The 144,179-nt window shown below is 39.8% G+C and overlaps 1 protein-coding gene across 2 annotated transcripts; it reads right to left on the bottom strand.

The window, feature by feature from the left end:
• Positions 1-38,854: 38,854 nt before the first annotated feature.
• Positions 38,855-114,525, bottom strand: LOC124777048 (AN1-type zinc finger protein 4-like). 2 transcript variants are annotated; one of them, XM_047252315.1, is made up of 5 exons: positions 113,921-114,525; positions 65,003-65,204; positions 58,052-58,201; positions 50,332-50,452; positions 38,855-40,660 (listed from the first exon to the last, which is right to left on the bottom strand). In XM_047252315.1, exons 1-5 carry the CDS (start codon positions 114,081-114,083, stop codon positions 39,110-39,112), a joined length of 2,187 nt encoding a protein of 728 aa, XP_047108271.1. In that variant the 5' UTR covers positions 114,084-114,525; the 3' UTR covers positions 38,855-39,109. The 2 variants fall into 2 exon arrangements, with proteins under 2 accessions (XP_047108271.1, XP_047108272.1); XM_047252316.1 differs by having other exon boundaries at positions 38,855-40,657.
• Between the last annotated feature and the right edge of the window lie 29,654 nt (positions 114,526-144,179).

Raw genomic sequence — 144,179 nt, 5'->3', positions numbered from 1 at the left:
GTGCATGAAAGTTGTGAACCTATGGAATTTTGAAGTGTTTTCAAAAGACCGAACAAAATTTAAATATTTATAACTTTACCAGAATGGCCAGAAGTATTTGAACCACCTGTGCTAAATGTCAACGTATAAAAATAAGTAACCAAACTAATAGAGGATACATGCAGAAAATTATTCGAAAGAAACAGATGACTCTGGAAAGAATAGATTTATTTGGCCTATTACCAAAAGCAAAATGGGGCTACAATCACATGTTCATTATGGTAGATCTGTTTTCAAAATTCATAAAGTTATATCCAACAAAGAAAAAAGGATTATTTTGGAAGGGTAAGAATTCCAAACGCTACTCTATCTGGTAGTGGAAGTAAGTTAACTTCCAAATCATGGAAAAGTTTTATTGAGGAGGAAAATATAAAACATGCATTAATATTAGCACACAATCCATCAAGTAACCCCATTGAAAGATACATGAGAGATATTGGCAGACTGTGTAGGGCCTATAGCAGTAAATGGCACTTAAGTTGGATTGGATATAAGTACTTTTGAGCATATACTAATTACTTTACAGCATTCAACCACTGGATTTTTCACCATTTGAGATAATGTATGAGAAGAAACCTACTAATTTAATTGATGAAATGATAGAATTTCCTGCATACAAAAGCCTAACTTCACAGGAAGGAGAGGAGATAGTCAAGAAGAATATAGAGGAACAGTGCAATATTACGAAACAGAGACAGGATAGGAGGGTAACAGTAACCCATTTTATGGCAGGAAAAACGGCTGTTGTGAAAACCAATGAAAAGTCAAGGGCAGTTAGCGGAAAAATTGAGAAATTTTTTTGACATTGATATTGGATCATTTGATATATTAGTCATTCCTCATCCAAATGGTTGCAGGCTAACTTACTGTGACAAGTAAGTTAAGAAAATTATTTGGATTAAGAAATATTGTGCAGCTGAAGCCATACCAATGTGCAACTAAAACTGGTAAATAAAGTCTGCCATTACAAAGGAATGATGGCAGTGCAAATGAGTTGATGGAGATTTGTACATTATTGTAGAAGTTTAAACCAATCTTCAGGGGGATGCATCTTCTTTATGCACCAAGTGTGTGGCATGCACTAGGTTCCTAGCCATGTGATTCTCAGTTCAAAATTTTGGGTTTTCAGAATCACATTATTCTTTATTCTGTGCTATAAAATGCATATCCCCTTCTCTCTTCACACCTCAAAGTAATGTACAATGAATTTAGAACACTTAGAAACATGCCTATGTGCTGAGTAATTACAACCTATAATGTTACTTACGCTTTGATCTACATTGATATGCTACACACCACTCGCAATGATTGTCAGTACACAGATCTTTATGAAATGTTATTTCAGTGTAATGTTATGATGGATGAGATTAGCAGCATTACAATTTGTACATCATGTACTTGAAAAAAATAAATGAAAAACTCAAGCAGCAGGTGTATTCCTGGACATCTCAAGGGCTTTTGATAGAGTAAATCATGACAAGCTCTTATCGAAAATTGTAAAGAGTGGTGTAGCTTAAAAACACATGCAATTGCTAGAAACATATTTAAAGGGTAAACAACAGTGCACGAAGATTATGTACTCTAATGGAAAAATACTGGAGAGTAGAAGGTCAAGTATAAGAAATATACAGTCTGGTGTTCCTCAGGGCTGCATTTTAGGTCCAGACCTAACCATAAACTATGTAATTGATTTCCCAATTTCTCTTAACAACAAGCAATTGATCAGTATGTATGCACAAGAAAGTCTAATTGTAGAGATACATAACTTTATTGAAAAGGTAAGAGCTCACTTTGAAAGAGTAAAAATAGAAAAAAACTAATATTATTCATTTTAAACCAAGTGGTCCAATCGGATAAAATACTGTGATTGATGAAATTCTACAAAAAACCTGTAAAGACTGTAAATTCTTGTGTTTATGCATAGATGATCGATTTTCATGGAAGCAGCAAGCTGATTATGTCTGCAAAAAAATAACACCCAGTCTCTATGTATTAAGAAGATTATCACTATACCTTTATTCAGAAACCCTAAGGACTGTATGTTTTGAAATAGTGTATCCTTTCTTGTCTTATGAAATAGTACTGTGGTGTGGGACATGCCAAACTAATATGAAAAGGGTTGTCATACTGCAGAGGCGAGCCTTGAGGATCATAGCAAAAGTAAAACCAACAACTTTTTGCAAACCTGTATTCATTAGACACAATATTCTCACATTTTATGCCATGTATGTACTAGAAACTATAATGCTAGTGAAAGAAGATACTAAGATCACAAAAAGAAACATGGATGTTCACAACGATGAAACAAGGTGTAGAAAAGATTTTCATATGGTTAACAACAGATTAACTTTAACACTGAAAAGGATCTATGTTAAAGGAGCTGTTTTTAATAACTTGTCACCAAATAAAGTTACGATATTGACAGAGGATACTTTTAAAAAGTGAGTAAAGCAGTGGTTTATCCAAAAACGCCCTTACAACTTGAGTTTATCATGAATTACAATGTAAAAAGATGTAACTGTAAAAACTTTGTACTTAACTGAAAATGCACATGCATGTAAAATTACATTTTACAAGCAATAAATGGAATTGAACTGAATTTTTATGTCCTCATCTAGGCTTCACATCAGTAGCTCACTGGTTCATGATTTACCATATGTATTATTACAATATATGTTTTATATATATGAAACAAATGCCTATGTCTATGTCTACATGATTACTCTGCTATTCACAATAAAGTGCCTGGCAGAGGGTTCAATGAACCACCTTCATGCTGTCTCTCTACCGTTCCACTCTTGAACAGCATGCAGGAAAAACGTGGTTAAATTTTTCCGTGCGAGCCCTGATTTCTCTTATTTTATCATGATGATCATTTCTCCCTATGTAGGTGGGTGCCAACAGAATGTTTTCGCAATCGGAGGAGAAAACTGGTGATTGAAATTTCATGAGAAGATCCCGTCGCAACGAAAAATGCCTTTGTTTTAATGATTGCCACTCCAATTCACATATCATGTCTGTGACACTATCGCCCCTATTTCACGATAATACAAAATGAGCTGCCCTTCTTTGTACTTTTTTGATGTCATGCATCAGTCCCACCTGATGCGGATCCCACACCGCACAGCAGGTCAGACGAGCATAGTGTAAGCAGTCTCTTTGGTAGACCTATAGCACCTTCTAAGTGTTCTGCCAATGAATCGAAGTCTTTGGTTTGCTCTACCCACAATATTATCTATGTGATCATTCCAATTTAGGTTATTTGTAATTGTAATCCCTAAGTATTTAATTGAATTTACAGCCCTCAGATCTGCGTGACTTATTGTGTAATCGAAATTTAGCTGATTTCTTTTAGTACTCATGTGAATAACTTCACACATTTCTTTATTCAGGGTCAATTGCCACTTTTCGCACCATACAGATATCTTATCTAAATCATTTTGCAAGTTGTTTTGATCATCTGATGACTTTACAAGATGGTAAATGACAGCATCATCTGCAAACAATCTAAGGTGGCTACTCAGATTGTCTCCTATGTCATTAATATTGATTAGGAACAATAGAGGGCCTACAACACTTCCTTGGGGAATGCCGGTTATTTCTCATGTTTTACTCGATGACTTTCTGTCTATTTCTACGAACTGTGACCTTTCTGACAGGAAATCACGAATCCAGTCACACAACTGGGGCGATATTCCGTAGGCACACAGTATGATTAGAAGACGCTTGTGAGTAACAGTGTCGAAAGCCTTCTGGAAATCTAAAAATAAGGAATCAATTTGACATCCCCTGTTGATAACACTTATTACTTCATGAGTATAAAGAGCTAGCTGTGTCTCACAAGAACGATATTTTCTGAATCCATGCTGACTATATGTCAATAAATCATTTTCTTCAAGGTACTTCATAATGTTTGAATACAGTATATGTTCTAAAACCCTACTGCAAATTGACGTTAGTGATATAGGCCTGTAATTCAGCGGATTACTCCTACTTCCCTTTTTGGGTATTGGTGTGACTTGAGCAATTTTCCAGTGAGTGGTTGTATATAATTACTAAATATGGAGCTATTTTATCAGCATACTCTGAGAGAAACCTGACTGGTGCACAATCTGGACTGGAGGCCTCACCTTTATTAAGTGATATAAGTTGCTTTGTTACACCAACGATATCTACTTCTATGTTTCTCATCTTGGCAGTTGTTCTTGATTGGAATTCAGGAACATTTACTTCATCTTCTTTGGTGAAGGAGTTTTGGAAAACCATGTTTAATTACTTTGCTTTAGTGGCATTGTCATTAGTGCCTTCACCATTGTTATTGCGCAGTGAAGGTACTCATTGTGTCTTGCCACTGGTGTGCTTTATGTATGACAAGAATCTCTTTGGGTTTTCTGTTTCTGCCAGATTTCAAGACAGAATTTAATTTTGGGTGCTAATGACCGTGACCGTAGCAGTTTTGCGCCCTAAAAAAAAAAAATAAAAAAAAAGGACAGAATTTCATTGTGGTAATTATTAAAAGCATCTCACATTGAAGTATGCATCATATTTCAAACTTCTGTAAAACTTTTCCAATCTTGGGGATTTTGCATTCTTTTAAATTTGGCATGCTTTTTTCGTTGCTTCTGCAACGATCTGACCTGTTTTGTGTACCATGGGGGAGCAGTACCATCACTTATTAATTTATGTGGTATATATCTCTCAATTGCTGTTGATACTATTTTTTTGAAAACATCCCACAACTTTTCTACATTTACATGATCAGATCGGAAGGAGTGAAGACTGTCTCTTAAAAAGGTGTTAATAGCATTTTTATCAGCTTTTTTAAATAGATATACTTTGCGTTTCTTTTCGATGGTTGTAGGTGATATGGTATTCAGCCTAGCAGCAACTGCCTTGTGGTTGCTAATCCCTGTATTCATCACAACACTCACTATTTGTCCACGATTATTTGTTGCTAAAAGGTCAAGTATGCTTTCGCAACCATTTACGCTTTGAGTGGGCTCATCAACTACATGTTCAACAGGATGATGTTTTATGCCTGCAACCAGCTTTAAATGTATAATTTTTCCAGCATATCGAGGGTAGATTGAAGTCACCACTGACTATAATTGTATGAGTGGGGGTACTTATTTGAAATGGGACTCAAGTTTTCTTCAAATTGTTCAGCAACTATGTCTTCTGAGTCGAGGGCTCAGTAAAACAATCCAATTAATAGTTTATGAATATAATAGAGGGAAACATTCCACGTGGGAAAAATATATCTAAAAACAAAGATGATGTAACTTACCAAATGAAAGCATTGGCATGTTGATAGACACACAAACAAACACAAACACACACACAAAATTCAAGCTTTCACAACCAACGGTTGCTTCATCAGGAAAGAGGGAAAGAGAGGGAAAGACAAAAGGATGTGGGTTTTAAGGGAGAGGGTAAGGAGTCATTCCAATCCCGGGAGTGGAAAGACTTACCTTAGGGGGAAAAAAGGACAGGTATACACTCGCGCACACACACACACACACACACACACACACACACACACACACACACACACACACATATATATATATATAATAGAGGGAAACATTCCACGTGGGAAAAATATATCTAAAAAGAAAGATGATGAAACTTACCAAACAAAAGCGCTGGCAGGTCGATAGACACACAAACAAACACAAACATACACACAAAATTCTAGCTTTCGCAACCAATGGTTGCCTCGTCAGGAAAGAGGGAAGGAGAAGGAAAGACAAAAGGATATGGGTTTTAAGGGAGAGGGTAAGGAGTCATTCCAATCCCGGGAGCGGAAAGACTTACCTTAGGGGGAAAAAAGGACAGGTATACACTCGCACACACACACATATCCATCCACACATACACAGACACAAGCAGAAAATAAGGTATACACTCGCACACACACACATATCCATCCACACATACACAGACACAAGCAGACATTTTCTGCTTGTGTCTGTGTATGTGTGGATGGATATGTGTGTGTGTGCGAGTGTATACCTGTCCTTTTTTCCCCCTAAGGTAAGTCTTTCCGCTCCCGGGATTGGAATGACTCCTTACCCTCTCCCTTAAAACCCATATCCTTTTGTCTTTCCTTCTCCTTCCCTCTTTCCTGACGAGGCAACCATTGGTTGCGAAAGCTAGAATTTTGTGTGTATGTTTGTGTTTGTTTGTGTGTCTATCGACCTGCCAGCGCTTTTGTTTGGTAAGTTTCATCATCTTTCTTTTTAGATATATATATAAAACCCACCACCCGATGGCCAAGTCAAGGAATCTGCAGCCTACAAGGTCACAGAACCACCTGAGCCTCTGATTCAGACCCTCCACTCGGCTCTGCACCAAAGGACCACAGTCGGTTCTATCGACGATGCTGCAGATGGTGAGCTCCACCTTAATCTCGGAAGCAAGACTGGCAGTCTTTACCATTTCCGCTAGCCGCCCGAAAGCGGATGGAATCTGCTCCAATCCAAAGCAACACACGTCATTGGTACTGACATGAGCCACCACCTGCAGTTGGCTGCACCCTGTACTCTTCATGGCATCCGGAAGCACCGTTTCCACATCCAGAATGACTACCCCCAGAATGCACACAGAGTGCACACTGGCTTCCTTCCCCTCCTTGGCAACCATGTTCCTAAGGGGCCCCATTATGCACCTAACATTGGAGCTCCCAACTACCAGCAAACTGACCCTCTGTGAATGCCCAGACCTTGCCTGCTGAGAAGCTTCCTCTGGAATGGGGTGGACGAATGCATCCGGCTCAGAGACATTGTCACCCACAGATAACGCCCGAAACCTGTTCGTCAAACGAACCGGGGAGGCCCTACAATCGGCCCCATGGAAAGTTTTTCGGTGTCTGCCAGACTCTGGAATAATCTCCCACTCGACCATGAGTGAGGGGTCAACCTCAGTGCAGGCAGTACCCAGGGAGGACACAGCAGTGGACCGATCAGAGGACACATGGGACGTGCTCGACTTTAGCTTAATACTTTGTCCTATAAATGAGATGATATGTATAAAGTACTATAATGTCAATCTATGAGCATTATGAAGAGTTTGTAACTGGTTATGATTTTTTTGTGGCCTAACACCATTCAAGCAAAGGAAATATGTGAAAATACCACACCACTAGCTTGAAGCCCTGTAAACAAAAACAACAAAAACAATATCCAGCCAACAGCAGTATGATGTTCTATCATCAGTTGTACACAAGATAGTTATACTTACTTGCAAATATAAAATCACTCAGACACTCATATACAGAGAGAGAGAGAACTGGTTTGGTGGTTCATTCCTGAGTTGAATGATTTGAGATGTGGAAGAGGAATATATTTACATAAACACTACATTTACTTATCACTATGGAATAGTAAGCTACGGAAATACGCTGTAAATGATACTCATTTACATCTGTTAATACCACTCCCATTCTTTGTTTGGGTTAAAGGGTCTTTCATGCAAAACATTGTCAGAAATGATATTATGACTATATATGTCTATGCACCTAAAAGAGATGTGCAAGAGAAATATATTTACATACACACTACATTTACTTAATGTTATGGAATAGTAAACCAAGGAAATACACTGCAAATGATACACATTTACAACTGATAATACTACTCTCATTCTTTGTTTGTGATGAAATTGTCTTCCAAGTGAAACCTTGTCAGAAATGATAATATCATAATATATGTCTATGCACCTAAAAAAAGAATGTCTTACATCACTGAAAGAAATCAGATGCCCCAAACTACATGAATAGTCATCCTAATGAATCGTAGACAATTTATAGTTCCTCATGATGCTGAATAGGTACACTTTGAAAAGTTGTTGAACACACATATGGAATATTGTCATTTATGTTTAAATATATTACACACACACACTGTCCTTATACAATGTACACACAAAAAGACTTTAAGAATTAATTGGACACTTATTCAACTAATATTTTATTACTTGCAAACACAATTTATAAGAAATGCTCAGAAGTCTTAACACTTTGATGGTTATGGTTGTACACCCACACAACTTATGCATGGGTTGAACACAGAAATTTATGTGTTTATGTGAAATCATGACTCATACTATGTGAATATTTAGATTGTCACTATAGTTATTACTCATGTTACAAGCATTATGTGCTTTGAAACTGCTATATCAGTGATACACTGTGAAAATACAATACTACACTATTGGTTTGCAATTTTTATGAGAATGTATTTATGCTGAATCAAGATGGATTGTAAAGTCATACATGTTACAGAGAGAGAGAGAGAGAGAGAGAGAGAGAGAGAGAGAGAGAGAGAGAGAGAGTCTATATTAATCTGCAGATAAATAACTAACACGTCCATACATATTAACAATTTTGTGAAGGTTTTTCCATGATTAGTTTTTGCCCACCTTCATTAATTTCAATGGCAAACAAATGAAGGAGATGTAAGGTTCCTTGGATGTAGATACAAGAGTTTTGTTACACTTGTGGAGATATGTGGAGGAAAGGAGAGGAATTTTGATATGACAAATGAACTATCCTTTGTAAAAGAAGAACTAACATAAGATTACATGTGATGCTACATGTTTGAATTTTACTCTGACTTATGTGTATATGCATTTAACCATTTGTACAAAAATGCCGTGTATCTTAACTGTGTATGGCGAATTTGAAATACTACATTTGATGACTCTACTACAAGACTGTTCAGAATGAACTATGAAACTAGTACACTAACACTTATTTCTATGAAGTGCCATACTGGAAAATATTGGCTAGCACTGAAACTGAGTACATGTTATTAAGAGTAAATGCAATTTACACCTTTCCAAGAAGATGAAGTGATTACTAAAAGAGTAAATACTTGATTTTCATGATGATGATTTTCATGTGGAAGATAATATCACATCATGGATATGAAAGATAGAGGATGCAGAAAATACTAGTATAAGTTTATTCATAATACTACATTGTGCTTGCCTATAGATAAGTTGAAAAAGCACCAAAATTGAATTTAGTTAGTTTTACATTTCATTATTACCTCATTTTGTAAACTTTGGCTTCACATGACCTACGTGCACCCCCACTGCTGGAACAAAATATTCTATCATAAGATCCATTTTGATTGGAGAACAGAGCAGCTGTTTTCATAAATTACACTATAGGAAATGCTCTACTTATTAAGAATGTATGTATGATATCATTTTGCATTATACCTGAATTAGTAGATAGCACAATTTGTTGAGCTATTTTAATTTTAATTTAAACCATTCAAACTTGTAAGATTTCAATTGTGCTTCAATCATTTTATAAATTATCTGTTGTGTTCTGACTGAGCTATTGGTTATAGAAATGGCATGTTGTTTCAGAGAAAAAGAAAGATTCTGCAAAGACTCAAGAAGAAATGATATTCCACCTGATGACATGTTGATTACAAATTCCCATTGTATTACTCATTCTACTCAGAAGAGAAAGGACATGGAGGAACCACATTTGTGAAACAAAGTGATCTTTAATAATTTATGCAGAGACATTGTGTATATACTTGTTTAAATTGTTCTTTGCTTAATAAATTTATGTTATATGCTTAGCGATAATACATGCAATTTGCAACACAAATAGATGCAAACACCACAATTAATTTACAACAAAGTAATGTTTAATAATTTAAGTAAAGACATTGTGTAAATACTTGCTTAAATTGTTCTTTGGTTAGCAGATTTATGTTATATGCTTAGCAATAATACTCATAACCAATTTGCAATGCAAATAGATGCAAGCAACAAAATTATTGTATAACATACTCTTGCTTTGTTACATGCGTACTGTGATAAAGTCTTACCCATCATTCTTATGTGCAATACCTTGGGTGTGCATGCCGAAGTAAACAGAATGCGATCACGCATAACAAGGCATGTGATGCAGACTGTATAGTAGTAGCTGATACTTATTCCCAGTGTATATGCAAACCTATATAACTTAATAAGCACACATTGCGTCTATATTAGTTGACTGAATTAATGAAACTGACATACCTGGAGCTAAATAATAATGAAATATTGTAGAATATTGGTTAAATGTTGCTTCAGAGCAAAAATATGTGTAACAAATGGAAACCAATGATAAAACTTGTATTTACAAAATTCGTACACAGAAACATCATTCTAATTATTGTCCAGATATGTGTAAAGGATTCATTTTAGTATCAAAAACAATCCTGTACTTAAAAAGTTATAAACATTTCAAAATCAAACATTATTGTGAAAAAGTATTTCATGTAATTTGGCAATGATAACTGTAATGTTTCAGCATGCTTATTATTCTGAAAACACCATAACAAATTATAAATCCAAATTCCATAAATTCTTTTGGAAAATCAATCAACTTTTAACTGTAAACTTCAAAATTACTGTTCTATATAATGAATGTACTTACATTTCAATTATTGTAAGATATGTAAGGATCAGTGACAGCAACCCTGACATGGCTGGAGTTGTCTCAGATTTTGTTGAATCAATGTTATGTGATCTTTGTGGTGCAAAGAAATAAGATACTACCCACACTTTTTAGTTTTGGCCACATCATTTAGGAGACTTAATTAACCAAAATGAATTGACCCTGACATTACAGAGAGCCTAATTGCCATGAAGAGATAAGCAACCGAATTATGATCATCAGTAAACAGCAAGTTGTCTATTCTTTGTAGCCAGAGAAGACAGATACATTTTAATAAGAACTTCACAGTCTGCACTTACTACGGTCATATAGTAATTTATCGCAGGAAAACTGCACTGTGGGAGTTCAATTATGTCAGTCCATAATGAGCATCAACATGTCCAACAGTCATTTATTTCATTGGCAAATAACTTTCTACACCACTTGTTCATCATAACACAGATCAGTTAAAATATTCATTAATTTGAGTTACAGTAATTGCTCTAAATATTAAAGTTCTTGAGATTCACAGATGCCAATGTGTGTATTTTCATGAACAGAATGTACATGGCTGTGGAGTGAGCCAACACTGGGAGGGCACCTGAAATAATGTGTAGTTGTGGGCTTCCTAATGTTGAATTGGAAGTTTTGTGATCGAGACAGTATTACAAAGATAGGCAAAAGAAAAAATTGATACTTTGAAACTACACAATGCTTTAAAAATGTTAGGTTGAATATAACTGTTTTTGATGCAATATATGAACCAGTAGAATTTTAGACTATAAAAAAATATTACTCATCAGAAATTTAGAAATACACAAGGACACTCTGTGCTTCACAAAATGAAAAAAACGTAATATCCTATTTCTATAATATCACTGAGTCACAGTTGGAATTGACCAACTCAAACAAATATCTGCGGGTAACATTTTGTAGCGATGTGAAATGGAATGATCACATAGGCTCAGCTGTGGGTGAAGCAAGTGGTAGAGTTTGGTTTACTGGTAGAATAATGGTGAAATGCAATCAGTATACAAAGGAGATTGCTTACAAATCACTCATATGACCCATTCCAAAATATTGCTCAAGGGTGTGGGATCCATACCAAACAGGATTATTGGGGGATATTGAACATATTCAGAGAAGGGCAGCATGATTTTTTACAGGTTTGTTTGACCCAGTGGAAAAGTTACTGTGATGCTGAAGAAACTGAATTGAAAGACTCTTGAAGATAGACATAAACTATCTCAAGACAGTTCATTAATGAAGCTTCAAGAACAGGCTTTAAATGATGATTTTAGGAATATACGACAACCTCCTATGTATCACTCACATAGGGATAATGAGGACAAGGTTAGAATATTTACAGCATGTGCAGAGTTATTCAGCCAATCATTCTTCCTGTGCTCCATATGTAAATGTAACAGGAGGAAACCCTAATAACTGGCACAATGCAACATATCCTCTGCCATGCACTTTGCGCTGGTTTGCAGAGTACGAATGTAGATATAAAACATGCATGAAAATCTCAAGACTTTATTTAGATTTAATTTCACTTAAATTTATTGTTCAGATTATCAATTTTGTCATTATTTTTGCATTGAAATAATTAGTTTTTATTACAGCACTTGTAATTTGAGAATACAAGTAATTGATGTCAGTATTACAGCTTGCAACATGCAAAACCTTATGAGCTACTGGTAATTGGTATATTTGTGAAATATGACCTACACCAGTTGAAAGCTAAGCATTCCACCTCTCCAGTAATGTTTCTTAAATTACCTGAAACTAATTATCTTCCAAAATAATTAAACTTGAAGTTCTATGCCACTAACAGTGTTCACTGCAGATTTTGGCCTAACCACTGGTAGATTCTGACTTCTGACTACTTTTCTGTACAAAATGGTGTGCGTGTGTGTTTTTGACCTCATGAGTGCTCAACATCAAGGTGATAAGTGCCTTTACATATATTAAAAGAAATGAATGTGGATAAAATAATTAAAATTGTTATCACACTGTGAAAAGGAAACCTTTAAAATGACACTCATTCACTCTCTCCCACCTCATTTGCATTGACCCACACAATTGCTCTATCTCACCTGCCTTAATACAATAGAGAAGGGTGAAAGAAGCTGGACATGGGAGTAAAACAGAAATAAAACAATATAATAGCTAAAAAAGGCACAGGGAAGTGTGACTAACTGACTACTTACAAAAACATGGATGAGCCAGTCAACCTTTTAACACATTAAGAACATCTCCTTAGAATTTGCAGTAACAAGTTGGACAATTCAAAAAACTTTAAAATTCTAACCACACCCATTAAGTGTCACTTAAAATAGAGAGCAGATGTGCCACCAAATCTGACACTGCCTTCTGATCTGAAAATAAAATACAGTCTAGTAAAATTTGGTGCACAATGATCTGTACACCCACGTACCACATTTTTTAGGGTCATTGCACCAGGACAAGAACAAAGACTGTGCCCTATGTGAAGATGAGTGAGAAGGACCTCATCCAATCTTTGTGGCTGTGAGGAGATATGAAATGGCTGTTAATGGGCTTTACTAGATGCAGATTATTATCTGTCGCATCCATCCATTTGTCTTCCAATTGACGCCTGACTCTGCACCTCAACAGCAAGGAGAGAGAATGCAGGGAGATGCACAGTGAATTAACTGAGGATCATGACACATGTTCTAGGTTGCAACATCAGCCCTTTCACTCCCCACAATAACCTCTTGCCCTGGTAACCCATAGAATGACACCTCCTTCCCCAACCACTGCAATTGGTGGAGGGTGTCCTGGATATTGTGGACTACCTTATCTGCTGGGTACAAGCATTGTAGAGAGTGAATTGCACCCAAAGAATGAGAACAGACAAGAAATTTAGCACTTGAAGCACATCTCATCTGCTCCAGTGCCTGCAAGATCATATATAATCATGTATCAAAGGCAGTAAAATCCTGAGGCAGTCAGGCTTTGAGGACATGATGAGGGAAACAACAGAGCAACCAATGAAGACATGGAGTCCACTGTTTCAACCCATCTGTAAAGACAGCTACAGAGCTGTGGTGCTCAGTTAAAACGCCATAAAATAAAGTATCAAAACACACAGAGGAGTGCAATCTCTCCTGTACTGTGTCGTGTCCTGACATAGGTGGGAGAGGGAGAAAAGGGGTTACTGGTCAGTCTGTGCTCCCAAGTGGTCCACAGCAAAAGTCAGAAGGACAATTCAGAGTGAAGGCATTTGACTGTTTTGTTATATCTGAGCCAACACTGGTATGGGCATTTACTAGAAATGCAGATGGTGAGACTTGGTAGGGAACTTGTTGTGGAGACTCTTGGACAAACAGGATTTTGAAATAGTTGTTTATTCCAGACAGGACTAACAAATACACTGGAGGCTAGTTCTAGGTTAGAAAAAGCATGAATTACCCTATTACAACAGAATCCAGTGCAGAAGTCCCAGGAGTGGATGCTAATCGCAGTAGCAAATACTAGCAGCATCTTAAGGCAACAACTTAGTTGCAAAACAAAACATACTGAATGTGACACTGTACACTGAGGCACTCCAAGTGAGGGAGCAGACTTATGCGGAGTTGGACCGAGGCTGGAGTCAACGGACATGGATTCGGCGTCCAGATCATCTCACTGAGAACTCCGCCAAAATGTGGAATCTAGGGGTTTTAAAGAGTTGCTTGGGGGCACTGTTTTTCCCACTTAAAGTCATCCAGCCAATCCTGCAGGTCTCTTGCAGGCGCCTGCCAATCACGGTTTAGTTAGGTCCCCACTACTGCTCCTAAGGCGGGGATGTTAATGCAGTTGCACTAAGTAAGTCCATATTTGGTATCAACATTGTTCAGCTGAAAGCAAAACGTAACTGCTCTGCCAAATAAGGCTTGCAAGATTATTGTTATACGTCATTTAGCCCCGCCCCTCAGGCTCCCCAGAGTAGGGACTACCAGGTCAACAGTTTTTTGACATTTTCACTCTCTTTCTAACCCTTGTGAGCCTACTGATTTGCTGTTCTCAGAGCTGGTATCAAGCAGGCTTTATATGCTAGTACATGCCTGTTGGTTACAAAGTTCTATGGTGGCAACCTACCACAGCATCTAGACGACATATGAAGTTACATGTTAATTCCTTGAAGAGTAACTAGTGCCATGGGACCACATCTGGGGGCGTCTGCATTCTTGCAAGGCTCTCCCCTTATGGTTTACTTCATGTAACAATATCTCTCCTAGTTTCGCCTGCCCCTGGCATTGTCTCTGCTTCCACACCTTGGAGCGCCTGTCCTCCTTTCTCACAGCTTCAAGATAACACTACAGTAGCAAGGAATATACAATGTACTGTGTGATCAAAAAGTCAGTATAAATTTGAAAACTGAATAAATCATTGAATAATGTAGATAGAGAGGTACAAATTGACACACATGCTTGGAATGACATCGGGTTTTATTAGAACCAAAAAAATAGAAAAGTTCAAAAAATGTCTGACAAATGGCGCTTCATCTGATCAGAAGAGCAATAAATAGCATAACAAAGTAAGACAAAGGAAAGATGACGTTCTTTACAGGAAATGCTCAATATGTCCACCATGATTCCTCAACAATAGCTGTAGTCAAGGAATAATGTTGTGAACAGCACTGTAAAGCATGTCCGGAGTTATGGTGAGGCATTGACGTCAGATGTTGTCTTTCAGAATCCCTAGAGATGTCAGTCGATCATGATACACGTGCAACTTCAGGTAACCCCAAAGCCAATAATCGCATGGACTGAGGTCTGGGGACCTGTGAGGCCAAGCATGAGGAAAGTGGTGGCTGAGCACACGATCATCACTAAACGACATGCACAAGAAATCTTTCACGTGTCTAGCAATATGGGGTGGTTCTAATAAAACCCCATGTTATTCCAAGCATGTGTGTCAATTTTTACCTCTCTATCTACATTATTCCATGGTTTATTAAGTTTTCAAATTTATACTAACTTTTTGATCACCCGGTATTACAACTGCACTAAATCTACAATTGTCCAGGTGCAGTAAATCTAAAATTATCATGGGCCTCTGTGGTAACCAGGGTGGCAGGCAGTTAGAGCCCTGGTTTGGGGTTGGTCGAGATCCTCGCCAAGGGACTCCAGCACATGCTGCACTCAGATCCCAAAAGGTCTTGTTGTTCATGGACAATGGGGGAAAGGCATTCCAGAGGCAAATGCAGATGAATTAGAGCTGCAAGGAATCTACATGCTTGATGCACTGTGAGGAGCTGCCACCAGATAATGAGTGGTGGCTCCCCAGCCTCCGCACAGAGACTGGGTACAGGGCTGGACCTATAAGCTTTCAGGTCTCTCAGGTGTGGTAACCACAATAACTTGGAGTAAAAAATGAGGTTCAGAAACCATGCTGAGTCTTTGAATTGTAGAATGGTGACCCTCGAATGCAGGCTATGAAAATTAAAAATATGATGAGAATGATTAAAATGAACCCAAACAAAAATGAACACACACACGCTTATCTGCAGAAAACTGCAAACTTGTCTTTGCAGCCAATTCTAACCTCCACACCTTAAGTTGCAACTCAAGAGTCACTGTTGTGACACTTGAGGAGGAAAAGAAAATGCAAAATCGTTCACAAATAAGGAACATTGTATGGGACTCCATATGGTAGATGTGAAACTATTGATACTTATGGCAAAGAAGATAACATTTAATAAAACACTGCCCTGAGGGACAACATTCACCTACTCAAAATAATCTGACAGCATGTCACCGGCTTGGTACCTATAAACAGCTGAGACAGAAAAGACCATATGAAGAGGGGGAGGCCATAAAAGCCCCATTGATACAGCTGTGTGAGAATACTGTGTCTTCAAGTAGTATAATATGCTTACTGATATCAAAGAATATGTCGGTTCAGAGATACTTATGTAGGAAAGGCGGCTGAATGAACTCCTCTAGAGGGTTAGGTTATTGTGGACTGAAATCTCCAGAATCCACATTGAGAGTGGCTAAGGAGTTGCCTAGTCTCTAACAACCAGACAGGATGACCCTTAACAACTCACTCCAGGGTCTTTCCTACACAGCTCGTTAAGGCAATACTCTGGTAGCTATGGGGCACGTGCTGTCCTTTCCTGGTTTGAGGAGAGGTATCAAATTTGCCTCTCTCCACAAGTTGGGGAAGTGATCTGTATGCCATGTCACACTAAAGCAGTTGAGAGGGAATTCCTTTGACACTGCTGGCAAATGTCAGTACCAGATTTGGTCGTGACCAGGTGCAGTAACATGAGTCTCAGATAGTGTTGATTCCAGCTCCCTCATGGAGAAAGGGTAGTTGGAAGATTCAGAATTGTTGGATCTGAAGTCCAGCTTGCCCCCTCTACAGTGGTGTGGTAGATCCTGGCTGGTATTGACAGTAGTTTTTGCAAAACGCTCTGCCAGCATCTGTGCAATTTCTCCAGGCATCATTTGGATACACCCATTTCAGCACTGCTGCTATTAGTAAAAGACTGTGTCTACCAGAAATCCTCCTGATGCCTTACCATACTTTCATAGAAAAGTGGAATGATTGATTGAGTCCAGGAACACTTACCATGATCTTTTCTTGCTCTCCTTAATAACGCATTGAGTCTTGACCCTTGCGACTCAAAATGCTGTTGGGTGGGTACTTAAACTTACCAAGAGTTGCACACCTGATGTAGGCTGCTGAGCACCACTCATTGCTCCACCAAGGTACAGTGAGCCTCCTAAAATGACCTGAGAACTTTGGGATGGATAAGTCAGTGGCATGGTGGATCACACGTGTAATGTGGTCCTCCCATTCCTGGATGCTGTCACAGAGTTCAAACACAGCCAGCTGGCTGAACAGCATCCACTTAGCCCTGCTGACCATCCATGTTGATGGCTTCTCTTCAGGCAGTGCTCCATCCAGCAGGTGAATGCGGAGTGGGTATTGGTCACTGGAATGAAGGTTGTCAATGAACTCCCATTGAGCAGAGTCGGCTCTATCCAGCAGGTGAATGTGGAATGGGAAATGGTCACTGGAATCAAGGTCATCAATGACCTCCCATTGAACAGTCTGCAAGGGCTGGAGAGCAGAAAGAGTGGTTGATGGCTGAGAATGACCCATTAACAGTACAGAAATGAGTGTGAGTATCTGTGTTGAGAATGCACAGCTCATGAGCTCATGAGACATCAGAGGCTCTTCAAAACCCAACCCCAAAGGCAAGTAGAGGTCAAGCCCCACAAGACATGATGGGCATTGAAGTCTCCCAGTAGGAAAAATGGTCACGAGAGTTGTCCCATAAGATCTGTGAGAATCTCAGAGTCTATTGCGTCTTGCGGAGGTAGATACAGTGAACAAACAGTTGAACCTCCCCAACACATGAATTTTAATAACTGCTTACATGTCAGTAACCAGGAGGAGAGCAGAGGAGTGATATGCATTGTTGACAAACACAGCAACCCCTTTGTTGGCTCTGTTCCCAGTCAGATCATCCTTTCAGTGAAGGGTATAGCCCTGTGGCACAGGAGCATCAGTGGCTTTAGAATATGTGTCTTGTAAACACAGTGACAGGGGATGATCCTGTGCTAGCACTTTCAGTTCCACCACATGCGTCCTAAGCCCATTAATGTTCTACTCTAATATGGGAGCCATCTATCATATGGATTGCACTTTCACCCCATCTTTCCAATGGAGAAGGGAGCCTGTAAAGGGGGGTGGGTGCTCAGTTTTCAGATAGGATGATTACCCCAGTCTGAGATCAAGGTCCATTAGCCCTACAAAGGGTCAAGAGAGACATCAGATAGGATGATGTCAACATCATCAGACTATTCACTTCCCAACTCTGTCAGTGATGGATGCTTGGCCTTTGATTTTTTGCCCTGGGTAGGATTCAGAATGACAACCATGGAAGTGGTAGTGGTAGTGCTGGACAGTGGACCAGACTGAACCTTTGGAGGAGCAGGGAGCTCCACAATGTTAGCAACCATGGCCTTGTCCGATATTCTGGAAAGAAGTGTAGGCTTTGAAGGAACTGTAGCAAGACAAGTGCACTGGCAATTGCAGGTACTAGCACTGGCACTAGCAACCTCCATTTGTGTAGCAATATTGGTCTTTTGAACTGGGTGTTTAAGAACAGACACAAAGGAGATGACAAGCTTTGGGGGCTGCATAGCCTTATATATCTTTTTGGCCTCAGCATACAAGGTAAACTTAGTTGTTTTGATCTCCTATATCTTCCTTTCTTCAAGGAAGACATGCAGTTCCTACTCAAGACATGATGATTTGGAGGATATGAACAACTGACACCTTCATGGGTGGCCTTACCATGTTTCCCACAGATGACTTCTCCCTTCAAACTTGGTGTACCCAAAGTACTGCCATGTAAAACAGTGCATAGGTGGTTTTATATATAGTTTTTATACATAAAAAGACAAAACTTTCTCAAAGCTGCCCTCTTTCCTTTTTATTATAAGAAACACATTCTGGCCATCAGCATGTGTGCTGTTACTCAACACTGGAAGAGTCTGTGTAATCTCCAATTATGGAGGACTGACACATGAGGCCCCTTGTTTAATTGCGTGTTGGTACCTATCAATGGCCCACTGTTTCCATTGGGAGGAAGAACAGAAGGTTTTGAAGAATCCATCCCAGTCCCATAAGCAGCTAGGGCAATAAAAGTCCACCGAGACAGAGCCTTGCATGCATAGGTAAGCCTTATACAAATGAGGTGAGTAAGGTTCCCAAGAGGTTGCCCGCTAATACCTATTCCAAGTCAACAGCAATGTCTCACCAGTGTGCAGCACATTTTGAGATTGAGGGGATTTTAATAGATGTTTTTACCATCCTCATGATCTGGATAGTAAAGCCTAGATCCACGTTCCTCATGACATGCAAACTTCCACTGGTGTGCCACAAGGTGGTCACCGAGGCATGAGTAGAGCTTACAGTAACAGAGGACTAGTGACACTTACCAGCCCCAGCTCTGGGACCCCAGTATCACCAAGCCCATACCAAGCAAACAAATGCTTAGCCCCTGTGGGTTCAGCCTTAATTAACTCACTAATTAATAATTTCAAATAATGAACTGTAATTTGCAGTACCCTGCTTATTCATGTAAACAAGAGGATTCATTTTGTGAAGTACACAGTTTCACATTTTTGAACATTTAAAGTAAGTTGCCAATCTTTCCACCACTTTTAAATATTATCAAGATCTGACTGAATATTTATGCAGCTTCTTTCAAACTTTACATAATTATAAATAACTGCATCATTTGCAAAAAGTCTGAGGTTATTTTTAATATAGTCCACAAGGTCATCAAAATATGACATGAACAGCCAGAGTCCCAACACACTTCCCTGGGGCACACCCAGAATCACTTCTACATCTGACAATCACTCTCCATTTATAACAACATGCTGTGTCCTCCCTACCAAAAAGTCCTCAAACCAATCACAAATTTCGCTTGATACCAGACAGGATCAAACTTTTGACAACAAGCATAGGCATGATACATAGTCAAATGCTTTTTGGAACCCAAAAAATGCTGTGTCTAGCTGACTGCTTTGATTGAAAGCTTTCAGTATGTCATGTGAGAAAAGTGCGAGTTAGGTTTCACATGACTAATGTTTTTGGAATCTGTGCTGGTTAGCATGGAAGAGGTCATTACATTCAAGACACCTCGTTATGTTTGAGCTCAGCATATGTCCTACTATTCTACAACAAATCAATGTCAAAGATACTGGATGGTAGTTTTGTGGATCATTTCTACTACCCTACCTACAAGTGTCATCTGTGCTTTTTGCCAAGAACTGGGCATGGCCTTTTTGTTTGACAGATCCTATTATAGATTATAGTTAGAAGAGGGGCTAACTCAGCTGCAAATTCAGTATCAAATCTGATAGGGTCTCCCTCAGGTCCTAGAGCTTTGTTCAGTTTTAATATTTCAGCTGTGTCCTAACATCTCTGACACTAATACTTATTTGATTCATCTTTTCAGTGGTATGAGGATCAAATTGTGGCAATTCTCCCATGTTTTCCATTGTAAAGTAACATTTGAAAATGTAGTTAAGCATTTCAGCTTTTGCTTCACTATCCTCAATTTCAGTTCCTGTCTTATTTGCCAGGGACTGGACACTAACTTTGGTGCCAGCAACAGCCTTTACATATGACCAGAATTTCTTCGGGTTTTGTGAAAGATCATTTGACAATATTCTGCTATGATAGTTAGTGAAGGCTTCATGCATTGCCCTCTTGACAGTCAAATGTGTTTCATTCAGCATCTCTCTACCTAGAGTCCTATGCTTGGTTTTATGTCTGTTATGTCATAGTCTTTGTTTCTTTAGAAGTATCTTCGCAGTGACTGTATGCCATGGAGGGCCCCTCTCATGATGAACTGTTCTACTGGGTACATGTCTATCCAGTGCATAATCAACTATTCTTTTAAACTTGAGCCACAGTTCCTCTACATGCTCCTTCCCTATGCTGAGAGTTTCAAGTTACTTACTGGAGTATGAGACTACCGATTTTTTATTTAGCTGCTTAATGATCACTAATACCACTTTCAATGTGGACATCCTCAAATAAGTGAAGTCTATTTGTTGTCATTAGATCCAATATTTTTCCATCATGAGTCGCGGTCCAAACTAGCTGTCCTAGGTAGTTTTCAGAGAAGGCATGTTTCACAGGATATCGTATCACACATACTACTAACAAAATTGTAATATTTCCAATTAATTGTTGGATGATTCAAGTCTCAACCAACGATTACAATATGGCTGGCAAGTTTACATATAAGCAAGCTGAGGTTTTCTGCAAAGTTTTCAGTTACATCAGGAGATGAGTCTGGTGGGCAACAGAAGGATCCAACTGCAGTTTTATGACCACTCTTGATACTGAGTCCCGCCAAAAATATCTCACATGCAGCTTCAATTTCTATCTCAGTGAATCTGAGTTTCTTATCTACTGTGACAAATACACCACCTCCATCTCCCATTAACCTATACACTTAAATTTTTCCAAAAACCTTATTGTTATCAACTTCAGGTTTCAACCAGCTTTCTGTACCTAGTATTATATGAGCTTTACTGCCTTTCAGGATCATTTTGAACTCTGTCACTTTGTTGTAAATGCTTTGGCACTTAACCACTAGGATTTTAATATTCTAACCTTGCACTGATACTTCTGGGATTCTTACAGCTATTGTTATCTGGACTGGATGGTGTGTTGCCTAATCTAAAAATCCATTGTGTGTACCCCACACACAGTCAGCTACCTGGTTAGCAGCTGCTGATGTGTAGTGCACACCTGATCCATTTAAGGCACTATACAGTTCTCAACCCTATGGCAGAAGTCCAGAAAGTGGCAGCCTAGCTTGTTACAACACTTCCACTCACCTCAGAACCAAGAGGCCACAATCAGTTCTGGAAACAATGCTGCAAATTGTGAGCTTCGTTGAAACTCCTTGCACAAGGCTGGTCTTCTCAAAATTCTCTGTAGTCACTGGAATGACCTAAATACGAACTCAGAGCCCAGTTGACAAGCATCATTTGTTCCACTGTGTACCGCAATCTGCAGTTGGCTGCATGCTGTCCCCTCAATGGCTGCAGGAATAGCCTCTTAAACATGTTGAATGAGGCCCCCAGGCATACACCTGGTGTTGTTTCCTGCCCCTTGCTGCCATTTCCGTAAGGGATACCATCCTTTGCTGTATGTTTGAACTGTCAATGATTAATAGACACCTGCCCTATATGCGTTTGCCCCCTCTTGTCACCAGACAAAACAGGAGAACTGAGTCCCACTGGCTCAATTTCAGTTTCAATAAAAGACAGCACCTCAACATTGTTGGTTAGGGCGATCTGTATAGTACCTCGAGTCCTCCCTGGTCCCCACCTAGCTCTACCATTGAAATGCTACTTACAGTCAAGTGGACAAGTCATGACAGATCCTGTATTTTCTGCAAAGGAGACAGGATCCACAGAAGAGGACAGTACCTGAGGTACCTTTAGTACCTGTACAAGTAAAGATTTCTCACAAAAGACGCCTAGGAGGGGTCCACGGGTCATGCGGCATGGTCAACAGCTGCTGCCACTGCATCCATTGGCTGCCACCACTGTGCCCACCAGCCACCGCTGCGCCCTTCCCCCGAGTTATGCACAAACAATGTTGCCATCTGATAAACTTAAGCTTACCTTTATTTACAGTAGGTGTTCAAAATGATGTCCCTCGATCGTAAGACCAGCCTGATATCTCCTGAGCACATTAGCAAATTCTCAAAGAATTTCAGTTGCTGAAATCTGGAAAATAACTAGTGGAACCCTGTCTTCCATCTCTCTGAGTGTGTGAGGATTGGCTGCATACACTTTCTCTTTTAACAGTCCCCAAAGATAAAAATCACACAGATTTAGATCTGGAGAATGAGGAGGGTGGTCAGCTATCCTGTCATCAAAAACATTTCATATTGCTGTCACAGGAACATTGGTGCTGTGTGGTATTGCATTGTCCTGCATGAAATAACCATACATCTTTTTGTTGGATGTTGGTTCTTGAAAATAAAAGGATGTAATATGTTGTTCACATTCCTGTAAGAACATAATGTTTCGTGGAAAAATATTGGTCCATTAATTCGTCTTGCACTAGTTGCATACCACATACCTTTTCACATCATTTAGAGGTGGTTGATGTAATTCCTGAGGATTTTCAGGGCTCCAGCATTGACTGTTCTGGGAATTTACATACCCTGGCAAATGCAGCTGTGAATCATTAGAAAAAAGTCATCTCAGGATTAACTTCCCCATCGTACAGAGACTGTAACAGCCAGTTGCAATAACAATGTTGAACAACAGTATCTGAGTTCCTCAGTTGATGCGCTACTGTTATTTTGTATGGTTTCACTTTCAGTTTATACATAGCTTTGTGAGCAGATGCTCTTGAAACACTGGTGTGAAGTGCCGAATGGTGCAGAGATTTTCTCAGCCTCCTTTCCAAGGCCTCCCCTATCTCATCTAATTTATGTTTGGTTGAAACACTAGGTTCTCTAGGCCTTTGTTTCTGTAATACAGATCCAGGCTCTTGAAATTTCTTCACTAATCTGTGTATCATCGAATCATGCACTCTGGGAAATTTTTCCATGAATTCAAGCCAACATTCCACAGGTGATTCCGTTTTTGCATAGTTCACCACAAGAAACACTTGTTGATCCTTTGTGTATAGCATACCAAATGTAAACTTGAGAGAAAACTCAAAACAAAACACCCAAATGCGCATGGTGTTTCTGTCTGAGAACTGTGCCCAGTGTCATATGGGAGGGAAAGCCTCAGACTCGGAGTAGTTATAATAATGATATCTGGCAATAATATTTGAAGTGATTAAACTTGCCAGAAAATCTCAAAATAAAACACCAGTACACTAATTTGCACAGTATAGGGGGCATGTGCAAAGTATTGATATCTGAGAACTATGAATAGCAACAACCAGCAAATGCAGCGGCGACAGCCGGCAAGTGCACCACACGACCCATGGATCCCCCCTGGACGTCTTTCATGAGACACCCTGTACATGACTCTTGGGAGCTCTTCAAACATACCAATTCACAGCAGCTAATTGTTTTACAGTAGTCAGGGCAGTTTCCATCTGCTTATGAAAGTCAACCAACTCATCCCGTGTCCAAGAACAGCATTCACATTGGGGCTGCACTTGGCTGGTTCAATGTATTACAGGACAGTGAAGAAAAAACAATAAACTAAACCTGATGACCATTTTTTATATCTGTTGAACCAAAAAATTACTAATTCCCTATACAACTTGAAGAAAATACACAAAATAAGATTCCTATTAAGGCAACAGAAAAACCTGTGGTAAAATCACTAATTTCCTAAAACTTTTTGGGGTTAATTATAGTAATTAACAAACTCCAAAATAAGAGTTCATTTATGATAAATGTGGTTATTACATACTCCTCTTTAAGGGAAAACTAGATGTAACACAATATGTTATTTATAATATTTGCTACAGTAGAAAATTACAAACACTGATCTATTACAAATTATTCATAGGACAATGGTAACTTTCACAAATTCTCAAAAAAACTCGTTTATTTGCATTGATATATAATGAAATTTGGGATGACCTACTCTTTGGCAGTAACTGTGAATCACAAATGCTGATTTGCTATGAAATAAATAATCCAAAACCGTTCATACTGGTAACTTACAAAAATATAGTTTTGTAAGCATCCACAAATTCTTGAGAATTACCTATTTCTCATGCAAGTATACAATGAAATTAGAGAATGATTCTTTTGAATGAGGATAGGCCTACTGTTCTCAAAGATTTTAAAAGATCACAAATAAATTTAAGCTTTCGATTGAGGATAACAGGAGGAGATTATTGCAGCACTCGTGAATGTTCAAAATTCCACAATGTATCACAATGCAAATGGGTATCAACACAATCAATGAAAGATTATGCAGAAGCAATGTCAGCACTAAAATACATGGATCTAGAATTACAACTGGACACGAATCTTGAACACACTGCCTCACACAAGGGAAAATTCCGAATTCGGATTTTATGTATAAACGAACATGTGACCTGCATGGATTTTTTTACTTAGCTGTTTCAGTGCAAACTTCTACACTGGTGTGCTGGAGAAGAACACTGTAGCATGAGTTTATCTCACTCAATATCCAGAAAATGTGCAGCACCATCAAAGCACATCTTCTGCATGTTGCAGCTAGCAATGCATACCAGTTGATAAATGTATTGACAGCAAGATAAAAATTAGAAAAAGAAATTAGTTAATTTTGGGAATAGAAGAAACATAACAGATTGGAAGAATCTGTTTTTCCGTCACAAATGGGACTAAGGGATGAAACTTTAACCCATAAAAAACTTTAAAAAGCAATGTCCCTGTTAAATAAAAACAAAACAGCGATAAAAATATGGGTAACCTGTTCAAAAGTGCACATCTGAGAAAAGAAAGTCCTCTGCTGGGTAACATTCGATACTTTGTTGTTCTAAACAGTGAACTGTAACATGGGTAGGTGCTCTTTGGCATGCTCTCTGCAGAGTGGTTCAGATTTTTTCATTTCAGCCTGTCCCACTCTTCAACAGTAGTCCTCTGGTGGCCATCCAGTACGGAGGGTTCCTGCAATGACAGACACCAAGTTTCAGCTGGTCCCAAACACGCTCAGTCAACTTCATGTCAGCAGTCATTGGAGGCCATTCCATTCAATTGATTTCTGCCTCCTGGAGAAGGTTGATCACAAGTTGGATGCAGTGTGCTTGAGTATTGTTGTCCTTAAAAACAAACCCAGTGCCAAAATGTTGACAGTAAGGCTGGACAATAGGTTGGAGGGCTCAGTTCAGATAATGCATGAACCCTCATTAGTGACAAGAGGCATCTGATTTCTGTACATTTTACTATCCCTGAACACGACTGAAACACCTCACTGCTGAAGCCATAGAATGTATATCTGATAATTTACATTGATACTTGGCAGCTTCCACTCTCTCCTACAACAATTACTATGTGTCAGACAAATCTTGCACTCGTGGACGAAGAGAATCTGATACCACTGCTTCAGGATTCATGCCATCTGATCCCTTGTCCATCAGGCTGCTGAGATGCTTGTACTGTTGTTTGTAATGGAAACCTAGAGGTCAAATTTATTGATACAGATATTGTTTTGTACTGTACAGGTTGATACTGGCCTCCCAGTTGCCTCAAAAATGCAGCATGCCTTACTGATTCATTTCAATTGGGAAATCTGAGAATCATAATATGTAAGTAGCTATTAATATGTAGGCAACTACTATGATGCAGATCTGGTGCCTTATGATAGCAATCGAATGTTCGATAACATTACTGTGGCATACATCAATTCAACAAGCAACTTTCTATGTCGATGACATTTTTCTTGTAAAGCGACTTTGTACATACTATCTATGCTCACACTGACCCTTTGAGGCATTTTGACACGATGGCCATCATTACAAACCACACTCCCCAACTCACAATTGGAGACACAAAGCACTAAGAGGTTTAGAATTACTTCCATTCTATAAATGGCTGAAAACAGAATTTCCTGTAATCACAAGAATATTGTGAAAGAGGTTTATGATACAAAAAAGTGAATTATTCCTGTCACACAGATAGTGCAAACCAATAGTTGAAAAATTTCAACCAGTAATTTTGACTGCTTGAGTATTACCTTTTTCTGTTTTAACAACTATTTCAATGATCTATATATTGAAATTCATGTGGTTATGTTTGACTTACTTTTACTGCTTTCCTGTTATTACATAACATACATGTATTTACAAACATGAATATGAGAACTAATGACCGTTTTTGTCCTCTAAGGGTAAATCCTTGTCACAAAAACACACAATAATTTTTTAAAAAAGAAAGAGGATAGACAACCACTCACCCATAATTAGTAGTTGTGAATCTTCAAAAAAATGAGATGATATCTGGATGGTACACAGTAATATGGCATGTTACACAACATAAAATAATAGGGCTAGTTATTTCCTGATATATGTCAGCAATTTGTCTCCAGCAGTAACAAATAATTCTAAAGATCTTTTGCTTGTAGATGTTAACTTTTGATACACAACTAATAAGCTGTTTCTTAATAACAATAAAACACAACACATTTTTTCCACAGTGGGCACAAGTGATACACAGAAGCTTTTATTTTTGCACTCTTTCATTCCATTGCATCATACAGGACAATATTTTGGGCAACTCCATTCGGGTGTAATTTTGGCCCAAAAGCCAGCCAGCAGTCTAGACCTTATTTGGTATTCATTCACTTTTACATCTATACTTCACAAGCCCCAGTTTGTGATGGAGGGTACTTACTGTACCATTGTCTTTTCCCCCGTTCCTGTTCCTGATGCAAACAGTTCCCGGGAAGGACAATTGCCAGTAAGCCTCAATGTGTTTTTCAATATCTCTAATTTTATCTTCATGGTCTTGTTGTGAGATAAATGTAGGAGGAAGCAATATATTTTTTGACTCATCTAGGAATGTATACTCTCGGAACTTGAACAGAAATCCACATCATGATGCAGAATGCCCCTCTTGCTGCATCTGCAGTTGCAGTTGGTTGATCATCTCTGTGACACTTTCATACTTACTAAATGAATCTGTAACAAAACACACAGCTTTTCTCTGGACATTCTCTGTTTCCTCTAAAAGTCCGACCTGGTATGGATACCACACTGATGGACAATGCTCAAGTATTGATTGAACAAGTGTTTTGTAACCTGCCTCCTTCGCTGGTGGACTACATTTCCTGAGGATTGTTCCAGCGAAACTCAGTCTAGCATATGCCTTACTTGCAATTCATTTTACGTGACCATTCGATTTCATATCACCCCGTAAACATACTCCTAGATATTTTATGAAACTGCTTCCAATCATTTTTCTGAAATTGTGTAATCATACAACACAGGGCCTTTCTGTCTATGTATTCGCAGTATGTTATATTCGTACATGTTAATGGACAATTGCCACTCTCTGCACTGAGCATCGATCCTCTGCAGCACTTTCTGCATTTCGCTACAATTTTCTAGCATTGTGACTTCTCTGTATACAACACCATCATCCGCAAAAAGCCTCGTGGAACTTTTGACATTATCTGTGGTGCCTGTATCTACTGATCTCTGGATCTCACAGATGAACAGAGCTAGCTGGGTATGATTGTTGTTTTTGAAAACCATGTTAGTTCTTACAGAGGAGATTTTTGGCTGCCAGGAATGTCATAATAAGTGACCGTAAAACATTTTCCAGTAGTCTACAACTGACCAACATCAGAGATAGAGGTCTATAGTTTTGTGTGTCTGTTTGATGATCCTCCTTGAAAATGGGTTATGACCTGTATTTCTCCCCAACCACCAGGAGCACTTCGTTCCTCCAAAGGTCTACGGCACACTGCTGGAAGAAAAGTGGCAAGTTATTTCACATATTCTGAGTAGAATAGTATTCGTATCATGTCTGGTCCAGGGACTTTCCTCTCTTGAGCAATTTCAGTTGCTTTCCTATCCCTTGCTAATTTATTTTGATATCAGCCACTTTGTCATTCATGCAATGATTTGAAAGAGGTAACTTCCTGTGTGAAACAGTTTTGGAAAATAACAGTATAATGAAAAGGATACTTGCTACTCGCCATATAGCAGAGATTCTGAGTCGCAGAAAGGCACAACAGAAAGATTATTGGAATGTTAGCTTCCAGCCAACAAGGCCTTTGTCTGTTGTCACACACACACACACACACACACACACACACACACACTCTCTCTCTCTCTCTCTCTCTCTCTCACTGCAAATGCAAGTCACTCAGTCTGGCTCCAGCTGTCAGAGACTGTGGTCACGTGTGTGTGAGCTGCATTTGCATGAGTTTGTGCGTATGTTGGTTTTTGACAAAGGCCTTGTTAGCTGAAAGCTAACTTTCCAACAGTCTTTTTGTTGTGCATTTCTGCGACTCAGTGTCTCTGTTATACAGTGTGTAGCAACTGTCCTTTTCATTATACTGTCACATTCCATCCTGGATTTTCTACTGTTTGACAGTTTTGGAAAAAGGTGTTTAGTATTTTGGCTTTTGTGTCGTCCTCCATTTCAGTGCCAATATGGCCATATTGTGTCTGGACAAATGGCATCATTCCATTTACTGATTTAACATAAGACTAAAACTTCTTAGGATTTTCTGTCAAGTTGTTAGACAGAATTTTACTTTCCGATTTGTCAAATGCTTCACGCTTGGCTTTCCTTACACTAATTTTGATTTAGTTTAATTTTTGTTTATCTGTGAGGCTTTTCCTACGTTTAAATTTACAGCAAAGCTCTCTATGCTTTCGCAACAGTTTTCTAACGCAGCTGTTGAACGACAATGAGTCTTTCCATCCCTTACAACTTTGTTTAGCACATATCTGTTTAATGTGTATTGTAAAATGCTCTTGACCTTTCACCTTTGATACTCCTGATGAAATGATAATTAAATCAAGACCCTAAGCTGTCGACAGGCATTGATATACATCAATGGGGACTGTTGAAAATGTGTGCCCCGACTGGGACTCGAACCCGGGATCTCCTGCTTACATGGCAGACGCTCTATACATCTGAGCTACTGAGGGCACAGAGGGTAGTGCGACTGCAGGGACTTATCCCTTGCACGCTCCCCATGAGACCCACATTCCCAACTTAATGTCCACACACTGCATTCATAGTGCCCCTGCCCATTACACTCATTACTCGCAGCAGACAATCTTAGAGTCCCCTGTCGGCAGCTTAGGGTCTTGATTTAATTATCATTTCATTCTAGAGCGCTGCATGGTCACTGATGGTATCTGCTCTTTCAGACATGTCCGAAAGAACAGATACCATCTTCACATTGATACTCCTGTTAGTGCCAGAGATGAAATTCTTATGTTGACTACTCAGGTAATCTAAAATCTGTTTCTTGTCACTTCTGTCAAGGAGAAAGATCTTCCTGCCTTTCTTGGTATTCCTGTCTATAGCCATGTTCAGTGATGCTGCAATAGCCATATGATCACCGATTGCTTGTACTGTGCTGAGTCAAAAAGTTTGGGTCTGTCACCAGCAGATCTAAGATGTTATCTTCATGAGTCAATTCTCTGATTACTATGTCAATGTAGGCTGAGAATTCTTACACTGATGTTGTAGTACATCAACTTGCCGATGAGATTTGTGATTCATTAGAACAACTGTTTATGAGGGACAATAGCAACTGGTCAGTGACCATAAAACAAAGGAACCTTATTTATTTTTGGAAAACAGTCTTAACTACAAATCATACAATCCTGCATAACTCTGTAACAAATATTTTCAATGTACTTCCATCACAGTTGAGGGCTGTTAATGACAAATAACATGTTTTCAAAACCACGTTGAAGGCTTTTGTTCTGGAAAATGACTTCCACTTCTCATGTGAAAAATTAGGTTCCCTTCCACTGATATGGAAAAACGTTATGATTACCTGCTTAGTAACATGAAGGTCCACCTGTGAAATGCAGTACAGCAGCGATTCTGCATGACGTGGATTCAACAAGTGCCTGGCAGGTTTCTGGAGGGACTGCTATGCACAGGACGCACACTGTAAATTATGGGCCTGTGGTCTTTGGGTATAGAGTTTGTGTCTGATAGCACCCCAGATATCCATCCCATGGGCAATTTGTTTGACGAAAAAATCAACACAAGTTCGCTATCATGCTCCCAAAACCACTGTAGCACAAGTTTGGCTTTGTGACATGGACAGTTATCCTACTAGAAGATGCCAGTGTTATCTCTTGAAACATCAAGCATGAAGTGATGCAAGTAGTCTGCAATTATTTTCACATAGTCCACAGCCGTCATGGTGTCTTCGATTATAAAGGAAGGTCCCATTGAAGCCCAGGAGAATGTTGCCCATAGCATAAGACCACCCCGACCAGCTTGGAACCACTGTGCAGTGCATGTTTCAAGCAGTTGTTCATCTGGATGACTGTGTATCCAAACATAACCATTGCCTGACATAACAAGAAGTGTGATTCATCTGACCAGGTGACACATTTCCACTGATCCATGGGCCAATCTTGATGATCCTGTGCTCACTACAATCATAATTAATGATGTCAGTGGGTCAATATGGGTTGCTTGGTTAATTTGGTGGAGGGAACCAAACAATGAGGTCATTACACCCAATGGATTGGGGAAGGAAGTCACCCATGCTAGCATTTGCCTGAAGCTATTTAGGGTAATCACAGAGAATCTAAATCAGGATGACCAGACATGGGTCTGAACCAGCGTCCTCCTGAATGCAAGTCCAGTGTGCTAACCCTTGCACCACCTTACTCAGTGGTCAGTACGGGAACATGTAGGTCTTGTCTACTGTGGGCCTCATGGTTAACTGTATGTGCTGAACAGTATGTTCTGGAACACTTGTGCCTATACTCGTACTGCACTCTGTCATCAGATCTACAACAGATCACTTTCTATTCTGCTTCGCAGAGTGAGCAAGCATCCGGCCACCATGTCTTGTGATGAGACATGGATGTCAAACACCTTTTCTACTCATAGTTTAATAATTGCTCATCACAGTGTTATGTGAGCAGCCGACCAGCTTCGCCATTTCTGAGATGCCCATCCCCATGCCATTCTGCTTTGCAGAGCAAGCAAGCATTCTGCTACCATGTACTGTGATGAAGTATTTATGTCAAACATCTTGTCTACTCATAGTTAATCACTGTTCACTCACTTTCCACAGATGTTCATCACAGTACCATGTCAATAGCCAACCAGCTTCGCCATTTCTGAGATGTCCATCCACAGAACCAAGGCCATAGCAATCTAGCCTTTGTCAAAGTCAATGGATTTCCCCATTTGCACCCCGTATTGCCACTAGAATGATTCCCCATTCATTTCTGCTTTCATCACTGTGTCACCCCTGCGATTCCATCACACAGAATTCAGTTTCCCAGAGGGCAGTGGTTATAATGTTTTAGCTCGTTAAGTGTAATTCTCTGAAACTGATGTATTAGCAGAGAGTTTAAGAGAACACACTTATGACAATGAGGCAAGGACTTTTAATGTGAAAGTCAGACATTCACACAGAATTGCACTGCTAGAAATGGAACGATCAATGTGTGCAATCACTAGGATAGAGAGGAAAAAGAATAAGTGGATCAGGGGACAGATAGGAATGGAAAACTTAATTACAGCCATAATACACACATCAAAAAAAGTTTTGCATCACCTTGGTTCTGAGAGTTCCAGAACCTGTATAGAAAATTGGAATAGAGATCAATATAAACATCATTTCCACCCTTTTTATAGTTCATGAAAACCACACACTGCATGTTGTACCACCAGACAGTGAGAGCTTCAGAGGTGGTGGTCCAGATTGCTGTACCCACTGGTACCTCTAATACCCAGTGGTATGTCCTCTTGCACTGATGAATGCCTGTACTTGTTGTGGAATATTATCCACAAGTTCATCAAGGCACTGTTGGTCCAGATTGTCCCATTCTTCAACAGTGATTCAGCGTAGATCCCTCCGAGCGGTTGGTGAGTCACATCGTCCATAAACAGCCCTATTCAGTCTACCCCAGGCATGTTCGACTGAGTTCATGTCTGGAGAACATGATGGCCACACTAGTTGAGCAATATCATTGTCCTGAAGACGAATGCCTCACCAATGCCTCACCAATAGGCTGCCAATATGATTGCACTATCAGTCGGAGGATGGCATTCACATACTGTACAACCGTTATGGCGTCTTCCATGACCACCAGCGGCGTACATCAGCCCCACATAATGCCACCCCAAAACAGCAGGGAACCTCCACATTGCTGCACTCGCTGGACAGTGGATCTTAGGCATTCAGCCTGAGTGGGTTGCCTCCAAACACATCTCTGACGATTGTCTGGTTGAAGGCATGTGCGAACCTCATCGGTGAAGAGAATGTGATGCCAATCCTGAGCGGTCCATTCGGCATGTTGTTGGGCCCATCTGTACAGTCCTGCATGGTGTCGTGGTTGCAAAGAATGGACCTCCCCATGGACGTCAGGAGTGAAGTTGCACATCATGCAGCATATGGCGCACAGTTTGAGTCGTAACAAGATTCCTGTGGCTGCACGAAAAGCATTATTCAACATGGTGGCATAGCTGTCAGGGTTCCTCTGAGCCATAATAAGTAGGTAGCGGTCATCCACTGCAGTAGTAGCCCTTGGGCAGCCTGAGCGTGGCATGTCATAGACAGTTCCTGTCTCTCTGTATCTCCTCCATGTCCGAACAACATCGCTTTGGTTCACTCCAAGATGCCTGGACACTTTCCTTGTTGAGAGCCCTTCCTGGCACAACGATGCAGACATGATCGAACAGCGGTATTGGCCCTTCCTGGCAGATTAAAACTGTGTGCCCGACCGAGACTCGAACTCGGGACCTTTGCCTTTCGTGGGCAAGTGCTCTACCAGAGCACTTGCCCGCGAAAGGCAAAGGTCCCGAGTTCGAGTATCGGTCAGGCACACAGTTTTAATCTGCCAGGAAGCTTCCTATCAGCGCACACTCCGCTGCAGAGTGAAAATCTCATAGCGGTATTGGCCGTCTAGGCATGGTTGAACTACAGACATGAGCCGTGTACCTCCTTCCTGGTGGAATGACTGGAACTGATCGGCTGTTGGACCCCCTCTGTCTAATAGGCGCTGATCATGCATGGTTGTTTACATCTTTGAGCGGGTTTAGTGACATCTCTGAACAGTCAAACGGACTGTGTCTGTGATACAATATCCACAGTCCACATCTATCTTCAGTTCTGGGAACTGGGGTGATGACACTTTTTTTTATGTATGTAGAAAATCAATGAAGAAAGGCAAAGGGATGGACTAAGCAAGTTCTTTCCAGATTTCAAGAAATAAGGAAGGGCTGAGATGGTTACCTAATGGGAGTAACAGGACACATGTAGCGGTATCTTACATGTGCATAGCTGAAAAATGTAATGGATAGTAGTATCTAGAGGAGGCTTTTATCTGACAGTAGATAACAAATGGCTGATGATTTGAGAACTTTAGCCTTGCTTTTGTGTCTCAATACAATTAACTGTAATCACTAAAATGCACTGTGAAGAATAAACACTGTGAATTTAGAGGATAGAGACTGGTTTACATGATAGTAACTCTGATTTGAGGTTTTCCAAATAATTCCAGATGACTGCCAGAACACATCATACCAATATGTCATGGCAAAGACCTCACCCCTTCCTTTATTATTAACTCTCTGAGTGCCAGTCACTTATGTAAATCTACTTACCCCAGTGCCAGCCTGTTATCTCTGTCTCCTCTATTCACTGCCAGGCATTTTCAGAATAATTGTCCACTCTTGTATCTCAAGAAACAAAGTAAAACAGTTTTTTCTTACTTTAGAATGAAGTTTATTAATTAATTTTTAAATAAATGTCCTCTTTTATGCCTCTCATCATTGCAGGGCGTGAAAAAAATTGCCTTATTCACGGGGGTGAGCAGAAAGAAAGAATTCTAGCATGTTCTTTACAGTTTATGAGTAAATGGAGGGAGGGGGGGGGGGGGGGGGGGGGGAGGGCAAGAGTTTAAGTCTCTAATACACGGAAAAGGAAGGATACATTATGAGAATGATTTAATATTTCTAATAGTTCCTTCTTGTGTGGAAACTTGGTTACACACAACACCATGTCTAACATAATAGCAGAGAAATATTGAAACGAAAAATAACATTGTACAGTGGAAACTCGATTAACCGTCATCTTCAGGACCGTGGTCATGACGGCTGAGCGAATAGACGGATAACAGAAACACTGTATTCCTCCAAAACATAACCTCAATCAATTATTTTATGTATAGACACATATCACTCTCACAGTAATATAATAATATTTCGGAGCGAAAACAAATTAAACACAATTCTAATAGCAAATAAAACTATTTATTACATGATAAAAACATCCGTACAGTAGCTACAAAAGTTGCAAAATACGTAATGTACAGTACTGCACTGTACTATAAACTTACAGGTCAAATAGTTTATCTAGCTTGGAAATAGTCAGTCAATTTCTTCTGCCTTTTTGATGTTCGAGCTTTCACCGCGGCAATATTTCGTATTTTTTGGAGCAGTAGTGCCTGCGTTGCATTAGCCTCTTCTTGACTTTCAAACCATTCTATACACTTGGACAGCATTGCTTCGGCCTCTGAATGGGTAATAGTTTGTTTTTCTTCATGGTTTAAACACTCGTCTTCATCAGCCCCTTCTTCTTCTTTGGTGGCATTTATGCTGGCAACAATTTTGTCATCACTCAAAATTTGAAAACCCCCGTCCACTTAGTCACACTCTAACCACTCTGATACTTCTTCTGATGTCAAATTTGTGCTGATTTGTAAATTATTGCACAAATTAACCATCTCGTCAGCTGTCACACACTCAGGTTCCTCCGATTCTTCACCTCTAGGTTGAGGCCAAAGTTTATTCTAGCCGTTCTTGAGATTTGACACTGACGAATCACTCCATGCACTGGCAACATTGAAAATGGCATCTTTAATACTGTAAGACCTCCAAAACTGTTTTACAGATGTTGATTCATCAGATGAGAGCAAACTATTGATAAATATTTTTCTATAACGACGTTTCATGTTTTCGATGATTCCCTGATCCATGGGCTGTATAAGTGAAGTTGTGTTTGCTGGAGGGAAGAGACATGTTATGTTGCCGTCATCACTTTCCATTTCACAAGTAGGGTGTGTTGGGGCATTGTCTAATAGCAATAGCGCTTTCTGTGGCAACTTTTTTTCAGCCAAATGTGCTCTAACTTGAGGTACAAATTGTTTGTGAAACCAGTCAGAAAAAAATTGATTGATCCATCCAAGCACTCTTCTGGGTGTAGTATTGTGCAGGGAGAGCATTCAAATTCAAATTCTTGAATGTACGAGGTTTTCTTGATTTCCCAATCACAAGTAGGTGTAGCCCATGATTGCCGGTCGTATTTGCGCAAACCATAGCAGTGATGCGATCTTTTTGTACTTTGAAACCTGGAGCAGCTTTTTCAGAGAGTGATGCTAATGTCTTTTGTGGTAAAGCCTTCCAATGAAGCCCAGTTTCATCACAATTGTAACCTTGCTCCCTAACAAGATTCAATTCAGCCATTTTTTCTTTAAATTGTTCCCGGAACTCAGCAATTACAGAGCTATCCGCGCTGAGTTTTTCTCCACTGATATAAGTTGGTGAATGCCATGACGAAATTTAAACTTGTCGAGCCATCCGATACTTGCTTTAAAAGAAGAGTCACCATCAAGTTTGTTGTTCATTTCAACAGCCTTGGCCATTATTATAGGCCCTGAAAGTGGAATCCCCTGACTTCTTGCTTGTATAAACCATCGGTACATTGCAGTGTCCAATTCATCATATTTTGCAGGTTGCATTGTCTTTCTTGTTCATACATCTCCATCCATGCTCTGCATTGTTGACACATGTTGTTCTATTTTATCAGCATCACATTTTATATCGTTAACGGTTGTTCTTCCAATACCATAAATCAGCACTACACTTGTCGCAGTGTCGCCCTTTCTTAAGTGTTTTATAATTTCAAGTTTTTGATTAAGTCCTAAAACAAGAAGTTACATTTTTCAGACATTTTATCAAGTCACTGTATCACACACACCTGCACTAAATACCGTAGTGTAAAATATTAGTCAATAAAGCTTATTCAAGTGGAAAACACGTAACACGGCACAGCCCATTAGATACACTGCGACAATTACAGTCTTCTTGCCACAACTGGAAACCGATCCAGTGGTGATTGTTGACTCACACGTGAGACAAAGACAAGAAAAGGGGGAGATGTGTTAGCATGTCAACTGAAGGTCATATTTTATGTACCATTCTATGGCAGGCGGGTACATTCACTTCCCACTAAAATAGAGTAAATAAACAAAGCGAATGCGTCACTGCACCTTAGAGCATTCTGTTATTACAGTATTATTATGATGTTACAGCAGTGACGGTTAACAGAAACTGACGGTTTAAAGAGTGACGGTTAATCGAGTTTTTACCGTATTATGTTATTTCATCAGATACATTATGCTAACATAATATGTATACAACATAAGAAGTTAGAGAAACCTTCTTACTTGAATCAGAAAAATCATACGCAGGATCTTCAGCATAAAAACGATCATTAAGATCATCTTCAGATTTTCGAGATTGAGTGTACAATACTGGCGTCCCGCACTTGACTGACTAGTTTGATTGTTTCGATTCACAGGCAGCACTACCCTGAACCAAACTCGTAAAAATGTGTACTAGGAGTATTTATCTTATCTGCCGGATGTCTAATACTACTCACATGAGCCAACACTGTCTTAACATTTCGTTGTTTTTACATCTTACTAAAGAATCTGGCAGTGCTTCATAACTGCTAAATATGTATGGGCATTGGGTATATGTTACACTCTCATCCTCGCATCTGTTTCCCTTTCTTTGTTCATCTGCTCCTCCCTCTCTCTCTATCTCCCTTCACCTCCCCTCCCTCTGTTCATCTCTCCCTCCCCCATCTGTAATGCAGTGTACCCTAGTTTTATTAAAACTTGTAAAGTGGTATCATAGAATAATGTTTCGAGTTCTTTTTCATGTTATCCAGAACTCCTAAAATGCCCTCCATGGAATCACTCTCTTGCAAAATAGTGTGCTGATGTACGACTTAGTTTTCCGTGCAGTGATCTAGTATAGATTCATTCCAATATTATGAGTGGGCATTCTTATCATTGTACAAATGATAAAGTGTTTTGGCTGAACCACATATGTCATATAGTGTGCACGTATATTAGGTCAGTGACTAATTTCAGCTTTGCATCTTTTTCCAGGCAGATAGAGATGGTACATTTAGGTAATAATATTTCTGCAGAGCCAACAAAAGGAACACCGTTACACTGAGTTTATTGACCATCTCCTTTTTTTCATGGACTATCTGTCATCAAATCCCTTTTTCAGTGTTGATGTCTTTATTTACATATCTTAAGCCTCAATGTCAATATCTTTATTTCAGAAAAATATGAAATAATAATAATCTCAGCCAGTTTTTGAGTATAACGACATTCCCAATTGGCATCTGCTGATAGAAACTGTACCCAAGCATGCTACACACATATACTACCAAAATGAAATATCATAAGAAATTATATAAGGAAATTCTCTCTAATTACCAGTTCCTACAACTTACATGAGAGGAAGGCAATGGTGGGTGAAATTCCATTCAATCACATTATCGGTGACCATATACAGAGACATTTAAAATTTTGTTCTTCACTGAAACTTGCAACGAAATATCTCTGTGGAAGGGTAAGGATGGGAGGGAGAAACAAAGGAGAAAAAAGAAAAAAATACTGGAAATTATGAAAAACAACAATGCAAATAGTTTATTATGCTTACATAGATCACAGAATTTATTAGCTAACATTTGTATCTTATAACACTTTAAGTACTGTTGTAATGGACAGTTCTTTATAAATACGTTTTGGCAGCTCAGTAATAATTAATACTGTGTTTATATTTCAAAGCCAATTACAGGAGAACACCTTGAGAAGCACAGAAGTTGGAGAAAATTTGATCTGAATCTCGAACACTACATCAATGTCAACATTGAAAATCATACAGCTTGGACAGCAGAAGTTTTATATTATCCCAAAGTTCTAAACTTTTTCAGACTCAATATACCTATAAAAATTCTTTGTATTTCCAATATTCTAAGAATATTTTGCTGAGAAAATTTGTTAAAAATGTGTGTGTGTGTGTGTGTGTGTGTGTGTGTGTGTGTGTGTGTGTGTGTGTGTGTGTGTGTGTGTGTGTATTTAGATGCACCACCAGAAAAGTAAATATATCTGAATGATAAAAAATTTAATCAAATTAACAGAAGTTGAACAACAGTACTTCATTAATAGCAAAGCCATCAGGACAATACAAAAGGCAGCAACTGATTTGTCAAAAAAAAGTTAATATTACAGTTTACATTACCTTTGAGTACACTAGACAACAAGCTTTACATTATATACATACAATTTCTGGAAGATTTTTTTAAATGAACGCCCATTTTTCCATGTGAACTAAATCTTGGGAAGTTTTGGTGCAGTTACCAGTGGATTAGACTGTTCCAACAGCTTTCGGCCCTCAGACTTGTAATCGTAAGTGCAGCTGTGCAATTCCGAGTAGCGATGTGCAGAGCAGAAGGTTTTCTCACAACGGCACGTGTATGTGTTAGTAATGTTAAGCCTTTTCTTGCATTCAGCACAGCGAATGCGCATAGGTTTCTTGGGAAGTGGTGCCTCAGGAACAGACAAATGAGGTAACTTTGTTTCAAGGACTGGTAGAATCTGTAGAGTTTTTCCCTCTGAATTCATTTTTGGGCTAAGATGAAGCAGTGGCTTACGCACAGATCTTTCTGCTGCCATTGGTTGGTACCATTCTGATCTTTTCTGTTCTTTGGTGGCATCCACACTGCTATTCAAACTTCTTCGGCCAAACTTTGGTGAACGTGCTGGTAGATCAGACAGTGATGACCTGAATGACAGTGGCTTCTCATCACTTACTCTGTTATGAGCTACAGGGTTCTCATTGTCCTTGTTTTTATTGGCAGGGAATCCAAGTAAATCAACACCTGAATTACAATGAGATGACCGTCTACGATGCCTATGCCACTTTGTGTCTGTCAAAATTCCCCACATTTCAAGAGTTGATTTTTCATGCTGTGATAGTTTGTCAGGGGACGTTTTTGGACGGCATTCTTCATCCAAAACAAGACGAGACACACGATACCTACCACTACCAACAGATGTTATTCTCTCTCGTGGAACCTGAGACAAAGTAAATGTGGTTGCTTCTTTTGAAGGAACTGGTATGGCATTTGATGGTGGTGAAAAATCTGGGTCTACATTTACAGCACTGGAATCACCTTCCTCTTCAACAATCGCTATATTTGAAGTGCCCAAGACATTTGTATTCTTACCTCTGTTAACCATAACATGATTAACAGACTGTTTACCTGACCTTTTCATTTCAGACTTGTGCTTCTCCAATGATGGCAGACTTCTTCTATTCCATTCACTATTTTTCTGGACATTATCACGACTAGAACTACTACCACTGTGAACTCCTGAGTAACTTGATCTTTTATTTATTATGTGTTTAACTGTGCTAGATGCCAAAGGTGAAAGACTGTGTAATTTTTCTAATTCTTTTGGTTCTTTCTTTAAAGTATGGTGAATCTGATTACTGTTATTTACGAGTTGAAAGTTCTGTTTATTATCAAGAGATTTTTCTTCACAACAATCTGGCTGATTTGCATCCACAGCAGTCATAGAACTAAGGCTGGTATTTAAAGGAGCTAGTCGAAATCGCATGGATGGATTTGCTGCTGACGTTGCTGGTGTTGCTGCTGCTGCTGATGATGATAATGATGAAGCTGGTGGTGGTGGTGGTGGTGGTGGTGGTGGTGATACCAGTGGTGGAAGTTGAAGAAAATTCTGTGATGCTCTTCCTTTCACGTCCTCTCTATGTTCTTGTGAGGATGGTTTGTTACACGGTCTTGGTGTCCCTTTACGAACATGAAGTAATGACTTCTTTGCCGAGAGTACTCTTGGTGCAGACTTCTTGGGCTGCTAAAACAGAATTTAACAGATTTCCATTACATACATGTGTTTTGTTAAATGTCAACTCAAACACCTAAATGGAAAATGAATGTAAAAAAAAAAAGAATACGTTATCACAAAAACTAAACAAACAATGAAAACTCCAGGTTCGAATATCAACAAGGTAAGGAAACGATAGATTCCTACTTACCATTAAGATGACATATTAAGTTGAAGACAGACAACTAAAAGACACCTTTTTAAAAAAAGAGAAAAACACACACACACACACACACACACACACACACACACACACCTTACGCAGCACAGGACTGCCATCTCCAACAGCTCGGACAGGAGTACTGGCATTCTGGCCCTAGCTGCTGGAGATGGTGGTCATGTGTGCATAAGGTGTGCTTGCTTGTGTGAATGAATGTATGTGTGTGCACCTTTTTCTGATGAAGGCTGTGGCTGAAAGCTAATGTGCAAGTGTCTCTTTGTTGTGCCCGTCTGCAGCTTAATGTGTCATCTCTGTGGAATATAGCAATCTCTTTTTCCCCCCACATTATTATCATAGAAACTATTTCTTTAAAGGTCTAATCCTTCATGAAAGGTGAGGGAGACTGTCTACAGTACGAAGTAGGTAACTGCCTGTGCAGGCATGTGCATGTTGCTAGGAATATGAGAACCTTCAAGGAACCTTAAAAACGGCAATTGGTGGAACTCAAGTAATTATATTTAGTATTGGAGGTCAGAGATGGATTAACTCATAATTTATGCTATAGTGCATCTTGTAATAAGAATCTCCTTACATCAACTGCAAATGATAGTAGCTGACTACCTGGAGATAGACCTCTGCAGAATTTGGGCTTTGAATAACCGAAGAGGAAAGAATTAAATTTTCTTAGTTTGGGAATTAATGAGACCAAGTAGAATAAAACTGCAATGAGTAATATCCCTCTTGGATAAAGAGATCATTGGCCTATGAATAAAATAATAATGACGATAATGATGATGATAGAGGAATGTTCAAATAACTTAAAACACCCCACACATTTACAGTGACATTTAGTTTCCTATTCAATAAACAATTAAACTGTCAGTTATATGAATTAAAACCAACAATCACTACAGTTAAGGTGCTAAAAGTAGAAGTATCACAGATAAATTTTAACATATCCCAAAGTCTGGAAGATTATCAGTGGTATTAAAGTACACTGCCTGACAAAAAAAGTGAAGCATCCATAAAATGAGGTGGAAATGAATTGAAACTTTACTGGTTGAGACAAAATCAAGTCCAACTTACACAGAGCTTAGCAGTGTGAGTCCACTTATCAGTATGATGTTGCACCCCCTCTGGCTTTGATGCACATCGGGAAGGATGTCATAAAGCTGTTGTATCCTCTCCAGAGGTAAGATTATCCACAACTGTTGTAACTGGCCCTTGATATCCTGGCTACTAACACTGGCAAGGAGTTGACATAAAAGGTTCCTCACACTTTCTATCGGGGATAGATCTGGGGATCCCACTGGCCACAAGAGTACGTCAACAACATGCAGACAATTCATAGACACACATGCCATGTGTAGATGAGCATTGTCCTGTTGAAAAATGGCACCTTAAAACTGATACAAAACTGCAAGACGTCCATTATGTATTGTTGTACTGCCAGAGCTGCTCCTGTCACTACCAGCTATGACCTGACATCATACCCAGGCTACCCAAATCACGTTGCCAAAAGGAACACCACAGTGCCTCTCTGAAACATTGCACTGGAACAATGGGACTCTCTCCAGGTTGCTGTCACATTCACTGACGAAGATCTGTGGTAGTGCAGGAGCGTGATTCACCATTAATCAGCAGTCCATCTTCCTGGTCAAGGCAACACTTCAATGGAGACATTTGTATTGTGGTGTTAATGGCAGCCTATGTATGGGATGGTAATTCTGCAGTTTAGTTGATGCTGGTCTCCAACCAAGGATGTGGCGTGACATAGAATGTTATGGGGAGTCCATTACTTGTTCTCGAAAGGCAGGCAAAAATGTGAAGAGGTTATGATGTTCTTGGTACCCAGTACTGTAACACTCCATTGTGGGGTCAGACATGTTTAACCAGAACCTTGATGACTAGTATGCCTGCTCTCATGTTCCCATGCAATACAACAATGGGCCACTGTCAAGCCTGAATGGCTCACAAATCTGGATATTGCAAGATTTGATCAGCCGGCCAAATGGAGATCCACAATGATGCTCTTTTCAAACACTGTCAGGTGCTGATAACATTGTCTCACATGAGTAAACACCACCACATCTTTCCAACATTGTTTGCCGTTCGTATCCTTTATATAATCTATGAGGCGTGGTGACAATACTAAAGATAACACTAATGTACTCTGGTGGATGTTCTACTATCACTATACAGAGAACTGCAACTCTATAATCATTTACAGACCTGCTGATAGTGTATACGTGTATATGATTTTACATACACATCAGCCCGTGTCTTCTGAGTGCTTTTTTTTTGTCAGGTAGTGCAATATCAAGTGAACATACAAATGGAGATCACGGAGTGAGATTTGTATATATAATATTGAAAAAGCTCTGTCAACTTTGTAACCAGAGATCACCAAAAATAAAAACTTGGTGGGGAAGAAGAAACAAAAGGGAATAGGGGTAGGTTGTTACTGAAAGAAAGGAAGGAAAGGAAAGAAGAATAGGGTTTAATGTCTAGTTGACAACAAGACAATCAGAGGTGAAGCACAATCTCAGATTGGGGAAGGATGGGTAAAGAAATTGTCCTTGCATTATTATTTAGGGAAATTATGGAAAGCCTAAATGTGGATGGCTGGATGAGTATTTGAACTAGTGGCCTCCTTAATATGAGTCCAGTGTCTTACCACTGCACCATCTCACTTTGTGTCCCTGAAAGGGAAACAGATTACCAAATGAAGAGTGGGGATACTCTACAAGAGGTGATGGCAGCAATTGTAAAGAAATTATGTGAGTGATGGAGTTAAATAAGTATTCTAAAAGAAACAGCATGGTGGGATGACTACTCAAAAACTGCTATTCAAAACTGAAGTTAGACACGCCAGGCTTATATCAAACGTGAATGCAGGAAATCCAAGTGACACAGAAAAACCTTCATTTTATATAATCAAAAACTGAAGGTAATTGTTTACTATGCAAAATATTAACATAAAAATGATCTAACAAATATAGGAGCTACATGTGGAAATAAATTTTTAAATGGCCAAGAGCAAGTCGAATTACAGTAAATTATTGAAATCAGTAAACCTCCCGAAAGGATTTGGCTGGTTTTACTACAGGTAAAAACCAGATTGTGTCTATATAATTAAAATGAATGGGCTACTGCCATATGTTCTGATGATAAATGATGGTGCCAACCTACATGATACTGTATGGTCGAAGTGCTACATTATAATGACTGTCAATAGCTAGAATAAGTTTACAGCTGTAAACACTTGAAAATACTCAAATTCATTTGTCTTTAAATTTACTACATGATAAAACTATCTAATTTGGTAGTTAAGAGAATCATCCTCTGAATCAATCACCTCTTTTCTCTGTTGTGCAACAAACTGATTATTGGCAGCTACAGTTAAGTACATTCATCATAGTATCAAGAACAACAAACAGCTTGTGAATTATTAATTTTTCAACAGTATTAAACTGATTATAATCTAGCCTGATCACAACTGAAAAAATATCTCCATTTTTATAACATAGATGTGCTCATCCAGGTGGAGAAAACCTTAGTGATTTTTTTAATGTGAAGCCTAATTAAGCAGATGACTCCTGCAAGGATTACTCTGGTTTGGCTGTTGTTAGTATGGAAGTTGACTGAAAATGTAATAAGATAATTGCGACTTACCACACTTGATTGTTCAAATTCCAGAACAATGGCCAAAAAAACCAAAGAAAAAATAACTTAAGATTAATGGTGTACTTCTAGGTGTCCTGCCAAGCTGTTATTTCATTTTTATACACAATATTTTGATGACTGACCCAAAAATCTTCTTCAGGTGCTGCGAGTATTGCTGTTATGTGTACTTGCTGCTTGGATTTTAACCACACTGTGAACTATTGTTTGTCTTGTGGTGCTATTTATAGCTGAGTATGATCCTGATGCCCACAATGCTCTTGTTTTTCAGAGCTCGCACTGATATTCCAAGATATGCAAATTTTTTCAACATTTTCCAACTCTGTTGGATGTGGCGGCTTGTGAGATTTTAATAAATTGGGTGCTGGACTCCACACATCATTTAAATTGGAACCTCTGTCCCTTCTTATTAGGTTTCCTGACCTCTTTATTTCAACAGATTCCTTAATTATGATGGCCCAGGAACTTAGTGTTTGTACTATGCTACCAGTCTCATCATATTTCATTTCATCATCATATTCAAGAGAGTTCACAACAAAGCTGTAGAGCACCGATCTCCAAGGGAGATGAATACCATTGCAATATCTGCAAGATGTCAAGGAAACTGTAGTTTTTCCAGCCAATAAGGACAACTCTACAGTCCTAATGTCATGTGTGCACTACAATAAGACGATTTTTGATCTTTTGAATGATGTACTATATAGACGGATGGATGTTTATCCTATAAATAAAATCGAGAGGATGATAATGACTCTTCCCACTGAGACAGTTTGCCAAGTATCATCACTAATGATCTTGAAACATGAGCAGCAGTGCTACCATGCCTATATGGCCTTCCTGAGGAACAAAAGGAAGGAATTACTCTGAGACCCATAGTTAGCAATATTGGCTAACCCACATACCAGCCAGTAAAATACCAGAAACGCATTCTCGGAGAATATGTGGGGAAGTGTGAAGACAACATTCACAACTCCGCTGACTTTGTACATTGTCTCAGTCAATTGGGGCTACAGGCTAAGGATATTATCGCCAGTTTATGATTTACTGAAACTAACTGCAGTAAAGAACTTTTTGACATGTTCTGATATCAACTTACAGTATTAACCGTTCGACGGAAAATAATACTGTATGATCAAAATGAAGATGTGGTGATGGGTAGTCCATCATGGTGAAGCTACACAAGGAAGAGTTTGAAGCAAAAGTACTACAATCTGCCAAGTTGAAAGCAGCCTGTTTCAATCAGTAAATGGATGACAAATTCTTTGTATGGCCACAAGGAGCGAAGAAGGTTCAAGGGTTTCTAGAACAATGAAACTTTATACATCTTAATGATATCAATATAATGGAGAACAAACAAACTTTATACATCGTAATACAAAAATAATGATAGTACATTTTTAAAAGAGGACCAAGTTCTTTGATGTGTTAGTTACAAGAAGAATACAGTATGTATACAGAACCTACACACACTAACCTCTGTACTGAGCCAGTTTTGTGCTAAAGACTCTGGCTCCCAGAGCTCAAACACTCTCAGACAAGGAAAGCCTCCCTGAAGAATTACAACACCTATGAATAGTGTTTCAAAAGAATGGATATTCAGATCACCAAACTGAATGGGTGATGCAGTCAAAATCAAGAATGCCTGAGAAAGAAGAAGAGAGAGACTCAGAAAGTGAAGCTACAAACCGCTTATCTACTTTATGCTGGCCCTATATCCGGAAGGATTGGTAGACTCCTACAGAAACATGCCATCCAGTGTACTTCTCTCCATTCAACTAAGGTAAAATTTATGCTTCATAATATTATAGACAATCTAGATCTCCGAAAGCTGGGTGTGCATCACATTCCATGTGAATGTGGCATGTCTTACATGGGGCAGACAATCAGTACAGTCAAGAAGAGATACACGGAACTTCAGTGACACACCCAACCAGTAACCAAGCAAATCAGCTGACGCTGAGTGCTATGTTGAATATAATCGTGAAATGAAACATGATGAGACCAGTATTTTAGTTCAAGTGCTAAGTTTCTGGAGCAGCATAATTAACCCTTTTGCTGGTGCGGGCATGTACAAGCCTGCTACGCCATTCCCCAGATGTTATGGATGTGAATATGCATGCCGCTTGGCTTTTTCTACTCTCTATGAACGCGTCCCGAGCCGCCGACCTCTCACTGGTGCACATGATTTACTTTTGTATCTTGATGAATAAAAAAGTTTTGAGTATTTATCATACAACTTACGTGCCTCATTGCACGCTATTTTGCAGAAAACCTCATTTTGATATCTTGAGTTGTTTATGAGATATGACGATTGTTATGACAATATGATATGCAATGTGCAAGGACATGAATGGGCACGTTGAGCACTATTGTCCTTTGGACATAAACCCCAATAACTCGACAATGAAATGAAATCTCATTCTGCTCTCAATTTTAAATAAAATTATTATTTCTTACCTACATTTCATTCACTGCCATCTATAAGCTAAGATAAAGTACACACAACTTTCATGCAATGCATTTTTACTTCTGCATACACACTAAAATTTCGTGCAGTGTGTTATTTAATTTGATGCAGTGCAGCAAGGATGATGGATAATGAAAAGAAATTTCATTCTTTATCTAGAGCAGATATCAGTCAGTAAGATGGGCAAAACTCAAATTTTTTTCACCTAATAGGTTTTGAAAAATTGGACGATTAGTATTTCATGTCAGCGGGAACACTGTCTCTCAGCACAGGTACCAGCATTTGGCAAGCAGTGCAGTCATAACAAAAGCAGCCTCAGCACAGAATGCAAAGAGCTCATCTGTAGCAATGAAAGGACTGAAGAGTCTATTGAAATAATAATGTCAGAAAACCAGAATTAGAAGGGGCAGAGGTTTCAATTTAAATGACGCTTGGGGTCCTGCACTCAGTCTATTAAAACTCATCGGTCATCACATCCACCAGAGTTGGAAAATGCCGAGAGGATTTGTGTTTCACAAATATCAGTGCGAGCTCTGAAAAACTAATGAGCATTAAAGGGTATAGTAGGTGTAAGGAATCAAACTCTGCTATAAACAGCTGTGCGAGACAAAGAAAATTAACAGTCTGGTTGAAGTCCAGGCACAGGGTACATAAACAGCATAATTTGCAACTCCTGAGGAACATGGCTGGGTCATTTGTCAAAATATTATGCATAAAATGGAAATAACAGCTCAGCAGAACATCCAGAAGCACAGCATTAATCAATCAAGTCGAGAAAACCTGACAGATTAATAACTCAATGTAGTAGTTCTAGAATTAAACATTCACTTCACAGTGAAGTACATGCCATTTTGTAACTTCTGGGCAGATTAAAACTGTGCACTGCACTAGGACTCAAGCCCAGAACACTGCTTTCTACATGGGAATCCTCTTTTGAGTGAGCTATTCTGGCAAGTCACACTATCCTTCATGCTTCATTTCTGTCACTAGCTCTCTCTTATTTTTCAGACTAAGTTTGCTGGGCAAGGATTGGAACCCCTTCTGCTGAACACAGGTTTGGCATTCTAACCACTTAATTACTTTTCTGCTCTCATGTAAGTGAAACATAAGAAAATTAATGGTAGGAAACACTAGGAACAACAAAGCTGCAAATATCTGAAAGTCTGTGGTATACAAGAACATTAAAAATAATACTAAAAAATGTAGCATTTTATTTTCTTCAAGTTTGAAGGAACAGTCACAAGAATAATATTGTTCTGATAACTTTTTCATTTAATACAAATATATGACATTTGTATAATTTTTTTATAGATTTTGTTTATCACTTATAACATCTTTTACACCAGAAATACCAATGAAAGTGAATTGTTACCATTTCTGCAATAAAGTTTTTGATTCTCATGCTGTGTGTGTGTGTGTGTGTGTGTGTGTGTGTGTGTGTGTGTGCGCGCGCGCACTTGGGGGGAGGAGGAAAGAGAGGTAGGTGTTCACAGGTGCAAGTAGAGTTAAATGTGTTGTCAATGTTAGTAAGCATATTACAATCATCAGTTTAAATTTCATCTTATTAAACTATATTTGTCGTTGGAAAAATCAGGACATTTTTCCTCATCTTACTTGCACATGACTATCTTCAAACAAGAATATAGTAATTTGTACTTTTACAAGATTTTTTGGAAGACATACTTTCATACATAAATAATTTTATACAACTAAAAGTTGTAGAATGCGGGTGGGCAACCTATGGCCCACAGGCAGGATCCGGTCAGCAATTGGCTTCAATCCAGTCCACAGATGAATTTCATGGTACTGAAAGTGAGATTCTCACACTGTACTCTGCTCAGGACGTATTAGAACACAGCAGTTGTTGAAACTGAAGATAATTTATAATGAATTATCTGCAACCGTAGATGTTTATTTTTCCATGGTGCTATTTCAAGAGGATTGGATTCACATCTTCAGATGTTTACATTTATTTACATGCCGTGAAAATTGTTTCTTTACTAATGGCATTCAGAGTTTTGCAATGGAGGTTTCTAAGGCGAATATTATGTATTGCAAAAACCTCATGAAATGTAAATAATGTTAACATCTGAAGATCGTGTGACATAAAATGAATGTACTTTCAAAAACACATGGATTGCCATGAATGCGGTGTCATTCATTTGGTGCACTAGTCAATAAAAATTAACGTCACAGACACTACAGTTCTGATTTCGTGCACTAGGAGCTCTGCTGTTGCATCAAGTGATGAGGCGGCCTACCCCATATGCATAAGTAAGTATGTGAATCAAGCCTATGGGTCACAGATGGTTGCCCATGCCTGCTGTACAATGCATATATGTGAATACATACTCAATGAAATGATTAGTGGTGATTATATAAATTACAGCTTTTACTATACCTGTATAGCTGTGTTGTTCAATGGAACTTACACACTTACTGTAATTTATTTCCTTGTTCATGTATGAATTACATCTGTTCCATTTCAGCTGTTGCATTATGCACGGCTTAGTGGCAATTTCAAAAATGCAATTTACAGAAAACATATAGAAAAATGAATAACATAGCACTTACTCTTTTCGAAAGTTCTCAAATAAATACTTTTATCTCTCATTCTCTTTATCACATTTTAATTTCAAGGAACAGATTTCTTACATGTCTGTGTTCCTGTACTGTTTTATAAACAATCAAGGAACTTCAGCTCAAGCTATCAGAATTTCTATGCACAAGTAAACAATAAGCAATTTGATACAGAGTGCAAACCAATTTTCTATCAATTTACACCATTGTACAGCATAACACACCAGTCCTCCTGGCAACAAACAAATTATGACGATGTTGAGTGCTTTTTTAATTGAAAATAAACCTTCATGCAGCAGCATACTGTTAAGATCTGTAGTGTAAACAGTTACTCTAAATGACTGACATTATAAGAATAGAGTCATCAAAGAAACTTAGCTAAATTATACGCCTTTCAAAAAATTGTCTGCTACATTTGCGAGAGAAGTGAAGTGTATACTCACCAGCAACGGAAACAGGAACAGAACCAACAGACATGTAAACTGGAAGTCACATGAATATGTTTAGCTTTTGGAATTTTTAAATGTGTGAAACTCAACTGATACAGTATTGTTATTCACTAATCCTTCGGTTCACCAAGCTTCTCCTTTGTCCCTAAGTTTGGAGAGATCTTTCCTGACCCTGAAAAATTTTTAAACCTCACCTTCATCTGACACAGTTTAAGCTATGTCCCTTTACCCTTGCAAGCTAATCTTTAAAAATTCCAGAAGCTATAGTTTCCAGAGTATTCAAATTAACTTCACAATGTACCTTTCTCTGAAGTGACAATGCTTCCATCTTACTGCGCAGGTCACGCATTTTTCCCATTGTAACAGAATTCTCATGGAACTTTTTTGCATTTTCTTCTGGATCATCCTCAGCAAACAAATTTCTGCATAGAATGATATATCAAAATGACAGCAGGAGACAACATCTTGTAGTGCATGCTACTTTTGTTAAATAATGATACATAGAGAAATACATAATTACAAGCACATGAAAATATTTCTTAGATTAGCTATATGTCAGAATTTCACCTATACTAGCTTTTCATCCAATGAAAAAATTATTAAGTAACATATTTTTAATGATCTTCTATTGAGAAATCTATGTCTCCCAATTTGTTTATAAACTTAATGTGGCTTCGTAATGAGCAGGGGAAATTGTAATATGTTAATTTCCTGAATTCAAAGAAGTTTCTTTATTTCATTAGTCTCCTGCTTCTAATGAGTACATAATATTTTGTTCAGTATGCTGGTTGTCATTAGCAGGATAAGCAATTTCAGTGGCAATAATCTATTCCCCATTGTTGGTAAATAATATCTCTTTTTTGAAATCCCAATCTTCCCATTTTATTTCCTCAATATAACACTCACAGAGTTATATATAAAAGTCTGCTGGGAATACCACTTTGCTTCCACATTAAAGAATGTCACTACACCTAGAAGAGTAAATAAGGAATCCTATCTGGCAGTGTTTAAACAATTTCTAGTTTGCATCCAAGTCTGCTCAAATCTCTCCACCTTTTGTGACTCTCTCTTGCTGTACAATTCCAAGCAATAATGACTTGCGAATTCCTCACTGAAAAGAAAGTCACAATGTTGTCCCACACCTGTTACTAATCACATTTGTCAGTTACAGACTATTTCCTCTTCCCAAAACTGAAAATTCAATTGTAAGGTCAACATCCAACTTAACTGAGAAGATCAAAAGGTCAACTGTGAGTGTCAAATTCAAGGCAGTTTGAAAGAAGACTTCTCTGAAGCCATTTAAGTATTGAAAAAGCATGCTGAGAAATTTTATAAGTGAAATGAAACTGGTAAAAACTTGTATAGATGCTTATGAACATGTTATTGCTGTTGTCTAGGAAGTTACAGACTAGAATGTTGGAAAACAAGAAATTAAAAATGTTTGGAAGTTTTCACAATTTAAAATTGGAATACTCATTTTTCTTTACACCAAATGTTAGATTACACAAATAATTTACAGAAAAAAAAGTTATGATTCTGAAGGAAAAACAGAAAATGGACTACTTTCCTTAAATGGTGTGTGCCAAATTAAGCTATTTCTTACAAAATATGCCATGTTAAATGCAAGCAAAACAGCTGCTTGTTTGATGGCATTGCCTCTATCAAATGATGACTATGGATTTCTTTCCCCTCTCCCCTGCGTACTACTCAACAACAAAGGTTCACCAACATTCCTAAGCATTGCTAAAGTACCAAACTGTGATGTTGACATATACTGAAACACTGTGCACATTTTCTTTGCCTTTTGTGCTCTTAGCTGCAAATTTGCCCATATCAGAAGACACTGATTTATATTAAAATCTATGTAATCATACAGTTCTGTAGCACCAAAAATCACTGTTGTAGAACAGTGAATGTCTTTTGTGAGTTCCTTGTGTGCAAAAACCTGATGAAGCAGTCTGTGCATTATCACAGTGGGCAATTATCACTGTTTCTTGAAGTAGTAAAATCACCATCACCAACAACTATTTGCATACTGAAAAATTTCTAATTTAACAGAAATCACCCTTACTGACAACAATACACTCCACGGTGTTATGCCATAATTTATATACTTTTGCAGTTCTTACTGTGGCCTTCCACAGCTCTACTTAATAATTTTTGTCCATTTACACAACCCAAATGACATTTCCTATAGGTACTTTAAAGATACTCATTTATGCCTGACCATTATGCAATATTTTTGTACCACTAACACACTCTTCTCCTACAGTAATCTCAAATAGCAATATACCTGCTGCATTCAGAACTGCACTTGTCACACAACCCATCCCATACCACCTGCTATTGTGATGATAAAAATGCAGTACAACTGTTTTATAGATTCCCTACTGTACTGACTCCATTCTCTACAAACCAATGCTAAATTTCATCATGCAAAGTTTATGATCTATCAATTTCACATGCTGTTTTCTCCATTTGTAGTATGATTGTTATGTCTATGTCCATTACTGCCAAATTTCCATAACACCTCTACCTCATATTCTGTTCTAAGAGTTAATTCATAATCTAAGGAAATGGCAAACACTTTTTGTTTGTGTTTCTTCAAAAGCTCAGTTCATATTTAAAATGAATTAACACTTTGGAGGCTGGCAACTTAGAGGAACATTGGGCCTAGGAAAATGGCCATTTATGCCATTACTTAAGGCATTACAGGCACATACGTAACTAATGTTTTTTTGAGAGTTAATACATACTAAGAAGGGGCTATTTTTCATTTTTACTTCAGTTCTTTGATAGGTTACAAATTTGAAAATAATGACAGAAACTACAACTATCCTCCCAGGAAAAAAGTGAAAGATGAATGATTGAGCAATTTCTTCCTACTGAGCATCCAAAATTTCTTTCTCACTCAACAAACTTTACATATTTGCAGCAGAATTACATCAGTGTGATTATATTGCCTCAGCCACTTAAGCCAACAGCTGTTACGCCCACTAATGTTTCTTTCGAAATAATTTTAGAAATTGACAACTGAAGGCACCACCAGTCAGGAGACAGGTAGCACAATGTCCTTACACTGTTCTCAGGCAAAATGAGTCCAGTTTTCGGTGATAGGTGGCTCGCACATCGAGAAAATCACAGTCCGACCTATACCTGAGTGTGATCTTTTTAGCACACAGTTATGGCCTGAGCTTGCTCTCCAAAGAGTTAGTATCTGGAGTACAAGGGAATCTGTCACAAATGTTGTAACACATAGCTAGATCAAACTACATTTTGAGTACAGTAATATTAAGGGACCAAGAGAAGCATCAAATGTGAAGGGGCAGAAAGGAGGGGGGGGAGTGGAAGTGGGAAGCACAGAGCTGTTTCTTTTTCATTTCACTTAGTTATGGAAGAATTTATAGAAATACTACATTTCTGTTTGCTTTTTCCCAGCCTTCCCCACGCTGGCGCAGTCTGCAGCAAGTTGTTTCACCCCCCCCCCCCCTCCCTCTCTCTCTCTCTCTCTCTCTCTCTCTCTCTCTCTCTCTCTCTCTCTCTCTCTCTCTCCTACCGAGGGGACCTTACAGTATGTCCCCCCTCCAATTTTCTTCGCACTTATTAGGTAGCTTTGACGCTCAGTGCCCAAGCATCAATTTCCAAGAGCAGTAAAATGCAGCAAAATTTAAGTTTTTTAATGTTAAAGGAAGTATGATGGAGTGATTCTACTGAGTTTTTCTGCTGATTTCAAATCTCTTCCATCACCAACAGTTTGTTAGAAACCACATAAATAACATTTCTGGCAATTATACATTTTAGTAAGTGTAAAACGTTAGGTAGAACAGATTTTCCCTACCTAAACTGTATATGAAGCAATTTTTTTATTACACTGAGTTCCAACAGCAGTCTGCCAACATATTTGGAATCCATTTTCCCAAGTAGCATTTTTCAATTTCACTAATGTCCTTGTGCAAATGCTTGCCATGTTCTTCACTGGTTGTGCCGCAGTTTTCAGGGAAGAAATCAAGATGGGAATCCAATGTGTGTTTTCAACGACATATTACATTCCATTACCATAGTTCACAATCAACTCACTGATTAGTTCTCTGTAATGTTTAGATCTGCAGTTTCCTAAGTTATGACAACATTTTTGAAAGAGAAGCATGCAGCCAATTCTTGATTTTCAAACTGTGAGCCTTTCATAAGTTTCTTAATCTGAGTACCAACAAATATTCCCTCTTTATTTTGCTTCACTGACCTTTAGGAACTTGGTTTTTAGAAAGAGAAATGCAGTTGCATCATGAGCCATTCATTCACTTCACGAAATTTTTAGTCATACCTAGTTTGATACGTAATGGAGGCAATAAGATTTTGTCAGCATTTATTAGTGTTTGATGAATATCATTTGCCTGTCCTGGATCAAAAGATTCTCTCCCTGGTCAGCTTTTCTTAATCTAATGATTACTTCTACCTCTGCTAAACCCCATTCACAAGAACCAACAAAAAATTTTATAGCCAAATTGTACTCCATGCAAAATAGCTATCACTTTGAAACTTGCACGCATCTTCCACAGACATCATATCAGAAAATGTATTGCAAGAAATGCATGTTCATGTAACTTTCCTTCATACCAACTGTGTGAACTATAGGAATGGATGGAAACTTATTTTCATTATGCAGCAAAACCTTTCAAGCTGGTTTTCAAGGAGCCAATGAACCAACTCCAATCTTTAGGTACATACTCATCACCCAGTAACTCCACCAAAGGATCAACAGAAAACTCACTTTGGTGCCATTAAGCATGTGTTGCCTTTCTTGAAGTAACAACTTTGCTTTACTTTTAGGTAACCTGAGAAAACAAACCAAGCCAATTTAGACCCCCCTCTATTAGAAAGCGAAGATCATTTGTAATAGTTCCTTTCATAAACAATGGGGCACTCTGTTGTTGTAATTCACTTATGTCATCAACATTTTCAGAATAATCTGCCACATTTTTGTCGTCTGGTGGAGATGGTATGGGAAGGCCTGGCCCATGAGACACTGGACAAATCACTGATTGTAAAGATGGATATTTAACAGTATGTTTGGACTTTGGACTAATTCCAGATATATTTGTCAAGCAGAAGTAGCAGTCTACAATACTATGAACAGGACAGATTACTACTCATCGTAAAGATGACATGTTAAGTTGCAGACACGCCCAACGAAAATACTGTTACACATTAAGCTTTCAACCAAAGCTTTCTTCAGAAAAGAAGCACACACACATTCACACAAGCAATCAACCTCACGCACACATGACCGCTTTCTTGAGCCAGAATACTTTTCATTGTTAGAAGCAGTAGTCTCTTACATGATCCTCATGTTCCCGCCTTATCAAAGGAATGGCAAAGGGCATATGACGGATTTTTTTTTTTTAATTAGCCAGTAAATAATGTTACACTTTTGGCACAACAGATTTCTGGAGCTCAAAACTTATTTTGGTCTATTTCATTGTCAACATAACAGTCACAAGCTCTCTATTAGAAAAGTCCAGTTTTGCCTCTGCACTTTTAAATTTAATTAGCCACAAATGTAACAAAAACTGTTTTTATTATTTACATATTTGGGAGACATGTTCCTTCTCTGAAAAACAATGTTTAACCACTTCATACACTGATTCTCCCCCCCCCCCCCACCCCCCCAATTATGTTCCAAAAAATAATCGTTTTATTACTGACAAATATCACATAATGAATGATGTTACATACAGACATATGAAGATAGCTTTTGCAGCTCATAATAATAAGTTACAAAATTTTGAAGATCACCAAGAATAAAATCTTGAGAATACACATGCACTGCCTTTTGACTAAAATATCCTGAAACCTGAAATTATTTTTTAATTTCTTTGTAAATATGGAGTCTAATGATGTATTTCACAACAGCTTCTTGTGAACACAAATCCTGGAGAAGCTGGTAGGAGCACAGTGGATGTATTTACCTCGTTCCACTGAAACTTGAATGACAAACTGTCATCACTTTCAGTTTCTAATTATGTAACATTATATTCTTCTTCACTTTCTGAGTTGTTAAATTCAATGTCAAACTCATGATAACTATAGCCACCCTTTTCCTGGAAGCACTGCCGAAACAAAAATACAGGACAGCGGCTCTAAGCATACATTATGTTGTCACATATCCAAAGCTGAACATAGTAAAGATGGTATCTAGTGGCAACGAACTCAACCAAAACATGACAGCCAGGCTATAAATGTACGACCAGATGCTCTCTGGTGGCTGAACACTTAACTATCAGTGCAGACACAGATATTATAAGTCGGGTTTTATTCATTTTTGGAAGTCTGTTCTTAAGTTGCATGTGTATACTCAGGATTTCTGTCAAAATAATAAAAATGAGATAACTTGGGGTTGTATGTTAAGGGGTTAAGAAAACACACTATTAGCTGACACTACACTTATCAATTCACGCATGAGGAACACATATAATTAGCTTCTATCACTAAATAAAGCTTCTACTCCTCTGGCAACTCAGCAGGACATTCATCTGTAACAGACCTCCTCCCTTATCTGTTGTTGCAGCAAATCATGATCTGGGCGGGAAAGCCATTATTGTGAGGAAAAGGTCACTATTGAACATTTTTGTCATTCCTGATGTCACAAACAATAATATATTTTTAATCACTGTGTTTAGAACCCTACACTAATAAATGAGAAAATAGTTGTTTTTTAATATTGCAAAAAAACTGGTGGGTGATGGAACACTTATGACTTTGTTTTTGGGTTTGAGAGATGCAAATAGATAAGAATCAGCTGCATTGTTTATTTAGCATTTTCACTGTTGAAGAGTGAGCACTGAGTTAGTCGTAGCACTGTTAAGCATAAGACCTTTATGGTTTATTAATGAATTCGTCGATAACTCAGAGTGTAGCAAAATGGGATTGTAATCGTAAAGTCGTTGGTTTGAATCTTGCTAGTTTATAATTTTTTTTAACTTTTCAAAATTATATATTTATTAAAACATGGTTATGTTATGTTATTTACCATATATGGAATCAAATTTTTAATGAAAATATTTTTCTTAAATGCGTATTCACCAGAAATGTGAATATTCACAATAAATTAAAATTTGGTACAATAATGGTAAACATGAAAGACAAAATCAAACACTTTTTTATTTCCTAACATTGAACTGTATTATTATTATTATTATTATTACTTATTTATTTATTGATGCACACAATTTTTCATGTAACAAATTTTAATTTATCTTCATATGATCTATAATTAAATATAAAAAGATATTATTTTTATTAGAATATTGTGATTCTTATGTATTAATTCACATTTTCATTTGTTAATAGATGTGGAATTCATACAAGTATGCTACAAGTGAGATATGAGTCAGCAACTTTATAATTGCAATCCATTATTCTATGGGCTGCAACAGGTTTGCATATAAACTCCATTTTTTTTTTCTTTCTGCAGTGAACAGATTCTCATAAATCTTCCAATATAGCAGATTTCTTGGACCTCTTTTGACGACTGTGATGTACTGCTTTAAGACACTGATGTCCGGGCAAATACTTTCACATCCTGAAGTACAAAGAAAATCGAAGAGGACAAATCCATAAGATATCCTTGTAAATGAGATCTATACTGATGTGAACATTCCATTTGCACCTGTCAATCACAAGTTGGAAACCTATTGGTACACACTTCTTACAGCTACTTGATTAAGACATGAGGCACACAAATATTCCAGATGTGTCTCATACCTACTGTCCATAAGCTTTATAGCATAATAGAGATGTCATCACCCTCCCTACACCGATGTTCCTTCTGGTATGTGGTAAGAAGTAGTAAAAGAATTCGTTCCCTTTCAAGTTCTATCCGTAGCAGTAATACAGTAATTTTCAACGATTTTATTGTCTCTCAAAAAATATATTTTTATGAACAATTTCCAAAGAATTGTTAATTGAATTTGGAAACAAAACTTTAATAAAAGCATTTCTTTACAAAGTAACAGAAGTCATACCGAATGGATGAGCCGCTCCAAGATTCAGAAAGCGGAGAATAAGTTCCATCGCCATTTTCAATCACCCTAAACAAATTAACATGATCTCCATCCTTAAATACAAGAACTGTAACACGACATCCTGGTGGTAAATGTTCAAAAACATCCTCCCTGAAACAAAGATGCCAAATTTATAAACAGAGTATTACCTCATTTCTGAGATTCATCGATGACCTGCATATAACACACAATACCAACAGAAATGTGGGTTTTTCTCAAGCATAGAATAATAAAGTTATTATGCAGTTTGCATTTAGTTACAGTAAATTTATAACAACAAATATTAAAAATATGCCAAAAAATTAAAATGATTTTCAACTGCTTTGCATTACTATTTTTGTAATTACAGCAAAGATTGGTCAAAATAATGTAAGTACTTGATAAACACTAATTTCTCTGCCACCAGATATTTTACTAGCTAGAATGCTGTCCTAATGATCAGCAGCAGTTTGTTCTTAATTGTTAATGACAGGGCTCACAAAATACTACATAGTGCTACACATTCATCTAAATTCATTACTATGTTCCAATGCTTGAATGTGCATTCCCAAGAAGCACACAGAGTAGTAAGAATGTATTGGCTTTTCAATCAATATTTTATTTTTAAATGCAGGTTAGGCTTTACCGTGATTGTTATTGATTTCAAATGAAACAACAAGTTCACTGTTACCAATCACTGTTTCTTTATCTCCACTATGCATTACAAAGGTTTAAACCTCCATCATCAGGTCGGTATGAGATACACGTGTGTTGTATTAAGATTTTTGGAGGAACTTGTGCGACTGTCTCCAGTGGTCACAGGTTCCTTTCACTGTCTTAACACGTCACTTGTACACTGTCATACTTTATAAACAAACTGCTGGAGACATTGCCACAGGTTGCTCCAAAAACTGTAACACAACACATGTCATACTAACAAATGTATATACACCTGATGGAGATTCAAAGCTTTGAAATGCATTGTGGAGATAAATAAACAGTGACTGGTAACAGTAAACTTGTTGTTTCATTCGATGTTATCATTTTATATTTTATGGCAACTTCATTTATCTGTCTCCTCAGTACACTGAACAAGGTGGCGCAATGTAAACACTCTGGAATTCTATTTGGGATGACACTGATTCAAATGCTTGTCAGATTTAGGTTTCCACGATTTACCTAAATCGCTCAAGGTGAATGCCAAGATGGTTCCTTTGAGAGGTGGCAGTTGATTTTCCTCCTCATCCTATGTCAAACAGAGCTTTTGCTCTGTCTTTAAAGATCTCATTGTTGAATGAACGTTAAACCCCAATTTTTTCCTCCTCTTTCTTCTTTTCATCTCCTTTTCATTTCCTCCCCTTGTATATTCAGCCATTAGATGTTAAAAAAGAGCAATAATAACACAGATGTTGCACTGTACTGTCAAATTAATGTTTTCAGAAATTTATTTTAAATGTTCCATCCAAACAATTGTCAGTATTATTAATTCTGTCTAGGTTTGACAGTGATCACAGCTGCGTTGAGAGATAATTGTGATAATGAAATATAGCACACATGTTCATTTCTTATTTTATTCAGTTACTAGCTGTTACCCATGGCTGTGCTCACTTATCAATAGTTTTGTAAAGATCATGGATCGTCGGTAAGTAAGCTGTTGTAGAGGCAATAAAGTCAGCTATGTTAACATATCTGCTTGTCTGGGTAAGCATAGCACATCCACGCAGTTCGTGCAGTGGGACATGGGCATATTCACTTTACTACAACACATACAATATGCAGCAAATTTATTTGATGTAACTTTGGTGACTCAGCACATTGACTAGTGATGTGTTTATTTTCCTCTCCTCTTTTTAGTTAGTTAATATTGGAAATTAAATCTCTTCATGTTTAAAATGGAAAAAATAAAAAAAGTCCTTTCTTTGAGTTTCTGATATTCATTCTGGTTCATTAAAGACCACTACCATTCCAAAAGTGTTGTCAGTCCTCACTGAATTCCAAGTTGTATAATTTGTGAGTGGAAACCACAAAGATGATTAAAAACTTTTGGAATGGTTAAACTTATTTTCTGCTGCACCTTTCTCTAATGATCCAATGTCGCTGTTGAACGTAAGACTGGTAGTCCAGTAGGTCCGGAGTAACTGCGGGAATTTAGTAGTGAGTGAAATGAATCACATACCAAGCCTGTGAGTGGTGTTTTGTCCCAAGAAACATGCACCAGTCCGGTTCGAAAACCACATTCAAACTGATGGTGGTAGAGGCTCATTCTGGTAATTAATGCCCGTTTCTTTCTTGTCCATGACCAAATTGCATTTTGATCTGAACAAATGAATCTACATTTTCTGTACATGATCTGATGTTAGACTGATGATGTTCGCTTCACTACAGTAGGAAACTTCACACAGATTACTGTAAACCAAGTGGAACTAACATCTGACAGTAGAGTTTTTGATGAACATTTTGCCAAGCTCTGCTCCAGTCTGTCGATGCGTAACTCGTGTCAAGTTGGTGTACTGGTGGATGTGTAAATACTTGTTAGTGTAAAAGAACTGTGGCATTATGGAGAGATTCCTCCCCCTTGTAAACTGCCATTATGAAATACAACTGCACATAATGCAGTGGGGACTCTGTGTCAAGCATGAATATTAGCAGTGACTTGTTGGCTGGAACACAAGACCACAAGCAGTTGATACATGTCAGTAGTTTTGTTATGACGAGTGATGGCACTAAACTAAAATGTGGAGTTTCTAAAATTATTAAATAGTGGTAAACTGACAAAAGAAGAAAATAAATAATTTGTAGTTCGGTGCACTGCAAATTTGATGTTACTTGTATGTGCAATAAGTCAGCTGCTCTCATGTGTGTGCGCCTGTTACTTGCTGCTGCACTTGCCCATCATAATCAAATGCTGTCTCACTCTCAGCCTTCCACATTCTACACATAAAGACATGACCTCTCTCTGCTTGTCGCACAGCCTTTAAACGACACTATTGTCACAAAATAAATCTCGGGTGAACAGCCTGGTATGAGTGTACATAGGACACAATAGTTCGGAAATCGACCACGTTGCCATCATCAGGTGCGCTGATGTACTGACCGGCAGTGGGCCGGCGCTAATCCCCCTCCCACTCCTCCCTCAGGCGCTTCCTATGAGTCGGTGCGGTCCGTGCCCTGCGCGCGGTCCAGGTACAACGTCCGTTCTCCTGTACCTGGACCGCGCGCAGGGCGCGGACTGCACCGACTCATAGGAAGCGCCTGAGGGAGGAGCGGGAGGGGGATTGTCCTATATATACATGGCACCGGCCCACCACCGGTTAGTACATCAGTGCACCTGATGATGGCAACGTGGTCGATTGCCGAAACACTGTGGATGCGTGAGGGCAGTGACTAACGAAGGTTGAGGCCAGGAGGGTTACAGGAACATAGGATGTATTGCAGAGAAAGTTCCCACCTGCGCAATTCAGAAAAGCTGGTGTTGGTGGGAAGGATCCATATGGCACAGGTTGTGAAGCAGTCATTAAGATGAGGGATATCATGTTTGGCAGTGTGTTCAGCTACAAGGTGGTCCACTTGTTTTTTGGCCACAGTCTGTCGGTGGCCGTTCATGCGGACAAACAGCTTGTTGGTTGTCATGCCTACATAGAATGCAGCACAGTGGTTGCAGCTTAGCTTGTAAATCACATGACTGGTTTCACAGGTAGCCCTGCCCTTGATGGGATAGGTGATGTTAGTGGCCGGACTGGAGTGGGTGGTGGTAGGAGGATGTATGGGACAAGTCTTGCATCTAGGTCTATTGCAGGGGTATGAGCCATGAGGTAAGGGATTGGGAACAGATGTTGTGTAAGGATGGATGAGTGTAGTGTGTAGGTTCGGTGGATGGCAGAACACCACAGTAGGAGGGATGGAAAGGATAGCGGGTAGGACATTTCTCATTTCAGGGCACGACGAGAGGTAATCGAAACCCTGGCCGAGAATGTAATTCAGTTGCTCCATTCCCGGATGGTACTGAATTACGAGGGGAATGCTCCTCTGTGGCTGGACTGTGGGACTTTGGAAGGTGGTGGGAGACTGGAAAGATAAGGCATGGGAGATTTGTTTTTGTACAAGGGTGGGAGGATAATTACGGTCAGTGAAGGCTTCATTCAGACCCTCGGTATATTTAGAGAGGGACTGCTTGTCACTGCAGATGCGACGACCATGGGTGGCTAGGCTGTACGGAAGGGACTTCTTGGTATGAAATGGATGGCTGCTGTTGAAGTGGAGGTACTGCTGGTGGTTAGTAGGTTTGATATGGAAGGAGGTACTGATGTAGCCATCTCTGAGGTGGCAGTCAACATCTAGGAAGGTGGCTTGTTGGGAATCCTAAACCTGGTTCAGATTCATAGATGACATCTCTGCTATCTGGACTGAAGGTGAGGACACCTTATTCACATTCCTCCAGAACCTCAACAACTTCTCCCCCATTTGCTTCACCTGGTCCTACTCAACCCAAAAAGCCACCTTCCTAGATGTTGACCTCCACCTCAGAAATGGCTATATCAGTACCTCCGTCCATACCCAACCTACTAACCACCAGCAATACCTCCACTTCAACAGTTGCCACCCGTTTCATACCAAGAAGTCACTTCCATACAGCCTAGCCACCCGTGGTCGTCGCATCTGCAGTGACGAGCAGTCCCTCTCTAAATATACCAAACAATTTACAAAGGCATTATCATACCTTCCACACACAAGATTAAGGACACTTGGAAGGCGAGGAGAAAGAAGCAGAAGTGCAAGCTCTGTTAAGTGATATGTCTGAATAATCTTCTCCAAAATTTTCACTGTGAAAATATATTTTTGTCTTCAGGAGGAACATTCAACAAATGCATCTGCATTTTGAGCATGTTACCATACTGCTTTTCAGATCACCAAAGAACTGTGTAGTTTCACTGAAGGAGAGTTTATAAAGGCATGTTGGTGTCTGCAGCTCGTGAGAGACTTCAAGAGTTCTAAGTGGTTACTCTCTCTGTCAACCATTCAATGCAGAATTCAAGAAATTGCAAACAACATTTCAGATAAGGTAGTTGTTCTTGCAAAAAATTTTATTGCCTTTACTTTGGCACTGGATGAGTGCACGACATTTCTGACAGCTCAGTTGCTTAGTTGATAGTAGTCTCATCACCATAGAAGATTTACTCTGCAACTTGACATGTCTTCTTTACAGTAAGTATCAATGAAAAACAGTTCAAATGGGGCAGATATTCTCACTTGTATGCAAGAGTTCTGAAAATATGGGTCTGCAATGGAAGAATCTCACCTCTGTGCAGTGGCTACACATGGCCGAAATATTGGTTTTGAGGCTCTTTATGAGGGGTACTAAAATTGTTGTACATTCCACATGAGATTTTTGCAACACATTGCATTCTCCATCAAGAGAATTTATGTGCTATAAGTGTGAACATGAGGGAAGTGATAAATGTTGTCAGTATGCAACAAATTTTATCCACCAACATGCTCTCAAATATCACTAGTTCAAAACCTTTCTGAAAGACTTGGAAAGCACACTGGTGATGTAACATATCATAGTGAAATATGCTGGCTGAGTCACGGTAAAGAGTCAGAGATTTTCTTTTAAATTCAGAGTAGATAGGTACATTTACGGAAATGAGTAGTAACGCTGTTGCTGAATTGAAAAACGAATGGTGGATAGCAGATTTGGCCTTCCTGTGTGATATTACGCATCATATGAATGTTTTGAATTTGGCATTGCAAGATAAAAACAAGTTAATAACTGAGATGTACGACCACATTCAGAGCTTTAAGATGAAACCCTCTCTGTGGAATAGACAGCTAGGAAGTGGGAACACAGTTCATTTTTCCACGTTGTCATCTTCAGCGATGGGAACACAGCAGTATTTTGAACAGTATCAAAATATACTCAGTGATCTTCTCCATGACTTTTATATGACTTATCCTCAAGAGAAATTTCCATGACCTTATAAGGCTGTAGCTTGATTATGTCGATGTTCAGATCAATAAAATTACATCAACAACTTTTTTCTGCTATGAAGGGAATGAAATCTACACACAGAAGCTCACTGACAGACTTCTGTTTAAAAGCTTTTCTTTGAATTAGCACTGTTCAGAAACTGGCACCAGATATTGATGCTTTAGTGAAAAGCAAAATACCTAATATTCATTGACATCCTACATTTTTATTTTTAATGTTTAAATAAAATGGTTTCAAAATACAAATTTCTTTAAATTCAAATTTCATTCTAAAACATCATTCATCATAGAGCTGTATTAATCCTAAGAAATATCACATTTCATAATTAGCTGCCCCATGTTATTCGCTTCATTAAAATATTAAAGTAGCTGTACATTTCAGTTCATTGTCACTTCTCATTAATACAACTGTCTTAGTAAATAAATTTTCCATGACACACGTTAATAAGTGACTGAAGTGATACATCTCCATGTAACATTACAATCAGCCATAGAGTTTTGTGAAGCTGTCTTGTTCCAATGCCACTCCCCTCTCTTACCCTCACTACTACTCCTCCCATCATACCAGTAGATCAATAAACAGGCCTGCTCTAGGCTGTGGCTAATCCATTTCTCCATAATGGCCTTTTCCAGAAGTGTTCATCGCACAGATCATGCAAAAGAGCTATTGTATTGTTTGGAAAGTATGGACAATTACTGGCAGAATTCAAGGTGTGAAGACAAGTCATGAATTGTGTCCGATAACTCAGTCAGTCAGTCAAAGTACTTCCCATGGAAAGCAAAGTTATAGGTTCCAGTTTCAGGCCACACACAGAGAGAGAGAGTGTTGTGAAAAATTCAGTACAGATGCAAGAAATAAATTACAGAACAATGTTCACAAAGCTATGTCAAGATACAAAAAACTGTATAAAATCTAGTAACTTCCAATATACGTGTATACTTTACCTGTTACTTTCAACAAAATCTCTTAATTCTTTCCAGGTGGTATCATCAGTCGGTGGAAGCCGTCTTGTGCTGATTGGTCCTCCACGCATTGAGAGCACAAGCTTAAGTGTTGCTCCATCTTTGATTGAATAATCTATCAAGCATGAAGAGTCATCAAGTTCCTGTAGGTTGTACAGAAGATGTTGCTGAGAAACAGGGATTCCTGAAAGAAATATGAAACTCAGTTAATGAAGAATCTAAGATTAAAAGCTCTGAGTAAGAAATCTTTCTATTACATTAAACAATGTATAATACTAAAAAATCTATGAGGATGTGCTGAAAAGTAATGCCCATGAATTTTTTATGTGAACACTCAAAGATTTTTAAACAAAACTAACTTTATCAACATTCCGCATCTTCATTCTTCATGGCTACACATTTATCTTTAAACATAATCACGCCGATGATGAAAATGTTTCTCCCAACGAGAGATCAGTTTGTTGATACCATCACTGCAGAATGTTTGACTTTGTTGACAGAGCCACAGCTCACCTCTGCTTGTACTGTTTCGTCACTACAAACGTGAATTCCTCCAATGTGTTCTTTAACTTTTGGATAAAAATCAGATGGGGCCAAGTCGAGTTGGCATGGAGGATGAACAATGAACCCAAGGGGTATGAATGTTACAGACATCACAGAGCTCTTGTGTAGTCTGGCACTGTCATGCTGAAGGAGAGGGTTCTCCAGGCGTGGACGAACTCTTTGAATTCGTGCTTTCAGTTTTCTGAGGTTTTCACAGTACCTCACAGAGTTTATGGTTGTATCCTTAGGTATGAATTCCAAATGGACCACACCCTGAATATCTCAGAACACTGTGAGCATGATGTTGCCTGTTGGTGGCATGGTCTTTAACTTTTTGGTGTTGGTGATCCTTTATGGCAGAACTCCATTGGTGCTCCCTCCTTTTGAAGTTAAAAAAATACATCAGATGGATGTGTCTGGCTGACCGCAAGAATAAAAAAGGAGAGGCCAGCCACTCCGCAACACACTAAAACCTCCAGCCTAAAAGCTTAGGCAACGGTCCAGACACATCACAAAACTTTGCGTCACATACATCTCATCATCAGGTACAATAAAGGGCAGACACCAACGATATTTGCCCATCCCCTTGCATCACAGTATAAAATGCAAATCTGTTAAAATATGGTATATGGTGATTTGCACACCACAAGCATCACAAAACAGGGGATCCTCTCACCATAGTAAGAAGCCACATGTAAGAGGGCAGTGCCCGATGCGAAGATGTGTACAGGTCACTTCATCCCGCCTGAGTAACTGGCAGGAGGAACGCCATAGCCAGATAGTTAACTTCACCAACCGCAGCTTATTGTCCATCACTGCCAGCCATGCATCACCCCCACACCTGCATGAACTTCCTATATAATGCAGAAACGACAATCTACAAGGAAACAGGACAATTTGCCACATCTTGTCCTCTGCAGGCCTCCTTGGCAGCCCATTCAGCCTGTTCATTTTCCTGTATCCCTACATGACCTGGCACCCAGCAGAATGACACCTGCTTTATCTGCCGCTGGAGAATGTATAGTTGGTCATACATCAGCTGGGCTAATTTTTCAGCTGGGCACAGATTCTGTAACAACTGTAAGGTTCTGGGGGAATCGGAGGAGATGAGAAACTGTCTGCCCTGAATATGACACACCTGATCCAGTGCTTTCTGGATCTTGTGGAGCTCCGCTGAGAAAACTGTATTCCCATTACAAAGGCGAATCCCAGCGACATGGTCAGGAACATGACAGAGCAGCCAAGGGAATTGCCTTGTTTGCAGCCATCAGTGTACATTACTGTGAAACTGTGCTGTATATCTAAAATGTTAAAAAACAGATCGAAAAGTAAAATCTGACATATGATATTTCTTAAAATTGGTCAAGTCTATAATAACTCTGGGCCTCCGGAGGAGCCAAGGTGGAAAACTGCTCCAACTGCAATGTAAAACATGAAGACTGGCCACATCCATATCAAAAGGTACTCCTGTGCATGAATCCCTTAGGGCCTTGTTGCCCATTTCCGGTTACGAGAAAGCCTTTCCATTGGATGCCAAGCAATGGTATGGTACGTGGGTGTGTATGGTGTGGACAATGTTTTATATGCCTGGCGAATCGTAAGCAGTTGTCGTCTGATGTGAAATAGTGATTCACCAGCCTCTGCACAGAGGCTTGGTATGGGGCTTGTTCTGAATTCACCAGGGGCCAACCGAATCCCTTCATGGTGCACCATGTCTAACATCTTTAAATAAAAAGGTCTCGCAGACCCACACACCAAGTACCCATAATCAAGCCGAGATCGCACAACTGTCCTGTAAAACTGCAGCAGACAAGTCCTGTCTGCTCCCCATGTACTGTGCCCAAGAAATTTTAAAATACTTAGAGCCTTAAGGCACCATTTTTCCAGGTTCATAAGATGTGGCAATTGTGTAAGTTTACAGTCAAATATGAGGCCTATAAACCTCACTGCATCTTTAGAAGTAAGAACAATGTCCCTCATCCCCAACTCAGGAAAGTTTAAAATGGAACAACAATGGTTAAAAAAAACACAACCACAGATTTCTCGGTTGAGAACTTAAAACCACTCTTCTGCGCTCATTCATCTGAACGTCGAAGAGTTAGTTGCAACTGACGTTTTGTCATAGCATGGCTTGAAGAAGAGCCAAACACAGAGAAGTCATCCACAAACAAAGAACACTTGACAGGACTTTTCACTACTGACGTAATACTATTAATAACTATGGCAAAGACAGTTACAGGTAAAAACATTACCTTTAGGGACACCGTTTTCTTCTTCGACACAATAAGAAAGGATGTTACCGACTCGATATCAAAAATACCATGGCAAGAGAAAGGACCAGATAAAAATGGGAAGACTTCCATGAAAGCCTCATTCGCGAAGCTGCTCGAGGATAAGATGCCTCTATGTAGTACCGTAGGCCTCCTCGATGTCAAAATATATATCCAGAAGGTGATGCCTGCATAGGGCAGCCTGTTGTATAGCTGCCTACAGGAGGGCCACATTATCAAAGGTAGAGCGATACCTCCTGAATCCGTACTAAAAGCAACTAAGGAGTTACCTGGATTCTAAGATCTGGACGAGGTGACAGTTAACCATCTACTCCAAGGCCTTTCCCATGCAGCTAGTGAGGAAAACACTACAATAAGTACTTGAGCATGTACGGTCTTTTCCACAATTTAAAAGAGGAATTAAAACTGCCTCACACCATGAGTCGGGAAAGTGACACAATGCCCAAATGACATTAAAAAGTGCCAGGAGGATGTCTGTTTCACCTTGTGAGGCATACTGTAATAGATTCTATCATGACCAGTGGATGTGTCACGAGCAGCAGACAATACAGAATCCAGTTCCCACAGGGAAAATGGGCAGTTGTAATCTTCATCAGAGGGGGACTGTTAAGTCCAAACAACTACTCTCAGCAACCACTCTGGCACTGGAAACCTGGATCCTGTCTAGTGGTTGCAGTACTTGTGGCAAAATAGGCCATCATAGTCTGGGCAATGTCTCGCGAATTGGTTTGGAGAGTGCTGTTCCCCATTACAGCAGCCATAGAACACTCCCTCCTCTCCCAGAAATTTTCCTGATGGTCTCCTATATAACAGAACTCTTCGTGGAACGATCAATGGTGTTCAGGAACTGTTGCCACAACTTCTTCTCGCTCTCTTGAATAATCAGGCAACACTTTGCCTTCGCCACCAGAAAGGCTGCAAGATTCTCTACAGTTGGCCGACAACTGAATCTATGTAGAGCCACACACCTGGACCTTATTGCAGGGTGGCATTCGTCACTCCACAAAGGGACAGGTTGCCTCTTAAATTATCCCATGGACTGTGAAATGGATGCTGCAGTGGCACGGAGGATCATTTTGGTAATATGATCCAACCATGCCTCAACATTGCCACAATGTTCAAACTGGGCCAACTGGTTATAAAGTGTCCAGTCTGTTCTACTGAGCACCCATTACGGCAGCTTCCTTTTGGGTTCCTCTCCATCTGGCAGGTGAATCCAGATTGGGAAGTGATCACTTCTGTGCAAGTCATCAACCACTTCCACTTGAGCAGTGTGAGTACAAGCTGTAGAGCAAAGTGAGAGATCAATGGCAGAGAACGACCCAGTTGCTGTGCAGAAATGTGTGCTCTGTCCCGTATTTAGCAAGTATGTGAATGATGACATGAGAAGCCTCTCAACTGCTCTTCCCCTGGGGCAGGCAGCTGCAGAGCCCCAAAACACAGTGTGTGCATTAAAATCACCACAGAGGATGAGGTGGGCACGGGAGCTGGATAATAAGGTTGGTTAGGGCCTCTTCATCGAGTACATGATGTGGGGGCAGGTAAAGGCAACATGCACTGTCAAAGCAACTGCTTGTAAATTCATTGTAAGGGGGAGAGGCGAGGAGTGGTAGTCGGTACTGACAAATATGCCTACACCTCCTCCAGCTCTCTCTCCACTCAGGTCATCCATTTTGTGGAGTACATAGCCTTGTAGCTCAGGAGTGTACAACTGATGGAAATTAGTCACCTGGAGATGCAGACACAGTGGTCGACCCTAAGAAAAGAGACTGAGTACCTCCACATGCGTCCTGAAGCCCTGCAAGTTTCACTGTAGTATGGCAGCCATTTCATCAATGTGGGTTTTAATTTACCCTATCTTTGCACTGCAGAGATGAAGCACTTATAGAGCAATAGGGAGGGGCTGCTTGGATCTGAGACATCTAGCTCCACGGTGTCCTTCTCATCAGCCAGACATGAATGAATGATGTCTGATGGACCTCAGGACAGCTTTTGACCAAATGTCATGAACCTTTGCCAGCACCCTGTCCCTTCGAGGATGAGGGGTAAAGGGGGCTTGAGAGGCACTCTGCTTGTCGTGCGTCTTTTTTGACACTCAGTGCAGAATTGTTGCTGGTCTTTTATGTGGCAGCTTCTTGGATTGCTTTACCCTTACTCATTTTTCCTTGGCATGTACGCATGCAAGTAACAGGTTTTAAGCCATTGAAGCATAAGAAGTGGTAAAGATGGGAGGTGTCATCACCTTATTTGCCTTTTTGGCTTCTGCATAGGGGATCCACCTGATAACTTTTAGTTCCTGTATTTTTTGTTCCTCTGCAAAAATAAGGCAGTCTTGGCCCCAGAATGGATGGCTCCCAGGGCAGTTAATGCAGACTGCTGTAGGTGGACAGTCAATCCCAGTTTCATGGGTTGCCTTTCCACATTTCTTACAGATTGCTTCACACCTGCAACCTGCAAGAGTTGTGTGACAAAAATGCTGGCATTTGTAGCAGCACATGGGGTTAGGTACATAAAGCCTAGCTCTAAGTCAGAGGAACCCTGTTATGATGTGGTCAGGCAGCATTGGAGAACTGAACGTAGCAATCTTCTCAATTTCTTCATTATTCCTACACATCCTTTGCTCTACATCCACTATTCCCTGTAACGCCTGTTCCCATTTAAGTTCGGCTATGTCGATGTCGTTATGTCACAGCATGTGACCACACCCTTGCTGGAGTTAAGAGAGTTATGCAATTCAACAATTATGTCATATTCACTCAATTTTTCAGACTTCCTAAGTAGTTCCACATGCTTTGCCCCCTTAGTCTCTACCAGTAGGGTACCATACCTCAGCTGCTTTATAGACTTCAGGCTTCCAGCAAGTCCTTTCACGCCTTTATGGATATAGAAGGGGGAAACTTTTTCAAACATCACTTCCTTCCTCTTCATCGCCAAAATTATATTCTGATTTATGACTCCTTGAGCCCTTTTGATTCCAATTATCAGCAGGGCTAGCCTCCCTCATTCTTATGGAGGATTGGGTGTGGCTACCCTATATGGTATACCCTTTCCACTGGGAGGAGGAGGAGGAGGAGATGATGATTTCAAGGGTTCCACCTTGGTCCCACGAGCAGCTAGGAAAATAAGGGTCCACTCAGACAGAGTTCGATGTGCTTGAGTAAGCCTTATACAACTAAGGGGCAGCAGGTTCCCCAGAGGTTGCCTGCTAATGACTGTTCCATCTCAACAGCCACGTATCTCAACAGCTGGCAACACACCTTGAGATGAGGTTTTTTAATACAGGTTTATTCCAACCTTGGGATCTGGGTGGTCAAGCCAAGATCCCTGTTCCCTGAGACACACAATGTTCCACCGCCGCACTGCTCAGTGGTTGCTGAAGCATGCCCAGAGCTTACAATGACAGATGACTGACAGTGCTTACCAGTCCCCAACTCACGAACCCCACAGTCGGAAAGCACATATTCGGCAAATGTACGCTGAGCCCCTGAGGGCAGCAAATGTGGTAAAGTCAACCGAATAATATGCATGATGTGTAACGCTTCAACTGACATTGAGAACAGAATAAAGAATTCAGAGGCATTACTTTCAAGCACAACCCTCTACAAGAATAACACAGTGTGTGGCCACAATTATCCAACAAAAATTCATTTGCAAATTTACAGCCGAAGTGTTTTAATACCATCTCTGTGTCTAGCTGAAAACTGAAATGTTAACAGCGGAGAAGTATCAAGGGCTCCTATTGTCCAGTTTCATCCAGTAGATATGAACACAAATTTTGCAAAAAAGAAGAAGAGGAAGAAGAAGAGGAAGAGGAAGAAGAAGAAGAAGAAGAAGAAGAAGAAGGAAAAAAAAAAAAACTACAGCTCATACCATCTCTCTTCAAAGTGTTCCAACCAGACACCAGACACACCATAACCAATAAATTCTGTGGATGCCAATGGTTCCTGCTCCTTTTATTAGATACATGGTGATCACACTCATGTCAATTAGGCATAATAGGGCAAATGGTAAACTCAACTGTTTGAGAAGATCTACAATAAGTATTTTCCAATATAACTTCTGATCAATGCCCCCTGAAGCACTAATATAACTTTATCTGCCCATAAGAAAGTGATGGTTTTTGATAGTAGGCAGGTTGCAAGCTCTGTACTAGTAAACATTTAATTCAGAGGGTTGAAAGTGAGATAAAACCTAGACAGCTTAAACCTGTAACCAGTTACAGGTAATGGTTGCTGCTGTGGAAGTGACCATAGCTGGTGGCTACCTATGACAGCTATCTGTGGCACGAAGCACACACTCCATGCACGTTCCACACCAATGTAACTGAAGGGTACACCAGGAAGAGTCATCAGATTCAGTATGACGAAAATAGGGTGAGAAAATGAAGACTTGATTAGAGTGTTTAGTAGCTTAAACACTTAGATAAATAAATAGCTACACAGAAATTTAAAAATGCGTGACAGTGTTGGGGGAGGACACAGCTGGAAACCATTCTGGGCCTATCAGGGTGAGAGGTGCTCCCTCCACATCCATCTCTGACACCTAACATTGAGGTGCATTAAATTTTGTTGTTAATACCCAGGAAAGTATGACTTTTTTAACAGCTATGCCATTGTCTGCCAACTATCATGGTCAGGGAGGTAAGACTGATTCATGGCTTGTCTCAGATTAGTCAGTAGGGTACACACTGTGAGAATATTGACTACCATGAGAGGTCAACCCCAAGTGCAATGAGGTGAATCATCTTGATGCAAAAGGAACTTGTGGGTAAATCTGTTACAGCCGACACACAGTCAGCACAGAATAATTGTATCTTTCCAAGAGGCTTGGAGAGAAGTATGTCATGCCTTGATGGTCCCACTGATTGCCTTCGGCTTGTCGAGGCTTGCGGTAGCTTATCATTTCATATCCAATGTTTTCAAAATTTGATGTCTCAGTTGCAAACATATTTCAGTATCTGTACTCTTGAGTACAAGTTTGTGTCTTGTGATTGCTTCCTGAGCTAATTTTTCAGTGAGTTCATTTCCCAGTATGCCCATGTGGCTCTGTGTCCAAATGAATTTTATAATGGTTCTGAAGATGGAGGTCAACTAGCAAATCTTGGGTGTTAGTGAAAAAAATGTTTCTGGGGAAGCACTGATATATTCCTTGCAAGCAGTTAATGGAGCTCCTACAAACCAGGAAGCTCTTTCCTGCAAGAGTTTTGATGTGTTCCTAAGTGTGAGATATGTCAACCAACTCTACAGTGTACACACTGCATGCACTCGGCACAGAATGTTTTTTTGTGCTCCCTTGCATAGGCAAAAGCATAGCCACCTTTATAACCGACTTTCAGATTGTGGCAGTCATGAAGAATCAAATGAAATAAGTGTCAGAGATTGGTGGAGTCTGTATTTTCATTTGAGCAACAGACGAAATCCATCCAAACCACAGAATTGGGTACACGTCATTGGGTGGGGGGATGCTGAAGGGGAACTCTGTATATAGAGATAAAAAGAGGGAAGTTGGAGGTCCAACACAAACCCTCCAATGTAGCCCAAACTGGTTTACGTATTTTTGGGCAACTCATAAACAGTCTGATCTGTTTGTCGTTAAAGAGAATCAAGTAACACGATGAAGTTGACAGACTGTGACCAAATAGCTTCCCGAGAGTTGTTGGCAACTTACCCTCTTGAAACAGGAGGCTGTCCATGAGATTTGAATAGAAGAACACTACAGTTGCCAATCGCACGCCACTGTACTGTACAGGATATTTCAAGCCCAGTGCTTATGGCATGGTCAATCCGTAAACAACACATCCATAGTGGCCTAAGATAAAAGCTTTGTACACTTGGAGAAGAACTGAGTGGTCAGCTCCCCAGGAACGGTTGCTGAGAAATCAAAGGGTACTGGCAGAATTAAAGGTGTGAGGATGGGGTGTGAGTCGTGCTTGGGTAGTGCAGTTGGTAGAGCACTTGCCCGCGAAAGGCAAAGGTCCCAAGATCAAGTCTCGGTCCGGCACATAGTTTTAATATGCCAGGAAGTTTCATATCAGTGCACACACTGCTGTAGAGTGAAATTTCATTCTAGAAATCAGAGGGTATCTAGTTTCCTCATGCAATTTGCCTTTAGCTGGCATACATGTGATAACAATTTTAAATTATTGTGAAATAAAAGGCCTAAAATTTGAAATCTGCAACAACTTCAAGTAACTGGTTACCCAGGTAAAGTTCTAACACAGTCCTGAGTCGACAACAGTGCATGACATGGGTATGGGAGAAAATGGATACCAATGATTCAGATCCCGGTTTCATACTTTTTGTGTGGTTCTCTGAAGTCGGCACTCTATGATGCATAATGCTGTGGGGCTGTAATACAGGCAAAGGTCATCCACATACAGTGAAAGTGAGACCACTGTCCATGGCAGTGACGATGCCATTGCTTGCAAAGGTGAAGGGGGTTCCACTCAAAACCGATCCTTGAGGGACTCCTTTCCAGCACATGTTGGTTGCTGAGAGCTGAAACTATCTGGAACCAAAACAGCCATAGAGATAGGAAATTTGCTATACATGAGCAGAACCTATCTGGTCAGAGAGATTGGAAATTCTGTATAAAAGTGGGTAAGCAACATTGAAAACTGCTCTCAGCCGTGTTGAGAGGATGTGATGCCGTCAAGTAGTATCACACACCTTCTGCAAATCAAAGAATAGGGGAATCAGTTGTTGGCAATGTCCAAAATCTTTTTGCAATGCAGATTCCAGGTGTATCAACTGGCCTGTGATGGAGCAGAGTGCCCAAAGGCTGCTTTGAAACTGCAATTAATTTTCCGTTTCCATTACTTCCACACACCAACATGGCCCATTCGTTAAAGAGATAGGTCAATAATTAAGACAAAATTGGTAGGCCTTTCGGTGGTTTTATGAAAGGAAACCTAACACTCTCCCAACATTGGGAGGGAAACTCTCCTTGACAAATATGACTGAAAACCCTGATGATGTGTTTTACACTGTCATTTATAAGGTGTTTAAGTATTTGACAATGGATTTTATCAGGCCAGGGGCTGTCTCAACACTCTGCTGAAGCTCTGTGGGGCTTCCATGCACTAAATGGAACACTGTACGTTTACAAGCCTTGTACGTGGAAGGATAAGTAGTTTCGATCCACCATGTATTTCCCGGTTTGGAAATTAGGATGATAGTCATTGCAGCTGGTTGCTTTGGTAAAGTGTGCCTTAGAACATTCATTCAGCAATGAGCAGTGATCATTACAGATGTTGCCACTGAGGGAGGTGCCAGAAACTACTGTGGATGGTTGGTGGCTGCAGATGCAATGGAGTTTAGTCCACACTTGAGACAATGAGGTATGAGCCCTCATAGACAATATGTACTGTTCCAAACACTCCTGCTTGCGCTCTCTCTCTCTCTCTCTCTCTCTCTCTCTCTCTCTCTCTCTCTCTCTCTCTCTCTATCTCTCTCTCTCTCTCTCTATTTCTTCTCTCTCTAATTAAAAACTATGCCTTCACTTGAATTCTTCTGAATGCTACTAAATGTTCTGTAGAAGGAGGGCATTTGTGTTATTAAAGTAACCTTCTATGACCTTCAATAACTGCAGCTATTTTTTCAGACTACCATGGCCCAGGTATCTGGAGGGGAGGAACTGAAGAATAGGGTTTCATTGCTTTTACAGCACTTATTATTCTATCAATAGTATCTTGTACCAATTCTTTGATTTCCTTCTCTCGACTGGCCTCAAAAGTTGCATTAGAGGTAAAAGCTTGCAAGCTGCCTTTCCAAAGAGACCAACATGGTGCATGTCACATTGATCAGTGGTTTGAGAAAGAAAGGGTAATAGGACAGTGGTCTCTGTCACAGAGATTGCCATGGACATTTCGCTGGATCAAGGGTGAGCTGCTTAGGCTGCAGGTTGTAATATCTATGACTGAGTATATTCCATGGACCATAGTGAAATGTGTAGTAGCTCCAGTGTCGAGTAGGCATGCTTGTAGTTGTGATAGTAATTGCTCTATTAACTGGTCCCTGCTAGTGTGTTTTTGCTGCTCCCACAGAGGATTATGGGCATTGAAGCCTCCCAGCAGGAGTACAGTTTGAGAATCTGTTCCATTAGATTCACTAGCTCATGATATATTCTCTCTCTCTCTTTCTCTCACGTTAGAGAGATATTACCCACTATTATCCCAACTGAAAAGTAGATAAACACTGCCACAGCTTCTAATGCAGTGTTTATAGGCACCTACTCATTGAAACTGACCAACGTATAAGCATAAAGACTACTCCAGATGCCCCCTCATTAATAACAAGATTTGAATATTTTTAATATTAGGAAGTTGAGTTTCTGACATCAGTGTCTCCTGAGTTACCACAGCAACTGTCGAGTAAGAAGCCATAAGTCAAAGTGTTTAGTCAGTTGACAAAGGTAGCTATTACAATTACACTGAACTGAATCAGACTGGAATGTGGGGAAACAGAAAAAGGAAACTACAGTATGAATTATTTTGATGTTGATTGCTCAGGTCTACCTTGGTACTAACAAGGCTCAATCTTGAGGAGGAATGTGAGCCAGATCAATTAATTGAAGAGCTGAATCTGGTTTCTCTCTTGATTTTTCCCTTTTCTCCCTGTAAGGTTTCTGTTTCTTTGAGTATTTCCTGTCTTGGCTTCTGGGACAGAAGATGACTGCCCTTTTCTATGACCTGCAGCCTGTGGCTCTTTCAGGTACTGGCTGGCATTAGACTGCTTGTCTGTTTCATTCTTGGAGGGGGGCAGCTTGGTAGATGTCCTATTTCTTGGTAATGTCAGAGGAGAATGGTGTGTATCTGGCTGCACCGGTGGGATGGTTACCATTTGTTCTGTGGGTCTGATGGACTGAGAGAGTTGATGTTCTCTCCCTCAACTGTGTAACAGACTTTAATATGCAGCTAGGGTGAGGAGCTGGTGTTTGATGCTTCACTGTCATCAGGCTAGGAGTGGTTTTTTTCATAATTTTGGTGAAGTTTGATGTCATGTTGATTAGAAGGAGTCATTAAAACTTTTTTCAGCATCTTCATATGGCAGGTGGTCAAGTGTTTTATATTCTCTTCTTCTTCCTTGAGAACTAAACTTGTTAGTGAATGAAAGGATGGTATCCTGGGCTGTATATACACGTTGGGGGTTCTTTGCAATGCCTATGCTCATGCACTGTCCTTCCCAAACATACCATAGGTAGGTTGATTTGTATGGCAAGAGTACATGTGTCCAGACAACAGACATTTCATGCATCGGTAGATGTATGGAAGTAGGGCTTGAGATCACACCTATACACAATTACCTTAACTACTCGGGTAAAAAATTTCCACTGAATGCTCAGACACAAAGTCAAGTGTCTTCCCTATCATCCTCTCTGAATGTGACTAACAAAATTGACCACACACTGATTCATCTGTTGTCCCAATGGAAGTCATTTTCTTTGTTGCAGCAACTTCCCCAAGCTTATCCTCAACATTTTCAATGAAAAACAGTGACTTCACTGTTGCAAAAGATCCTTCATTAGTACTGGAGCGTTTCAAGTACTGGGCGAACTGTTTATCTCCATTTCTTCTTGCCTGATTCTCTTGCTGGGATATTCCATTTAAAGTAGAATACACTTACGATATTTAAAAGTTTAAAATTTGGTACTTTTTATATATTTTTTGAAAAGGCTGGACCTTTTACTGTATGGCAACAATGGTTTGTGGCCCATTATTGCTTTCCCTCCATAACTTGTAGCCATTTCTATAACGCCGTATGTTTTTCATGTGATAAGAGAGTGAATTATTGGAGATTTTGGATCTTCATTTCAAATAACTGACATATCAGAATTAGCATATCATTATTTATATTACTGTTATATACCATAACATATTGCACAAAGAGTGTAAAACTGAATTAGGTAAATTATAGGTTGAGGTAAACAATATAATACAACAGCATGAACTTTCATGTAACAACACTTACTTTCATGTAATTAAGTTTTTATACCATGACAGATATTAGAGATAACTTTACCTTGTTCAGTGATTTACTTCTTAGTGTGAATGTGTACCTAATATCACTTCTAAAACTTTCCCAATTTCAACCAATATTGTAAAAACAGAAAATTAAATTTGTAATGTGAGTCACATAATCTGAGTCACAGTTGTATTATTTTAAGATTAGAAGAAGAGGATGCCCTTGGCAGCAGCAGAAAGACAAAGTAGGAGGAGGGAAATGTTAAAAAGTGAAGGAAAATATGAAGAATTTAAGAAGCATCTGGAAGAAGCTCGAAAAAGCCAGCAGAAGCAGAAACAAATGTTTCCACAGTTGAGTCAACATAAGCAAGGACTTTTAGTTGAAGAAAGAAGAACTAAAAATAGGGAGAGAGTTAGAAAACATAGGCAACATAGGATGCAAGATCAGCAACCTAGTAAATCAAGTTTGTCACCATATTAAGTCACACAGTGCTCTGGATAAAGCCATGGCTCAAGTGCTGCAATTGCTTACATGAGCATGGTACTGTCAACTATACATGAAAATGTGAAGGCAATTTCAATCTGTTCAGATTGATCTGCCTCACAATTTAAAAAGAAATAGATTACTGCTGCCGTGTCTCAATTTCAATCATTTCATAATGTGGAAATCTATTAGAACTTATTTGCTAAATTCAATTGTAAAGGAGCCATAGATGGAATTGGTGCAGTTCCAGAACAGCTAGTGGGGAATGCTGCATCTACCTGAAAATTCATAGTAAGTGATGCATCAACTTTCGCTCAGGTAGCTGCAAGTACCACAACTATGCAGGTTTTTCATGTGTATGGATGAAACTCAAGGAATCAATGTGAAACTTAATCTGGCTCAAGTATTTTCTTCAGCACCATCAGTACCAAACATAAAAAGCATTCACTGCTTCCACTACAAGAAAGGAGTACTACGAACATATCTGTTGTCTCCAAACAATTCTGCTGCTGCGGATCATCATACTGAAGAAGCTATAGAAAGTGTGAAAATTGGAGACTGGTACTAAGTAGAATATGACAGTAAACTCAATGCTGGAGAAGTAGGTACAGTTTTTGGACTTTCTTACTTAATCAGTGCAATGGAGTGTTCTGGGCACTATTGGAAATGGCCTGTAAAATGTGGTTAAATTATAAAGAAAATTAATGCACTTGATGTTGTCAATGCACGAGAATATTTTCAGTTCTCTGGCTTTTAATTGAATTTACAGTTCATTTTCCCAAATACCATGCTCTTATAATTTTTCATAGTGTTTGAAAAGTGAAATTTTAAGTTTTTTCTTATTTGGCACATATTGTCACATTTTCATTTCTCTGCTTGTAGGAAACAAGTTTTTCCAACAAGAAGCAGCAAGTAACACGAGTCATGTAACATCGAGTCACGCACCTTTTTCAATATATTACAATATTTCACATTGTATAAATATTTTTAGAAATCTGTAACTCTTTGATTTGAATACCAACCTAATATGCATTTTCTGTGATAAAAACCAGATCCACACTCCTAATAGTTTGAGGACACTTTTGACCTCAAATGCACATTAGGAATAGGGTGTCCCAAATTTGTAACATGAGTCACAACATAAATTACATTCTTGTTCTTTAATTTTAATGCTCTTTCCTGCTTAAATAGCACTTCAAGATCTTTGCCTGAATAACACAATTTGTAAAGATGATTTACAAAAGAACATGAGTCACCATGGAATCACCATGGCACCATGGTGTGGTCAGAGATGGAAACACCACAGATATCTAAGTTTCCGCATTGAAGCCTGGTTTTCTATCTCCTGAGATGGCCGTGTTGGCATTGCCATCAGTATGAGTAAGTTTCATTTGTTTCATTGTGGAGCGTCTGTCCTGATGCCACTCATTCTGATTGGAGGCTCTCCCTAGGTTTGCCATGTCACCATGGCAAAGGATACATGGTATAATGGCCAGTAGATCGGACAGGCACCTACTACTCAGTATATATTTTTTTGTTACCTATGAGCATTTTAATGTAAACATACATAAATAAGCACTGAATGCAAACACAATTAACATTTTAACAGAACTTGTTCTAGATTCACAAAGGAAATATTTCTGTACTGTATCCAATAGTTAAATGTGCAAATTTTCTTCGTATGTGAACACACAAATATGTGCTAAATGCACATACAATTTACAGTTTGTAAGGATTAAGAACAGGATTCACCAAAATTATTTTTGCATTGTTTCCAACAGTTTTATGTTCAAACAGTATTTTAAAGTAAAGAATTCCTTTTCCCTGTAGTAAACTGTTCCACATCCATCATTGAACCACAAAGATAAATTAATCCCTTGTATACAGGTGGCAACACGTGGATCTTACGAAATAGTCTTTTAGAATCTTTAATATTCCTCACACCAGTGCATTAATCCACAATGGGCTGGCTAGTTATCAAATCTTCAAAATATTCTTGTTGAAAAATATTTTGTCTTGCACATAAATATAGGGTGTTGATATTTGTAATGGCAGAAACAGGAGCTTGAAAAAGCCAGCAGAAGCAGAAACAAATTTCAAGCAATACCCTGCTATCGCTCACAAAATAATCTTCTGGGTAGCTGTGAAACAGAAATTTTCTTTTTTGTCTTCTTGTATTTTTCTTAACCTTTTCCGTAACTAAAAAGAATAGTGCCATGTCAGTATGGCAAATGATACCTGTCTTCAAGTAGATGAAAGTTATCTTCTGATGATTTAAAATGGCTTCTTGTAGAAACTAATACTGGCTTCTTGCCAGATGAAGTAAAAAAATTGGAAATAATAAGAACATTTACGTAGTATAGTGCTGTCAGCTTTGCTGGTTTTCCATGTTCTTGTGATATATTGTTTTGTACTAAATAGTGACTAAAATAAATTGATTCATATCAGCACCATAATTTCCAACATGTTACCATACGTGTCAACGTAATCTCCTTGTCCTCTTATCTTTGCATGTTTGTGTTCCATACATGCACAGTATTCTTCAAGTGTTGTGCAACGATGACTGATAATATAAGCAGCTGTGTGATCTAAAATCCAAATGGTGGCATTTTGATTCCTGCGTTGTTATCTTAATTTTTCTGGTCTAGTTAATTCCATGATGTCGATGTTGGGTGGGACCGTGTGGTCAAGTATTGTCTCTATTTGGCATGTGTACTGTGACAACAGGTGAACCTGTGAATTAAGGTGTATATGTGACTGCATATCATACACGGGGTGTGGGGCTCAGGTGGATGTTCTCATTGGTTGGAGCTCTGTCGTCGATGATTAGACACCATGTAGTCCGGACACGTGAAAGCAATACAGAGCTATGGATGTTTTGCCAGATGGTATTCCACTTAGCTTGCAGGTATTTTTGAATGACTCAGTTTTCTCTACCATCTGTTGTGAGAAAACTATAGATTTTTGCATTGATATAAGGTGGATGAATGTTGTCAGCTTGTCATATGTAATGAAACTTACAGTAGTAGAGTCTAATGTGGTAAAAGATTGGGTACCATAGCTTCAATAATTGGTGGCATTATACTGCGTGGTTTCAAATTTAGTGTTAAGTTCTGAAGCTCTGTGTGCCATTGGTGATAGTTTTATGCATACGGTTTATTAGTAATATCTGACACTTATGTCTGGCACTGACGAGATGAATCCCGCCTCGTGAGATTGATAAGGTCAACATTTCAAAGCCTTTTTCAAAGAAAATTCTGCACTGGCTGTACGAATGATTTTTATTAAATCTGCGACCAGTTTCGAACCGCTTATCGGTGCATCCTCAGGCAATATACGCTACTTATAACATAGTAATGTTGAACACTGCCTGCAGCCACTCCCCACCATTCACATCCAATATACCGTCATCTGTTGAAAGTGGTAGTTAAAATTTAAAAAACATTTTTAAAATGATGAGAGTGGCAATGTCCACACAAGTTGAGAGGAGTTTCTTTTTTTTAAAAAAATTTAAATTTTAACTACCATTTTCACCAGATGACGGTATATTGGACGTGAATGGTGGGGAGTGACTAAAGGGCAATGTTCAACGTTACTATGTTATAAATAGCTTATACTGACCAAGGATGCACCGACAAGTGGTGCGAAACCAGTTGCAGATTTAACAAAAATCATTCATACAGCCAGTGCGGAATTTTCTTTGAAAAAATGTTGAGGTTTGGCTGTGGTTGCCCGCCCTACAAAACAACATTTCAAAGCTTACTTTGAAAATGCGGCCTCTGCAGACATACCAACAGAATGCCTTCTGCATGCTGTCTGCTAGGTGATTTGAGACTGGTAGGATTTGGCCCCAAAGTACATTTTGCTCGCTATAAATATTCTGAGTGTGTGTACTCTTTGCAGGAGATCTAATTCCCTGTCACAATAAATGCATGTTGCGGCTCTGACCTTGTGCAGCATGTTTGTCTGGTTTTTTGTTGCCATTACGTCTGGTACTGTACCTAGCAGACTGAGAGATTTGTGTTGTGCCCTCATTGCACACCAATTGAGATGGATACCATCATCAATGCCTCCTCCTACATGCAATATTGTCACCTTGACCTTGTTTAGTTTTGCACCAGTGATTGTGTTGAAGCATTCTACAGCAATGGAGTATAATGCCACTGATAGGGGGCAGCCTTGCTTGGTAGATCTCCTAATTACAATTTTGTCGCACAGGTGGCCATTAATCAAGATATATGATGTGAATTTGGAAATGAAGTGTTGTAATAGTTTGATGAAACACTGGCCGAAACCCATCTTTGCCAGTACCTTAATCAGATATTCGTGGTTTATGCAGTCATACGCTTTTTCAAACCTAAAAATAATATTGTGCCGGAGTCTTTACTGTCCAACAGTGTACAGATGATATCCCATAGGTCACAGGCAGCTGATATTACACTGTAGCCAGGTACTGCACCATTGGTGTTTTCCTAGTATTTTATGTAACACAAGTTGCATTCACTGTTTCACAGTCAGTGTTATGATTTTAAAGTCTGAGTTAAGTTAGAGGGGTATTTGCAGCTCAAGCATCAGCAGTGCCATCCTAGTATTGACAGTAGTCTCCACGTGTGAGAATACATGACAGCACTGGCTTTCAGGTGGGAATGTGCTCCTCGTCCAATCCTTGAAGGCCCAAGGGATATTGGCCAGCTGCTGTGTCATCCTTTGCAATGCGGGTGCATTACGGAGGGCTGCTGGACTTTTTGCAAACTTTCCGGATCTTAGAGCTGCTACTTCTCAATTACGAATCTCCTCTTTTGGCCCTGTGTCAGTCCTCCCATGAAAGAAAAATCCTTGGTAGTACCAGGAATTCAAAATGGATCCTCCACATGGCAGCCCTCTACGCTGACCACACGGCTATGGAGATGGAAAAGTACAAAAAGTACAAACACAAATCCACTCTAATAGTACGTGCATGGGATCACAGCACACCACCAACACATAACGATGCATGTAAGATGTCTTGTTCCAAACACCCAGATTTTCTGTGAATTTAGAAAAGTGGACGCCAAATCCTAAAAGGGGACCATAAGGAACTAAGCCAAAATGGTTGAGAGAGAAATCATGATGTGAGATAATAATGACAGCTGTCCTAGTAATAGCTGAGTCAACAATGTGAAGCCTTGAGTAGGTACAGGACTCCTGTTAATCACCTCTCATGGCAGGGAGGAGTTACTGTGGGTCGATTTTAGCATTTGACACCACAGGGTCACCATGAATTTTACTTTTTCCAGTATGCCATGTCATTCAAATGCAAATATGAAGCACCTCTGTCCACTCTGTTTTCCTTTGGCCCTCTCCATATGCATTGTAGAAAATAAACATTAGACTTGAGGGTTAGATCTTTGTGAAAGACATTGCCTTTGGTCACAATCAGGGTTTTGTATGAGGTAATAGTAACAGGGATACCTCCTAGCTCAGTACAGGCTTGGAGTGTTTGAGATTGTGTTTCAGTTGCTGCTTTAATTAATAAGGATACCTTCCACATTTCTTTTCCACGTACTCGTACTTCAGTGAACTTCCTTCAATGAGCGTCACAAAAAAAAGCATAGGTTTTGTTGTTTTAAAAGTATCATCAACTGTCCTAGAGAAAACTAAATATAGTGTAAATTCTTTTATGTCTTGTTTCCTGGACAGTGTCTTGTCCCAAGTTGTGGCTATGGCAGTTCCACATTAAATTTTCTTTTCCCACTCACTGAGAGACAGTTCCACATGGCCATTACATGGGGCAAATTTAATTTGTTTCATTTGAGAGTTGTCCACCATAATGCTGCCACTCTGGTTGGGGGCTCTCTCCATGGGCGACAGCAATGTCCACCTGGCATGTTAGTCACAACCGAGTAAATATTAAATTATTAACAGCAGATAAATAACAGCTATAAAATAAAACTGAGGACGAAACAAGTGTGAAAAACATAATTTATTGCTATTACAGTATACGCATTAAGTTTCAAAGATGTCCGCTTAATGTCTACCTCGATTCATTCCATATGCCAGAAGGTTCTCCTTCTTGGTGAGATATACAGAACACAGTGAATTAATTAATTAATTAATTGCTCAGAATCCTGTTGCCCCTAAAGGATAGGCTCTATTCCTTGGCGTATGTGACTAAGTAACAGACTGGGCATCACCCGCATGAGATCTGCATTGACAGAGGGCTAACTGTTGAGAGGGTGCACAACAAACTTCAGCACACTGCATTGGTTAGCACACTCACTTTTTTGCTGGAGTGGTTGTCCAAATACTGACAATGTGCAGGTTGTCATCATAGATTATGGATAGGGTGATAGTGTGTCCTACAAGGTGTTCTTCCCCTATGACCCACACAACTGCAAAAGTTTTGAAAGAAGAAAAGCAGGAGTCAAACCTGATAATGAGTACCACACTTTAATTTGCTAAAAAGATGATATAAGAAAGTAAAGCGAGTAATCTGAGTCAGAAGATAAGAAATAGCCAGGTCAGTGCAAAACCTTTAGCGCTGGGGTGAACCGAGACACACAACAGATAGCTGAAGAATGAAAATGAAGCAATATGGGAAATGAAGAGGAAATGCAGCACTAGCTCATTGTGACAGAGTTACAGAACCCTGCAAGAGGGGGTGGGGGGTGGAGATATGTTTCATTTCTGTTTCTCTTCGTATTCACAACAGATAAGATCATGTCATCCATGTATCTGAGTGACCTGCCCCTCCTTTCCAGTCATCCTCAACATATACCTCTCTCCTCCAAGCTAGGAATAGTTTCTTACTTTTAAATGCGTCTATCAACAGTATTGAGCTTTCGCCTCCTGAAGGTAATCAATTGCAAAGTGACTTTGTGGATGCAGGAGGGGGAACAGTTTAGACATTAGTCATTATGTTATGATGTTACAAAAATTACTTCTGTCAGCTCAAGTGACCATTCTGAGAGTACAGTAATTTCAAATACACTGCACACTTTTATACTCAAAACTGATCATACATTCCAAAGGATGCCATTCTGTCAGCAAGCAAGAAAGATGATGGTAAATGTAGTATACAGTAAATGATATTCTATCTGCACAGGTTTGGGAATGCCATAACTCTTTGAAAAGCCATTATTTGACAGGATACTGTCCCATTTGTTCATGTATGACCATAATTCCAGCCTATATAGCTGGAGAAGTAATGTGTTCCATTGGAAAATAGTTACATTTACTTACCACAGCTGACTGTTGCTTGCTTCCTTCCTTCCTTCCTTCCAACTATTAATTCCCTTCTGATGTGTATTTCTGCCTAAACATTGATGTAATGGCCTTCAAAGGGATAGTCTGTTGTGCTACATTCTGTGTGACAAACCTCTGTCCTTTTCATCTCCCAACTTAGTTCCTTTATTTTCACTTGGTCGTGGCTGCTTCAACTGTCAGCTTCCATATGACCTTATACTCAGCAGAACAAAACTTACTTTCTCTCTTCCTGGAGGAGGGGAATAATAGAATTGTTAACAGCTGTTTGTACCTGCTTAATCTCTTAAGGGAAAAAATGAAACACTGTAAAGTCCAGGTTGGAATAACAACAACATGTAAAGGATAGATGCTCCTTAACGAGGAGTAGCCCTATATATTACCTACATTTGTCATATAATAACTTTGTTTCCAAGTTTGTTACCAACTACAACTAACCTCAAAACGTTTTAGGAAACTAGTAATTTTTGCCATAGGTTTTTGTGTTGCTTTAATAGAAACCTCATTTTGTGTACTTGTTTCAGTTCTTACAGGGAATTAGCAATCTTTTAACTCAACAGAATAAAAGATAATTAAGGAGCTTACTTTAAAGTTTTTTTCACTGCCCTGTAATACATTGTACTCGTCAAAATGCAGCCCCAATGTGAATACTGTTCTCAAACAGCTGGAAACTGCTTTAACTACTGTCAAATGGTTGGCAGCTACTGTGAATCAGTGTGTTGGAAGAGTTCTTGAGAGTCGTGTAGCTGTGATACAGGTATCAGAGGTACCCCAAGTACTCTCCTCTCCTGCGGGTTCCATCTCCTCTGTAGAAAATACAGGATTTGTCATTACTCATCCACTTGACTGCGAGTGGCGTATCAATGGTAGATCTAGGTCTCCTGTACAGGGTGGACAGGGACCAGGGAGGACTCATGGTGTTGTATCGATCCCCCTAAGTCTGAGTTGCTGTCTTTCGGTGAAACTGAAACTGAGCCAGTGGGACCCACTTCACCTGTTTTGCGGACACTGGTTCTGTCTGGTGTTAAGAAGAGGTAAATGCAAAATGGTAGGGGTCTATTAATCGTCAGCAGTTCAAATGAATAGCGAATGATGGTATCCCTTAGGGAAATGGTAGCAAAGGACACCAGGTGAATGCAGTTTGTATGCCTACACTACAGTGGAACTTACCATACTTTAAGGGTGGATTTGGTTCATGCTACCGGTTTGTGAAGCCTCATGGACTTAGCATGCGAAATAAAATCAAAATATCTCAGAAAATGATACAAGAGTATGAAGAGAAAATATTATCTTTCCATTACTTTATTATTGAACACCGAAAGAAAATCAATGTGGAACCAAGCCAAATAGTGAATATGGACAAAACACCTCTGACACTTTATGTGCAGAGTAAACAAGTGTTGGGACGAAAGATGCTGAAACCGTAACCGCAAAAAATGGACATGAAAAAAATGTACTACACTGTTGTCCTTTCATGTCGTGCTGTTGGTACTAAGCTTAATCCAGTGATCATTTTCATGCACAAAACAATACCAAAACCTTCTGAAATACCGTCAGGTGGATTGTTCATGTACATGACAAGGGTTGGATGGGCAAGGCTGGTATGAAATTATGGATTAACGGAATGGATAGGAGAAGGAAAGATGCTTTATTGAAGAAGAGTTCTCTTCTTGTGTTACATCAGCTTAGTAGTCATTTGAAAAATTCTGCAAAAGAGAAACTGAGACACAGAAATCCAAAGCTTGCTGTTATTACAGAAGGACTTGCTTCACAATTGCAACCTCTTGATGTCTCCATAAATAAACCATTTAAAGTGTATACTAGTATAAGAAAGGAATGGAACAAATGGCTGATGGATGAAACCCAACATGAATTCACAGTGAAGGGAGATTTGAAAACGACCTACAATCAAACTAGTGTGTCAGTGGATAAAACAGTCATGGTCTAGAGTGAGAGAAGCCATTATTGTTAAATCTTTCAAGAAATGCGGTATAAGTAACACTTTCGACGACAGTGAAGGCCATGTTACATATGAAGAGAACAATGGTTAAGAAGAAGAAGAAGAAGAAGAAGAAGAAAATTTAAATGATAATTTTCAGGGATTTTAAAGATCAATTCAGTTTTACGAACTCAGAATTTTTTTAGTATGGCTTCTCAATCTAACAATAAAAATGCTTAAGAGCTAAGGGGAGTTGGAACGCCCTATCCTGGCAATGTCAAATTTAGTGACTTGGCTTCCCTGTATTTCAGGAACCACTGCAGCCACTGACATGAAACTTTTACAGGACATTAAACTGTATGTTTTGAGTCTACTGAACTACAATAATTGCATTCCAGCCACTGCTTTCAGAAATACAATTTTTTAATTACTCAGTTAAAATGTTATGTACTTTTTGTACATTATCCGAAATCATTTTAATTGTACATAACATTATGTTCGTCTTTTAGTTCAGTGGACTCAGGGTATGTATGTTATTACTCCCTGAAAATTTGAATACTCTACTCAAAGTGGTTTCTGAGATTTAGGGGAAAATGCAACAGAAAATGTAAATTTACAGGAATGGCTTCTAAAGTTTCAAAAGACTGTAACTAGCTTAATATATGCTTAATTTTTTTTTATTTTTAGTCACTCACAAGCACCCTCACCATACTGTATATCATCCTCTTGGTCTTTTTCCAATTTTTTTTCTTCTTTTCTTCTTTCTGGACTCCTTAGTGGCCACTGTACTGCATATGCAAACCTTGTCCATCTGTTCAAGTTCTCTGATGCAGTTTGCTTCAGGATTAATTCCCATATGCTGTAGCACTTTCACCCCACCAATGTTGCCATCATTAAAAGCAATAACAGCATCACTGACCCCTCACTTTAGTGTGTTCATTCCAACAAAAACATATTTTGGTAAGTGAGTCCATAAAAGATTATTGGACGACTCACTGGGATTTTGAATCTGACCATGCAGACATTTCTTCGGTAATTCAGGGTTTTCCAGGTCTCTGTAAATACGTTTTATGATATCCATGACTGCTGCTGGGATGGAATGTTTATGGCTGTATGAACTGTGAGTACTGGGCATTGCAGTAATTGCACCATGAATCAGGTCCAGGAGGGCAAATGTGGTGTACTGGTGTTTCATCAGTTGACAGTCCACAGAAGAAGGTAGCCCATACTGCCTGCTTCAGTTTTCAACAAATCCTCAGTATTATTTCTAATGGCCATCCATCATTTTGTCTGTCAGCCTGTCTCTTAAGGTTTTACTATCAGAAAGTTTCTTGTCTCTCAAACTTTGTTTCAAATTCCTCAACCTGGTGCCCATCCGCTTCTGCAGATGACCAAGACATTCCAATTTTGTAATAATCTTCTCACCATACGGCTGAGTGGCTACTACACTGTTATATGCTTTTGAGTCTCCATCACCTACGGACTTAGTGTAACACACTCCCCTTTCATTCACAGATCAAATAAAACAGCTGCAGAGGCCTCCATACCACCACTTGTTCCTTCATAATTTCTGTCACAGATATGCCCTTCTTCATTCCCTGATGTACACTTACAACAATGTTTGGTTAAAATCTGGAAATATATTACCTTTCCAGTATCCACAATGGTCACCGTAGCAACAGAATTCTTAGCACTGTAGCCATGCTTCTGCCAAGTACCATCAAAAGTTACTGGTATGTCAGTCATATCCTCATTTATTTCAACAGCTACATTTGCAGCTCCCTTCATTGACTCTCATGCAACAGATTCCACAGCACCTCCAATAAATCCTGCATACTTGTCGATTTTAGAAGGTGGGCGTGGCATACTCATCACGGCACACATTGTTTCTGCTACAGTGTGTCCTTTGCTAATAGCTCTCAATCCATAAAACCGCCTAACATTTTCTTAAAATAATTAACTTTACACTTAGCAGAATTCCAAAACGAATGACTATATTTACAAATGGCACAATTAATGATAAGTTTCCAGGCTTGTCCATTTGATACTGCGATGTCTTCATGTAAACTAACTAGCCCTCCACATATTTTACAACACACACATTCATTCACCTAATACCCTTGTTAGGATGTGTAAAACTATCAGAATATAACCTAACCTACCATTTACATCACTTTTGTTTTGAGAAAACTGTGTATCACAACATTTTATTTTAATCTTTGAAGCACTAATGGGTGTTTCTCTAGATACTGATGAGTTTACCTGTTTTTCATTGTCTGTAACTTCACACGCCATATATTGAACACAATGTTTCCTTTTATTCGAAAATCTTACCACGAAACCCGTGTGTGTTAAAAACACTGTTTCGGCATCCTACTTTACTTTTTGAGAGATTTACCAATGCATTCATCACTTTTCCTCAGAAAAACGTTAACACTTCGACATACAACACGTGTTTATACTACGAAATGATATAATACTGTTTTTGACAGTGCTACCAACACAAACACATAATTTAACCTTTATAACACAGCAACACACAGCCTTTTACACAAAAAAATTACTGATTTTATTAGATCTTGAAGTAATGTATGTAAATTTTTTAACATTTTCAACTGGTGTAGATTATATTTAAATAAATAAATAAATAAAATACTTCCCATGTGAGTATATATATATAAAAAATAGAGGGAAACATTCCATGTGGGAAAAATATATTTAAAAACAAAGATGATGGGACTTACCACAGAAAAGCGCTGGCAGGTCGATAGACACACAAACAAACACAAACATACACACAAAATTCTAGCTTTCGCAACCAACGGTTGCTTCGTCAGGAAAGAGGGAAGGAGAGGGAAAGACAAAAGGATGTGGGTTTTAAGGGAGAGGGTAAGGAGTCATTCCAATCCCGGGAGCGGAAAGACTTACCTTAGGGGGAAAAAAGGACGGGTATACACTCGCGCCCCCCCCCCCCCCCCCCCCACACACACACACAAGCAGACATTTGTAAAGGCAAAGAGTTTGGGCAGAGATGTCAGTTTGCCTCTTTACTTCCGCCTTGACTGACATCTCTGCCCAAACTCTTTGCCTTTACAAATGTCTGCTTGTGTCTGTGTCTGTGTATGTGTGTGTGTGTGTGTGTGTGTGTGTGTGTGTGTGTGTGTGTGGCGCGCACGCGAGTGTATACCCCTTTTTCCCCCTAAGGTAAGCCTTTCCGCTCCCGGGATTGGAATGACTCCTTACCCTCTCCCTTAAAACCCACATCCTTTCGTCTTTCCCTCTCCTTCCCTCTTTCATGATGAGGCAACAGTTTGTTACGAAAGCTTGAATTTCATGTGTATGTTTGTGTGTCTATCGACCTGCCAGCACTTTCATTCGGTAAGTCACATCATCTGTGTATAATTCAGAAAATATCAAATTTTATAATGAGACAAAAAATACGAAAATGTGAAAAAAATTGTTTTTCCATTATAACTCGCCTTAGGGTGTGTCTTATAGTCTCTAGTATCTTATAGTCCGTAAAACAAGATAATACTATGTACAGAAGGCTGGTTGAAACCTGAAATTGATATCAGAGAGTTTTGGGGAATATTTAAGTGTCTCTCGAACGGATAGGGAAATGGAGGCACTGTATTTATCACAGTAGACAAGAAACTCAAATCCACTGAGATGAAAACTGTAGCTGCATGTCAGATTGTCTGGGCGAGACTCAGTATCAGAGGTGCACATAAAATTGTAATTGGATCCTTCTATTGCCCACCATACTCACCTCCTGATGTAACTGTAAACATCAGAGACAGCCTCAGTTCACTTTTGTGTAAATTTCCAAATCATACTGCAATCATTAGTGGAGACTTTAATCATCCAACAATTAATTTGGAAAATTACAGTTTTGTTTGTGGTGGACTGATATGGCATTCTAGGAAACATTACTAAATGCCTTCTCTGAAAACTACTTAGAATAGATAGTCAGCAACTTAACTCATGATAGAAATACACTCCTGGAAATGGAAAAAAGAACACATTGACAACGGTGTGTCAGACCCACCATACTTGCTCCGGACACTGCGAGAGGCCTGTACAAGCAATGATCACACGCACGGGACAGCGGACACACCAGGAACCGCGGTGTTGGCCGTCGAATGGCGCTAGCTGCGCAGCATTTGTGCACCGCCGCCGTCAGTGTCAGCCAGTTTGCCGTGGCATACGGAGCTTCATCGCAGTCTTTAACACTGGTAGCATGCCGCGACAGCGTGGACGTGAACCGTATGTGCAGTTGACGGACTTTGAGCGAGGGCGTATAGTGGGCATGCGGGAGGCCGGGTGGACGTACCGCCGAATTGCTCAACACGTGGGGCGTGAGGTCTCCACAGTACATCGATGTTGTCGCCAGTGGTCGGCGGAAGGTGCACGTGCCCGTCGACCTGGGACCGGACCGCAGCGACGCACGGATGCACGCCAAGACCGTAGGATCCTACGCAGTGCCGTAGGGGACCGCACCGCCACTTCCCAGCAAATTAGGGACACTGTTGCTCCTGGGGTATCGGCGAGGACCATTCGCAACCGTCTCCATGAAGCTGGGCTACGGTCCCGCACACCGTTAGGCCGTCTTCCGCTCACGCCCCAACATCGTGCAGCCCGCCTCCAGTGGTGTCGCGACAGGCGTGAATGGAGGGACGAATGGAGACGTGTCGTCTTCAGCGATGAGAGTCGCTTCTGCCTTGGTGCCAATGATGGTCGTATGCGTGTTTGGCGCCGTGCAGGTGAGCGCCACAATCAGGACTGCATACGACCGAGGCACACAGGGCCAACACCCGGCATCATGGTGTGGGGAGCGATCTCCTACACTGGCCGTACACCACTGGTGATCGTCGAGGGGACACTGAATAGTGCACGGTACATCCAAACCGTCATCGAACCCATCGTTCTACCATTCCTAGACCGGCAAGGGAACTTGCTGTGCCAACAGGACAATGCACGTCCGCCTGTATCCCGTGCCACCCAACGTGCTCTAGAAGGTGTAAGTCAACTACCCTGGCCAGCAAGATCTCCGGATCTGTCCCCCATTGAGCATGTTTGGGACTGGATGAAGCGTCGTCTCACGCGGTCTGCACGTCCATCACGAACGCTGGTCCAACTGAGGCGCCAGGTGGAAATGGCATGGCAAGCCGTTCCACAGGACTACATCCAGCATCTCTACGATCGTCTCCATGGGAGAATAGCAGCCTGCATTGCTGCGAAAGGTGGATATACACTGTACTAGTGCCGACATTGTGCATGCTCTGTTGCCTGTGTCTACGTGCCTGTGGTTCTGTCAGTGTGATCATGTGATGTATCTGACCCCAGGAATGTGTCAATAAAGTTTCCCCTTCCTGGGACAATGAATTCACGGTGTTCTTATTTCAATTTCCAGGAGTGTATATTGGATCTAATAGCAATACACCTGACCTCTTTTAGGATGTTCCCATTTAAACTGGTATCAGCGACTATGGTGTTGTTGTGACAACAATGATTACCAAAGTACAAAGGACAACTATACCAAGCAGAAAGATAAATATGTTGAGTGAAGTAGATAAAAAGTCAGTAGTCTCGTACCTCAATGAGGAACTTGACACTTTCAGCAAGGACAGAAGCATGTACAGGAACTATGGCTCAAGTTTAAAAGAATAGCTGACCATGCACTGGATAGATATGTAGAACAGTTGTATACAACCACTGTAAAGAAACTTCTACAGAAATGGAGATTACTGCGTAATAGGTGTAAAACAAAGCGTATGGCTATAGGTAGATGTTGAACGAAATGTGTTTGGATGTCAAGAGCAATGTGTGATGCCTTCAATGTGTACAGTAGCAGAATTTTATCAAATGATAGTTCACAAAATCTAAAAAATACTGGTCATATGTAAAGGCTGTTAGTGGCACCAAAGTTAGTGTCCAGACCCTAGCGAATGAAACAGGAATGGAAATTGAGGGTAGCAAAGTAAAAACTGAAATGCTTAGCTCTGTTTTCAAATTTCCTTTACAAAGGTAGGTAGGTAGGTAGGTAGGTAGGTAGGTAGGTTGGTGGGATTGAAGGGACCAGACTACTAGGGCCATCGGTCCCTTTTTCCATGAACTTGAAACCCCCACAAGGAATAAAAACAAACAATGGAGATGACACAGGTCAAGAAAGACACAGGCAGAGACCAGACAAAAGGAATTAAAATCACACTGAGTGTGACAGTGGTTGGCCGACCACAGAAACGAAAAAGGAAAAGCCAACCACCAAGAAATGCACTAAACACCCCAGTCTAAAATCATAGGCCAAAGGCCAGACTCAACATAAAAAAAGAACAAACACTTAGATCAAGCAATAAAAACCCCCTGCACGAATAAAACTTAAAACTAAATCCGCCATCGCAACGTCATCTGATAAAAGTGCAGGAAGCATGTCAGGCAGTGCAAATGTCTGCCTGAGCGGAGTTAAAAGCGGGCAGTCAAACAGGATGTGGACCACAGTCAAAGCTGACCTGCAGCGACATAAAGGTGGGTCCTTGTGGCGCAATAAATAGCTGTGCGTTATGTGGGTATGGCCAATGCGCAGATGGCAGAGGACAACAGAGTCCTTGTGAGAGACACGCATGGAGGAGCGCCACGCACCGGTAGCCTCCTTGATGGCCCGAAGTTTGTTGGGTGAAGGAAGGGCGCGCCATTCTTCACCCCAGGTGCGAAGTACCTTCTGCTGCAAAACTGACCTGAGGTCACTCTCCGAAAGGCCAATCTCCAAGGCTGGTGCACCGACAGCCTGTTTGGCCAGTGTGTCAACACGTTCATTTCCCGGGATGCCTACATGACCCGGGGTCCACACAAAGACCACAGAGCGGCCGCAACGGGCAAGGGACTCCTGGGTAGCCGTCACCAGACAAGACCGAGGGAAACACTGGTCGATAGCTAGTAAACCACTCAGGGAGTCACTACAGATAACGAAGAACTCACCTGAGCAGGAGTGGTTATACTCTAGGGCGCGAAAGATGGCGACCAGCTCGGCAGTGAAAACACTGCAGCCAGCCAGCAATTAGTGTTGTTCATAATGATCCCGTAGAGTGAGAGCACAACCGACACGTCCAGCAACCATCGAACCGTCAGTATAGACAATGTCAGAGCCTTAAAACGCAGCAAGGATTGAAAGAAAGCGGCGGCGGAGGGCCTCAGGAGGGACTGAGTCCTTCGGGCCCTGTGCCAAATCGAGCCGAAGGCACGGGCGGGACACACACCAAGGGGGTTTATGCACAGGGGCCTGGAAAAGAGGTGGAAGACGGAAAACATCAAGCCCAGAGAGAAGAACTCTGACGTGAACCGCGGTCGTACACCTTGACCGGAACCGCCATTCCTGAAGATGGACGACCGACTGAGGGAACAGGAGAAGACAATTGGGATGCCTGGGCAAGCTACGAACGTGTGTAGAATAAGCAGCCGTAATCGTTGGCACCAGAACTGCAATGGAGGGACACCTGCCTCCACAAGTATGCTGTTGACAGGGCTTGTCCGGAAAGCTCCAGTGGAGAGTCGGTTCCCGCTATGAAGGATGGGGTCCAGCAACCGCAATGCAGAAGGGGATGCTGAACCGTAAGCCAGGCTCCCATAATCTAGACGGGACTGAACTAATGCCTGGTACAACCGTAGAAGGGTAGACCGATCGGCACCCCAGCTGGTGAGAGTCAAGCAACGAAGACCGTTAAGATGCCACCAGCATGTTCGTTTAACCTGCCAAATATGAGACAGCCAAAGTCAACCAGGTATCGAAAACCAATCCCAAAAACCAATGCGTCTCTACCACAGCAAGAGGTTTGTCATCGAGATAAAGCTGTGGCTCAGGGTGAACAGTGCGTCACCAGCAGAAATGCATAATGCAGGTCTTGGCAGCCGAAAACTGGAAGCCATGCACTACAGCCCAAGACTGCGCCTTTTGGATACCGCCCTGCAGCTGCCGTTCAGCAGCTCCAATGCCAGTGGAGCTATAGTATAGGCAGAAGTCGTCAGCATACAAGGAAAATGAGGCAGACGTTCACACCGCCGCAGCGAGCCCATTAATTGCAATCAAAAAGAGGCAGACACTTAAGACAGATCCTTGCGGTACCCCATTCTCCTGGACTCGGGAGGGACTATGGGCGGCCGCAACTTGCACATGGAAGGAATGAAGCGACAGAAAATGTTGTATGAAAATCGGGAGCGGACCTTGAAGACCCCAACCATGAAGCGTAGAGATGATGTGATGTCTCCATGTCATATCACATGCCTTCCGCATGTCAAAAATGACGGCGACCAGATGCTCATGGCGGGCAAAGGCTGGACGGATGTCAGATTCCAGGCACACCAGATTATTGGTGGCAGAACGGCCCTTACGGAACCCACCCTTGGACGGAGCCAGAAGGCCCCGAAACTCAAGTAGCCAACTCAACCTCCGGCTCACCATGCGTTCGAGCAACTTGCAAAGAATGTTGGTGAGGCTAATGGGATGGTAGCTGTCCACCTCCAGTGCGTTCTTGACAGTTTTCAACACGTGACGGGAACTCACCCTCAACCCAGATACGGTTGAGAAGGTCTAGGAGGCGTCGCTGACAGTCCACCGAGAGGTATTTGAGCATCTGACAGTGGATGCGATCTGGCCCGGGAGCCGTATCAGGGCAAGCAGCTACGGCAGTTTGGAATTCCCACTCACTGAATGGAGCATTGTATGATTCAAGGTGAAGCGTGTGAAATGAAAGGCTCCGACATTCCAACCGCTCTTCCAGGGAGCGGAAGGCCAGTGCGTAATTCACAGAAGCGGAACTCTAAGCAAAACACTCCGCTACGCAGTTTGCAAATTGTGTTGGAGTCAGTACAGATTGCTCCATTCAGTGAAAGCATAGGTACGCTGACTGGGGTCTGGTAGCCATAGAGTCGCGTAATCTTGGCCCAAACCTGCGATGGAGAGGTACGGAGGCCAATGGTGAAGACATATCTTTCCCAGCACTCCTGCTCACATTGGCGAATGAGGCGGCGGGCTCACACGCAGACCCATTTAAAGGCGATGAGGTGTTCCAATGAGGGATGCCGCTTGTGACGCTGGAGTGCCCACCTGCGATCTTTAATCGCCTCAGCGATCTCGGGCGACCACAAAGGCACAGTCCTCCGCTGAGGGGACCCAGAAGAAAATGGAATGGCAGATTCTGCAGCAGTAGCGATGCCTGTGGTGACCGAGTGAACCACCGCATCAATGGCGTCATTGGAAAGAGGCTCAAAAGTGGAAATAGAGGTGAACAAGTCCCAGTCAGCATTATTCATAGCCCATCTGCAGGGGCGCCCAGAAGAGTGACGCTGTGGCAGTGACAGAAGATCGGAAAGTGGTCACTACCACACAAGTTGTCATGTACACTCCATTGGACAGATGGTAATAGGCTAGGGCTTCAGATCAAAAGAGCCATGCGCCACACTGAAATGTGTGAAGGCACCATTATTTAAAAGAGAAAGGTCGAGCGGTCCCAATACTTGCTCAACGATGCTGCCTCAGCCTGTTGCCACCAAGCCACCCCACAGAGGGTTATGGGCGTTGAAGTCGCCCAGTAACAGAAAAGGTGGCGGGCGGCAATTGGGCTACCAGCACTGCCAGGACATGCTGTGGGACATCACCATCCGGTAGAAGATGGAGACTGCAGACAGTAACAGTGTGAGGCATCCACACCCGAACAGCGACAGCCTCTAAAGGTGTTTGTAGAGGGACAGACTCACTGTAAAGGGAGTGAAGGACCTAGATGCGGACACCACCAGATACCCTCTCATAAGTTGCCAGATTCCTATAACAACCCCAATAGCCACGGAGGGCGGGGGTTCGCATCGTCAGAAACCAAGTTTCCTGAAGAGCAATGCAGAAGAAAGTGTGAAGGCTGAGAGGTTGCTGGAGCTCAGCAAGATGGTGCAGTTCCACTGGAGGAAGATATTGTTCACGGCCGAGAAAGGTGTGAAGGGACCGAGGAGGCAGATTACGCCACTGGGTCACCTGCTGCCACCAATTGAGTACCTGTTCGAGTGACATCCATTGTGTCTGAGAGTCTGGCGAGATTTAGGTCCTCAGCGGACGCCAGAATCTCTACCTTACCCTCAGATGCAGAACTTCTAGGTTGTGGTGGGTTGGGTGCCACCACAAGTTCCTTCATCTTGGAGGTCTTCTTCTTGGACTTTTCTCGCTGTTACTTGGGTTTCACTGGCTGGGAGGACTTCACTGATTCAGTTTCCGGGACGGAGGAGGATCGCAAAGCCCTACGACCAGCTGCTTGTGGGCACTTATGCCACTTCCGGGCGTCATCCTTCCCAATTGTGAAAAACTGGGAAGGGAGGGACCCAAGGGACCCCTTGCGAGTGAGAGGAGCCGAAGAAGTTGGACGCTTCTCCGGCTTAGAAGACGGGACGGATGCCCCCGATGGGTTGGGGGGTGTTGCTCCCGAGGTAGGTGGTGCAGGAGCAACAGGGTGGGTAGTGACCCCCGATGGGCAAGGGGGCATGTGGCGTTGTACGGCTCAGTGAGCCAACTGGAATTCGTTGAACTGATGGGGCTATCATAGTTGTCGTAGCGGCGGCATATGAGGAAGACATTCGCACAGGATGGAGTCGTTCATATTTCCTCTTAGCCTCAGTATAGGTTAGTCAGTCCAGGGTCTTTATTCCATGATTTTCTGCTCTTTCTATAAGATCCTGCAGTCTGGTGAGCAAGGTGAATGATGCTCTCCGCAGTTGACACAGATGGGAGGCAGGGCACATGGAGTATTGGAATGTGATGGGAGTCCACAATCTTGACATGTGAGGCTGGAAGTACAGCGGGAAGACATACGGCCAAACTTCCAGCACCGCATCGGGGAGAGATATAGGGCTTCACATCGCAGCAGTAGACCATCACCTTGACCTTCTCTGGTAATGTATCATTCTTGAAGGCCAAGATGAAGGCACCAGTAGCAATCTGATTATCCTTCGGACCCCGATGAATGCGCCGGATGAAATGACCACCTCGACGGTCTAAATTGGCGCGCAGCTCGTCATCAGACTGCAAAAGAAGGTCCCTATGGAAAATAACTCTGGACCATATTTAAACTCTTATGGGGTGTGATGGTAACTGAAACATCCCCCAACTTGTCACAAGAAAGTGCCGCTTTTATCAATACTGACACAGAGCGCATTTTGGACAAGCCCTCCACCTCCCAAAACTTGTCCTCTAAATGTTCTACGAAGAATTGAGGCTTTGTTGACATGAAAGACTCCCCAACAGCTCTCGTACAAACTAGGAACCGGGGCCAGCCTGAGCCTTACGCTCCTCCCACAGTGTGGCCAGGGAGGGGAACGATTTGGGATCATATTTCTGAGCATTGAATTGAGCCTGAGAATGCTTAGAGACTGCTGGCGGACGGCTACCAGCAAGAGATGGTGTACCACGCTTCATTGCGTGGCATTCGCCATGATGCCACCCACTCCGACCAACAGCCCTCCCCACGGGCGCCACCCAGCCTCAGCAAGGACCACCTGGCAGGATGGCCATTGCCAGGAGTCCTGATGCCCCAGGGAGATAGGTATCCACTCCTTGGCATACGTAGGGAGTTAACGGCACAGGAATCAGCAGAGCGATCCCTGTGTCGACAGGGGGCTACAACTAACATGGTACATGGCGGCCCCACCACAATGGACTGGCTACCGTGCTGGATATTAGGTGCAAGGAAGTTCATGGTCATAGTCTCCGCAAAAAGCAACACTGCACAATGTATGGTGGAAATCGCACCCAGGAATGTATCCTCGCCCAAGAGATGGAGAATGAGCAGGACGGCAACGCGACGACGAGAAAGCTGGCTACAGGTCTCAATGCGCGATGGACACAATGCACCATGAAGGGCATCCTTCCCCAAATGCCTCTCTCTTCAGAAGAATTTGGAAATGTTGTTGTTGTTGTGGTCTTCAGTCCTGAGACTGGTTTGATGCAGCTCTCCATGCCACTCTATCCTGTGCAAGCTTTTTCATCTCCCAGTACCTACTGCAACCTACATCCTTCTGAATCTGCTTAGTGTATTCATCTCTTGGTCTCCCTCTACGATTTTTACCCTCCACGCTGCCCTCCAATACTAAATTGGTGATCCCTTGATGCCTCAGAACATGTCCAACCAACCGATCCCTTCTTCTGGTCAAGTTGTGCCACAAACTTCTCTTCTCCCCAATCCTATTCAATACTTCCTCATTAGTTATGTGATCTACCCATCTAATCTTCAGCATTCTTCTGTAGCACCGCATTTCGAAAGCTTCTATTCTCTTCTTGTCCAAACTATTTGTCGTCCATGTTTCACTTCCATACATGGCTACACTGCATACGAATACTTTCAGAAATGACTTCCTGACACTTAAATCAATACTGGATGTTAACAAATTTCTCTTCTTCAGAAACGCTTTCCTTGCCATTGCCAGCCTACATTTTATATCCTCTCTACTTCGACCATCATCAGTTATTTTGCTCCCCAAATAGCAAAACTCCTTTACTACTTTAAGTGCCTCATTTCCTAATCTAATTCCCTCAGCATCACCCGACTTGATTAGACTACATTCCATTATCCTTGTTTTGCTTTTGTTGATGTTCATCAATTTGGAAATATGGAGGTCAAACCCAAGAGGGGACCATCACGTATAGGCCGAAACATTTGAGACTCCTTTTAGTCATCTCTTATGACAGGCTGGAATACCACGGGCCTATTCTAACCCCCGAACCCAGAGGGGGGCCTTTACACAGGAAAACCCAGGAGAACTGCCCCAATTAATTCCTCATACCACTGAAAAGATGAGTGAAATCACTGTGTCAGTGGTGTTCATAAACATCTGAAATTGTTACAACAGAGAAAAGCTATAGGGCTTGATGGAATCCCTGTGAGATTCTACATTGAATTTGAGATTATTAGCAGCTTTTCTAACTATAATCTATTGTAGCTCCCTTGAACAAATAACCATGCCCAATTCTTGGGAACAAAAAGCATAATTCACACCCCTCTACAAGAAGGATAGTAGAAGTGATCCACAAAACTACTGTCCAATATCCTTGACATTGGATTGTTGTAGAATCTTAGAACATGTCCTGAGCTCATACATAATGAACAGAATAACCTCCTCAATGCCAACCAGCACAGATTTTAAAAAATCATGTGAAACCCAACTCTCATTTTTTCTCATACAAGATACGGAAAGCTTTGAATCAAAGCAGTCAGGTAGATGCATTATATCTTGATTTCTGAAGAGTGTGTGACCCTGCACCACAGCTATGCTTACTATTGAAAGCAAGGTCATATGGGGTATCAAGCGAAATTTGTGACTGCACTGAGGACTTTTTGGTAGGGAGGACACAGCATGTTATGTTGGATAGAAACTTACTGTCAGATGTAGAAGTAACTTCAGGTGTACGCCAGGGAAGTGTGCAGGGACCCTAGCTGTTCATTTGTATATTAATGACCTGCAGACAATAACAGTAACTTCAGACATTTGCAGATGATGCTGTTATCTATAATGAAGTACTGTCAGACAGAAGCTACATAAATATTCAATCAGATCTTGATAAAGTTTCAAAGTGGTGCAAAGATTGGCAACTCGCTTTAAATGTTCAGAAATGTAGAATTGTGCACTTAAAAAATTGTATCCTGTGACTAATATCAAAGCGTCACAGTTGGAATCTGCCAACTCGTAAAAATACCTTTTAATGCTTTGTAGGGATATGGAGTGAAATGATCACACATGATCAATCGTGGCTAAAGCAGGTGGTAGACCTTGGTTTTACTGGTAGAATCACTCTACATAGGAGATTGCTTACAAACCATACATGTGACCAGTTCTAGAATACTGCTCAAGTGTGTGGCACCTGTACCAAACAGGACTAACATGGGATATTGAGCACATACAGAGGAGCGCAGCACAAATAGTCATGGGTTTGTTTGATCTGTGGGGAAAGTGTCACAGAGATACTGAAGGAACTAAACTGGAAGATTCCTTAAGGGGACATGCCCCTGAACGGGCTGCATTTTTAGCATTATCTTCACCCTCCTAGTGCAACTGATCTATAAGTGAGAGATAACTCAAAATTCTTATACACAATTAGGGTCACTAGTCAAAGCATCTCCCAAAAAAACATTCGAGATATTTATTATATTTTGGTACTGACAACAATATTTATAATATTATGAAAAACGAAATACTATTTCACTGCGGTACCATTTTCTTTGGAACTACAGACTGCACAGCTTGGAAAGAGTCAGAGTACAGACAACATTCACATAAGTGTTTTATGCCTCCAATTTCCTTCCCTGATGCTGATATTTGAAAAATACTAGTAATTTATTTTACAACAAAAATATTTAAAAATGTACCTCAAATATAACCGACATCATCATCATCATCATCATCATCATCATAATGTTACAAATTTTTCAGGAAATAGTACCGATTTTTGTGAGTTTAACTTCACTCGTATATGAGAAAAGTGTACCTGAATGATGAAAATTCAAGTTTTTGGTAAATTGCAAAAGAAGATTTACAGATGAACTTACCACTATGCTCATTTAGAACATTCCAGCTGCATACTCCAGTTGTCCTCCTGTTTCCTTATCCTTCATACTCTCTCTCTTCATTCATTTCTTTATCCTTGACTCCTTGATAGCAGCTTCTGCAGCTGTCTCTGCTTCGGTTACCTGCCACTTATCAATAGCAGTTAAAGCTGAAGTCATATTCCTACCCATCTGGATGTTCAATTTCTTCATAACATTGATCCTTGAAATTGCACCATCATTGAAAGTAATTATTGAATCCATTACACCAATCTTCAGCACTGTCAGCCCAACAAATACAGTTTTGGGTATTATTCTCTTCCATATACAGCTGTTGAAGCTTTCATTTGCATTCTGAGAGGGACCATGCACACATTTATTTGCCAGATCCCTATGTCAGCAGGTGGTAAGGAATGCTTGTGGGTATATTGTATGCCTGTAGCATTGGTCAACCAGTACTTGCACCACAAATCTTCCCCTTTTGGACACAAACCATGCTGTAGGGTTTCATCTGTTGACACACTGTGAAACCATGTTGCCCAAACTGCTCGTCTCATGTTCTCCCAATCTCCTACATTTCTCTTTATTGCTAGTGCATAATATTGGGTCAAAGAATCAATTTCACTTTTTGTAAGATAACCTGGACCACTGTGTGTTTTCCATCTGACAGTTTTTTTCCACTGAAGTCTTTACATAATTTTCTCAACTGAGCTCCCATTCTTTTTTTGTACATGACCAACACATTCAGGCTTTTCTATCAGAGTGTCCCCATATGGTCTGTCATTAACAATAGTAGTGTGTCATTTACAGTCTCCATCCCCAATGTAGCCTACATACCTCACACCATGACTAACCTCTGATTTTCTAAAAATGTTTACAACGCCTTTCATTTCCATGTTTCCACTTGGGCCATCAAAGTTATTTACACAAACATGGGTGCCAATAAATTTACTTGAACAACCCTGGCAGTGCTTTGTCAGACAATCATAATCTAGTATCCTACCAGCTTCAATAAATGTGGCAGTTACAACCCCATTCAGAGAAGTATGACCTCACTTCTGCCAAGATCCATAAAAATGCTGCTACAAGGTCTGTGTTTTCAGAGAAGGCTACTGCTTCTTCTGCTGCTCTTTTCATTGAATGTTCACTTACACCAAATAAAGCATTATCTATTAATTTATTGTATCTGTCAAACCTCAGAGGAGATGGAGGCAAATCCATCACTGCACAAAAAGCCTGGGCAGCTCCTCTTCTCCTTCCAATACATTGTATTGCATAAGCAAGCTGAATATTTACACTGTAACATCGACTATCAGTTACTGGCAATGTTATAGTATCACTGCGCATCTTACACGAGTTACAGGCAATCATTAACCAAATTTAAAGACCCTTCCTTACTGAAATGTCCTCAGAAACATCAATACTATCTTCACAATTGCAGTACTTACATTTCACAGCACTCTTCAAGTCTTGACAGCATATTTAGGTTCACAATAACATTTCTGTCGTTATTGCTATTCACAATACTACCAGGCATGTTCTTATTACATTCAGAAAGCGAAGTTAGCGTCTAGAAGCACTGCCTGGAACACAGTTTTCGCGGGCAACTTTTGGAGCAACTGAAGTGTATTATTCGGTTGTGTTTGGAAGAGAGAGAGAGAGAGAGAGAGAGAGAGAGAGAGAGAGAGAGAGAGAGAGAGAGAAACAAAACAGCACACAATGACTACAAAACCATACGTGTATGAAATTTCAAAACCATATATTCTCAGATCCTTTGTTTACATTTGAAACATAGACTCCTAGACATGTCTGTACTTTGGTTCCGGGAGTCAGCGCCTTCTACGATACACTTGTGTTAACGATCTGTAAGTAACAACAGAAAAAAGGAACAACAAAATAATGCATCATGCATTCTGACACTTCAAACTGACAGATCGGTGTGGCCCTTGTGCAACATTACAAACCTCAACTTAAGAATGAATGGAAAATAATAATGCCCATAGACTATACATTTTTGAAATCAGCGTCAAATGCTCTTTTTTATAGACCACTAATTTTTTTTTTCAAATTTTTTGTCATTTTCATGAGCATGTCCCCTTAAGACAGACAAACTGTCCTGAGAAAGTCTGTTAAAGTTTCAAGAACTGGCTTTCAGTGTGACTCTAGGAATATATTACAACCCCCTATCTATTACTCACTTGGGGACTGTAAGGATAAGATCAGAATAATTACTGCAAACACAGAGGCATTCAAGAAACCATTGTTTTCATGCTTCATAAATGAATGGAATGGGAAGAAACCCTAATAATGGCTACAACGAGACATATCCTCTGTTATACACTTCACGGTAGTTGGTCGTTTGCACAAACCTACCTACCATCAACGATATCTCAACTTCGCCAACTGCCAACCATTCCGTACTAGGAAGTCCCTTCCACACAGCCTAGCCACTGGAGGTCATCACATCTGTTGTGATGAGCAGTTTCTCTCCATATATGCCAAGGGTCGCACTGAGACTCTCAGAGACTGAAATTACCTCCAAACCTCATACAGAAACAGAGCTCTAATGACTCCTCTCTCCAGTCACCTACCACCGCTCAGAGATCCACTGTATGGCTACGGAGGAGCACTCCTCTCATGACTCAGAACCACCCAGGACTGGAGACACTCCTCTTGTGATTCTCAGAATCACCCAGGACTGGAGAAACTGAACTACATTCTTTGCCAGCATTTCAAATACCTCTCCTTGTGTCCTGAAATGAAGAGTATCCTCCCAACACCCCCTCCCACAGTGGTATTCCACCACCCACTGGACCTATACAATATCTTTGCCCATCACTACTCCACTCGCGCTCCCAATCCCTTGCATTGTGACTCATATCCCTGAGATCGATCTAGATGTGAAACTTGTCCCTTAAATCCTTCCACAATCACCTACTCTTGTCTTGTCACAGGCATCTTCTATCCCATCAAAGGCAGGGCTACCTGTGAAACCAGTCTTGCAATCTACAAACTACCGTGTCACCATTAATAAGCTGTCTGTCCGCATGAAGGGCCAACACCAAAATCTGGCCAAGAGACAGCTGGACCAACCAGCTGCTAAACTTGCACAACACAATATGCTTCACTCCTCTGGCTGCATTACAGCCTGTGCTATCTAGTTTCTTCCTACAAACACCAGCTTTTCTGAATTGCACAGATGGAAACTCTCCCAACAATACATTCTTCATTCCAGTAACCACTCTTCCATCCCAACCTCAACCTTCACTAATCCCTGTCCTCTACCTTCCTATCTCCTACACTGCTCTCACTCAAGCTCAGACACCTTCTATTCCACCACTACTCCTACTAGTCTTTTTCCCCTTCTCTACTTTTCTTCTCTCCCTTCTTCCAAGGCCCCTCTCCAGCACAGCCTCCTGACTCTGCACTTAACAGCCTGTCCTGGCCCCACCATGTCGCTGCACACTCCAACAGTGTCGGCATAACTGCCGTCTGCTTCACATCTGCTGTGCTGCGAGCTACGTTAATTTAAGTATTAACTGTATTTTTCTTACTTGTCACTTCTTCTTCCATGTGTTTTTGCTTTTAGGAAGCTTTAATTTTTGAGTACTAGTAATGCTGTACCATAGATTTCGTGTTTGTTTTGAATACAGTCAGAGACCCTTTAGTCAGCTGTAGTGCCAGTAGTGCATATTTTCACTGTTTTCAACAAGAAGTGTCTAGTAACCACAGTTCAGTCAGCTATCAGCCGCCTTCAGTGATTTAGCAGTCTAGTTAAAAGTTGATTAACTCTCTACAGTAAATTGTTGATTTCTTAGGATGGATAGGATGTGTGACTGCTGTGTACGGACGCAGGAGGATCTGCCCACTGTTCGCGAACAGCTGAACGCGTTGATGGTCGCGGTCAGCCTTCTTCAGGCTGCTGCCTCAGAATGTAGCAGCAGTGGGGAGTCTGATGCGTCGCATGGTATACCCCAGGTGTTACATGCTTCACCCACGGACCCTGCTGTCGAGACATCTTCGCAGGTACCAGGCGCGGTTGGGCCACCCTCTCCCCAAGGGGAGTGGCAGGTTCAGCGGCGTTCGTGGCGCACGAGGCGGAGGGTCAATGTGGAGGCTGGCCGTATGGCATCGCCCGCTCTGCCTGTGAGTGGACATGTGGCCGCTCCTTCAGCAAGGTCCAAGGAGGCACACGGGGGGAGGGGTTATTAGTGATTGGGAGCTCCAACGTTGGGTGGGTGATGGGGCCCCTTAGGGAAGTAGTGGAAAGATCGAGGAAGAAGGCCAATGTTCACTCTGTCTGCTTGCCGGGGGGTCTCATCCGAGATGTGGAGGAGGCCCTGCCGGCGGCGATAGAGAGCACTGGGTGCACCCGACTGCAAATTGTTGCTCATGTCGGCACCAGTGACTCCTGCCATCTGGATTTAGAGGTCATCCTCAGTTCATACAGGCGGATGGCAGAGTTGGTGAAGGCGGAAAGCCTCACTCCCGAGGTGGAATCTGAGCTAACTATTTGTAGTATCGTTCCCAGAACCGATTGTGGTCCTCTGGTTTGGAGCTGAGTGGAAGGCTTAAACCAGGGGCTCAGACGATTCTGCGGAGATCTGGGGTGCAAATTTCTCGACCTCCGCTATCGTGTGGAGAAATGTAAGGTCCCCCTGAATAGGTCAGGCGTGCACTACACGCAGGAAGCGGCTACAAGGGTAGCGAGGTATGTGTGGAGTGCACATGTGGTTTTTTTTAGGTTAGACAATTCCCTCCCTAGGCCCGACAAGACGCCTCCTCAGACGCGACAAGGTAGCAGTAGGCAAAATGCAACAAGGAATAACAATATTAATGTGCTAATAGTAAACTGCAGGAGCATCTATAGAAAGGTCCCAGAACTGCTCTTATTAATAAACGGTCACAACGCCTATATAGTACTAGGGACAGAAAGTTGGCTGAAACCAGACGTAAACAGTAATGAAATTCTAAACTCAGGTTACCATAGAGACAGGCTGGATAGTGAACGGGGAGGCGTGTTTATGGCAATAAAAAGTGCAATAGTATCGAAGGAAATTGACTGATAGCCGAAATGTGAAATAATTTGGGTGAAGGTCACGATTAAAGCAGGCTCAGACATAGTAATTGGATGTCTCTATAGGCCCCCTGGCTCAGCAGCTGTTGTGGCAGAGCACCTGAAGGAAAATTTGGAAAATATGTCGAGTAGATTTCCCGACCATGTTATAGTTCTGGGTGGAGATTTTAATTTGCCGTACATAGACTGGGAGACTCAAAACATTTATAACGGGTGGCAGGGACAAAGAATCCAGTGAATTTTTTTTAAGTGCATTATCTGAAAACTACCTTGAGCAGTTAAACAGAGAACCGACTCGTGGCGATAACATGTATGAGCCTCTGGTGACAAACAGACCCGAACTATTTGAAACAGTTAATGCAAAACAGGAATTCAGCGATCATAAAGCGGTCACTGCATCAATGATTTCAGCTGTAAATAGAAATATTAAAAAAGGTAGGAGGATTTTTCTGTTTAGCAAAAGTGACAAAAAGAAGATTTCAGAGTACCTGATGGTTCAACACCAAAGTTTTGTCTCAAGTACAGATAGTGTTGAGGACCAGTGGACAAAGTTCAAAACCATTCTACAATATGCATTAGATGAGTAGGTGCCAAGCAAGATTGCAAGAGATGGAAAAGAGCCACCATGGTTCAACAACCGAGTTAGAAAACTGCTACGGAATCAAAGGGAACTTCGCAGCAAACATAAACATAGCCAAAGCCTTGCAGACAAACAAAAATTACGTGAAGCGTAATGTAGTGTGAGGAGGGCTATGCGAGAGGCATTCAATGAATTCTATGTAATGTCAAACAGTTTTAGAATTTTGGAACACTTATTATGTTCGAGTATAATGACTTTTCTGGAGACTAGAAATCTACTCTGTAGGAATCAGCACAGGTTTCGAAAAAGACGATCGCGCGAAACCCAGCTTGTGCTATTCATCCACGAGTCTCAGAGGGCCTTAGACACAGGTTCCCAGGTAGATGCCATGTTTCTTGACTTCCGCAAGGCGTTTGATACAGTTCCCCACAGTCATTTAATGAACAAAGTAAGATCATATGGACAATCAGGCCAATTGTGTGACTGGATTGAAGAGTTCCTAGGTAACAGAACGCAGCACGTCGATCTCAATGGAGAGAAGTCTTCTGAAGTAAGTGTGATTTCAGGTGTGCCGCAGGGAAGTGTCGTGGGACCATTGCTGTTCATAACATACATAAATGACCTTGTGGATAACATCGGAAGTTCACTGAGGCTTTTTGCGGATGATGCTGTAGTATATCGAGAGGTTGTAACAATGGAAAATTGTACTGAAATGCAGGAGGATCTGCAACGAATTGACGCATGGTGCAGGGAATGGCAATTGAATCTCAATGTAGACACGTGTAATGTGCTGCGAATACACAGAAAGAAAGATCCTTTATTATTTAGCTACAATATAGCAGGTCAGCAACTGGAAGCAGTTAATTCCATAAATTATCTGGGAGTAGGCATCAGGAGTGATTTAAAATGGAATAATCATATAAAGTTGATCGTCGGTAAAGCAGATGCCAGACAGATTCATTGGAAGAATCCTAAGGAAATGCAATCCGAAAACAGAGGAAGTAGGTTACAGTAAACTTGTTCGCCCACTGCTTGAATATTGCTCACCAGTGTGGGATCCATACCAGATAGGATTGATAGAGGAGATATAGAAGATTCAACAGAGAGCAGTGCGCTTTGTTACAGGATCATTTAGTAATTGCGAAAGTGTTATAGAGATGATAGATAAACTCCAGTGGAAGACTCTGCAGGAGAGACGCTCAGTAGCTTGGTACAGGCTTTTGTTGAAGTTTCGAGAACATACCTTCACCAAGGAGTCAAGCAGTATATTGCTCCCTCCTACGTATATCTTGCGAAGAGACCATGAGGATAAAATCAGAGAGATTAGAGCCCACACAGAGGCATACCGAAAATCTTTCTTTCCACGAACAATACAAGACTGGAATAGAAGGGAGAATCGATAGAGGTACTCAAAGTACCCTCCGCCACACACTGTCAGGTGGCTTGCGGAGTATGGATGTAGATGTAGACATAAAACAGGCAGCACAGTATCTTTCCCCATCCTCCCCTCCCCTCCTCCTCACCCCATGCCGCCTCTTTAACCCCACTACTCACCCCAGTAGAGTGCTACTCACATCAGACACAGATCACAGTCACCAGTTGGGCACCACAACCCAGAGATAGCTGCCATGTGTGTGCCTGTTGTGCTTGTGAAGAGTGTGTATGTTTTTTGTTTCAGAAAAACTTTTTTTGTCTGAAAGCTTAAATGTTTTGCAGTCTTTTACATTGTGCCTATCTGTGACTAAGTGCCACCTCTGCATGGTGCTTAGCAATATATCCCCTCATATTATTGTTAAGATCATATGGAAATAAGATTTGTGCACTTGTGGAAATGCCTAAAAGCTTGGTGCTACAACAGAAGGCTAGATGCTTACAGAAGGCTACTTGTTCATGGAAACATTCTGAACATAGTTTACGGAATGCTGATTACAAAATTTATAAACAAAAAATTAATAAAAAACAAAAAACAGAGAGTATACTAATAAATAACACAGCCAAGAAAAAAGTTTGAGGAACTCTTGTACAGATAGCAAACGAAATTCTTCAACTTAGATGTTAACACTTCGGTTTACCACTCAATTATTTCAGTTCTGGCAGAAGTCTACTGAAAATGAAACCCGCTAAATAATGCATATCATTTTTCCACCTAGTGTTCACTGAAGGTAGATTGTATTTTCCTCTTAATGAGTCAATACTGTCCACAACAAATCCTGTGATGGAATGTATGTAAATGGATGGCACAACTGAAACTGCGCATGACACCTGAACAAAGGCCTCCATGGAGTTTGCAAACTGACACCGCGGGTCAATCTGACTGTCCTTTTCTGGACTAAGAATATTCTTAGTGGGTGCACAGAGTTGTCCCAAAACATACCGCCATGTGAAATATAAAGTGCAAGTAAACACAGTAAACAAGCCTTCATGTTTCAGCGTTAGATACGCTGGAGATTATTCTGATGCTATACGTACTCATACACAAGGCCAGACCAAGTATTCAAGTTTATCATCGATCAGATGAGAGGCACTTTCATTACCATAGGCTGCCACTCCAATAGACCAAAGTCTCCTTAGTATCCCTATAAAAGACATACAATGGCATGTGTGCTCCTAACGCAAAGCCACTTTTGATGAGAATACATGCTCTGTCATATCAGTCCTTTTCTACAATATTGGCAAGATTACAGCATGTCAAAGGGGTGTATCAGATTAACTTACTGCAACAATCATTTTCCAGGCTAAACCACAAATCATCTGCAAACAGGTTATCACCTAACTGCTCGTAAGTCCATCCATGGTGCACAAGATAAAACATTCACTTAATGACCCAGAAGGTACCTCTGTGTGACGGGAACACATCTGGCTGTAATAAAGCATACAGGATGACCTCTTCAGCATTTCATTTTCACAAGATACGTCCACTTTAGCTGTTAAGAAGTGGTTCTGGAAAGAGCAGATGAGAAGAGAAGCTTCTGGCGTTTCATTGGTAAAAGAAGAGTGCAATTTACAGGCCATCTATTAAGACATAAGGGACTCCTGTACACAATCATAGAGGGATATGTCAAGGGAAAAAGACCAAGAGGTACATGGATCAAATCGTGAAAGATGTGGGATGTAACACCTATAAAGAAATGAAGAGAAAAGCTGAAAGACACACAGAATGGAGACAAGCTGCCATTGTAGCTGTTGCAAACCAATCCCTGGATTGACCACTACAGAAGAAATGAAGAAGCTGTTACAAACTTACAGCTAAAGTGACTATCTTTTCAAAATGATATATCCAGGCTGTGACTGCCATGACTACAGAAATCTGCTGCGAATATACAGTATCATTGGACATGTGTGATCTATGAAGTCTTTAACCAGGGCATGTGTTATGACAGGTGGACATTTTTACATGCATAACATAAGAAAATAATCCTGGCGATGTCTGGTTGTACACTGTCAACCATGCTCATACTGCTATTAAATGTTTCCTTTGTCTTGGAATCTACTCCACATGTGTGAAATGCATGTATTGATGATAAATTACTTGCCCTCTTTACTCAAGACTATGACTTGTCTCCAATCTACCAGTGAACCTAACCTTGCGCCACATGTGCGTAACACATGTTCAGAACAACTATAGGAAAGAATCCTGCTGAAAGTCTACTGAAAATGAAACCCACTGAATAGCACATATCATTTATTGGGAATACTGAAGAATGGGAACACAATCTGTCAACTTTGAAAAATAACGTCATGCACTATCACAGATGATACATTGCAAAGATAGCTAGACGAATGTTGACAAACAGAGGAATGTAGTACAGAGAAAACAGATCATGGATAAATACCACATGTCTATATACTTTGAATGTAATGTTACATATATTGCTTTTATTGCAGTATAAAGTCCTAGTATCACATTCTTCAGCTGATCTAGAATAGGATACTAGTAGGACTACTTGCGATAGCGAAAAAAGTGACAAATGTAAAATTTGTATCCTGTACTTGTATCATACACAGGTTGACTGAAGAATAGGATGCTAGTACTAGTGAAGGTGAAAAAAGTGACAAACATTAAATTTGTAACCTGTACTTTAGCTGACGTATACAGGTCAACAGAACAGTAGGACACAACCTTCATACTTCAACTGAGGTACAAGATGCCGTCGCTTATTTTGCTTTCACTAGTACTAATATCCTAGTCTTCAGCTGAATAGGATACGAAAAAGTTGCAGAGGAAACAGCCACTGGAACAATTTACTGTCACACAAAGGTATAATTCAAAACAATACACAAATTATTTAAAACTGCCACAAATGGCAAAAAGTTTACACAATATCTATCTCTTAATAACACATTCATTTATTTTAATTTATGATTATGACACTCTGATGCAGAAGATAACTGATTTATCATCTATGGCTCATCTATGACAAATATGATGTCACTGGTCAAAGCCAACAAGCTGTATCCCATTCTTCAGTTGAGCCCATTTTTCCACCTATTGTTCAGTGAAGGAATGTTGTATTTTTCTTCTTATGAGTCATTACTGTCCACAACAAAACCCATGATGGAATATATGTACACTTATGGCACAGTTGGAACTGCGCACGACACCTGAACAAAGACCTCCATGGAGTTCGCAAACTGACACCGTGGATCAACCTGACTGTCCATTTCTGGACTAAGAACATTCTCTTGGTGAGTACACAGAGTTGCCCCAAAATATAACACCAAATGAAATAATAAAGTGAAAGTAAGCACAATAAAGGCTTCGTATTTTAGTGTTAGACACACAGGAGATTACTCTAATAGTGAAGATGACAGCATTCACTTTCTGCACACTATCTTGAGCTTGATATTTTCAAAAAAGGCTGTCTGTCTAGCCTTGGTCCTAAGAATTTAGGATAGTCTACTTCACTGACTAACCAACTTTGTACAATAAAATTTTGCTTTTAGTGACTTCCACCAGAAATTTAATCGGATTATGAAAGGAATGGTAAAAAATCAAGGCATTGAAAGCAATACAATGCTAGAACTAAGCAATAATTAAAGGAGAAGTAAAAATATACAGGTTGTGTTTGTACGTAGGTTAGTCCAGACAAAGGATCTCTCAGAATTCATCTGTGGTGAGAGAAACACCACCTGTTTCCTACGTACGTCATCCCCCCCCCCCCTCCCCCCGCACCAACCAGTTTAAGTGCAAAAATAACAGTAGAGAATGCCTTCTAGCCAGGAGATTAACAATAGTAAAAATGAGAAGACTAGAAACTTAGTGCACATCGGCTGGAATGACAATAATAAAACACAATGAGAGAAATAATAAGGTCAGAAGGTAGCGGAGTCTGTGTACTCTTCCTTCCCAAAGCCAAAGCTGCAGATACATGCTCTAGTTATATGGAATACCAATTATGTGATATGTTTTGTGTTGCCCTGTTACGTTTACCACACACATTCTCTCCATAGGCCCTAGTTCATTTTGCTGTGTGGGCGACAAAGCACTCTAAGAATGAACTTAAGCGTATGCTAGTTCATTTACAATGAAAATTCTATGGTGATCATGAATACATATGCAAGCTTTGATAAAATACTCTGTTTCTCAACAGAAGGTGTCCTATGAACAATGATGGTAAGTATCAAATATGCAAATGATTATATTATTTAGGAACACCTGAAGTTATACAGTATTGCAAGTACAAATATATTGCTCGCCTCACTAAGCAACGGTAAGCAGATAATTATGCTTAGAGCTCCATCAATTTGTATATGGGTTACCATTTTGTATAGGGGCAAGGGCAGATAGAGTCTGACAGCTGAGACCTATGTACAAAAGGAAATCACACTAAAATTTTAAGGTACAGTTATGCAGGTTCGCAAATGAGCCTAATAATAGGTCATGTAATTACGACAAAAATTCAACAAACACAAAAGTTAAAATTAAACAATTTCTTACTAATGTACCAGAAAAGGGAAGAATCTCATAAATAAGGGGCCAAGGAAAGCAAAACAAGTACTCTACTCTCATTCATTCAGGAAATAGTGAAATGTTACAATTAAATGTACGGCTGGGGCAATTTCGATCTGGTGTTTGTAAGCTGGTTTCTAAAATCAAGGTTACCTCTGATGTCACATATAATTTTAACCCACAATATGTTAACTCAGTTATAGGTTACTCATTGCTATTGTGATAACAAGTATAACTACAACATAAGTAGTTCATTAGTTTCTTACCTTCAACTCGTTGGATTTTAGATTTGATGGACATTATTGTATCGAAGGGTGACACTGTCATTTCGAATGCTGTTCCCGTAAGTGTTTCAATGAAAAGATCCATCGTTCCTTCTTGTTGTAATGAAGACCGATACTTCGGCCGTGATCCATGCTGCGACATCATACATTTGCACTTTTCCCAATCTAATCGCTTAAATGCGCAATATTAATCATCATCTATATTCTCTGAGGAACACAGCGGAACTGTGTATGGCGTATCCGCATAATTTACGGAACATTGCATTTTTTGACGTTATATCACTGTACACATGTCCCGATGAGCTTGATATTTTATTTTCCAATGAAGCAGATTTATTCGGACAAGTACTTCACATATGACTTTATTATATCCACAATTGCTTTCAGCAGTTTTGAAGTTAAATGTGTAAAGAGCAAATCAAGTTCGGTGCTGTCAGAGAGTAGTGAGTTTATAACCTGTAATTTACGAACGTTCAACTCGTGTGTAGATTAAATCAACAGAATCAACAATATATATTTTTTTGTTTCACAGTTTCAATTCACAAACAAATCTTTCTAAACCATCTTTTAGTTTCTTTAGTAACTCCAAAGAATCTTGCAGGGTTGCCAATGGTAATGAAGGTCACATTTCAGAACACAGCTTCTAGCCTATAAAACGTTTTTATTTACAAAGCCTTTTCAGTATTTCAAATGTTGTAGGTAATTAAATACACAATCCTGTTATGGATAAGAAATCGGCTTGAATTAGCAAACGAGCTGAAGATTATTGTGACGAAGAATAGTGCAAAGTACCAAATAAAATATTCAAATACTATGACCTCAATTTTCTGAACAACTTTCAAGACAACTCGTAAATTATAGTTTTTTCTGCACGAAGTATCGCTGACGATTATTTACAATTTTTTGGAGAAATCTCCAAGGTGCAGTACTGATTACGGACGTGCTCATAACAGAATATTTTTAACAGAGCCAATTATAATGTCTATTTAGTAAGAACCGTCCACACGCAACGATCTGTCTGTGCAAATGTTTGCGCACATTATGCCTGCTGCGCAGACAGATCGTTCCGTATGAATAGGAGATTTGCATGGATATGAGACACCTGGAGTTGGAGGTTTCAGCGAAATTGCTTAAATCTGTGGGTTCAAATCACACCTGCACAGACAAGTCCAAGTGTGTACACAGGAGATCGTCAGAATTCTGGCGCGCGAACGTGTTTGGGTTAGACGTTTGTTCAGTCCAAACTTTCTCGTCCGTGTGTGCATAGTGAATTTTAAAACTTCAGGTACACGTAAGTGGTATAGAGAGGTCATTGCCGAATGTGTAGAAATGTACACGAGTCATATATGTATGTGAAAAATTAACAGGAGAGAATACAGCAAAAGACATAAGAAAGTAACTGCTTACAATTCTTTAGTAAGCGGTTGTGGAGAGGAACGGCAATGAAAGATTAGATTAGATTAGATTAATACTAGTTCCATGGATCATGAATACGATATTTCGTAATGATGTGGAACGAGTCGAATTTTCTAATACATGACATAATTAGGTTAATTTAACAACATACTTAAGTTAATATAACAACTTTATTTTTTTGTGTTTTTTGTTTTTCTTTATTTTTTATTTTTATTTTTTTAAATATTTTTTTCTTTTTTTTTCTTAATTTATATCTAAAAATTCCTCATTGCAGACTATTTACCGCGAAGAACTAAACACAGGAACATAATCTATTCGATCTGGCGCCGGAAAAAGAAGAGTAGGCCCTATTTGCTCTAAGGATGAGCTCTGTCGGAATATTGTGTTAAACTGAAAATGAAATACGTTGAAACAGTGGCTTTAGGGACATACGGATAATTACGCTTGTTTTACTTTCTGATATAATATGTGGTCTGTGTCAAAAGTGCTTGAGAGGTGAACTGTAGAATTCACTACCATAATACTAGAAGTAAAAATTTCCGGATAAACTGGGAATCCCTGTCTACAGTTCACAACGAAGTTATATATTCTGGTGCAAAAATCCTACAGATTCCTGGTACACTTTAGGCAGGGAACAGAAATTCCCAACTCAGAAACAAAGTAAACTGTAGCTCACTGACAACGTATACAATTTGCAAGAATATATTGTGCTTCAAACACGTCTAAAACTGTAAAAATATTATCTGTAACTCAGAACTGAGGTTCAATACTGTACTTGCCTTCATGAAGTCATCCTGCAGGATGGGTAAATAGCTTTGCATATGTAGGATATGAAGTCTTTCAGTCTCTGTTTCGAAACTGCAGTAGAAAATTCTAGGTATTTGTGGCTACTTCCTGATTCTAGGATTCTTAAAGTCACTAAGAGGCTCTCATGTGCAGAAATTGCTGTCCGCCTACAAGTATTTTTTCATATTATACGAGGAGTTATGAGTGTCAAAAGACAACCATACATTTCCAAATCCACCTGCAAATAATTACAGCGGTCGTTGGGTTCGCCCTGCAACTCATGAAGTGAATTTATGTGCGGGAACTACGATCTCATAAGCAGGGCACTTTGATCAGTCTTCCTGTGCCTTTCATTTTGTTTGCAACTGTTTTGCAACACAAATTGCGAACACAGACCATGGTAGAATTTCTTCTATTTCTGAATACATGAAGTAAATTTTGAAGTTACGAGAGCGCAGTCGCTTGCCACTGAAATTTCTTTTTTACACCGACAGATGGCGGGTGAGCAGTGGATAGGAACTTGTGTCATGTGAACCCATCACATTTGCAGCAATCTATTTCATGTACAAATATTTGCGCAGATATCTGCGCAGACAGATCGTTGCGTTAGGAAGGCTTTCAGGATAGTTTAAGAGAAGATTAGAAACAGAATAAGAAATACACTCATATTCAAGGAATGTAGTAACGACTTGTAACATGATTACCTAGAAAAATACTATGTACAATGATATGTTTAATTGAAGAAACTGACAGTCTTTTAGTTTCTTTTTTCTTTTTTTTTCATTTTCTTACTTTGAACATTGACTGATCGGTATAAATTGATAAGTTCCTGAAATCTGTAGACTGTCTCTATCGCAATTAATACTTCTTGTTTTGTTTGTACAATCGTCTTCATAATCATTGTTATTTCTACTCTAGGGCGTGCTAATACAATCCGCAACAATCATGCCATTTACATGGGGCTCCCAAAACGGGATTTCGTAAATCGATTTCTCAATACCGACCACTGAATCCAGAAGTCTAAGGACCAGGAAATTTTGTGATTATAGAGAAAAATAAAAGGAATTTAGTCTATGTAAGTTTAAGGCCAGAATGTGCTTACAGCAGCTATGCCCTGTATGAAATCCTGCCTGGTAGGAAGGGACAACCTCATCAATATTCTGTTATAGATGAGCTTTTCTAATAGCTTATAGCAGACATTTAGCGATGCTACAGGCAATAGCTTTTTTATAGCCTTTTCTAATTCGGGCTCTGTGAATGAAACAGAGACACTGGCATCCTCTTCAACTTAAGTATATAGTTCATTTATATGTCGCTTTGTTTCATCTTTGAACTTACAGTACAGGGGAACTTCTTGTGCTCATTATTTTATATGTAAGGCAATCTGAGATGAAGACATCTAAGTTTCCTGTTTGTAAATTGTTTGCAGCTCCCAATTTACCTATTACAAACCATACTTTCTGGCTACAGTAGATGAAGTCTAGATTTTTCTGTTAGTTCTCCCCTTCTCGCTTTACGTTTTTTGTTCATTGATAGCTGTATGTCTTCTCATAGTTTTTGGTCACTCGTCTTAGTATTCCATGTACAGTTATTCTGTGGCGTGGTTCCCACAAGGAACGCATTTCTTCCTCAGCCTCCAAGGTATGTTGAATTTTGCTGCTGTGATCAATACTGCAGTGAACAGAGAGTAATTTTTTGCTGTGGGGGTAATCCATTGGATGTGAGGGTTCATCTCTTTGGTGCTTCCATCCCAGTTTGCTTTCCTGAAATTACATTTTGGTTGCTGAAGGCAGCTCTAATCTTATGTTAAGTATTACTTGCTCTGGTGGCTCTTTGCGAAGCTCGACAGAACTCAGCTTGTGTGCTGCAAAGAAGTTCCTGAATTATTTGTTGCTACTGTGCAAAGATTTGGTTTTGTATCAGTTTTCCATCTTGCAGACTGAAAGGTTTTCAGTCCTTTCACATCAAAAGGTACATCTCTTGGGTGGACATTATGGAACCATAGACATCAGATGTTAAACCAGCTACACTCCTATGTCCAAAAATTTCTCCTCAAACATCAGTTTGTTAGTTATTTTCTAAGTGTGTTTCACGCATGGCTACAATGTCTATTTTAATATCCATCGCTAATCTACTAAGCTACTCGCGTTTGTCTCTATCTGAGCCTTCTATGTTAACTTGCAAACGCGAACCTGAGAACCCATGTCTTTAATGTGGGGCTTCTTAGGAGTACTGTTGTTTGGTTTCTATGGCCACCTCTGTAGTTTTCGACTGTGAGAGAAGCAACATCTAGTGTGGTCGCCATTTGTATAGACTTTTAGCTGTCTGCTTGTGCAAACCGTTTCCATAGAGGCACCATCGTGGAGGCTGTGTACACTCCACAGCCCAAAACGTATGTAAGATACCATGATCCAACAGTTAGAACCTACTATGACCATGAGTATTGGAAAATCCGTGTGAACAAAGCAAGTGTGAATAAAAAGAATGATTTTTTTCCCTTTGCTCTTCATTTTCTTATCAACTTCTTTCAACCACCCCATAAATGTTTCCTTTGTCATCCAAGCCTTCATATTACTGTCATACTCAAGCAGCAGAGCCCTTACACCTGTGAACAGTTAAATTACTTTGGACATAAACTCTTGCATTGTGTCTGCGACCATGTTTGGTTCAATGATATTTTGTGGAACCGTGGGAGGTGGATTCCTTGACGACTTTGACAACTGTTACGGCACCCATATGGTTTGAGTAAGCCTCTGTCTCACTGTGAATCTGTTCCTGAAGAGTAACAGTGGACATCATGGTTTTCAAATGACTTTTTTGGCTGACAGATTAAATGGTGTTTTTGAAACTTTGACATATGCGATGCTATTTCAGATATGCTTTGTAATATATTTTGACTCCTTCCTTGCAGTATTACACTTGTGTAATTTTGACTATGAGCCAGACATAAAGTGACAATTAACAAAGCTATTGGTGATCTTGCTGCCATTATTTTCTCATAGAGCAGTGCTTTCTTCGTAATGCATTTCGTTTGCTTGTACTATATGTAATAATGGACATCCCTGTAATGCAAGATTGTCTTGTAATCATGCAAATCACTTGCTGCATTGCACATAGTGTTGATGCTTTGTTTTTGTTTTCGTTCAAAATCCAGACAAAGTTACATGTATTAGACACATTTTTATGACAAATATTAGTAATGGGTCTATTGCAAATAAGTTTCACAAGAATGTTAGACTTACAACAGTTCTGACAGCCATGTCACACTGTGTATTATTATTGTCTGTACTGTTCAGTATCACTTGTGTTGTTACAGTCATTACTGCCATTACAGGTTTTTTTATATGATCCTCTATTTAGGATGTCATACAAAGGATTTCTTTTTTCTTCTGACCTCAAAATAAGGTTCCCACCTCCTCTAAATATAAATATCACAGTCGTGATTTATGTTATTAATATTGTGATAATATGTTTTCTACTGTACATGTATTAACTGTAATTTTGCTTATTTTTAAAAATGTAGTGAATGAGGGGCAGTCAAACAAAAACCGAACACCTGCCGCAACAGTACTATTGAATGATTCCATTCAAAAGTAGTCACCACATGTATTAAGATATTTATTCCATTGGGAAACGAGATCCTCAATTCATGTTTCATAGAACAAGGTCGGCTACTAGTAGCTCCACAATTGCACCCATTCTTGCACTTGCTCACCTAACTGAAACCAATGTCCGATCCGGGCTGTTTGGAGGACGTTGCAGTGTTTTCTAACAAAAGGGCAAAAGCATAGTCTTCGTCCAATTGGCAACATGGGGTCGTGCATTATAATGAATCATGTTAATTACATCCAACAGCATTCCTGGGCGTTTTGGCTACATAGCACGTTGCAGTTTCAGCAAAGTATCTTCATAGCGATGCAGTCGAAACAAGAAGGTCACCATGAATTTACCGGAAGGTCTGTTAACAGCTTTGGAATTCTTTGGTGGGGCTGATGTGAGATGTTTCCACTGTTTGCTTCGCCTTTTGCCCATGGGCTGTTGGAATGCTATTGAATGGAATCATCATGCTGCACGACAATGCCCGCCCCACACTGCTAATCAGACGACGGCTACACTTCAGCAATTTGTTTGGGGGAGCACGGGAACATCCTCCATATATCCTGGATGTTTGACAGTGTGATTTTCAGGTCCTTGTAGAGACACATGCATGAACGTCAGATGAGGAAGTGCAAGGGTGGGTGCAGTTGTGGATCCATCAGTGGCCAACTACATTCTACAAAAATTGAACTAAGTGTCTTGTCTCCCAGTGGGATAAAAGTTTCAACGCATGTAGTGTGTGGACCCATTCCATTGTCCCATTCTGGTGGGCGATCTGTTTTCATTTGATTGCTCCTTATAAATGGAGTATCATGTTGTTCAAGCTAAATATTATTGATTCACAATAACGTTTACTGTAAAGTAATAACATGTAAAAGATATAGGCAGTAATTATAATATTAATGGTGGGTATAATTTTTTCACATTAAAATATAATCATATTCAATATACTTCTTTTACTTCAGCCATCTCATGGCCAAACATGTTTCCCTTGTAATGTACTGCATGGTGTGAGCCAGTTTGCCTTCTGTTGTTGTGTAAGATGTTAACTTTGACTGTACACCATGCATCCATAAGGTATGTAATTTAACTAACATGTCACCATAATTACTCTAAAAATAGTTATTTTATAAAAATATGTTTCATTCATTCTAATGTTAGTCCCTTGTACTGAAGATCTAACTGATGATGTAGTTAAAGCGAATTGTACAATAAGGAGTATAATAATAAAATATGGCAAAGAGAAAAGCATATTATTGAAATTACTATACTATAAATTCAATTAGTATTTTCGCTCCCTGTCGTTCAAACTACCTGAAGATTAATCCCACTAGAAAATTAGAATTACTTGGGCAGAGGAAAAGGTTTCCCATTCATTACGAGACCAATAGTATCAGAAATCACTGTTGCCCTCCATAAGCTTGGCCAGATCTGCTTTGCAAAAGACGCTGATCATGCAAAGATGCAGAGAGTTTTTTCGTTTTCTGCAATAAGATGCGTTTTCTTCACTTTCGTATTACTGTGCTGTAGTGCAAGAATGCAGTTAACTATTGCATGAGTGGCATCGCTGTGCTCCTAATCTCGTACTTAAAGGTAAACATCTGGTACAGTATATGCAATGATTGTGCAATATGGTATAGCAAATTTACCTATAAAACATCAGGGCTGTTTTGGTTTCCAGATGACGAAAAGAAGCAATGTGTCCACTTCATTTACGTTTATATGGAGGAGAACCACATGTTACAGTCTACTCATGACACCATTCTTTTTGCAAAAGGAAAAGCTGCTGCACAAGCTCTGCAAACAACAAATGTGCTCTTTGAAAACATCAAAGAACGGTTCATCGATAACAAAATGAAAATGAATGTAGAAAAAGACAACATCTGACATGCAACATTGGGTACCACAATAATATGGAGGCTGTCAAACTGCTGGGATTCGAGACTGACAGCACACTATTAATGAACGAGCACAGAGTTTATGTGTGCTCCAAACTCTCCTGTGTAATATACCTTCTGAGGAGACTAAAAGGTGTATTAACTGACCTTTTCCTTATTAGACTGTATCACGCACCATTTCATACCATATAAATTATGGTTTACTGTTATGGGGACATTCTGCAGACTGCATGGATGTACTAATGCTACAAAATAAAACAGTCAGAGTCACTGCATGAACAAAAATACTGGAGCACTGTGAGCCTGTGTTCACCCGGTTAGGAATAATGACGATCTTCAGCCAGTACCTTCCTGGCAGATTAAAACTGTGTGCCAGACCGAGACTCGAACTTGGGACCTTTGCATTCGAGTCTCAGTCTGGCACACAGTTTTAATCTGCCGGGAAGTTTCATATCAGCACACACTCCACTGCAGAGCTGTTTTCATCCTCATCAGTGTAAAAGAAAACGAAGTGGTTTTCATGGTGAGGCAAGACATACATAATCATGACACCTGTAACAAGAGGAATGAATATTGATATACCAAGCCGTCGACTGTCTGGAACACGAGACAGTTTTTCAGTGATTGCCTTATAAATGTTTAACTCATTGCTCCGAAAAGTGCAAACCCTACCATCAGGACCAATCAAAAGGAAAATAGCACAGGACCTGGAAGAGTGCCCATTATACGCTATTGGAGAATTCTTCAATAGTGACCAAAGTGAATGGACAAAATAATACTGTTTCATTTATCTTCATGCATATGAAAAATAGTAAATAATTCATATATTATGTAATCTTGACACAGTCTATCCAGTCATGACTCATAATGATGCAGATTTTAGTAATAAAGTAGTAATAGGGAGATGCTAATTACTTTGTTTATCTCACTGGCACTTTTCTCCCTTAAACGTATAGATTTTGTTCTGAAAGCTGTAAAAAAAAAGAAAAAAAGAAAAAACAACTCTCCTACCCACTGTAAGTGATGTCTGGATGATACCCAACTAAAAGTATTGTTAGGTCTTCAATACACTGCTTACATCAAAGAAATCTGTCTCTATGGAGATATCTTAACACTGTAAATGTGGAGCCAGCGACGTACACTCTGCCATATGTCTGAGACAAATTCATTGTGAGCAGTGTGTGTGTATTCTAGTGACACACATCTAAAAACAAAGGTAAATATTGAGTGAAATGGTTAGTTGTGTTACTTATGGACGCACAAATAGAAGCAGAAACTCTGCTGTTACTTTCTACAAGTAAATGCTTTAATTAAGATATTACTGCTGGTTTAGGTATGATCAGTTCATTTCGATGTCTCACTCACTTACTTCTTTGTTTACAATATGTAGGTTCCATAAAGAAGAGCGAAAGGAAAAGCTTGTGGATTAAAGCACTGAAAACCAGTCATATTAGCACAATATGTTCATATCGTTTCTCCCAAATTCAATTTGGTCGAACTTCAGCATCATGTGTTTGCATTAGAGTCTTGCATTTTTTCGTTTACCCTAGATTTTTCGTAAATGATTGTAACGTTTCAGTGTATGACACATATTTATTTGACAGAATTTGATGTTATAGTAGTTTACCTTTACTGTTGGCAGCTTGTGTCACAGTAGCTGTCCACACACAGCATATTTTATTTAAATGTTTTGTGTCTGACATAATCCAATGAATTAATGGTGTGACTAGGCAAAAAATTATTCATTAAAAATTTTCAGAATGTTAATTCTTTTCTTGCACAGATATAATTATCCTGCTCTGTGGTAATTGCTATGTTGGGAGAGTTTTCTTTATTTTGGAAACTTCTGTGTTAGAAAATAATAATAATTTATCTGCACCAATAACTTTGACATGTAATGCTAATTTTATACATGTTTGTTTTTTGATGTTTCCAAACGACTTTCCCCTCAGTCCACATGCACCACCTCATGACACAGATGACCATATCAATTGAAAGTTGTACACTGAATGTAAAGTAAACACGCAAGCAGATAGAAAATCGTGATAAAGACCTTGCAAAACTACATAGATGCAGAGTATTTCAGTGCTTAACATTGTACTCAGTGTACAAGGTTTGTCTTCAGAGTTCTCGGTCTTAGTCAGGAGCTGTAGCACTGCTCATGTAGTTTTTTCCTCCTTTCATTGGTACATGTGTTAGTAGGTACCAAGTAAAATTGCAAGTATTCCAGGCAGCAACTGACCGTAGGCAGTCATTTGAAGTAGTTGTGGTGTGTGTGGTTTTGAAAATGGAAAAAATCGAGTATTGTGCAGTGATTTAATTCTTTGTAAAAGAAGGTTTAATACCAATCGCAATTCTTCACCCTCAGTTTACATTGTGAAGGAATGGGCGCCCTAGTTTAAACATGGCCATGAAAGGCTCCAAGATCTTCCATGCGAAGGACGTCCAAAAGATGCAAGCACACCGGAATTCACTGACAAAGTGCGTGATATGATTTTAGAAGATAGGCATATAAAGGTGCGTGAAATTGTTAATGCTCTAGGGATATCAAAGGAACATGTTTGTCACATCTTGCAACAGTAATTGAACATGAGAAAGCTCTGCACAAGTTGGGTGGCAGGTGTGCACACTGCAGATCACAAACATATTTGCACGACACTTTCCGAAAAGTGCTTAGTGCGTTTTAAGAAAAACAGAAGCGACTTTTTGCACCGATACATGATACTGGATGAAATATGGATTCATCACCGCACCTCCCCCCCCTCCCCCCAGACCAGGCAGCAATATATGCCAGTTCTTCAGCTCCATAAAAGGCAAGGAAAGCGCCAATGGCAGAGAAGGCCATGGCGTCGGCCTTTTGGGATGCGAAAGGAATTTTGTTCATTGACTGTCTTGAAAAAGGTAAAACCATAACTAGAGAGTAGTAATCTCAACCTTCAATGAAAGTAGTCGCAAGAATTCTTGAAAACAGACTCACCTTAAAGAAGAAAAAGAGTCATCCTCTATCAGGACACTGCGCCTACCCACAAAAGTGTCTTAACAGTGGGTAAATTGAGGAATTTCCACTATGAATCACTAAACATCCATCCAAGTCCCCAGAGTTAGCTTCCTTGGATTTCCGTCTATTCTCAAAATTGGAGACATTCCTCACTGGTCAGCAGTTTTCTTGCAATCAAGGAAACATTGCTGCTGTATGTGGTTTCTTTGCAGAATTTCTAGAGGAACACTACAGGGAGGGGGGGGGGGGGGGGGAATAATGGCACTGGAACACCTCTGAATGAAAAGTATTGATATGAAAGGAGCTTATGCTCAAACATAAAATTTGTTTCAAACCATAAATTATGTTTTCATTAACAGGTGGGGGACTTTTCAGAATTCCCAATTAAATGAAGAATTTCCACTTCAGTTTGCCAAGACAAGATGTTCTGTTGTTCTTACAAAATGTGGCTCAGATCTGAGGTCTTTTACATCAGTTCTTAACTTTTATTCTATAAGAGTATATGAAATATGCCGGGGTTACATCTTACTTTCCACATCATAGAACAATAAGTGGCACCTAGTTTCAGAAGTAATGTAGTATGTATCTCCATGGAATTTATTGATTTAATTAGGAGTGAAGTTATGGATAAGTATTTAAACAAGACTTTATTTCTGAACTTCATTGCTCTCATGAGACACCAGTGGTCACCACCAGATAATCACTTGGTATTACAGTCTAGTGTGGCTCATGGAGTGAGAATACTGAAAGTCTTTTTCTCACAGAAACAAAAGTGAATGCGAATACCATAATCTAATTATCTTTGAACGACAATGTGTGCTGGTTAATAAGATTCAAATTTGTTTTGTTTCTGCAAGTGAAATACAAATTTAGTTTCATAAAGCGCTGGAGTATTGTTTTGTAGCATATAAAACAATCATTTAAATATCTAACCCATTCGTTGTTAAAATTCCTTTTTACAGACATCATAACTGAACGTAAGAGCACCAGTGACTATAATGGCTAATTAAAATCAAGGCTGAAACATATATTCCTGACTGTGCAAAATTTCAAACGAAATTGATGGTGTATAGAATAACCTAAACATTCGTTGAAGAGGTAAAATTTGTGAGAGAGACAAAGATAAACTTTAGCTGAAATCAAGTGTAAGCTTTTGATTTGAGTGATGATGCTTAGTTGCACATAAGTTCAATCAACAATATTCATACACTATTATACATTTCTTCTTACTAAGAAGCGCCATTTCGGTGGTTATGTCCTCAGAATTGTACTTTTTGGAAGTGAAATTATTGGAGGGATCTTGTGCTGTTTGTACTTTTAACTGTAACAGCTAATAGTTCGATTTAAATTAAAATGATCGTTTGTTTCGCCAAGATGTAATCAATGCTCGACGAATAAGTATCAACAAATTAAGTTCTCAATTGTCTGATTATGAGTATTCCTCCGGCTTTAAGTAGAGAGGGCAAGTTTCACACAGGGTCTTAAGGGAGGAACCCTTGTTTCGGCTTCAAAAAGATGGCGGACTGTCTTGCCCCTTGGCACCAGTCAGTGCCTATTCTCAGTCTACGCAAGGCCATCTCCCTTCTTGGCTTACATACACCTTGATCCAAAGGGCTGTTTTCATTGTTACTTTTTAAAACTGTCTAATCAACCACTGATAGTTGAAAAATTCTGTTTTATCAAAGTCATGAGCTTTTACTTGCAACAGTGGTCCACCTATGAGAATATTTTTAGCAAGGGTTTGTTTGTTTCATTCCACAACATTCTGATCAAAATCAGGAAATTCAATGGTTCTATTTCCCTTAATATTTTCATGTCCCTCAGAATACAGAGCTGATGTGGCATGTTTTTCTTATAATGATCTTGTAAAAGACGTGTTTAGGTAAGCCAATCTGTTATGGAATCTCACTTCATGACTTCCTATTTTAAAACACACTCGACATTTATGTCTGCCTCTTAACAAGGAGTTTAATTTTTTGCTTCAATATCCTGAGAACATGATGGGTACCTTTGGCAACTAATTCCTCTTAGTCTCATATCCACACACTTAGTTCACATTAGGTTCCAGTATGTTATAATGCATGTAGATTCAGTCATTTTTAACAATAGGCACATGTTTACTGTGTATGTATTTAAAATTCTGGGTAAAATAACTACTTAGGTAAATTGTTTCTCTGTATTTCCCTCAAGCTACAATCGCTTATAGAAGTGGAAGGTCAGGTGGTCCTACTTACAGAGTTCCAAGCATGAAAAACGACTCTGACTTATAGGAAGGTTTCTACCTTTCCCTCTGTAGAGGTTTTATGGAGTGAAAATGATGCATCCTGACGATTAGACTCTCTTGTAAGAGTTTTTCTCTCGCTCATTAGGCCTCTCCTATACAGGTTCGATTGTATAACAATTTGTAGGAATATTAAATGGGAAAACGATATAGGCTCAGTCATAGGTAAAACAGGGAGTAGAATTTGATTCATTCGTACGGTACTGTGAAAATGCTGTTGGTCTACAAATGAGGGGCTCACAATACACCCTTGAAACTCATCTTGGAATATTACTCAAACGTGTGGGATCCCTACCAAATAGAACCATGAGGTGATACTGAACTTATACAGAAGGGCAGAACATATGATTACAAATTTGTATGATTCATGGGAGAGCGTTGTAGAGATGATATCTGAAAAATAGGAACTAGCAGCCACATGGAGATAGATTCCAACTATCCGTGAAAGCCTAGTTAAAGTGTTTCAAGATTGAGCATTATGAAATGAACGTAGAAGTATATTACAATACCTTACACATACACTAACAGCCAAAAGATTTCGATTACCTATCACAACTATGGATTTGTAGTTAAAGCAGGGATTCCATTTTGAATACTCTATCATACTCCTGTTCTGATAACAAAACATATGTAAACATGTAAAGACTAAGCACATCTGTTGTGTATTTGACTGGTTGTTCGCATAGAGGGACACTGATCAGTATCCATAACAATACTAACATGCCTTTACCTAAGATTTTCTGTTAAAATGGGCCTTATTCCTACACAGAGGGTAGCAAGTAGTTCACATTAGGTTCCAGTATGTTATGTGCTTCTAGCAGTGAGTTTGTATACCTGATCATGTTGATACCATATTGAACCATAATGGGACAAAAGGAGGATACCGGAATTTAATACAGTGCTGTAATTGTAGCTCTATATCAGGAAGGCTATCCTAGAAGGACACTAGCAACAGAAGTTCCCATAGCCCAATATATAGTGGTGTATAAGCTGCATCAGTTCAAGCAAACTGATACCAAAGCAACTTTTCGTGATATTGAAGACCCTGAGGAACATCATACAGGGAAAATGAGTTGATATATGTACAGATTAAACTTCAGAGGAGTCGTACTGCACCTGAAATTCGCAGGGAAGTAAAGAGTATACAAGCTGTTCCAATCTCTATCTCATCAGTGCAATGCCATCTATGTGTACAAAGTTCAAACGGGTGCACAGCGACCAAAAAACTTTTATTATACAAACAAAATAAGGTGAACAGATTATAATGGGCACAGCAACATAAAAACTAGAGTGGACGACAATGGTCCAAAGTGTTATTCATGGCAGAATCTAAGTTTGAAGTTTTTGGAAGCAATCGTTGAATGTTTGCTCGTCGACTTTGTGGAGAAAATATGAAGACAGTGCATGACACAAATGGTGAAGCATGGTTGAGCGTCAGTCATGGTATGGGGATGTTTTGTGGGTGATAAAATCAGTGGTCTAGTGATAATTAATGGAACATTAAAGAAGGAAGAATATCACAGGACGACGCAGTTTTGTCTGGCAAGAGACTTATGGGTCACATGTTTATTCTGCAGCAGGACAGTGATCCGAAACATCCTTCTAAATTGTGCAGGGGGTATGTCAATAGAAGATAAATGTGGAGAACTGATGAACACATTCTGGTCAAGTCAGTCCCATTGGACTCTTTTGGGAAGAACTTGACAGAGAGTACAGAAAACTGAGGTAATAAAAACATCAAAAAAAGTTTGCATCACCTCGGTCCCGAGAGTTTCAGAACCTGTACAGAAACTTGGAATAGAAATCAACATAAACATCATTTTCGCCCTTTCTATTGCTCATGAAACCACACATTGCATGTTGTACCACCATACAGCGAGACATTCAAAAGTGGTGGTCCAGACTGCTGAACACACCAGTACCTCTAATACCCAGTAGCACGTCCTCTTGCATTGATACATGCCTGTATTCTTCATAGCATACTGTCCACAAGTTCATCAAGGCACTCTTGGTCCAAATTGTCCCACTCCTCAATGGCAATTCGGCGTAGATCCCTCAGAGTGGTTGGTGAGTCACGTCGTCCATCATCAACCCTTTTCAATCTATCCCCGGCATGTTTGACAGGGTTCATGTCTGGAGAACTTGGTAGCCACTCTAGTCGAGCGATGTTGTTATCCTAAAGGAAGTCATTCACAAGATGTGCACGATGGGAGCGCGAATTGTCGTCCATGTAGACGAGTGCCTCGCTGATATGCTGCTGATATGGTTGCTCTATCGGTCAGAAGATGGCATTCACGTATCATACAGCCATTACGACGCCTTCCATGACCACCAGCGGCGTACGTCGGTCCCACACAATGCCACCTCGAAAACAGCAGGGAACCTCCACCTTGCTGCACTTGTTGGACAGTGTGTCTTAGGTGCTCAGACTGATCGGGTTGTCTGGTTGAAAGCATATGCGACACTCATCGGTGAAGAGAATGTGATGCCAATCCTGAGCAGTCCATGTTGTTGGACCCATCTGTACCACATTGCATGGTGTCATGGTTGCAAAGATGGACCTCGCCATCTACGTCCCGAGTGAAGTTGCGCATCATCCAGCCTATTGCACACAGTTTGAGTCGTAGCACGACGTTCTGTGCCTGCACGAAAAGCATTATTCATCATGGTGGTGTTGCTGTCAGGGTTCCTCCTAGCCATAATAAGTAGGTAGTGGTCATCCACTGCAGTAGTAGCCCTTGGGTGCCCTGAGCGAGGCATGTCATCGACAGTTCCTGTCTCTTTGTATCTCCTCCATGTGTGAATAATATTGCTTTGGTTCACTCCGAGACACCTGGACATTTCCCTTGTTGAGAACCCTTCCTGGCACAAAGTAACAATATGGACTCGATCGAACAGCGGTATTGACCATTAGGCACGTTTGAACTACAGACAACACGAGCCGCGTACCTCCTTCCTAGTGGAATGACTGGAACTGATGGGCTGTTGGAATCCCTCCATCTAATAGGCGCCGCCCATGCATGTTTGTTTATATCTTTGATCTTTGGGCGGATTTAGTGACATCTCTGAACAGTCAAAGGGACTGTGTCTGTGACACAATATCCACAGTCAACGTCAATCCTCAAGAGTTCTGGGAACCGGGGTGATGCAAAACTTCTTTTGATGTGTGTATAATATTGAAGATCTATAGAATGATTTACAGACATGTTGGAATACAATATCTGCAAGCAACGCTACAAATCCTTATGTTCAGAATACCAAGAGTTTGTTGAAACATAACAGCCCATTAGGATCCACTTAAAACGAACATTTTCCAGTCTAATTCCGGATCGCACATGTAAACAAAATATGGAACTCGTCATGAAAAAATTATAACTGAAAAAATAACTGTTTAATCTCATTCACTTCAAGGTGTAGAAGCTCTGTAAATGAAGGGAACAATTCCCCTGGAGGGAGTCTCTAGTAATTAATAACAAATGTAAATGTATTATTGTAAATACATATTCGAGAAGTTATTCTCGAATAAAATAACAGGCATGTACTAATATCGTAGTGTACTAGCTGTTCTGGATTAAACACACATTTATATATGTATTTTCAGCTTTTATATGTCAATTTTAATTGTTAATTAAACATAAATGATTCTAAACAATTCCGAGGATTGTTCAGGATTGTTAAGAATGTATAAATAGTTACAGCCATGTTGGCAAAGGGGTCAGTACTTAGTGTGTATTTGGACAGAAAACATATAGCTTCCAGAACTTTGTAATAAAAACCTACAGTTGCTGTTTTCCAGGACTTCTGCTGCAACAGTTGCCTGCTACGATGATTAAATTAACGCATAGTAACGTTTTATGTGGTGTATGGAGTTGGGATGCAGTGTAATTCTGTAAACTAATTGTATTTTGTTTCAGAGTTAATACGCTTGTTGAAATATTATTCCATTTTTTCGAAAACTGGACAATGAAGAAAGTGAGTAACACTACAAAGGTCTTAATGATACTTGTGTGAAAACGTATCTTGGAGAACTAACTGTAAGTACAAAACGTATTTGAATTTTTACTTTTGGAAATTGTTTTTTCATCTGCATTCTCATTATAGAGGATGACAGTGAGGTTAACAACAATAGGGAAGTTGACTATAATGGGGAGGTTAATGGAAACATTCAAAATGCCATAGATATTACTGATAATAATGCACTGGTAGTTAATCGGAACAATGAAATCGGAGAGGATAGTGATTACAGTAGTGTATGTTCACCCTTTTGTGGATTTGAACTTAATGTATCAGCCTTGGATAGGTTTGTTCAGCTTATGGAAGAATAAAAACGGTCAACTGATGAGCATAGAATCACCCTTGATCAAAAGCTTGATTCGATCGACAAAAATTAGACAAACAAGGTATCCAAAATGGCAGGAGAAAGTGAATGAAAATATCAGAAATGTGTCGACTATAGAAGGGGAAATTATTACCTTGAAACAGGAACACCAAAATTTCGAAGAGAGGCTAGATTCCATGGAAAATTTCGAAATAGTTGCTACTGTTGAAGTGTTACAATTGAAAAAGCTTAACAAAGATTTCGTAAAGAAATTCACAGAAACAGACCGAAGTATACAAAATTTCACTAAAATTGCAAATGACAATTTCGCAGAATTAAAAGAAGGTGTAGGCACTTGTTTAGGCGAAATTTCGAACTTCAAACCTAAATTCCAAGAAATCGAAGTTTCTGTCACTGTGAAATCTTTCTGTAGTTACCGGGTAACAGTACATAGTCGAACAATGTTAACATTAAAACATTTACTGGGGAGGGCAATATACATCCAGTTGATTTCATGTAGCAGATAAAAGAGAATTTCAATGATAAAATGAGCGATAATTTGAAAATTAGATTTTTAAAAAGTTTTTAGATGGGGAGGCTTTCTCATGAGTGAACCAATCAATCAAACCCGAAGTGTCGTTTAATGCGGTAGAAAAAGCTTTCATGAACAAATTCTGGTCAGAAACTAGACAAACCAGAATTAAGTCAGAATTTTTTAATGGGCCAAATTTCAAGCAAAGTAATGGTCACATGAAAACCTTTTGTGAACAACAGTTAAGAACTTTACTATATCTTCATAGACCACTTGATGAAAGGATCCAAAAAGATACTTTAAAATGTAGATTGCCACATAGGGTACAGTGGAGTTTGGCCTATGGACCTGACAGCACTATTGAGGAATTTTTAAGATTTGTAGACCTTTTAGACTTAGCCTGGGAAAGAAATGAAATCTATAATGACAGGCAAGATGGCAGTAGAAATAGAAACAGAGCCTGCAATTTCAGAAAGGGAAGGGGTAGAACAAACAGGACATACCAAAACTATGCATCCAAAAGACAACCTGAAGTGAACAGAATAAATTTTGAAAGGGAATTTTGGGAGAATTTTCTATCTGAAAACAAAGATGAACAAAGAAAGAAAAGAAAATCTGTATTAAAAGCAGAAGAAAACATTTTGACAAATTTCTTTAACAGTAGTCATGCAGTAGTAGTTGTTGATAGTAATGAGAACAGATCTGATGAGTATGGTTTAGTGGAAAGTTGAGTGACTGTGAAATGAGTGAAAAAGCTGATATGGTGCTGTATGTGTGGAAATTGCAGTAGATAATAGACAGGAAAATGAAGATGGGGTAGAACAGAGTACACAGTGTTGAGGTTGTTGAAGAAGTGTGTGAAGAGAGAAATGAGTTTGGTGTTGAAAATAGTATTAAGTGTGATGATAATGTTTCTGATGAGAATGTTTTAGATGATGATGATAATGATGTTCATACTGATATGTTACTTACAGAGTTAGATGGGATGGTATATGTAGAAGTTAAAGTTGATGATTTGATGCTGAATGATTCTGGAAATTCTGGTGTAGTTCGCGTAATGAGTTAGAAACTAGTAAAGCAGTGCCTGATAGATTAATGTTACCAGTTGATGTCAGTGATGTCGTGTCTGAATGTGTTGGTGAAAACGGAAAAGAAGATCTAATTAGTGATAAAGTACTAAGTGTAGTTAGTGATTGTAGTAGCAAATGTCAATATGGGGATCAAAAGTTTGAAGTTATAAATTAAATTTGTCAAAATGTGCATTTAGGAAAGGAAAATTGTTTTGGAAATTTGTACAAGTACCTAATAGTAATTCAGTCATTAAATGTGTGCAAGTAGTGGAGGAAGGGAATGTGTGTGTTCAAATCAGTAGCTTGCAGACAGATTTGAGGGAGCTTTACAAAAACAATTACCCAGTTAATGAAAGCACCACAAAACTGAATACACAACCAGCAAATAGTAAACTTGTGTTGAAGAATGTATACTCTGTGCCACACATAGAAATCTGTATTGTACACCTTGGCATGCCACGCTATGAATATTCTGACCCAATAATAATAAAAACACTAATTGAAAGACAATTACAACTCATAAAAAGCTCAATTAATGTCCTCTGCTTTTTGCAAATTCAAACACTGGGAAGTGAGAAATCGGATAACTTAACACTTTTGAAGCTACTACTGTAAATTTTCTTTTTTTGTAGTTTATGTTCATATTTCTTTTATGTGTGAATATTTGCATATTTTTACCCATAGTTTATCTATTCATAGAGAGGGTGTTGAAAAAGGTATATCTGGACATTTGTGTACGCTTTTACTGGCATAGATTGGGGGTTGTTCGATTTTTATGTAGGACCATTTGAATTTGTTGTTATTTGGACTTAGGAACATGACACAGCTGAAATTGTGGAGACAACCGTAATCACCCATTTAGCATCATGATATTTGTTCTTTGATATTTGACACACCATTGGAAATTTTGTTTGTTATGCATCTTACTTTACACAATGAAGATCATATGGTATACATTAGCAAACTCTACAGTGAGTACTTTAACCCAGTGAAAGTGAAATAGCCAATAAGAAAAAATTATTTTCATTTTTGCTATTAATGAATATTTGTACATCTTTTTTGAATTCTTATGTTCATCATAAATTATGAATTAAATAGTGATTTGAGGAATTGAAATAGTTGAGAATACATTCTGTGCACTGTATAGTCAAGGCAAAATCTGGGGGTGAACATCCTCTCAGAAACATTTTTCAGTAGCTTTGTGGTGAAATTTAACAGGTAGGGGATCTGTGGTACTTTCATAGATACACCATGTGGCATATGCATCCTTGCCCCAGCCAGTGACTCCATATTTATATTCTGGAATCACTCCCCTTTTACTATCCTAGCTTGTTTGTAAGAGCAGTTAGGATCCTTCTACTATCCTAGTGTATACAGTGTGCAATTTGTAAGACACAAGACTATATCTTGACCAGGCACTTAACTTAGAGTGCAAAAACACCAATTTAAATTTTTTTAGAATCCAGTATTTAAAAACATGATAGCCTTTTTTCTTATTAAGATTCATCATGTAATGATTTGCTACTGTGTACCAGTAAAATATGAACAGAGAAATTTAGTACATAATCCTTCAATGTGAAGGAACAGGATTTGTTACATGAAACTTTCAATGAAAAAGCAGATGATGTGACTGACTGTTTGTGTGGTATGAATATTAAATATCTGACAGATGGTGTTCAAAAATATTGCGTGATTCTATCAAAGCTATAAATTCTGATGAAACATGTAGTGATAAGCATAACAAATGTGTGAGGACAATAAGAACAGATGGCATTTCAAATAATGACAACCTCAAATCATTCTAACGAAATTTTCCTCAGGAGGTTGCAAGGTCCTTTTTGCAATTTGGGGGAGGTGAACCCAAGGCTCAGAGCTGGTGTGACTCTTTTCTTTTAAAGTCCCATCCTCTCTTACTTTTCTGTAAAAACTCACCCTCTTCCACTTTCTGATTTGGACAAATAGTTAGAGACTGGATGCCAAAAGGAACTAGTGCACATATCTCATACTAAGCCAGCTGCCTTTTTCTGGTTATCTAGATACCAGCACAAACTTTGGGTGGGTTTAATAATGTGTAGTTTAATAATACAACCAGAGTATGAATTATGACAAGAGTTGGTGTAATATTTACTTATTATGTCTGTGCAATTATAATGAAGCTCTGTTACATGACATTTTGGATATGATACTCTCATTGTGCTGATAATATTCTCATTGTGCTGATGATTTTGTGAAAAGTTGAGAAAATGTTTAGAGTTGGTGTGAAGTTTACTTAAGATAACTGTGCTTTTATAGTGACATTCTATCACTTTACAACTGAGATGTGATTACAATTAGGTTAGACTGTTTGTAGTCTTATATATGTGTTCTCATTTGGTTTGTACTGTTACTATACCTATTATGTAAAAGTCACTGGATAGACATTGATTTACTATCAAGTATGAAAATACTCGACATCATGATCTTGTCCTTAACATGTATTAGATTTACTGTGCAATTGGCAAACAAACGTTTATCAGAAAGAAATTTATTGTGTTTGTATTACTTAAATGGTTCCATCTGTGGAGCATAAAGAAAATGGAATTTTATGTTCAAGATAGTAATTGGGACAGAAGTGTTTCTGATTCCCAGGATTTGAGATTCACACAGTTTTATTTTCATCTTATTTCTATCGTTTCAGTGAGCATTATGATCAATCATTGGTAGTCTTATTTAATTATTTTTTTGCCATCTTAATATTGTAAAACAGGGATGATGTTTGCTACATGTCTGGTATCTGTGTAAGTCATGCTATCTCCTTAGTATAGATACGAGGTGTTCTTTGTCACAATGTTGACACAAATCTGAAAAAAAACAGCTCAGCTATCAACTTCATATGATACAAAATATTTGAGTTAGGCACTGTTCAATACTGCTGTATGTTACAGGAAGTCAATGCTTTTCAATATACGCAAATGTTAGCTTACAATCTGATTCTTAATGAAAACTGGTTAAATTTCTCCAATATCTTCTTGAAAATACTCTGATGACCACTGACGTTCATATGTAATGAGTAGCAAAGGAAAAACTAAAGATTGAGGATTTGTATTCATGGTATAGTTATGATTCTTGCAAACATCTACTTTCAATTGAAGTCTAGTTGATTCATTAACACATAACTGATGAGAAAATATATATTTATCATACCTTTAGAATGGCTGAACTAACCATTTTACTCCTAATATTAACCCATTCAGCCAGCCGGAGTGGCCGTGCGGTTCTAGGCGTTACAGTCTGGAGCCGAGCGACCGCTACGGTCGCAGGTTCGAATCCTGCCTCGGGCATGGATGTGTGTGATGTCCTTAGGTTAGTTAGGTTTAATTATTTCTAAGTTCTAGGCGAACGATGACCACCGAAGTTAAGTCGCATAGTACTCAGAGCCATTTGAACCATTAACCCATTCATATGTAACTACTGGTACTTTACCCTTTGCCTTAACCTATGTTGGAATTTACCTTACCTGTGCCCAGTTTTCCAATCTGTTGGATCTGATGATTTTGCATTATGTCAAATGTGGTGATGATCAATGAGAGATCTGTCAACTAGTTGTTGAGCAGTACGTATTCTGGAAGTAACCTGCTGATACTCAATTCACCAATGTAAATTGAACTTTACAGTCACATGTGACCATGTTGACTTGCAGTTACCACTGAAAAAGGATGAAAATTTGGAATGACTACATCTATGCTATGAGAATAAGGTGCCTTTGACAGTTATTGTGGGCAAATTCTGCTAACCATCCTTGTGGTTTCCTGACCTAATATGTTCATGCCAGTTCAGTTACTCTAAAGTCTGAGTTTGACTTGTAAAGAAATAAGGACATTTGATCCTACAAGTGGTACAGTTATTATGTCTAACAAGGGGAGGCTGCCAATTGTGAAATTCAGATTCGATTCATACTGCGCATAATAAAAGCTCATGGCCAGAGGTGTAATGTGGCAAAGCACCAAAATGCACTTCTCAGCCGTTGTCGAGAAAATCGACAGTTAAAAGAAACCGTTGCGGTGAAATAGTCTCTACGATTAATAATTTTCTGCAGCGTCGTGGCACAGCGGTAAGCGCTCGGGTTCGTAATCCGAAGGTCGCCGGATCGATCTCGCGCCATGCAACTTTTTTTTATTATTATTTTTTGTAATTCAAATATATATATATATATATATATATATATATATATATATATATATATATATATCTATTAATGAATTGCTTATGCATGTTGGTGAAGGCAGATCGCTCTCCAATTGAACCGCCTCCATTTTTCCGTTTTTTAAACAGGGTGTACCAAAGCTCTCCCGTACGCACTGATTTTCGACGATGTTATAAGTTGCGCTAGGGACCGCATTTACCTTCTTTCGAAGTTAGCAGGCAACTACGCTGTTATGCGGCGGCTCGTTTCGGCCAATTCAACATCCGTCCTTCAAATGTAACGAGCGAGTAACGGAGTTTATATTTCATACCTGCCGCAGCAAATTTGTGTTCGTGGGGTCTCTATTCTAATTCGAACGTTTGACTTACGCTATACGTATTCGTTTCAGAATACCGTTTCTACGTCTTCCTTTAACTATACGTGGTTAACATTATGAAGACAATTAATAACATTTGTGAAATACAGCTTTGTTTGCGGAAAACATAATGATGTTCGAAGTCGCCAGTTTTTTCACGACAAACGACTTTCAACAACTTATTATATGCATAATTGTTGCAACTGATTGCCGGGAATTATATATGTATTTGAATTCGACCGGCGACCTTCGGATTACGAACCCGAGCGCTTACCGCTGTGCCACGACGCTGCAGAAAATTATTAATCGTAGAGAGTATTTCGCCGGAACGGTTTCTTTTAACTGTCGACTTTCTCGACAACGGCTGAGAAGTGCATCTTGGTGCTTTGCCACATTACACCTCTGGCGATGAGCTTTTATTATGCGCAGTATGAATCGAATCTGAATTTCACAATTGGCGGCCTCCCCTTGTAAGTACATTTCAACAGTTGAAAACTAACAAAATTCATCCATGAAACTAGGTGTCTAAAAGACTAACCATTACTATTTCTTGTAAGTTACTTGACAACTACTTTCACTTGATTCGATGCAAGCTATAGTCGTTTTGTTCAATCTGATCTATCTAGACTTAATATAATGATATACTGTTACATGCAATATAATTCTTTTAATCACCCATTGTCAATGTATTCTCAAGCTTACGAGAGTTTATCTGTACGTGCTGCTGTTTGTAATATTTTCTGCCTATACTTAATACAATGATATACTGTTACATGCAACATGTTTCTCAGTAACCACTCATTATCAATGCTCTATTCCTTTCAAAAGAAATATATTTACTTTAATTAGATCTACAACTTACAGGCACAAAATTAGAACTTGTGATGTACTGACATATATTATACCATGATGCGCTGTCACATGCAACTTAATTCTCTGTAATCATTCATCGTCCAAGAGGTAAACTGCTTTCTTGTGGTATACAGCCTACCCCCAGCTATTATTAACAGAAATATCATAACTATAATTGATTCTATCACTCTGCTAACGACTGTTTATTTATATGTACTGCCACTTGAGAAACATATATATCTATATATCTTTTATCTTTGCCTTATATAAAATTTTGTAACATTATAAACACAAGAGATATGTCCTTGAAATTAATGTAAGACTTATATATGTCTTGTCAATTGGAAAGGGAACTTGTATATCACTTGGCTGAGATTCCAGTAACTTTAATTTTATATCTCAGGCCTGCCTCCTGCTTAATTTTGAAAGTGTAACAAAAATTTATTTTGTCATTATTACACTTGACTCTGTGGTGTTTAACAAATATTTTAATGCATAAGAGAGTACTTCACATAATGTGAACATTGTAACAGTTGGATGATCTGCCCAATGAGGCGATTGACTTTGATTATTTATTGAAATGAGATATGCTGTAATTCGATGCATTTGGCTAACTTATTTCTATATTTTCAAGTTTATGTAATAATTTCTGTTTGAGCAGCAACAGATATCAGAGGAACACAGTAATTCTGTACCTCGCTTTAGTATTTTCATGTTTATGTCTTAGATATATCACAGGTTTCAATAATTCATGTATATGGAATTGATTATCTTTGATCAAACCCAGACAGTAGCGGGACTGCTTGTAATCAGCTGGTTGGATCTAGCATTTGTTACTTGTGTTAACCAATACAGCATTATACACGCCTGGAAATTGAAATAAGAACACCGTGAATTCATTGTCCCAGGAAGGGGAAACTTTATTGACACATTCCTGGGGTCAGATACATCACATGATCACACTGACACAACCACAGGCACATAGACACAGGCAACAGAGCATGCACAATGTCGGCACTAGTACAGTGTATATCCACCTTTCGCAGCAATGCAGGCTGCTATTCTCCCATGGAGACGATCGTAGAGATGCTGGATGTAGTCCTGTGGAACGGCTTGCCATGCCATTTCCACCTAGCGCCTCAGTTGGACCAGCGTTCGTGCTGGACGTGCAGACCGCGTGAGACGACGCTTCATCCAGTCCCAAACATGCTCAATGGGGGACAGATCCGGAGATCTTGCTGGCCAGGGTAGTTGACTTACACCTTCTAGAGCACGTTGGGTGGCATGGGATACATGCGGACGTGCATTGTCCTGTTGGAACAGCAAGTTCCCTTGCCGGTCTAGGAATGGTAGAACGATGGGTTCGATGACGGTTTGGATGTACCATGCACTATTCAGTGTCCCCTCGACGATCACCAGTGGTGTACAGCCAGTGTAGGAGATCGCTCCCCACACCATGATGCCGGGTGTTGGCCCTGTGTGCCTCGGTCGTATGCAGTCCTGATTGTGGCGCTCACCTGCACGGCGCCAAACACGCATACGACCATCATTGGCACCATGGCAGAAGCGACTCTCATCGCTGAAGACGACACGTCTCCATTCGTCCCTCCATTCACGCCTGTCGCGACACCACTGGAGGCGGGCTGCACGATGTTGGGGCGTGAGCGGAAGACGGCCTAACGGTGTGCGGGACCATAGCCCAGCTTCATGGAGACGGTTGCGAATGGTCCTCGCCGATACCCCAGGAGCAACAGTGTCCCTAATTTGCTGGGAAGTGGCGGTGCGGTCCCCTACGGCACTGTGTAGGATCCTACGGTCTTGGCGTGCATCCGTGCGTCGCTGCGGTCCGGTCCCAGGTCGACGGGCACGTGCACCTTCCGCCGACCACTGGCGACAACATCGATGTACTGTGGAGACGTCACGCCCCACGTGTTGAGCAATTCGGCGGTACGTCCACCCGGCCTCCCGCATGCCCACTATACGCCCTCGCTCAAAGTCCGTCAACTGCACATACGGTTCACGTCCACGCTGTCGCGGCATGTTACCAGTGTTAAAGACTGCGATGGAGCTCCATATGCCACGGCAAACTGGCTGACACTGACGGCGGCGGTGCACAAATGCTGCGCAGCTAGCGCCATTCGACGGCCAACACCGCGGTTCCTGGTGTGTCCGCTGTGCCGTGCGTGTGATCATTGCTTGTACAGCCCTCTCGCAGTGTCCGGAGCAAGTATGGTGGGTCTGACACACCGGTGTCAATGTGTTCTTTTTTCCATTTCCAGGAGTGTATATGTCATTTACTCCACCCTCCAGAATGCTAATTGTTCACCCTTCATTTATCAGTCAGTAGGGAGTGTTGGAGTTAATTTTCGGGGACTGGGAGGGTGAAGCTGTGGCAAGTCCATTCTGCCCCCTCCAGCGCCACAGTGAAGTACTGGAACAGTGGGGGTCCTGGGTAGAGTGTTAGGTGGGTTTCCTGTCTTAGGGGTCTGTTATCTTTTCTTCTTCAACTTCAACTTCAACACTGTGAATCTTCTATTTAATTTCTTACTTCTCCTTAGAGTACCAAGCTATTCTTGCCTCTGTCTACATGCATATGTCCTTATCGCTGAGACTCTTCTCATTTACTTTGTCAGGCTATTAACTGACTAAAGCCTATTTTATAGGAGGAACCAGGAATCAAGCTAACGAGTTATTAGATGTAACTATGCTCTGTCATACTGTATTATTTATTTATATCTGATTTTGTTGTATGTTGTCACCCAAATGGTAAACATTTACTTATGTATTTACTTTGCTATATACCAGCACTCCAAGTTGTGAACACTTACTTATATACAAATATGCTCTGCTACTATATTATCATGAGGAATGACTCACCTACTACTCTCTGTACTACCATGCATAATGTTTGTCATTTATCGTGAAGGATGGCTCACTTACTATACTCAGTATTACCATGCATAATGTTTTCTTAATTATTCTGAGGAATGGCTCACTTCCCTACTCTCCATATTTATCAATGTCTAAGTTTGTTGTATGTAATTTTTTTTCTTTTGCTATATACCAGCATTCAAAGTTATGAACACTTACTTATATGCAAATATGCTCTGTTAATATATTATCATGAGAAATGACTCACTTACTACACTCTGTAGTACCATGTATAATGTCTGTTAAATATCAGGAGGAATGGCTCACTTGCATATGTTTGTTAAGTATGGAGGAATGGCTCATTTACTATACTCAGAATTACCATGCATAATGTTTCTTTCAATTATCGTGAGGAATGGCCCACTTACTAATGTTTGTGAATATATTATCATTAGGAATGACTCACCTATTACACTCTGAACTATCATGGACAATGCTTTTTTTTTTAATTATCGTGAGAAATGGCCTACTCTCTATCACAACTTTATTTCATGGCTGTTGTGGAGTATGACCACTATATGTTAACACATACTGCCAAGGTAGAGGAAATGATTGTAATTGCGTAAATACTCATAAAAATAATCATTTTATGTTTTGTAAAGACGGAAATGAAGCATCGGACGTGTCTTGACAAATGAAAAAAATGGAATGATTGGACATTGGTCAAACATTTCATTCTATGCATGTGAGATGAATTATGCTTTTAGATATAAATTGCAGAGAATAGTGCCATAGAACTTGAAAATTTCGTACTAGTATGATTTTAGTGATATGTTATCAAAGATCAAGTTAAAATTGCAATATGAGATTTAAGACAGGAAATGTTGAAGTATGAACAGTTGGAATGTTGCTGAATTGAACTATTCTATTCAAAACAATGAATTATGCGATATATGATGGTCATAAGGAGTGGAGTGTGAGCCACATTTCAGGTTTTTGCAACAAAGAACTTCCTACAAGTAGAGATCTACAGTGTACTTCAGTTCAGTGCTCTTCATTGAACATAGAGGAGACTGAACACTTTGTTATATTATGGTCTAATACTAGGTGTACTTGCCAAAGATAGGAGGTGGCTAAATACAACTCTACTTACAGCTTTCCACAACGTCCATGTCATTATAGATATTGCATGCATTTACTATCTGAGACCCTTAGTATGGACAAAATTTATTTACACAAGTACTTAGAATTTTGTTATTGACCAAATGTGTGGACAACATCACCAAACAACACATTTAATAACAGAGCTGCAATATCACTTGATCATTCAGCCATCAGAAAATAAAGGCTACAGTTCTGAAAAACACCCTCTAGTAGCATTTCATCATGAGATGTGACTAATTATTCCTACAAACAATAGCAACTAGCAGATAATTAACTGAAATACAACCAGTGTAGTACATTTCATTAGAATTACAAGTGGCAAGGATTTGCATGGCAAAGACTTACATGAATTCCAATTAGCTCAGAATTACAAAAAGGAAATGGAGCAGAGTGTAGCACATTCGGCACTTGTATTACGAAGTCGTAATATAAATATTTTATACAATATAGGTGTAGTTATATATTGTCACTGATAAAAAGTAGGAGAAATATAGGCAAGATGATGATTTTTCATACTTATATACATCATCAGAAAATTTTTGGAGATCTCCTACACAGCCTCTGAATGGGGAAAATATAAATTAGAAGTAACTATGGCTTTCACGATTCTAAGATTTATGCAGTTCTTTTTCTTTATAGGTATTGCAGCTGTTATATAACACGTAGTCTCGCATATGTAGAACATACAGGTTCAGATTACTAAATTTGTCAATTCACCATCAGTATGAAGTATACAAGTTAGTTTAGATTATACAAGTATAGAATTTCAAGTAATTGTTTCGATATGTATGTATATGACTGTAGAGAAGAAATTTTACTTCGCAGTTTGTAGTAAGTGAGATACAGTATTCAGTTTGTTTTATATTACCACATACAGTTTTATGCTTAAAGAAAGTTCATTATGCACTGTAACTGGCAGAGGTTGGAACATTTAAATTGAGCCAGGGATTATTGTTTATAGTTTGTATTTCACAAGTTGGTCAATGTCCAATAGAAAAATGCAAGAATAAAAACCAAGGATGAGGTCATCAATTGTGTAGTACACAATTAGGGCAGATTTATTTTTCTTTAAATTTGTACTGTGAGCTCAACTTACGATTTGGTTATAGCTTTTAAGGTAGTACCTTATAGAGAATGACTGTAATGCTCAAATGGTTTGCAAAAATGACTTAAATCTGTAAGAATGTGATATATGTATACAGGGTGGTCCATTGATAGTGACTGGGCCAAATATCTCACGAAATAAGCATCAAACGAAAAAACTACAAAGAACGAAACCCATCTAGCTTGAAGGGGAAAACCAGATGCCGCTAAGGTTGGCCCGTTAGATGGCGCTGCCATAGGTCAAACGGATATAAAATGCGTTTTTTAAATAGGAAACCCCATTTTTATTACATATTTGTGTAGTACGCAAAGGAATATGAATGTTTTAGTTGGGCCACTTTTTTCGCTTTGTGATAGATGGCGCTGTAATAGTCACAAATGTATAAGCACGTGGTATCACGTAACATTCCGCCAGTGCGGACGGTATTTGCTTCCTGATACATTGCCTGTGTTAAAATGGACCGTTTAACAATTGTGGAAAAGGTCGATATCGTGTTGATGTATGGCTATTGTGATCAAAATGCCCAACGGGCGTGTGCTATGTATGCAGCTCGCTATCCTGTACGACATCATCCAAGTGTCCCGACCGTTCACCGGATAGTTACGTTATTTAAGGAAACAGGAAATGTTCAGCCACATGTGAAACGTCAACCACGACCTGCAACAAATGATGATGCCCAAGTAAGTGATTTAGCTGCTGTCGCTAATCCGCACATCAGTAGCATGCAAACTGCACGAGAATCGGGAATCTCAAAAACGTTGGCGTTAAGAATGCTACATCAACATTGATTGCACCCGTTCCATATTTCTATGCAC

Source organism: Schistocerca piceifrons, chromosome 2, assembly GCF_021461385.2.
Source record: "Schistocerca piceifrons isolate TAMUIC-IGC-003096 chromosome 2, iqSchPice1.1, whole genome shotgun sequence".
Classification (NCBI taxonomy): domain Eukaryota; kingdom Metazoa; phylum Arthropoda; class Insecta; order Orthoptera; family Acrididae; genus Schistocerca; species Schistocerca piceifrons.
This window is presented reverse-complemented; position numbering and strand designations above follow the sequence as displayed.

Coding starts and splice junctions, on each gene's coding strand:
- LOC124777048 (XM_047252315.1), bottom strand. CDS start 114,083: ATGATGTCGCAGCATGGATCACGGCCGAAGTATCGGTCTTCATTACAA. Junction 50,453..58,051: donor TGGAGCGGCTCATCCATTCG/GTATGACTTCTG, acceptor CATTCTATGCAG/AAATTTGTTTGCTGAGGATG. Junction 40,661..50,331: donor CATTGTCACTTCAGAGAAAG/GTACATTGTGAA, acceptor ATTCTGTTTTAG/CAGCCCAAGAAGTCTGCACC.